This window comes from Magnolia sinica, chromosome 1 (assembly GCF_029962835.1).
Source record: "Magnolia sinica isolate HGM2019 chromosome 1, MsV1, whole genome shotgun sequence".
Taxonomy (NCBI): Eukaryota; Viridiplantae; Streptophyta; class Magnoliopsida; order Magnoliales; family Magnoliaceae; genus Magnolia; species Magnolia sinica.
This window is the reverse complement of record NC_080573.1, coordinates 11,741,311-11,871,373: the sequence shown is the minus strand read 5'-3', so window position 1 is coordinate 11,871,373 and position 130,063 is coordinate 11,741,311. Positions and strand designations below refer to the sequence as shown.

Sequence of the window (130,063 nt, the reverse complement as noted above, 5' to 3'; positions counted from 1 at the left end):
GGTGTTTGTCCAATTAGTGGACCCCACCCAACCACTGGCCTAGTGGCAAGCAGTGTCCGTCCATTTTCCACTCAAACTCGAACTCGAACTCGGCTCGAATTGGATCGAGTTACTGACCGAGCCGAGTCGAGCTCAAGCTAAGGACTCTAACTGGCCGAGCCGAGTCGAGCTAGGCAAAGCTCACCTCAAATCGACTCATGTACACCTCTACTCTACGGCCCATGACTACAATAATGTTGTACATTAATGTTAAATTATTTTATAATGTGTGGTTCATCTATTATGAGTTTTGCCCCTAAAATTGGGCCGATAACATGAATTTCAAATTCATATATGTGGATGAGATGGATTTACTTTAAGACAACCCACTGGGCTCCACAAAAAATGTTAATGGGTTCAAAATATGATAGTCATTCCCCATAAGGGCTATTTGGTTGTATCCATTTTTTTTTCTTTAGTTTTTTCACGAGATAGAAGGATGGTGATTTTTTTCCTCCATTCCTTCTTCCTTCTTCCATACTTATTCCTTTTTGGTTTCCTTCATAAATATTTTTTTGTTTGTTTTTTTTTTCTTGAATAGTGAGAGTTGTAAAAGAGAATAGGATGTGTAATAATAATTAATGAATTTTTACAATGGAATGATGGTGTAATTGATTAAAATTTATAATAAAATGATACTGTAATTGATGAAATTTGTAATAGAAGAATGTTGTAATGCATAAATTTTTTTAATTGAAGAATGTTATAATAATAAATGTGTTGAACGTTGAAATGGATGAATGTTGTAATGAATAATTGTTGTAATCGATGAATTTTTGTAATTGAATAATGTTGAGATGGAATTATGTTATACGGTAGATCATCGATATTTACTGTGAATCGACTATATTCAGTGTACATTGTCGTTATTCACTGTGGATCACCGATATTCAGTGTGGGTTGTTGATATTCGCTATGGATAGCTGATATTTTCACCATGTATCACGTATATTTATTGTGAGATACTAGTCCGACAAAAATGGCCATAATTCACTTGATACATATTTAATTTTGGTGATCTTCTACTCGTTAAAAGGTAATTTGATTAAATTTCAAATAAATTTGGAATCATCTCATTTTGACATCATTCAGTTTCCCAATAGTTAGTTCAAAGTTCATCATTCACTGCAGGATGGCTGGTATTCACTATGGAGTACCAGTATGACGAAAATGGACATAACTCCCTTGTCACATGCTTGATTTAGGTGGTATTGTACTTGTTATAAAGATAATTTGATGAAATTTCAAATGGATTTAGAATAATCCCATCTGGGAACTGTTTAATTTCTTAAAGTTCATCGTTCACCGTGAGCAAAATCAGACATATAATGAGAGAGTTATGGTCACTTGAAAGTTCATCAGAATAATTTTGTAAATAAATGATGTCTAAATGAAATTATTCTAAATGTATTTAAAAGTTTGTAAAATTATATTTTCAATGAGCATAAGATTATCAAAATTGGACATGTAATAAGAGAATTATGACCATTTTTGTCATATTGATACCCCATGGTAAATATCAAAGATCCCACAAATAGACAATAAACATTGGGTCCACTCATGAGAAATCAAATGACGTCCAGATGAGATTATTTTACAGTTATTTAAAAGTTCATTGAATTACTTTTCTAACGGGCATAAGATCACTAAAATTGAACATATAACGAGGGAGTTATGGTCATTTTCGTTGGACTCGTACCCTACAATGAACATCGATGATCCCATGATGAACAATGAAATTTGGCTCAACTTTTAAGTAATCAAATTGTGTCAAAATAAAATGATTCTAAAGTCATTTGAAAGTTTACCAAACTACCTTTCCAACGAGTATGTGATCACTCAAATCGAACATGTAACAATGGAGTTATGGCCTTTTTTGTCAGACTGGTATCCTATAGTGAATATCTGTGACCCACAATGAATATCGGTATTCCACAACAAATGTCGGCAATCCACAATGAATATCGACGATTTATATTAAATATCGGTGATCCATGATGAAAATATTGGTGATCCAAAATGAATACGGGTGATCCATAGTAAATATCGATGATCCATTATATAACGTTTATCCATTACAATATACTTTCATCTCAATATTATTCCACTTCAAAAATTCATTAATTACTGCATTCATCGATTGCAAAATTCATACATTACAACATTATTCCATTACAAATTCCATCAATTACAATATTATTCAACGCCCTATTTCATTTCACAAACTCCTACAATTTAAACTAAAAAATAATTATAAACAAAATCAGGGAATGAAAAGAGAAGAGAGCAGAAAAAACGCCATCCTCCTCGGTGAAAGAAACCAATGAAGGAAGAAGGAAACAGCAAAATGGGCCTCCTGCGGAAAAGGCCCATGTTTCGAAATCATTCACATCTTCTGTGGGGCTCATTGGGTTGTCATGAAGTAAATCTATTCCGTCCATATATATGTAGGTTTTATTTAATATCGTTGCCCTGACTTTGAGAGCAAAACTCATCATAAATAGACCACACAGATGAAAACAGTTTAAAATTAATGAGCAGTGTTAGTGTAATTGTAGGCCACGTAGAGTTTTAAACACATAACTAGAAAGACCATTCTCTCGATTCATAATTGTTTGATTAAAATGAACGGATCAGATCAGCCAATGAGTGGGTCAAATTTAAGTTTTTAGTGAGGCATGCATCCCTTTTTTAAATGACCTTTCACTTTAAGAGATGAGATCCTGCCGTATGAGGCACAACAATGGTAGATGAGCACTTTCGTCATTCAAATAGTGAAAATGTGGATTCAGGAGGACAATTCCTTGTTTACGGTTCATACAGGCTCCAGCCACAACCACGCGGCCTTACGGGGCCACCTAGACAAATAATTTTATTATTAAGTGAGGAATGTTTAAATGCAAGTGAATGTGTGTAAGCTGTATATGCAACTCTCATTTTAATTTATTTGTAATAAACCTATTAAGTGATATCAACAGTTATTATAAGTGGGCCACATGTGGATAGCACATACAGAAATAATCAGTTAGACTGGACTACAGTATCCGTAATCGGCATGTTGATCATTGAATTTATTATTAACAGTGGATCTCCATGTAAAAATACATTCAATATATTGAAAGGCATAGATTAATTGTTGGCCCACGCGATCAGCGATTTTATTGCTATAACTTATTTTTACATTTAATGTAACGAAAGAGATGCATTGAACTTCTATACATAGTACTGCATACTAGCATTTTGTATGCCCAATGATAATGGCAATGGTCCTAGGGAGACGACTAGATAGGAATGGAGCCGTCATTTGTGGTGGATGACCCATATCATCTTTTGCCAATTAAGTGGCCTACTCAACATTTAGATGTCCATCACCTTTGAGCTGATGTCAAGTGCAATGTGTGCACAAAGTAGATAATGGAGATTAAGTAGTGAGCAACTTACCACTTACCTCGATAGCGAAATGCCATAATGATATTTAATTAGTGAAGCTGTATAGTGCAGCGATGTGTTGGGTACATGCTCGCTGGAAACCTTAAAAAGGCCCAAGGCATCATTATTTACTTCTCGATCACATGTCATGCGTCCATCAAGATGAACCTTAGGGAGCCCTTACCTTAGGGAGTCTTTCTCACGTACATTAAAGACAATGCATCTTTATAGCTAAAGTAAAGTAAGTGGACAAGTATGCCCTTGGTTTGGGTGGAAATGCAATAGCTCTTTTCCTTAAAAAAATAAAAAAATAAAAAAATCTCTTCAACTTTTTCATTTTTCTTAAATTCACTCTAACGATTAATTGCAGGGTGGGACTATCCAATAGGTGCTTTATGAATAATAAAAGCATGACGCGTGCAATGCACTTAAAGCAATAAAGGAGAGAGAAAAAGGAGAGATTGGTAGGAGAAATTCGTGTGGTTAGATGGAGGTGAATATCGTATAGATATAGAGAGGTGAAAAGTGAGTGACCCATATTCATTGTTTTTGTTGATATGATCCACACACTATCATTATGGTAAGCTTCAAAGAAACTTTTAATGGTTTATTTTATTAATTAGATACTCCGTGCAAGTTACATGTGGAGAATATGAATAATAGTTTACGGTACACATTAAAAAAACTGAATGGAAGCATGTTTAATTTTGAATCACTTTGATGCCCCGTGTAAAAAAATAAATAAAATGAACCATCTCCTACCAAACAACTGCAGTTTTAATTACTATTTTGCCCTATAGCAATAAAAGTTTGCAAGATTAATTATCAGGGCAAAATATCTAATTTTACTAAGTCTGTATATGATATAGACACGTATGAATATAAAAAAAATTCGGGCACATTCATGTGACCCACTTGATGGCCGCGCCAGCTTATTTTTGCTTATTTTTTAGCCCGTTGCATGTGCAAAGTGGGTTCATTGATTAACTATCTAGAACCACACACACATATATCAACATTAACACATGGCATTGTCCCTTTTTCTACATCGCTAGCTCTAATCAACTTCTGTGTTGGGTTTAAGTTGAGCCACAAGGCCAGTAGTTGGACTTTAGATTGGGTACATTTAGGGTTGTTTAGATCATAAGTTACTTCACATAAGTTACTTATGCCTCGGGTAGCTTATCATGATTTCTACCTATTCAATAAATAAACATGTTTATCAAATGATAGAAAAATATGTTTGGTTTGCACGTGATGATAAATTTATTTGATGGTGGGCCCCACATGGCGGATGACCCACATTATGTAATCCTAATTAGGATTTTGAAATTCAACGAGGGAAGATGGGAGAGGTTAGATTTTAGTATTAGAATGAATATATAGAAATTACTTTTAGAACGAGAGAAGAAAAAAATATCGAAACCTTACTTTTATTTTATTATTCTTTTTTTTATACGAGAGAGATGGTGAGTGAGCGAGTGGGAGAATTAGGGGGGGTTAGATTTGAGTATCAAAATGAATATATATAAATTACCTTTAAAGTGGGAAAATTTTTAAAAAATATATCAAAAGCTTACTTTTTTTTTTTTTGAGGGAGAGGGTGAATGAGCAAGTAGGAGAATGAGGGAGAAGGAAGGAGAAAGCAAGAGATATAATGAGCAGACAAGATGGGGAAAGAATGAGAGGGGGACTTGCTAGCTCGCTGTTACGACGTCCAGGCCTGTGTGAGCATATACATGCATTCGAATAATCAAATCCCACCACGTAAGGGTCATGCTAAGTTGGGTGAGTTTGGTGTCGCACCTAATCTACCCCCCCGTTGGAGAGGATGTGACGGAGCTATCGCTCCTCATGAAATGACGCATGTAATAATAAAAGCAGAAGAAAAAACGATTTAGTTGTAAGTGTTTAATTAGAAACATTTCCATACACCCAGTTGCTTTTGGACCGGTTGACACCAACATAACTCATTTAAACTGTCAAGTAAATCCAGTCATGCTCTTCATTTACCTCGTTTAGAAAATCACTACCGATTTGATGACTCGAACCATAAAGTCAGTGACATGTAAAATGGATGGACAAGATCGTTCTCACGAGATAGGTCCAATCACGAATTTTTGCAGCCACTGATTACTTTGATTTTTGCATGATGTTGGACAACCTGTAAACCTAAAAGTGGGTGTAGATAGGTGATGTGGATATAAAAGGGTTTAAATGTAACTAGGTGCATGGAAATGTTGCCACAAACTCATGGCACTTCGTCACTTCTCATAAAAATAAATAAAAAGAAGAGGAAAATAATACGCCCTCCTAATTGCATCAAGCTCCTAAGGACTTGATTGATCAATCCAAGCCATCCATTAGGTGCCACACTCATTTTTTACCGCACCAATTGGATGATCCAATCCATTTGTAGGTTGCACTTCTTTTCACATGCTTCCGCAGCCTGAATGGAATGATCAGGATCATCTGATGAAAAAGTTGATGCTCCCAATAAATATGGATCGTATAGCCGATGGATTTGGGAACCACTAAACTGGGTGGATCCATGACCATGAGGTCAACTATGATGTATTTTTTATATGCTATCCATCTATTTGGTTAGCTCATTTCAAGATGTGATCCAAAAAATAAAGTATATCTAAATCTCATGTGGACCACATATTAGAAACAACGATGCTTGAATGCCTCCCATTTAAAATTTCCTACAGCCCATCACAGTGTTTATCCCCCATCCAACCTGTTAATGAGGCCAATCAAACTTCCTTGAAGAGAAGAATAAATATCAGCCTGATCCAAAACTTTTGTGGTCCCCATTAGCTTTTAACGGTGGGCTCACTGTTATTTCATGCAGTGTGGTCCACCTTAGATTTGGATACTCTTCATATTTAGACTCATGCCCTAAATTAGCCGGCAGCATGGATGGAAAATGTGGCTATTAAATACATACATAACAATGGTTCCCCATATCCACCAAGCTTGGTGGCCCCGGATCCACAAAGTTTGCATGCAAGAAATGCACACACATCCTTGCACACGACACTATTGTCATATGTGCGCAACTGGAAAAGCACTTTGAACCATGATGTGTTTTAACCATGCCATCCATCAATTTTTCCATGTAATTTCAATATATGATAAAAAAGGAAAAAAAGAAAAAGGAATGTCTAAATCTCAACAGACCACACTATTCAAATGGTGGTAATTGAATGCCTTCCAGTAAAAGCTTCGCAGGGGTTACAGAAGTTTTGGAAAGTTGATACGGGTGTACCAATGGAAAAAACCTCTAAGCTCCACCATGATATATTTGTTTTATTCATACTGTTCATTCATTTTTCTATATCATTTTAATATAGAATTCCAAAAGTAAGTATATCCAAATATATCCAAATATGAAGCGCACCACACTACACGACGCTGAGTAAGTGATTGAAAGTTCATTAAAAACTTCTCCCGCCTACAAAAGTTTAAAAAAGCCAATGTGTCATTTCCTTTTATCTAGGTGTGTCTGAACTAACCCCAACAGGTTGAATGGAAGTAAAACTTACAATGGGGAGCCGATTAGGATAGATCCAGGCTCACCCAAGATGGTGCAACCCTTACTGTGGGGCCCACCTTGATGCATGTAACATGTATCCATGTGATCTATCAACTTTTTCACATCATTTTAAGGTATTATTCAAAAAATGAAGAGGATCATACTACATGAAACAATGGTGATTGAATGCATTACCGTTAAAAGCTTATTTAGGCCCACCTTAATTCAAATGATCAAGTAGACCATCCTATATGAAACAGTGGTGATTGAATGCCTAACCATTAAAAGTTTATTTACACCAAGTGGACCATACTACATGAAACAGTGGCGATTGAATGCCTTACCATTAAAAGTTCATCTACGCCCACCTTATTGTTTTTATAGTATTTATTTATCATATGGTCAATTGAGAAGGTCACGTAAGCCTGAATGGGAAAAAAAAATATCAGCTTGGCCGAAAACTTGTGTGGCCCATTAATAGTCTATTATCATTGTTTTCTATTGCACGGTACAACTGATAAATAGATCTGTTTGAATGATGAGATAGTGCTAAAAAATGATGTAAAAAAAAGGATGAACAACGTGAATATGGATTACACATGTTAAAGGTGAACCCTCACCATCTTGGGTGATTTGGTAGTCTCACCTAATCCACTCCCAATACGGTGAGCAGAGGTTTTTAACGTTGAGAGCGTTGTCACGTGAGTTTTGAATTCGCACATGCCCTAAAATAATCCAGTAAAAATGGATGGTGCTGATAAAACCCATCCATCATGGTAGGCCTCACGGAGCATTTCTAGTAGCACACAGTACCGACGCTGGTGCTGCCCGCTACACTACGCAGTCTGAGTCAGAAATATGTGGTTCAAATGGATGGTTGTGCTTATTTTCATATAAACAATCTTGATCGTCCACTGTTTTGGAAATTTATTGAACGGATAGAATCATCCGAATGGTGAAATATTTGATGTTTGCAATGTAATTTGTGTTCGTTCTAATGGAGGGCCCAGATCGATCCTTGGATCGTTCGACAGTCCTCATACAAGGGCGAGCTCCATAACCTCGTACAGTACTCCAATAGCATTGGATAATTTCACAATAAAAAACAAAAGCACGTGCCGCACACGAGATCACCCTGGAACCTTATAAATGCTGGTTGAGAATCAGGCTCGCGCGAGTGAAATGTAGGACATTGCTCGCACCTGCCAACGTGGCAGACATCTAATAGATCCTCATATTTCTCAGGTGGGGACCACCTTGAAGGTGGCCCACCCAGAAAGTGAGATCCATCTACTCCCTGTCCACGCTGCACTTGCATCATCGTCCATCATATCCAGCCACCCATTTATTTACAAGACATGCGCAAACTCTGGATGACCTACACATCCAGGCTTCGTCCAATTGAATAGTCATAGTAAACTCCATCAAATCAACGGTTGGAAATCCGACATGCATGACTCCCTAAGTATGTCTGCGTCCATCCCCATCACCCCTCACTCGCGCGAGTCGCCTTCTTGAACCGACGTCCATAAATTTCCTCTCCCCCTCTAACCTCTCGTCTCTTCCACACCTCAAAACTCCATACATGCCATCCATGGCCTCTCTTCTCGCCAACAATCCTCTTACTCTTTCCCCCTTCCAGTCATCTTCTCTTACAAAAAACTCCCTCACACCTTTCCTCCAACCCTTCAAGTACTCCAATATTACAAAAACCCCCTCTTCCCTGACAATACGATCAGACGCTGGAAGCGTCTCCTCCTCTCCCACCATCCGTCCCACTCCCTCGTCAGACCCGATCCAAAAACTCCTCCAACGCGACTATAAATGGGGATTCACCTCCGACTTCGATTCCTTCTCCATCCCCAAAGGCCTATCCGAAGCGACGGTTCGTTCGATCTCAGCCCTAAAATCCGAACCCGATTGGATGCTGGAATTCCGGCTCAGCGCCTACCGTCGGTTCCTGTCCATGCGCGAGCCGAAGTGGTCGGACAATATCTACCCTCCGATCGACTTCCAGTCGATCTCTTACTACTCCGAGCCGAAGCAGAAGCCGAAATTGGACAGCTTGGATGAAGTGGATCCGAAATTGCTTGAGTATTTCAATCGGCTGGGGGTCCCACTCAATGAGCAGAAGCGGCTGACGAACGTTGCTGTGGACACTGTCCTGGACAGCGTGTCGATCGCCACAACGCATCGGAAGACGCTGGAGGCAGCTGGTGTGATCTTCTGCTCGATCTCTGAGGCGATCAGGGAGTACCCTGATCTTGTCCGTCCATACCTGGGCCGCGTTGTCCCGCCAGGGGATAACTACTACACAGCGCTGAATTCTGCTGTCTTCAGTGATGGGTCATTCTGCTATATCCCGAAGGACACGGAGTGCCCGATGGATATATCGACGTACTTCCGGATCAACGCTCTCGAGACGGGCCAGTTCGAGCGGACACTGATTATCGCTGAGGAGCGCAGCTTTGTGCGGTACCTCGAGGGGTGCACCGCACCGTCGTATGACCGGAACCAGCTCCATGCGGCCGTTGTGGAGCTGTACTGTGCAGAGGGTGCGGAGATTAAGTACTCAACGGTGCAGAATTGGTATGCAGGGGATGAAAAAGGGAAGGGTGGGATTTACAACTTTGTGACAAAGCGGGGGTTGTGTGATGGGGCCCGGTCAAAGATCTCCTGGACCCAAGTTGAGACGGGCTCCGCGATAACGTGGAAGTACCCAAGTGTGATTTTGAAGGGGGACGATACGGTTGGAGAGTTCCATTCAGTGGCACTGACGAATAACTATCAGCAGGCGGACACAGGGACTAAGATGATACATGTGGGGAAGAACACGAGAAGTAGGATCGTTTCGAAGGGGATTTCAGCAGGGAACTCGAGGAACTGTTATAGGGGGCTGGTGCAGGTGCAGCCAGGGGCAGAGAATGCGAGGAATTTCTCGCAATGTGATTCGATGCTGATTGGGGACAGGGCAGCCGCAAATACGTATCCGTATATTCAGGTACTTTTGCTCATTGCTATTCCTGGATTTGTTGGCTGTTGAATTGGTGATTGTTGTGTGGGGGACAAGGATTGGTAATCCAAAGATTAAGTAGTCTGCTCATTTCATTCCTAGAAGTTAGGGGTCCCACCCTGAAAAGATGGGATACCCCATGATTTGCATGTTCCCTAAACCACACAAGCAGATATGAAGGTTGAATAGGTATTCCAATTGCATTGCCTAGTCAAGCAAGTTTGTTGTCTCCTTCACAACTCAGGATCTAGTGCGTGTCACCATGCAATGGGGCCACATATGGGAGGGTCTGATAATTTGACCCGTCTTTTCTCATTACTACCATAAGGGATTGTCCCCTAATCAGGCTACCCTATCCTTTGATTTTTAGAGTTGAATGCATGCCCTTGAAAATTTTCTTTTCATGGTTTTAAATCATCCACAGATAGTGATGGCCAAATCATCTGTCCAGAGTAATTTTCATGTGGTGGCCCGTATGGCAGATTCCAACCTTAACAGTCCTGATTGTTGAACCCCTCTGTATATGGGTTCTAATGGCAGTCGAAATGAATCAACGATGGATCCCAAGTCATGAGAGAGGCAAAAAAAAAAAAAAAAAAACTCAGTAGGTCCTGTTTGGTTGCCACTTAAAAATGATTTCATCTCCTTTTAGTTAATATGAGATATCATAGTTTGTAATCCCTACCAAAAAATTGATGAGATGAACTCATTTTCAAGTGGCACCCAAACAGGCCCTTATATTTCATAAGATGAGTTACCACCAACCACAAAACCAATGGGAATAGAAAATCTGTTCATTGCTGAGAGAACATTGCCATGTCAAGTTAGCTCTTGGTAGTTTGCTTATCATAGTTGTAGAAGCCAAGGGGACCTAGCCTGAAAAGATGAGATACCCCATGATTTGTTTGCGCTGCCTACCACAACCAAATTAGAAGCACGAATAGGTATTCCTGTTGAGAAGCCGTTGTTTCAAGTTTGTTTATATGTTGGGTTGCTCCCAACAACACAACCAATGGGAAGAGTGAATAAGCATTCTTTGTCAATATACATTGGTGTAGCCGACTGATGGGAAGGATCTACCCAAACGTAAGCACCTTCAATTCAAATTTGCCTTCATACTACTCATATCAAGCCCTTATATAGGCTTTTGAAATGTGCATATAAGGAAAACACATCATGTCATTGACAATCAATGACTCATTAAAAATATGGAAAAGAGATAAAAAGAGATAAGAATGCATTAAAAATATTTGACTAATGGATTATTCTTAACTAACTGATTGATTTTACTAGTTAACTACTTAAATAGGCCAGTTACCTAAATAGGAGGCTCGGGCCTCTTATTGATAGGCCAATTCTTGAGCTTGGGTTTAATGGGCCTGGGCCTTGCCCATAGATCGTGGCCTAGATTGGCTTGCATCAGTTCTCCCCCGCTTGAAAGAATTTGACCCTGGCGAGTTAATGGCTTGATATTGCTCATAGAGGTCAGGATTCAGACGCCGAAAGTCGGTAGCTGTGATCCATGTAGCACCAGAGAGGGGTCGTCCTTACCAACATACGAGAAACTTTTGGTAACCACCTTGGCGCATGGACACGACTTGGTCATCGAGAACATCAACGATCGTGTCTGTAGGTGGTAAAATGGTCGGAAGTATGATGGCTTATTCTTCGATACCATTGTCGATATAGCGCCCATGATAGATTGAAAGATCTTTCGCATTGAAAGTAGGATTGATAGGTAAATCCGGTGGGAGATCTAAAACATATTATGGGCACTGATATTCTTTGTAATTTTGAATGGCCCCGCATTGCGAAGATGAAGCTTTTTCGAGGTGTCAAGAGGCAACCGTTTAGGACGAAGACGAGCCCTAACTATGTCACATTCCGCAAATTCAATAAAGCGACGTCTCGTATCTGCATGTTGCTTATAACTTTCATTACTCGCAGTGATATTGCGTTGAACTTCGTCAGGCACGTGCTACATATGGTGGATGAAGTCATCAACTTCTATGCTTGGTCTCGACTCTACGGGTAGAGGAACCAAATCGACTGGAAGACGCGGTCGTATACCAATTACTGCTTCAAAATGTGACATCCCTGTGGACCTGTTGACTAGTTATTATAAGCAAATTCAGCCATGGGGGTATAACTAGGTCCCATTTTACTACATGATTGCGGACAAGACACCATAATAACTTACTCAAGCTACGGTTGACCACTTCCATTTGGCCACTGGTCTGAGGGTGGTATACACTAGAGAACTGAAGCTTGGTTTTCGTTGCTGCCCAAAGAGTTTTTTAGAAATAACTCATGAACTTGGTGTCACAATCATACACAATTAACTTTGGAAGCCCATGAAGACGAACAACTTTTCAAAAGAATAATTAAGCAATCTTGAGAGTGTCTATTGTATTTGAGCATGGTATGAAATGAGCCATCTTTGAAAATCGATCAACCACTGCAAATACCGAATCAACTTTCCAAGTGGTCTTTGGCAAACCTAGGACCATGCTGAGATCTTCCTACGGAGCATGTGAGATTGACAGTGGTTGATACAAATTCCACTGTTTTTCTTTTGACACCTATCAAGCTGGCAAGTCATGCAGAATTGGCAAATCTTGGAAATAGCCGATTTTATATGATGTCAAAAGTATCTATCTCCAACGAGAGCCAGGGTCTTATTATAACTCAAGCGTCTACTACACCCATTAGCGTATAACTCCCTCACAACATACTCACGGATGGATATATTGGGTAGGCAAAGTTGTGTTCCTCGAAACAAGTAGCCATCATGAAGTTGAAATGTGGGTGTCTCGCATGCTCTCTAGTAAGAATGTCGGTATAAATACGCCCGCGATCCTTGTCGTCAGCATACTCACGCTATTTCTTCAAATACCGGTATAATGACCGCCATCGATGACAATAGATGTGCATGACGACTTAATGCATCAACAACCTGATTGTCCTTGCCAGCCTTGTGACAAATAACAAAAGAAAACTCTTGAAAGGTAAGCGCTCCACAAGACACGACGAGCACCCATCTTCTGCTAAGAGTTTAGGTACTTGAGGGCTTTATGATCAGAATATAGGACAAACTCCTTGCCGACTAAATAATGACGCTAGTGCCATAAAGTTTGTACAACGGCATAAAATTCCAAGTCATAAGTGGAATTGTACATTGGTGGAATCGCACAATGCCATAAAGCTAGCTGCTTCCCATTAAAGAGTTTTTTGTTGAAGAAAGCTATTGGATGGCCCTCCTAATCGAGAACTCCACCAATGCCGACATTAGAGGCATCACAACTCACCTCATATACCTTCTCAAAATCCAGAATGCGCAAGACTGGAGCTTTGATCATCTTACATTTGATCCCATCGAACTCTCGTGTTGTTGCACTTGTCCATCGAAACTCTCTTTGTTTCATACAAGCAGTGATTGGGGCCATGGTGTTGCTGAAGTTCCACACAAAGTGTACGTAAAATGTAGCGAAGTTGTAAAAATTGCGAACTTTAGAGATAGTGGTAGGTGTCAGCCTATCAACTATGCCTTTCACCTTGGCGTGGTCTACCTCTATACCCTGTGATGAGACAATGTACTCTAAGAAAATCACTGATGCACTCATGAAGGTACACTTTTTAAAGTTGATATAAAAGCGCTCGCAACGAAGAACTCTAAAGATAAAACTTAGGTGATTGAGGTGCTCCTTTCTTGACGTACCGTAGATAAGAATGTCGTCAAAATAGACAACAACAAACTTATTTATAAAAGGGCGCAATAATTGCGTCATGACGTGCATGAAAGTGTTAGAAGCGCTTGTGAGACCGAATGGCATGACTAGCCACTCGTTGAGACCGTCCTTCATCTTAAATGCCGTCTTCCATTCGTCACCAGGTTGGATGCGAATCTGGTGGTACTGGTATCCACTACGAAGATCAATTTTAGAGCATATCATTAAGCTGAGGAATCGAAAAATGGTACTTCACTGTGATTTTGTTAATAGCGTAGTTCTCTACACATTCGCTAACTTCCATCTTTCTTGGGAGTGAGGGTTGGCATCGCACGTGGGCTTAGGCGCTCTCGGATGTAAGCCCTTTTCAGGCAACTCGTCAACCTGACGCTTCAACTTGGCGTGCTCGGTGGGAGTCATTCAGTATGCCGGCAAGTTGGTTAAGGATGCTTTGGGAACCAAATCTATAGTGTGTTGCATATCCCTTAATGGAAGCAACTCCTCACGCAAATCATCGGGGACCAAATCTTAGAAGTCATGCAACATATATTTGACTTGATCAAGAATATGCTTATCCTGGTCAATAACACGCTCTTGCACCCGTTTCATGACCAGAGCAAATATTATACCTTTCTCCTTGCTTTTTTCTTTGAACTTTTGCGTGGTGAGAACATGGGAGTTTGAAAGAGCAACCGATGTTGATGATGAAGGCGTAGAGGAAGGAGGTGACGTGGGCTACAACGGGCGAATAAGGATACAATGACCTTGTCATAGGAAAGTACGTGTGTTAGCTTCACCGTCGCATTGTACATTTCAGTTAAAGAGCCAAGGTCGACTGAGAATGATGTGGGCGACATTCATCAAAATTATGTCACACCAAATATCATCCTTATATATGCCAATTTTAAATGATACCAAACACCTTCGAATCACGGGGATGGTAGTGTCGTCGACCCATACAACCTTATATGGTTTTGGATGCATTTTGGCAACTTGAGCTTATCAATTGGCTATTGAGATACAATGTTCTTTGTACTGCCTCCATCAATGATTAAGTTACACAACTTGCCCTGGCATTTTACCCTTGTACTAAAAAACAGTGGTCCGTCGCTAGTTTTCCTCTTCTTCCTCGTTGGTGTAAGGAGGCGGCTTATGATAAGAGTATGACCTTCATCATCAGCTTCAATCGTAGCTTTAGCAGGAGGGTCTTCTGACTGTGATGCTGGTTCTACATAAGGTTGTTCTATGTTAATGTGCTCATCGCAATACTCATGGTCGTTCAGGTAGAAGGGTCCTCATTACCGCAGTAATGGAGCTTCCTAGCTTGCGGACATCCATTAGATCAGTGCCCTATTTGTCCAAAACGATAACAATCAACACCCCATCGTTCTTTTCTGAGGGAAGGATTAATATTAAGACCTTGCCTCCTAGTGTCATGTCCCTACGCCTTTGGTTGCTTTTTGTATGAATTTTGTGGTGGAGGGGGTTGCTTTTGGTATGAATTCAGTGACGAAGGGCGTTGTAAAGGTTGAGGTTGCCTTATAAGAGGAACCTACATCTGTGGGCGTGATTGAAAAGGGTGGGTAGGTAGTCGGTAATCCTATGGTGGAGTCCAATTGAGATGTAGATCCGAACCTCTTCTCACAAAAGGTTCCCCAACCATATAACCAAAACGTCGGAGAGTATGTTGCTATAGCTGTTGTTCAACTCGTCGAGTTGTCCAGTGCACATCATCAACCATCTCAAAATCATACATGACCATCTCGCGATGGATCGCTTGGTGTAACCCTGTCCGATAGCGGTTAGCCGTTACGCGATCTGTCTCTGCAAGCTTACAACGGACAAAAAGCTCATTGAACTTTTCGGTGTCATCCACCGATAAAGTTCCCTGTTTGAACAAAAGGAGCTCCTGGAGAAGAGCATTCATGTAATCTGAAGGCAAATGCTTACTTTCCAACTTCTCCCTGTCAGCCCACCTCATGATAGCAAGGCGACCCATGATGAGATTGTTGTTGTCAATGCTTCGCCCCCAGATTCTTGTTGGGCCCTTCAACTTGACCATAACAAAGGCCAATCACTGGGCATCATCCATGTTGTACCATGCAAAATAATCTTCTAATGTTGTAATCCAATCGACAAAAGCCTTTGCATCAAGACGACCAGTGAAGTCCGAAACTTTAACTAGTGCTTTCCTGGTAATATCATCTTTTAGGGGCGTCTTTATTGCAGTATCATGGGCTCTCTCTGCAAAGAGCTGTTGCATGAAGTCATAAATAGACTGTCAAGGACTTGTGCCACTTTGATTCACCGAAGGTTCTGGTTGGAGCCCTTGTTGTGGATTTGGATCACCATCAGGATTTCTAATAGGTTTAAGTTGCTCACCATGTTGTTCTCCACATAATTGGTCAATAGCGGTTTCTAGGCTAGCTACTCTTGCAAATAGCTCGGTGATGCAATTGTCTCGCTATTGATCGGTTAGCCTCCCTGGATAGATGTTACCACTACAGGTAAACATTGTGACATTGGAAAGTAATGGACATAATACGATTGATTTCTTCTTCTTCTTCTTCTTTTGGGGGGTTTCAATTGGATAGAATGAGCTGATTTTGGGGTCTTAATGGGGCTGGAATAGGCCTGATTTTGGGGGTTTTAATGAGTTGGGCTAGGGCTGATTTTGGGGTTTTAATGGGTTGGAATGGTGCTGATTTTGGGGGTTTTAATGGGCTGAAATATGGCTGATTTTGAGGATTTTAATGGGTTGGAATATGGTTGATTTTGGGTCTTAATAGGCTGTATTATGGAGGTAAATGGCTGAAATTTTTTCGAAGAGTCTCCCCTTGTGAACTGGACTTTTGGGTTTTGTAAAAGAAAAGAAAAGTAAATGGGAGTAGGAGGGATGGATGCAATGAAGAAAATAAAGTAAAAGAGGCAGAATTTTATGATTAAAGAGCCTGGACACAATAATATCGAGCTGTTGTTGATCCAAGACTTCAACCCAGCCGTTGGAACCCAGCTCTGAAACCAAGCTGGTGTAGCCGACTGATGGGAAGGATCCGCCCAAACGTAGGCCACATCAATCTTAAGCACAAGAACACAAGCAAATGGAAGAGAACACAGCTCAAGGGATTTGATTCAATTTAAATGACCCCTTCATACTACTCATATTAGGCTCTTATATAGGCTTTTGAAACGTACATATAAGAAAAACACATCATGTCATTGACAATCAATGACTTATTACAAATATGGAAAAGAGATAAAAAGAAATAAGAATGCATTAAAAATGTTTGACTAATGGATTATTCTTAGCTAGCTGATTGATTTCGCTAGCTAACTACCTAAATAGGCTTTCTATCTAAATATGAGGCTTGCGCTTGGCCCAGATCAGCCCGCATCATGCATTGCCAAATCAAGTCAGTTTATATGCTGGTTTTGCCCCCATTTGCACGACCAATGGGTAGAGCAAATAAGTATTCTTTGATGGGATGTTCCATGTTGAGAATACATTCTAAGTTATACGTTGAGCTTAAGGTCATTAGTGTCTTGGCTACCAAGTAATCATCGTAGGATTGTTCACACATTTTGAGTATTGGGTATGTTGGGAGATCAGCCATGTATTGTTTTATTAGTAGGTCAGGCTAGTTTGAATTTTAGTTGTTTCAATATATTCTCACTCGATTATGAAATCTAGTTAAGCTTGTTTAATTTTAGTACATCTGTACATCCTTGTTTTTGTGATTTTCTACTTGGGATTATACCCCATACATTGGTCAGCAGATTGTTCATCTGTTATAAGGTTTTTTTTTTTTGATATCTGTTATGAGTTTCCACTTCCACTTATGTTAGTTTTCCATCCTTTGCAAATCATTTTTTAAACCATCACTTAAATGTGTTAATCTGTTGGGAAAAGTCATGTTGTTTGTAAAGTTCTTATGGGGAACTATACGAGTTGAGTGGTGTGATTCAAGAGTTTCTTGTTTTTCCCATCCTCTGGGATGTTATCAATGGTACTGATCCCAAAGTGGCAGTTGCCCAACCTGGACTTGCAACTTGAAGAGGAAACAGTGGTAATTTAATTAAAACTCAACTTACTGCTGAGAAGACACAGCTCAACATTTATACCTTATTGAGGATGCCCAACTCATGCATATAAAGACACATTCCTCAATTAAGTTCAACCGCCAACTTTTTTACTGCATTCACTAAGTTTTATTCATTATAACAATCGTAGTTAGATATACTAATCTAGTTAGACTGTTAGAGTATGTTTAAACCAACCCACGTTCAAACTAAACCAACTAGTAAGATCAGTAGGAAGGTTATTGTCCAAAGAGCCTAACTGCTGAAATAATTTGTATACCAATTCATTACTTGCTAAACAAGATGTTCAAACACCTCAAGCTCAAGCGTACAAACTAACTTAACAATGCATTGTCAAGACGCCCTCGTTGCTAGGTCTCTCCTGCATCTTTCATTCTTAAGACCCTTTTGAAGGGTTTTTGTGTTTCTCTGAACCGAGTTCTTTGGTGCATGCATATACTGCCTGATCACTAGTTAGAAGAGACATCAGCTCTACATCAGTAAAAAGAGCGTTGACTGTGAAAACTAAACAAATATAACCATTTTTATTTTTTATTATTCCTTTGTCAAGAAAATTCTGTAGGATGTCTCTAGGAGCTGTAACATTTTTCTTTGTATTTTGTTTGGTGCTCTGGGATTGCACCTATGTCCTCAATGTTGAGGCTCCTTTAGGTCATGACCATCTACATCAAAGGTAACTCTCTTAAAACAAATGCCTCACAGTCTGCTGCTGCTGTCTATTTTCTCGCCTCTTACACAAAGAAGCAGCTGAAGCTTTCCCAATTATGGTGTCTTATATATTTGCTGGCCTTTCTTTGCATTATAACGAAGGTATTCCGTAATGGGAATAGTGGCCATAACGGCCACTGCGGTTACTGTTACAGCACAGCCATTATGGCTTTAACAAAAAGAAGAAGAAGAAAACTATTTCTGCCCTGTAATGGACGCTTTGTGGGGCCGTTATGACCATTATAGGACCATTATGGGGCTGTTCTGGCCGTTACAATCCCGTAACACGTAACAGTTACCAGGATAATAGTTGCGTATGCACCTCCTTTCTATGGACCTATGAAGCCCCTCCCAAAGTGGCATGGGGCAAAAAAAATGTGATAACGGTGGACAATCTTAGAAAAAGATTAATGGTGCTGCCTAATGTGTGTGATGTTTGTGGAGGATGCAGAATCAGTAGATCACATATTCATTCACTGCCTTTATGCCCAAACCATGTGGACGACAATCCTGGGTTTATTCAATGTCGTGGGTGATGCCCTTTTTGCTTGTGGCATGGTGTTGGGCTAAGAAAGGAGAGGAAGCCATGTTGGAGATAGGAATTTTAAGCGGGTCTATGGGTTTTGTGGGGGAAGAGAAACAGCAGATGCTTTTGGAACTTGAAATCCTCAGCAATTGAAGCAACAAGACGGGCTAAGTTCTTGGTTGCGGAGTGAGCTTCCTATGCAAAGGACTCAGCAAGTTGTGATATTTCCTCTACGATGAGGGTGTAATTTTTGTTCCCGTTGTTGCTTTGTTTCCATTCGGCGCTCTTTCTTTCAATGAAAGTACTGTTACCTTTCAAATTTAAAAAAAAAACACTTACGGGCCTGTTTGGATTCGCGTTTTAGGGTGTATTGTATGGTGTTAAGGGGCTTGATGTGAAATGTACGATGTTTGGTTCGGAGTTGAAAAAAGTGGAATTCCATGCGTGTGAATACAGCGTGGAGCCAAAAATTCACAGCGATTGTAATGTACTGACAGACATCTCGAATGACATATGTACAACCTATTCAATGCATAGTATTCGCGTGCGAGCGAATTTCAAAATGTTGCAGAAAGTCCAACGAGTGGGAAGAGGACTTAGGGGAGACAGAGTTGGCTGTGGCTAGAAACAGAGGTGCGATAAACAAAAGAGTGGCGGCAGCTTCAGGGGCTACAGTGGCAAATTTGTAGTTCTAGTGGTGATGGGTTTGGATTGCAAGGGTGATACTGACAATGAGATTGCTGGTTCCTACAAGATGCATGGAGGGACGAAGGCAAGGAAACAAGCAACAATGGATGACTGATCTGGTAGATGATTTGATGGTGGTGGAGATGGGGCCGATGGGAGGGCGTTGATCACATTGGAGATGGATGGTTTGCAGCGGCAGTCAATGGTTTTGTGCTAGAATGAGATGGGTTTTTTGGCAGTGGTGCTATGTTTGGGCTGATAAGAGATAATGCAACAAGAATGGTGATTGTGAGACTAAAAGGTTCCATGGTTGCTGATTCGGGAGAAGATGTGGCTTGGTGTGATGGTTTTCAGTTGTGGATGGAGGAATCTGGTGCTGATGAGAATAGATCTTGGATGATGGACTTTGGGAGCCATGGCTGTAGAAATGGATGGTGATGCAGACCAAGATGATGCTGGCTCGTAGAGATGATGGCCCCAATGGCAGATCCAAGAAGAGATCAATAGCAATGTCTGGTGACAACGTGTATTTCTAACATGTGGCCCTTATACATCGTTTCCAAACATTGATCTGTACAAGAAACTGTATACTTGCCTGAATAATACCTCCTATCCAAACATTGGTTAATGGCATGTTGAGTTGGATGTATTCTGAAAATCATCGAACGTATACATGAACAATAACCGGATACAATACAATACACTCTAATACGCGAATCCAAACAGGCCCTAAGAGTTACTGGCATTACCATTACAGTCGTTACGTAACTGTTTTGGAATTCCTTGATTATTGCATGGATAGAAAGATTGTCCTCATCCTCGGGTTGTTTGAAAATTTGTGGGTTCTTGCAAACTTGGTTAAAAATGTTATGGAGGGTTGTTCAATGGGTCTCTATAAACCAAGAGGCAAAATCTTACGTATTATGCTCCCGCAAGTGATCATGTTGGGTATTAAGAAAGAACTTAAATCGAAGAAGTTTTTAGAATTGTTGACTTCCCTAAAGCTTCAGTGAGATAGAGGAGGCAGCTAAACCTTATTAATTGATGGTTGATTAATTTCCAAGGAGTTCTAAGGAGTTTTGTCATGAAATCTTGATAGAAGTTAGGGATTAGCCATTCAAGAAAAAAATGGCCTTGTAAGAAGATTGATAAAAGGGAGCTGGCCCATCCCAGTTGGTGGTAGTCATGGGGAAACTGGTCATTCCTGGATGAGTAGCATATTGAGGGATGACAAAAGTACTAGAATCTCCACATTTCCCATGTTTGGTTTCAACAGGTAGTTGCAACTTGCAAGTTGCAACTCCCAGGAATTGTAACACACCTAGGGGACCTCCAATCACCAAAAGTGGGGAATTACAACTTCCTGTTTCCTAAGGTTTTCCCCTTTGGATTTGTACCTTCCCACTTAAGCTGAAGCCCACTCACTGCTCCCCATGCCAGCTATAGTTTGATCGCCATCCAGGTGGAACCTGATCATTGTCCAACAACATCCAAACATCGCACCTCCTACATCACTCTCTAGATTATTATTATCATTGAACGATTCTGTCTGAAGATTATTTATCTGAGATGGATTTGCAAATATACCATGTTTCTGTTTTCCCCCCTTCTTCAAGCTCATTTTCCTTTGAGTTTTCTTCTTCTCCTCCTTGTCCTTTTTCTTTGTTTTTTCCTGTTAAATTGCTTTTTTTTTTTGTTTTTTTTTTTTTTCCTTCTATCAATTGCTTTAATTTTCCTTGAGATGGGGTCGCTCTATGCTACATGTGGTGTGGGCCGGATGATGGATCCGGCTGTATGCATACTGGATCCCACTTGTTGACTTGACTGACTTTGGGGCATCCACCTCTATCTCAATGGTGGGGCCCACCTTTTCCCTGGCCTGGATACCAAACGTGTATATGTTGGCACATGTGTATGCATGTGAAGTTCAAGGGATCCAGCTGTATATATATTTGTATACACATTCCTCTATATATTTTATCTTCCTCATAGTTACAATTACAATTTCTACTTCAAAATGTCAGCCACACAACAGCTTACGAATTCTGAAGTTTATGACTTTCCAGTTGAATCCTTCAAACAATTGAAAGTTGAACTCCAGAGCATAGAACTCCAGGATATGCTACTTTGAGGATTTAAGCTACTCCATGATTTGCAACTCCCCAGATCCAAATGAGCCCTTAAGTCTTCTCTGGTCCAGTAGGGATTGGTGAATCTAGTTCTACAAGGTCAAATGGCAATTAGTGTAGGTCAATGTGTTCCTTCATTCCTTTTGGACTATGTTAAATCTTAGAGGGTATTGCCAGGCCCGTTAGCAAGTGCTCAGTGCTGTGAAAACATACTTTTAGGCAAGTATCAACAGACACAAATTATTTAGCAGATGCTTTAGGTAAGGAGTTTTCAAATCATCTTTATATATTGGGAATTAGCATCCATTGTTTTAATAGGATGGTTGTACTTTGCCTTTTATGATGCAGTGATTTTTTTGCTATAGGAAAAAAAGTTGCATTTTACCTTTTCTGTTTCTGTCGTTTAAGGTCCAAATGTACCATATTTGGATTCCTTTCAAATATTGTAATTCAAACTTCCATTCAGCCACTGTCCATTTTCCTTTGAATTGATTAAAATTATCAAGCACTTTCAACAGGTGAAGAACCCTTCAGCCCGCGTCGAACACGAAGCCAGCACCTCTAAAATCGGCGAAGACCAGCTATTTTATTTTCAGCAGAGGGGCATAGACCATGAAAAGGCCGTCGCAGCTATGATCGGTGGGTTCTGCAGGGATGTCTTCAACGAGCTCCCCTTGGAGTTTGCAGCCGAAGTGAATCAGCTCATGAGCTTGAAGCTTGAGGGATCTGTCGGGTAGAAATCAGCCACTGCTGTTCTGGTTGTTTATATTCAGATTCCTTCCTGATGTGACATACAAATGGAATTTCTTCCACTATAAGAAGTTTTATATTGTAATATTGTCGAATTGTGAAGTCGTTTTTGTATCTCTTTATATACATAGCTGTTGAAAGTAAAATAATGCATCACAGTCAGCAATAAGTTTCAGTTGTTTCTTTAAATGGCTGTTACTCTCTACTCAGCCAGGTTGGGATCGGCGAAATGAGATACGGGTTTGGTAAATCCATGAACTTGTCAAATTCGTGGATTTGCTTTGGATTTGGGTTTGGCAAATCCGAAGTCCCTTCATTGGAATCAAGCTCCAAATCCATGGCGGATTTGGGAAGCAATCCCAAGTCAGTTGTTTAGCATTAAGCTCATTTTGTAGATTTCCCAATTGTTTATTTGTTAGCGGGATTTGAATTTGACCCGAATCCATGGGGACTTAAGGAGGTAGGGATTTAGGAAATCCGTGAATTAGGAGCACTCGGCAATTGGGCCACATATAATGAATTCCGAGTGGATGGTTGTTTTAAATTTTTTAATCATTATGTTTTCCTCGTGCATTTTGTCGACAAGCGCCACCATTTTTCTCTTGCAAAGTTCGTCGGTGGGCTTTTCCTATCAAGAACCGAGGCTGCCTGAATCAGAATAGTCATTGCAGTGTATTTTCAGCGACTAAAAATCACTTGGGGATTAAAATTTTATTGTTTTTCTATATTTTTAGTGGCTGAAAACGCACCACATCACTCTTGTGATGCAGGCAGCCTGCATGTGATGAGTTCTAGATAAGTTCCCTATCACCCTGTCTTCTCTACTAAAAGAGATTCTTCGTCCATTTTTTATTTTTTATTTTTTGGGGTTTCCTCATACATTTTTTCCTTGTTTTGAAATAAAATGAACTCTTTTCTTTTCAACTCTTCCATTGAAATATATGAAAATGTTGTAGGATTTCTTCATTTTGTTCCTTCTTGGAAAGTTTAAAAATAAAAATTCCAGTTTAGTTGTATTGATATAACGGACAAATTTGCCGTTGTAATTAGTTTTTCTAGGAGTCAAATTTTGAATATTTAAAGGATATGAAAAGACATTTTCAACCAGGTGGGATTATTTTGGGAACTCACAAATGTGGTTGTCATCGTATCTATGTTCAAGAATTTCCCGACAAAAAGTTGTATAACAGCTTATATTTTACCTGCAAAAAGCGGACCCTACATCGCATGGACCTATACTATTGTTCTATATTGGGATGTATTCTATTTCTAGCAAATCCCTTTCTAGTCCTCAATATCAAGATTGACAAAGACTTAGACACTTTGGCATTTTACAATGATAGATTTCAACATTAAGAAAAAGTTTGACATTATGACAGTGTGATGGGTGAGCCTAGCATACCAAGTTAGGGTTTGGCCATATCTCAATGGTAGATGGTATGTTTTAATGCCAAGATTTAGGGTTCAAGTCCAGCTTAACTACTAAAAAATCAAAAAATAAAAATAAAAATTCGATACTATTAATGTACATGTCCTTGTAAGTTCGACCTATAGCAAAGGGTGAGATAACACACTCGCTGCACTTAAAGTAGAGTGATAGAAACATACACGACTTCCATAACAAAAACCTAAACTTTAAATAAGTGTACTAATCTGACCCGAATTGAATTATTTGGGATTCAGAAGTGAAATAAATTATTTTATTTACTAATAGTGGCCAAATTAGTTAGAACTATATTGAAAGCTTGCGAATCAACTCAATTACACTATTCACCAACTGAATGGTAGAGACTTCAATTCATATGCATATGTTACTATGCAACTCTCATTAATGGACACATGGACCATTCATCTGGAGGGCCTCATTTTGGACTGTCCATGGCTTAAAGTATTTCTGTGATCGGACAGCCCTGGCCATCTGTGATCGGACAGCCCTGGCCATCTGATTGGTTCCCTATAAATGGCCAAACTACAACAACAACAATACAGTTTTGTTTTAACTTCCATTCGCAGAGAAATGTATAGGTGGTAAGAATTTGGTTGGTGGGTGTCTTTGTCGGCCTGTAGCCCACTGGATTGACTATTCAGATTGGCGATTAGGACAACGTGCCTATGACAAGTGCAGTGGGAGTGAGTTGTACGGGATTATTCTTTTTTATCATCTAACCATTATTGTCTTGTCTAGTCTACTCAGATGCTTGATCAGCAAGGAAGAATATTCTTTATGAAGTCCACCTTTTAAGGTTCGAATCACAGCTGGTTTTATTTTTTATTTTTTAATTTAGATTTAATGCATTAATATATATGACATTTCTATAGCAGTAATGTTAGATTTGTATGAGCTTAATCTATATAATGACTAGATTAAAATGTACCTTTGCGCAATTTGATCGGATGTAGATTGTCTTTAAATTTGTCGACGTCAAGCCTTTGTGTTAAAAAATCTCTCCCCAGTTTATTTAATTTGAGAGAGGTCAGAGAGCCATGGTCAATGCCTCTAGTAGGGGTCGACGATGACACATGTTCCCTGCCAAAGTGGACTCACACATTCCATGTAGAATGTAGAGGGAAGAAGAGGAGTAGATAAAGAAGAAGAGAAGATGATCTCTCTCCTTCTCTCTACATAGCATTGGGCTCTTTACTTAATTTGTTATAATATAAGATATGATCTATTTATATGAGAAAGCAAGAGGCTTCAGGGGTGTACACAAATATGATGCACTATTATTTGATGAACTTTTTATGCCACACCCTAAAGTATGTTGATCCATCTCATCCATACATATGTTCATGATTCAATACTTTCACTTTAATGGTTATTTACTAATAATTTAGATTCTGATGCCAATAAGGAGTACACTATCAAAATTTGGCCATCGGATCATTAGATTCAAACTATTTGATCAATGTTAGGTGTGATCGAAATAGTTTTAACTATTAAAACAAAACGTCAATAGTTAAAAACCCTTCAAACTTGTCCAAAACCTCCCACATGCTGAGCTTGATGAAAAAAAAACATATAATGAGCTCTTGATCTAATCAGATATAGACATATAACATATTCACATGTAAACATAATAAATTTTCAATTTGGCATGTGCAAAAATCAACAATTCCGCATAGATGTGCACAACATCATTTGTTTATAGTGGCCTTTTGGGTAGACTTGTAAAGTGAGTTGAGGCCATCCAATCATAACCATGATCCTTAAACATTATCAAGTTTATCAATTAATTATCTTTTGCAGAACATCAAGTCTATAAAGATCTTATGTACATGGCATGCCCAGGTTCCCATATAAAATAAGAACAATCACAATTAACACAAATTCGATTCTCAATTGTGGAGACTGTTTATCTTCACTAAAGTAAGTTACCTCACACAAGATAACTGTACATTTCATAGAATAATGCATACCATTGTATTATAAGTACCCATGACATTCATATGTGGTATCAAAATCCATGGTTCCTAACTTTTCTCACCCAACAATAACCTTTTTAAATTTCAAGTACTAAATGTGAAAACACTTCTCATGTAACCTGTATCTATATGATTAGAGTAACACTAAATATTAACCAAGGCATATCACAACGTCCATGTACCAATGATGGTGATCAACGATTGAGATTGACCCGAGCACATCAACATAGCCAATGAATTAGTGCACATATTAGTTTCTGAGAACACAATTTTTATAACTATGATAAGTTATAGTAAAGTCAAGCTTTGCAAATCCGTTGTGATGTGTGTGGTACAATCTCATGTCCCCTCATCCATGCATCTACCATTTTAGGTCTAATGCCCAAAATCTAAGGGTTTTCCAAACCCCCATAAATACATTGCAAATGGGTTAATAATTATTTCCTTGAGTAACTATAGCAGTGATTGATTGATTGATTTGATGCTTACTTTTTTTAGTGCTAGAAACAAGGACACTCAAATATACGTGGGGCCTATTGTGACGTATGTGGGTTATCCACACCATCCATTTATAATTCCACCTGAATTTAGGACATGACCAAAAAGATGAGGCGCATCCAATGCTCAAGTGGACCACACTAAAGGATTTAGGGAATCAAACATTACCTTTAAAAACATCCTGGCCCCTGTTTCCTTTGGTGTGGGCCACTTGAGTGTTGGATCTACCTCTTTATTTGGCTCATGCCTTAAAATGTTACCTTAAAATAGATGGATGGCGCAAATACATCATATATATTACGGTGGGGCCAAAAATTCAAACCAGTAAATTTGGACCGTTTTCCAAGCAGAGAAATACAAGTGCATTATCAAACCAGGTAAAAGAGTAATAATTACTTATTTTCAGGCATTTGCATTGGATTTGGAAAATCAAACAGGCCCTAATACCATCCTTTAACTTTGGTGGGCACATGATGGGAAATCAGAGAGTGGATGCCCACCCATCAAAACATTCTCAAATTTTTGTGGGGCCATGGCTGACCTATCTATCATGCATGGCCCATCCTGGTGAAGGGTACCACCAAGTTTCAAGCTATTCCTAAACCAAGGTGACTGCGTGAAATGATTTAGATGTTTTAGGCATGATTTTGCATTATTTCATATGTTGTGGACCTGTGGTCCACCCAATTTACAAATACATCTGATTTTTGGGACGGCCAATTGCCTCGAGTCATGCATGGTTTAGATGTCCGACACAAACCATGGTGAGGCCTACAGAGCTCCATCTTGCCGGTGAGCTACGTTCCCATCAGAACATTTCCCGTTCTCAAGGTCCACTGTATATTGGCCATGGCCCAAATACTGCAATCGTTGGATGATCATAACCACAGGTTAATGAATTCATGCCCACAGCTTATCTATCTCAGCCTTCCATTCGATCCCAACCACAAGTCAATGAGTTCGTGACCACAGCTTGTCTATTTGAGTTTTCCATTCACTGGCCATGACGGATAGTCTGGAAAGTCCACTTGGTGTGAACACAGCCCATCCACAGCAGGCTAACGTACGAACAACCATCACATGCAATACACACACACGCTCACGGAAACGCTCACCCTTCGTACATACTACATACAAACTTTTTTGAGAACCCATCATACGTGATGTGCATCCAAAATCTGAACCGTTCATGTGAAGCAGCACCTCGTGAAACCCCCCGGACCAAGTTTTACTTTGATCTAAAACTTTGATGGGCCATGAAAAATGAAAACAGTTTCCTCCCTTGATTTGCATTTCTCTTTGCTATGGCCCACCAGAATTTTAGATCAGGGTGAAAATTTTTCACAGGGATTTTCATGGGATTCCACATCATATGGACCGTTCAGATTAGACACCCGTGACACGTGTGCAAAGGTGCGCACATGTGTAGGTGCGCAAGGGAGCATATCTCTCTCTCTCTCTCTCTCTCTCTCTCTCTCTATATATATATATCATCACAAAAGTGGATTGCATCCTGACCCTGCCACGCCACGCCACGCAGTTCATCTATTTTTTCTGATTATGTAAGCGCATGAGCTCAAGAATGAAGCAAATCCAAATCTCAAGTGGACCACATGATACGAAAACAACTGTGATTGAATGCCCGTTGATTAGGCCATACATGTGAAGGATTGTTCCAAAACTGTTGTGGCCAGGGGAAATTTTCAATGGTCAATCACTACTGTTTCCTATAGTATTGTCCACCTAGGATTGGATTTGCTTGATTTTTGGGCTCATGCCCTAAAATAAGGGACCAAACGGATGGACGGCATGAATATAAGACATGCGTCACAATTGCCCGCAATAGGGCATCTACCCACCTCGAGGTATCCACGGATCGGGATGCGGATTGCGTCCTACCCCGCTCCGATGGTAATTTGTCCGAGCAAGGCTCTATGAGGCCCACCGTGTTGTAAGTGTTTTATCCACGCTATTAAATGCTTTTTCCGATAAATTTAATATGTGAACCAAAAAATGAGGCACGTCCAAGGCTTAAGTGGACCATAAAGTAGACATTGAATGTCCGTCATTAAAAACTTCCTTGGAGCTTTTTTCCGATAATTTTAATATGTGAGCCAAAAAATGAGGCAAGTCCAAGGGCTTAAGTGGACCATAGAGTGGAGATTGAATGTCCGCCATTAAAAACTTCTTCAGAGCTGGAGAAGTTTCAGATCAAGCTGATATTTGTGTTTTCACTTCATCCACGTCTAAATGACCTTATTAATACGTTGTATGGTAAAAAAAAAAAAATCACATTGGCCCTTCGAAAGGTTGCAACGGTGGGTGTCATTATTGTGGTCCACTTAAGCTTTGGACCTGCCTATTTTTTTATTCATATATTAAAATTATAAAAAATATCATTTAACGGCCTGGATAAAACACTGAAAACACGGTGAGCCGCCACAGAGCCCTGCCCGGACGGATGGGGGTAGGACAGCAATCCGCGTCCGATCCGTGGATGCCTTGAGGGGGTAGGACGCAATCCGCGTCCCCACGGATCCACGGAAGCCCGACAGACAGGGATTGACTCTGCCTGTCCCTAGTGGCCAGTGGTTGGTGCTGTGTGGTGCCCACCACGATGTACGGCTTTTGTTCACCCGGTTATTCCTTTTTTGTCAAATGACTATGACATACGACCACAGAAATAGACATCCAAATTTCAAGTGGAATACACCACATGAAAACAGTGGTGATTGAACACCCACCGTTAAAAACATTGATGTGACCCAACCAACGTGTAGGATGGCAGACAAATATTACAGTGCCCCTGAGAAGTTTTTAATGGTAGCGTTCAATCACCACCGTTTCCTGTGCTGTGGTCCACCTGAGATTTGAATCTGCTTCATTTTTTAGCTCAATCACCGACAAGATCTGGCAAAATGGATGGACGGCTGGATAACACATAATTCATACTTCATGGTGGGGGGCCACAGAGAACCGACCAGTAGCGACGTCGGCAGGCAATGGCAGGTTCAAATCCGCGTCCGAGAGATAGGAGTCCCTCATCAAGTGGTCCCCTCCATCAAGATGCCGCGTGGTCTACGGAAGCTGATTGCGTGCTGAGTAAGCGTGCTCATTAAGGGCCTGTTTGGCCGGCTGGATTAGATGGGCTTAGGTGGGATGGAATTGCATCTAGTCCTGTGCCAATTCCACACCATGTTTGGGAAGAGTCGAAATGCTTGGAAGTAGGATAGATGGAATCGTACGGGATCCGTGCTAATGTCACTCAATGTTAGCAAGTTGTGTAGGTCTCACCATGATGTGTGGGCTATATCCACACCGTCCACCCATTTTTCGAGGTCATTTTAGAGCATGGACCAAAAAATCAGTTAGATCTAAAGCTCAAGTGGACCCACCATGGAAAGCAATGGGGATTGAATACTTACCATTGAAAAATTCTTTGGGGCCACATAAGTTTTGGATCTGCCTCATTTTTAGGCCCATGCCATAAATTGAGGTTACAAAACAAATGAATGGTTTAGATATAACACATGTTTGTTATTGTTAATAGTTTCAAATGATGGTGATATATCCTTTCAATGTACCACTGTATTACAAACAAAAAAGGGTGTTCAACCTCATCCCATGGCAACAGGGAACAGTCCCTGCCATGGGTAATAATGATGTTTTTTGAATCCCATCCCACCGAATACCGTGGGATCGGTCCGGCCAAACAGGCCCTAAGCTTTGTAGGACTGACTGTGGATGTATTTGTCTTATCCACGCCGTCCATTTTTTTTACCAGATTATTTTATAGTATAACCCCAAAATCGAAGCATATCCAAAGCTCAAGTGCGCCACACCACCGGAAATAATAGGATAATGATATCCACGGTTGAAATCTTCCCAGGGCCCACAATGATATTTATTTGTCATCCAACCTGTTTATAAGGTCACAAAGGTGTGGATGAAGGAAAAACAAAAATATAAGCTTCATCCAAAACTTTCATGGGCTCCATGGTAGCGTTCAATTCACACGGTTTCCTTCAATGTAGCCCACTTTAGCTTTGGATTTGTTTCAATTTTGGGCTGTTACCTTAAAATGATCTCAAAAAACAGATGATTGGTGTGGATAAGACACATATATCATGGTGGGCCCCGTATAGAGTTTACTCAGTACACAATCTACTTATGGCCTGTTAGGCCAGGTGGATTGAAAGGGATTGAATGGTATTAGAGTGGATGGCATGAATTTATAGGTAATGATGGTGTTGTCAGTGGATTGTCTTGAGACCCGTGGGATTGCTATATACCTGAATTGCTATACCCAGTCTGTTTGGCACGCCCGGCTAATCCCAGGATTAAACCTTCCCATCTCTTCTAATGCCTCGAACCAAACATGTCCCAGGCAAATTTGGACGGATTAGGGTGGATTGGATGGGATTTAAGAGCTCGTTTGCCCGGTCGGATTGGAAGGGATTAGATGGCATTGGAAGGGATTGGAAATTAAATCCCGGGATTGGCCAGGCGTGCCAAACAGAGTCGGGGATCTGATCCCAATCCCATGGACCTTAAAACAAGCCACTGACAACACCATCATTACCTTTAAATCCCATCCAATCCACCCTAATCCGTCCAAATTTGCCTGGGACGTGTTTGGTTCGAGGGATTAGAAGGGATGGGATGGTTTAATCCTAGGATTGGCGGGGCGTGCCAAAGAGACTGGGTATAGCAATTCAGGGATATAACAATCCCACGGATCTCAAGACAATCCACTAACAACACCATCATTACCTATAAATTCATGCCATCCACCCTAATAACATTCAATCCCTTCCAATCCACCCGGCCAAACGGACCCTAAAGGTAATGATGGTGTTGTCAGTGGCTTGTTTTAAGGTCCATGGGATTGGGATCAGATCCCCGACTCTGTTTGGCACGCCCGGCCAATCCTGGGATTTAACTTCCAATCCCTTCCAATCCGACCGGCCAAACGGGCCCTTACGGGTATCCTTGGCGTGATAAGCGGTTCTGTATTGCGCACGTGTTTATTATTTTCCACGTGCGACACGAGTTCACTCGTAGCGATACTCCGGCCATACATGCGCGAAATACCCTTTCTCCTTTTCGCACATTCCCGAAGCTTCTATCGTTTAACAGCACAGTGGCATTTTCGCAGTTGAATCTAAAAGCCATGGTATTTCCGTTTCTAAAGAGGTTTACTCTAATACATCCCGATTTATTATGTTAAGATACGTCGCGACTCCAGCCGTTGGATTTGGGCCTCTTCCAATTACAAAAACCGTTTATTTGGTAGTTCTCTCCTTAGATGGGAGATTCTCTACAATACTTCTCAGATTGAGTATTTCAAACCATCGATCATACAAAACTTATGGCAACCGTTTATTTTCAAAGCCAAAGTACCAAATTATCAAATGGTTGAAACAAACTTTTATCTGTTGGTTTTCTTTCGTAGAAAATAAGGCTTGTCATATAAACGGTTTGGATCATTGGAAGATGCCCGAATTCAACGGCTGAAATCCCGACGTGTCGTATTACAGTACGTTTGGATGCATTCGAGCAAACCTCTACCGAGAAACCCCACAATTTCCCCCCTTAGCGAGCCGTCTTATGGTCCGCGGACTATTAAAAACGAACTGTAACCCGATGGTTGGGCACCCGTACAAGGTGATCGTTACCGTTCAATAGCGAGATCCTACTATAGATCATGATTCCCCCCTGAAGATCCTTGCCATTCAATCTACGTACGCATGAGATTATATATTGATCAATGGTTTACATTCAAGTCCATCACTCGAATGGTTAGGATCATCTTTACTGGACACGAGATCACCGAATCATGCATCATGCAAGGTCGGTCTATCAGACCATCACTGACCTGGACGCGGTTTGGCTAGTGACCCTAACAGTAGCCAGCTAGCTGTGTCAAAGCTCAATAGGCCCCACCATGATGTATGCGTTTTATCCACGCTGTCCATCTGTTTTCTCAGATCATTTTGGAGCATCATACGAAAAACGATACAGATCAAAACATCATATTGACCACACTAAAGGAAACAATGGGGATTGAATGCTTACCATTGAAAATGTTTTGAGGGCCACAGAAGTTTTCGATCAAGCTGATATCCGTATTTTCCCTTCATCCAGATCAGTGTGACCATATTAACAGGTTGGATGGTAAATAAACATTACAGTGGACCCTAGAAGTTTTTAACAACAGACGTTCAATCAATACTGTTTTCTGTGGTGTGGTCCACTTGTGATTTGGATCTATCTTGTTCTTTGCATTATGCCATAAAATAATATGAAAAAATGGATGGACGGCGTGGATAAAATACATACATTGTATTGGGTCCCACAGAGCTTTGACGTCAGCTAGCTTTGACACACATGGCCCAGCTGGCGGACTAGGGTTCACTTCGTTAGTCCGAGGTGTACCTACCATTTAACCGAACCAGAAGAGAGAGAGAGTCGAAAGAAAACGCTAACACGAGAGAGAGGGAGTGAGAGAGAGAGAGAGAGGCTGTTCTTCGACTATTTTGAACATATTCTCTCTTCGGACACTGCGTCCAAACCACTATAAATACTAGGGTTTCGAAACATTCCCTCTATTTTACGACTTTCGACTTTTTCCACAACTCGATCTCCTTACATTTCCTAGGGTTTATTCTTCCTCTCTATCCCAGCTCGATTCCAAGCTCAAAACCCTAATCTCCTTCTCTATCTCTCTCTTCCATGGCGGCTGAGAGACTCAGAGATTTGAGTCAGCCGATCGACGTTCCGCTTCTTGACGCTACCGTCGCGGCCTTCTATGGCACTGGATCCAAAGAAGAGGTTTCTCTCTCTCTCTCTCTCTCTCTCTCTCTCTCTCTCCTTCTCTCTTTCCTTTTCTTCTGCTGTTTTTAAATTTTTTTTTTTCCGGTTTTCACTTGGTTTTTATATTTGAATGAGAAAAGCAGTTTTTGAGTTGATTTTTACATTGTGGAGTTATTATGGGGGAGAAATTGTATGTACAAATGAGTTAATTAGATGAAGGGAACCTGTAAATCATGCATTGTTTGGTTCTATCTTCTTTCGAATTTGGAGTTGATTTGGTAGTATGATTCTCGAGTGATGTCGTTTTTGCAGCAATTTTAAGTGCAAGCTGGAATTTCCTGTGTCAAAATTGTGTTTTTTTAGGGGGGGATATTTGAATATTTTTTGTTGCACCCAATGCCACGTGTGTCAGATGCTTTTCATGGCTCAAGTGGGCCGCCTATGTTCAACGAGGGAAAAAGGGGCCTTTAAGTTAACTGTAAAGTCAGCATTTTAATCACACACTGGAAATCCTATTTCTATCTTGGTTATTCAGAGTCTCAGACATGCAAACATTTGAAAAGTCTGGGTGTCTGTGTTAGGTAGCTGGCGTTTGTGTGGGTGCTGGAAGGTGCTTTTTATGGCTTCAAATTTGGAAAGTGTGCACTGCCCCAAATGCATTGTGGAACTAATTGTAATATGGAAAAGGCACAATCTTTCAGTCCTGTAAAAGGACAAATATGCACTTTGTTCCACAATGATGTTTGCGGTTGTTCAACTTTTCTCTGCATTTTGGTCATTGTGCCCTATCCTCACGATGGGTCCATCTTATCTACTTTATATGAATAATATTAGCTGTTTGCGTGTCTCGAATGCTATGTCATCTTCAGTAAGTAATATACTAATCCGGCGGTGGTTTTCCTCTTATGGTGGCAGAGAACAGCAGCAGATCAGATACTGCGTGAGCTGCAAAACAACCCGGATATGTGGTTACAAGTAGTTCACATTTTACAGAACTCACAGAACCTGAATACCAAGTTCTTTGCACTGCAGGTTAGTTGTAGCTTTTCCTTCATTTTGACTCATCACATGCGTTCGTATTGAATTCCTTATATGACAAGGTTTACTGGGATTTCTTAGTGGTGTATGGATCTGCTATGACGTTGTGTTTTTCCCCCGCTCTTATTGTATGCATATTTGCTTTTCCTAATAATCCAGTGAGTAGTTATTTGAATTTCCTTTTTAATTATTATCTTTAAATCTTTTGATCGGTTGCAATCTAATTTATTCAGTCACTAAAAGAAATATCTATTTGTCAAAAAAAGAAGAAGAAGATGCTGCCCTTTTATTTACAGCATTTGATCTGAATACAGTCAGCAATTCAACATCTCCTGGTGTGCTCCTGAAGCGGCAGATCAAGTTCTTTTTGCTTGGCATGGGATAAACATAGGAAAGAAGATGACCAGGCTATGGAGGATGGCCATTTTAGCCATTTGGTGGTCCGTGTGGTTTGAAAGAAATGGGAGATGCTTCTCGGACGGCTCTAATTCAGTTGAAGTTGTTATCTCCAAATCCAGGCGTCTCTTGGTAGATTGGGCAACATATGTAGATTCTTTAAAGGCTACCGATCTTAGCTTTGTCGGAGTCTAGTCAGTCTGCTTTCTCAGCTGACTTTCCCCCCTTTTTTTGTATCTTTTTCTGCTTTTAATATAATCGTCATCTTTCCCAAAAAAAAAAAAAAAAAGAAAAGAAAAGAAAAAGAAGAAAAGAATCACTTGAAATTTGGTTTTGTTAGGGATTTTGGATGCGTTAACATGATCTTTGGGGGGCTGTATGCAATGGGTTGATTAGGCATCAGAACCATATTCAATTTTAGGAACTGTTGGATTCAGATGTTGTCACTTAAAAGAGAATCCCAAGGATCAGAGGTAAAAATCATAGGCGAAGCATGGTACCATCTGGAAAGAGAAGTTGGTGGAGCCAAGATATGTACATTGATGGACGTGAACGAAGTTTTGCAATGGTATCAGACAGAATCTATCATGTTGATATAATTTTTGGCAGTAAGTCAGTAACAAGCTTACTTGTGAGGTAAAATTTGGTCTAGTTGAAGTAGAATGAAATGATAACAGCTGAAGGAATGAAGATTATTATAGTCAGGATAGTACTATCAAACCATTCAAACACTGGTGAATAAATGATACGTCAGAGGGTGTGTGTGAAGCATTTATGTTAGTGCTGCAATAGATGTGTATTCTATAGGATACAAGGAACATGTGTAGTTGGTTCAAGCAGTTTGTGTAGTGATAGTGATGCTTCTTTTAAGCAATTTCATTGATTGTGGACTGTGTTCATGGAGCATTGACAAATGATTGCAGGCTTGCGTGTTAGCATTGAAGTGCAAAATACAAGTCAGTAAACTGAAAATGAAGGAGCTTAAATTGTTGAAGTGAGTGGTAACAAGACATCATGTAGGAGGTTCTAAAGTGATGAAACTTCATGTTAGTTGTGTCTTAAGTTCATATGAAGGGAAGTCATCTTTCATAGTTGTGCAGGAACAAGTATTTGGACGAGATATAGAGGTAGGTCATGTTAGTTGGCTCTTAAGTTCATATGAAGAGGAGTCATCTTTCATTGTTGTGCAGGAACAAGTATTTGGACGAGATTCAGAGGCAGTTCATACTCATCCCACTGATAAAGTAGAAAAACTTTCAAAGTTTCTAACCTGTTATAGTGTGTGGAAAAGACATGTTCTAAAAGATGATCCTAACCTACGCTGTTATAATGAAACCATGTTTGTGGTATGTTTACATGTGATCTCATTAGTACAAGCAATGAAATTACCAGATGATTAGCTGTCACAAGTAAGTCGTAGAAGTATCTAGCCACAATCAATCAAGACAAAAAAGAACCATCCGTATTACGTTCTCCCCTATCTTGATTTACTATGAGCAGATTCACTCTTGCAAGCTGGTCTAAAAAAGACATTACAAGTTTATTTGTGGCCAGTGGCAACTGAGACTTGCAGCATACAGTTCAAGAGCGCCAAAAAAAAAGAAAAGAAAAGAAAAGAAAAAGCTGCGATAGGTGCAGCGAGTAGGTAATGGACAACCAATCCTAGTGGGTTTTACTTCTAGTGAAGGATGCTTTGGACATTGGAAAATGAATGAATTCCGGATGGATGGGAAAAGTCAGGAGAGAAGCTGCACTATTCTTTTTAATAGATACAGCTGAGTTTAATACCAATGAGACAGAGTACCTAGCTCACAAAACGAGGACAAGGTATACATTATCAGCAGGAGTGCTTCTTACAGGATGGGACCCGAGTCAGGATGAGGTAAATCAGCAATGCTGCACAGAAACTGGGGACAAGGATAAAATATCTGCAAGACTGCCTTTTCTACTGTGTGGAATGTGAGTCAGGATTGGATGAATCAGCATTGATATGTAGTTGGGACTCCAGATTGCTCAAGCGTGGTAATACCATGGTAATGACCTAGCCAGTTTTGTTTAACTGAAATTCTTTGCTCCAGAAATTATTCTGCCCTTAGGCTTTATCTGGCAGCTGCCTTGTTGGAAAAATGCTGAATGATGGGTGCAGAAGCAAGTATAGCTTCATGGAGGACCTATTTTGTGACTTGCTAGGCAATCAGTTATCTTCTTATTTTTCATCTTTTTTGCAGTTCAGTGTTGGACTGTATATTGGTGACATAGAAATCCACTGGTTCAAACTTGGAAAAACCTTTGTCAAGAATGCAGCACTGGAGTTTCTTTTAAGTGAATCATAAGAGCGGGCTCTAGTTACAGATTCATTAAATCAGTCTGGTCCCACATAACTTTAGCATGCTAAAATTAAAGATTCTTTGAAAAGAGTTGAGACTACTGAATTCCTTCGAGTAGGTTAAAAGATGAAGGAATGATTGTCCAGACATCAAGGATTAAAATTTTATCCGCGCGTCTAGAGTTGACTTCATAGTAGTCATGTTATCTACGCACAATTATCAATATACATGTTAATGGTTTATTGTCCTCATGGCCATATTATTGTTATTTTCAAGAAAATACTTAACAAATGTATGCCTAGGAAATGGATTTTCCCTGTTCAACGTTTCAGTCATTATTTACGATAAAGACTGATCGCGCAGTTGATGTCTTCAAAATGTATAAAGTCAAGCAACTTCTTTTGAACACTCAAAATAAGATTAGTCTTCAAATGTAAAAAGACTTGATGAAGTACTTACTGAACTTCTGTGATTTAATCTTAGAAGCCCGCCCACCCAAATAGTTGGGACAAGGGTATGTAAAAAGACTTGATGAAGTACTTACTGAACTTCTGTGATTTAATCTTAGAAGCCCGCCCACCCAAATAGTTGGGACAAGGGTATGATGATGACATACTCCCGTAGCTAAATGGGTCAACTCAACTAGCCCTAACTTGGTAATTGAGTAAACAAGATTGTCAAAAAAGTTGTGCCTTTTGTATTACAGCGATTTTATGTTGACTCAGTTGGGTCTCCTTGCGATTTTTGGAAAAGAAATAAAGGAATGTGACCTGAAAATGAGATTACAAGTTTTACTCAACGATTGGATTTTCCGAGGATTAGGTTGGGTTGTACTTAAAACCATATCGAGACCTTCTTCCTTGCAATATACTTAGGGTGATTTTAGACAATTTATCTTATGATTCCGGTGCAGTAAGGGCACACTATGCAAATCAATCCTCTAATAAACCAAGCGAATGATCCTAACTCACTAAAGATAATAGTGGAGAAGGAAGCATTATAATAATGGATAGTTAGATTCAATAAATCACTACCACAATAAGAGAAAAAGCTTCTATGAGAAATTCAGCAAAAAAAAAAAGGATAGAAAAAAGCCATGGCACTAAGCTTGAAGTCTTGTTGTCCCACAAAGCAAATAAAGCAAACCCCATTAATCTCAATCCTTGACTGTTGCTCAATCTTGGTCTTGATTATATTTTGAACATCCCTATATTTATATAGGGGAACAATCCCAACTCAGTAAAGAGAATAATGGAGATGGAAGCACTATAGTATTCGAGAAGAAGATTCGATAAATCACACCTACAAGAAGAGAAAACTCTCTTTTAAAACTTTCCATTTTCCAACAAAAAATATATGAATGTGCACGCATACACAATACTCATTAAGATGGCCACCCTAAGAGCTTAGGGATAGAGAAAATCATAGACTTAAAGGAGAGTGGTGAGTTAGGATATCCGAAGTGAAAGAAGCTTTTAAAAGATGAAGATAGGAAGGGTTGTAGAACTAGATGCCATACTGATGCAAGACACATGATTTAATGCTAGCATGCAACTTGAAGATTATGAAAGAGTCCATAAAGCAATTCAATTAACAAAAGATGCTAACCTACCAAGTAATTAAGAGTAAACAATATGCAATAAAATCTGATTTAACCAAAATCACATGTCCGCATGCTAAGAAATCACATAAATCAATTAAAACTAGGCCTGATGGAAGGATATAACTTCCAAATTAGCATAGGCACGCTCCACGCTCAAGGGACATATTTGTAGGTTTTTTGATTAGGGTTAGGAAGGGGAAAATTTGAAAATTAGGGTTTATAGGATTGGGGATTTTGGAATTAGGGTTTTTAGAAATTGGGGAAAGTAGGAAATTTGGGATTTAAGGTTGAGGGTAGGGTTATGGATGGAGAATCAAGGAGTTTTGATGGCGAAAGTAAGGGGAAATCAAAGGATTGAGCAGTTGTCCATACGGTCAGCCTAGGGACTTGCACGTGTGAGTCGTTGGATAGGGTTTTTGGGTCCTCAATGGTTGATTTCAGTTGGGGTTGAAGTTGGATGATGAAAAGTTGAAGAAAAAGATGATTTGGATGGTCTTGGATATGAAGGGAAGAAGAGAGATGATGTTTTTGGGAAAATATCTCTTTTGGATATAAAGGAAGAGAGAAGGAAGATGATAGATGGATGCCTCACACCTCTGTTGAATGGGGAATGGAATCACACCACACCCAAGCTCCAAATCACATGGAGTATTCTTCAAATCGCATCAAGAAGAGAAAACACATTTTTTTTTATTTAAATAAAATAAAATTCTTAGAAAGTAATGGCATTAGGGCTTCACACACCTATATATCTTTTATAGTCTTAAAAAAGAGCTTTTACAAAAAGACGCTCTCAGATAAGATTCTCAACATATGGACACTTAATAAATTAAAAGTTGTTCCTAACTCCCTAATCTCAACACAAATATACGGTATACCAAAATAACGAAGCATGTAAATAATCTAAACAACTAAACTATTTCGTGGCCCATGGGGGTCCACGATCAAGATGTTTAATAGTGATCCAATAGTCCAATCATTGTGTCCACTCAATCCAACGGTCCGATGTGTCCATCAAGCTCCCATATGCAACCCACGTGCATCTTCCCAGTGTGGGGTCTTTAAAGATGTATGAACATGCATGTGAGGTCTTCAACGTGGCTAGGAATGTGAATTGGGCCGAGTGGGCCCCATGTAATGGCCGTCTAGTCATAAGGAGATTGGCTCAGCCCTCCTCCAATATGGTGCTCGGATGTCCTCATCACATGCTAGTAGAGGTTTGGAAGTGCACATGAGATATTGGTCTATTTCTGTTGACAATGTTGTCAACAAGACTGTAAGATTGAAGGAATTGCGAGACAAATGGAGGAAAAGTACCGTGATACCTATTATAATGATAAAGGAGACGTATATAGCCGTGTTGACCATTGTGGGATTAAACTTATTCAGTCATAGTATGAAACTGTGGGAGGGAGTAATTAAGCAGAGATTAAGGCATGGGGCAATGTATATTAGAAAGTTTGGATTTATGCTAGGAAGGTCAACCAATAAGGCTCTTTCTCACTTAGACAGCTGTTGAGAAATATACGAAGAGGTGGAAGGATCTTCACGTGGTCCTTATTGACTTTGAATAAGCATGCGATACGGTCGCTAGAGCAATAATGTGGTGTTGTTGGGAAAGAACAGAGTTTCAAGAGGATTTATTGACATGATTGAAGATATGTATGAGGGAGCAATGACAAATGTGAGGACCAACTGTGTAGAGACAAGTGAGTTTCTAATCGTTGTAGGCTTACACCTAGGGTTGGCATTGGGCCTGTATCTTTTTGCATCAATAATGGACGAGTTAACGAGGCATTTGCAGGAAGAGGCCCCGTTGTGTATGTTGTTTGCAAATGCATAACTTTGATTGATGAGGCAAAGGAGGTGATAAGTACAAAGCTTGAATGATGGAAGGATGCTTTAGAATATGAAGGTTTTAAAATTAGTAAGACGAAAACAAAGTATATGGAATGCAATTTTGGTAATAATAGAGTAGAAATAAGTAATTAGTTGAGATTGCTGACCAAGAAGTACTCCAAAATGACCATTTTCAATATCTTGGGTCAATAATACATGGGGAGTTGAGAGATTGAGAAGGATGTTGCTTACATAATTAGGGTTGGATGGATGAAGTGGATATGTGCCTCGGGAGTTTTTGTGATCGCTACCTTTCAGAAAAAAGTTTTCTGTGATCGCCGTATGCTAATTAAAATGAAGGGGATGTTTTATAAGACAACTATAAGATTGGCGAGATAGAATGTTGGGCAATCAAAGAACAACATGTTCATAAGATGAGTGTAGTGAAAATGAGGATGTTAAGATGGATGATTGGCAAGACGAGGAATGATAGAATTAGAAATGAAGGCATTTGTGAGAACTTAGATTAGCACCCTCTTCCTGTTTTCTCTATCTTGTTTTAATAAAGTAATCGTTACCTCTCAAAAAAAAAAAAAGAAGAAAAAAGAAGAAGAAGAAGATGAGGAGAAGTAGACTTGGATGATTTGTTCTTTTACTACTAAGGTTGAGAATTGCACTGGTTAAGAATGAGTTGGTTCTAGTTGAAGGCTCCAAAAGGGCAATGTCGAAAAGGATGTGGGTGGAGTTAGTAAGAAATACCTGGTGACAATGGTTCAATTGAGTATATGGTCCTTAATAGAGTGGAATGTGATACAAGACATGAAATTCAAATATGATGTGCGAGATTTCAGGCTTAAGATCACGTTAGTTCAGAAAAAATTACACAAATTTCATATCCCACATGAAAGTCTAAACATTCAATTAAGGGGAGTATGCGGGTCTAGGCCTACACATATTAGGGCTAGATCAATAAAAATTATGAACCAAACGATACTCAGATAAGAAATAATCATCCACACGTGCACAATAATCCGTTCCTAATCCTAGGGATTCACTAATTTTAACTCAAGGAACCCTAGGGTGAAAAAAGGCAAATAAATTAAGGGTAATGCAATTTGGGGCTAGGGTTTATGAAAATAGGCATGACAATGGGAAAATAAGAGAAAACCTGAACCGGGAGACAATTCACGCGAGTGGACAGCGGGCCAGGGCCTGGCGCACGTGCGCCCTAGCCTGGCTACACGTGCGAGCGGGTCCCACACCCGGAAACTGATTCCTTGGCCCTGGTCGGGTAGGGGTGGGCTCCAAACCCCCAAAGTTTCAGGGCAATCCGAGTTATGGGCTGTGCGCGGTGCTCCGTCGAAGTTTCAGCTCTCTTGCAGGGCCAGATTTTGGAAACTGGCTGTAGGGAGAAGATCCGTTGCAAAACTGATGGATTTGAGGCGAGGATGGCTGTAGGTGAGATATATGGATGAAAGAGGGTAGGGGCGGATTAGGATAGATGTAGTTTCACACTACGGTAGTTAGCCCTTCGAAAAGGGAGGGCTTCGTACTCGCTTGAATTTTTTTTCACAACTCAAAAACTCAGAAAGCAGAAAAAACACGCTTGAATTTTTTTATTTAACTTTAATGAATCAAAAGAACTACAAGGGTTGCCTATTTATAAGAAAACTCTATACTCCAAAACTCGCGCCATGTGCGCAACCTATTACTTGGCGATGAAGTAAATCAAAATAAAAACTAATCAAATTAATCTAAAGCGTTCATGATATTCTAAATAACATAAATAATCAAAACCTAAAATATGAAATCAATCCGACTAGTGGGCCTCGATCATGAGATCCCATGATAGGCTTTACTTGATTATTGGGCCCACTCTAATGAACCAAAACTCTGTCTTCTAACTAGGAGGCCCTCCCCGAACGTCCTCATCGAGCCAGATCGATGGTGGGGCCCGCCGTCTCCTTCCGTATGTGCGTAGGGGGTGGCGTGCGTATGCGTGATGTCTCCATCAGAATGGTAGAACATGAGTACTTCACCCAAAAGACCCCAATTAGTTCTTTTTATTTTTTTATTATTTATTTATTGGGGAAGGCAAGACCCCAAATAGTTGAGGCAAGGCGCGAACGATGACGACAACACCCATAATGTGTCTTCTTCAGTGTGGTCATAAAACCCTCATCGTTTTACACTTGCTGAAGCTTGTAGGTTATAACCACTGGTGTCAGGATGAAATCTATTAATGCATTTTCTTTGAGGATGATTTGGTGTTAATCGATGAGATTTGGGAGGGTGCAAATGCTAAATTGGAAGTTTGCAAAAAAAAAAAAAACTCTATAGATTCTATAATCTTTAGAATTAGTAGAGTGAAGATGGGGTATTCGGATAGGGGTGTGGCTTTCGCAAAACAGGTATCAGGAGATTCCTCAAGGCAGTTTGTTTCTTCACCTAGACTCATCGTTCAAAAGGATGGGGAAGTCAATGAGGATGTTTTTGATAATTGTATTAAAGTCGTGCTAAGGAGGTGGAGATGTGCTTGTGTAGTGCAGCGTTTGAAATATCGGTATCGCATTATGTATCACATCCTTGGGATACAGATACGTATCGGTTATCGCACGGGATATATCGTTTGTATTGAGTAATTTATCACACATTTTGAAAAACATGTGGAAACATTGAAAAAATGGTTGAATTTTTCAATGAAAAAAATCATGGAGTTGGAATCAAAGGTCCAACTCCATCATTTTTCATGCAAAACATGAAGAACTAATGGATTTGTAACCATTTAACACTAATTTAACATAATTTCAACAAAAAAGGGATCAAAAATTGAAAATGCTCACTGGATCAAACATGTGGGATATATCGGCATTGCCTGTGCGTTTCGTATCGCACAAGTGGGATACAAGATATATCGTGGGATATATATGCCGATATTGTCGATATTTAAAACATTGGTGTAGTGTCGTGGTTTTTATCAGATGAATGGTTGGAATCTTTCATTAATGGAAGAAGCTAAGAAATCTGGAGTTCCAATAGCCATAGGGGAAAGTCTCCAAATTCTAAACCATGTCTAAAGACACCCTTGCGTGACACATCCATCTTCAAAATGTGACTCCAAGAACATGGGGGAAGAACACTTGAATTTGTTCCTATATTTCCTCAACCCAATCGCCTAGTCTCCAAGGGTAATCTTCCTGTGACCTTGCCACCTTATGACATTAGATCAGCCACCATCTATCATTGTTAACATTGTAGTGCCTGAGCATACATGGAAATGCTCTTTGACGGCCAACCACAAACCTCTACCTCAACTCTGTTTGAATCAAAACACCTAGCTCGACCACAAAAGACATTATAAACCGCACTCCACTGAGTAATCCCACCAATGCATGTAGGATCTAAATTGCCAATCAAATTGCTGTCGAGATTAAGCTGTAAGATGTTAAAGGGAATGGGGGTTCCCATTGTATGGATATTAGTCTAGCATCTTCATTCTTCAATCATTTTCAGCCACCATGTTTTAAAGTTGTCACAATTTACAGAAGTGAACTCTTTACACACCAAAAACGAAGAGATAATGTGGCCTTTGATCCACACAATGACTTTTCTTTTTAGCTTCCCTTTGATTTGTAAAGGCCCCATTATTGCAGACCTTCTGGATTGACCATATCATCGCTAGGAAACACCACAGAATCTGCCCTTGGGGCTGCTGAAGCCAACCTCCCCATCATCTCAACTGGAGGAGACCGACTCCAGCATATAACCCAAGCAACACTAAACAGGTCCAAACACTACTTCCACACCTCGTGGGCAAAAAGAGCATTGAAGAATGTGATTGTGCACATATTCCATGGAGCTGGGAGTGAGATATATGATAAAATAGAATATCTTTCCATGAAGCCTGAAGGGCTGTGATGGCGGATTCAGGTATGGGAATGGGGAAGCTTCTGACGCAAAATTTTAACTAGTACAGATGAGGAGGTGAAGACACCCCAGGGAACAGAGGTTGTGTGAGATCAGTTAATGGAGCCAATCGGCAATGGATGGACATGTGCTTGACTTGGAACTATGCAGGGTTTTCATCGCACACCCTAAACTAAACCCTATCCTAACTCGAGTCCAAATTTAACTTAAACCTCATCCAAATTCATCTAAACCGATAACTAAATCTTAGCAATCAACTGGGAGAAAAATTGAATGGTGTGGGACCGAACCCAACCTAGGTTTGGGGTCCACACCCCATGATTTTTTGAGACCTTTCAGGGACATGGAAACTACCTCTTCTGCGTTATGGGGCCAAATCACATAGCCGAAATTTCCTTTTAGGAATTTTATTTCTTCCAAAGCAGAGACTGCTTGTTTACAAGGGTGGGGAAGGGTGCCAAACTCCTTTTCCCATAACTGATGCTTTGCTCAGATTCTCTTTTTTGAGGTCATTCTTGGAGTCATTTTTTCCCTGAAAATTGGAAGGATGTTTTCTTTTGATTTTCAGAAAAATTAAACAGAAACAAGGTTTCTAGCCATCCTTGTGTCGTGGGCTAGTGGCTTTCATTCATATATATATATAGCCGAATGCTCAGCTGCGCACGAGTTCGCACGGAACTCGTGCGAACTTTTTTGAGAACCCATCATACGTGATGTGTATCCAAAATCTGAACGGTCCACGTGAAGCAGCACCTCATGAAACCCCCCAGGCCCACTTTTTACTTTGATCCAAAACTTTGGTGGGCCATGAAAAATGAAAACAGTTTCCTCCCTTGATTTACATTTCTCTTTGCTATGGCCCACCAGAATTTTAGATCAGGGTGAAATTTTGTCCCTTGGGGTTTAATGGGATTCCGCATCACATGGACTGTTCGGATTAGACGCCCATGACATGTGTGCAAAGGTGCGTAGGTGAGCATGACTCTCTTTCTCTCTCTCTCTCTCTCTCTCTCTATATATATATATATATATATATATATATATATATATATATATAGATAACCTCCGTTAGAACATGCTGGTTCTGTTTACACTTGGGAACAAGAGTGAGAGAATGAGTTCAAAGCTTGAGCGTCAGCTAGATAAAAAGATCTTTCGACTAAGGTTACTACAGAGGCGATTGATCATATGCATCTTGTCGAGCCCCACCAGCCAAGTTTTTATATATATATATCTTAGTGTGGGACATGGATGCAAAATGCTGTACTTATTTCGACATACTTAGGTGTCATAGTTTAGCCAAGTTTTTTTTTATTGTAAGTGTTGGACATGGATGCAAAATGCAGTACCTATTTCAAACTGCTTAAGTGTCATAGTTTGTGTGTGACTACAAACGTGAAGGAATGACACAAAATAAACTAATTTAACTGCCTTGAAAGGTATTTGTGAGCACCTCTTCTTTAGTTAGCACTGTGGACAGTTGATCTTTGGGTCATAAACTAATTTAACTGCCTTGAAAAGTATATGTGAGAACCTCTTCTTTAGTTAGCGCTGTGGACAGTTGATCTTTGAGTCGGGTTGCAATGTATGTATCTTTATTTCTGAAATTGACTTTGCAAGAACTAGCATTCCTCTGCCGTGGCTTTGCTGCAAGTGACCTTTAGTTCTGATACCTCATTGGTTTTTGTTCAATCAGGACTTATGTGTGAAAGTTTTGATGTGCTCTGTTATTGCTTTGATATTCCTTTTGTCTTCTGTTATGCTTCTCTATATTTCATGTTTTTTCTTCTATCTCCGCTGTTCAATAGAAAATATCTTGCTACCATTACTAGGGAGTAGTTCTGCATTTATAGGACCGCTGACTAAGCTTATTTCTGCAGGTCCTTGAAGGTGTCATTAAGTATCGATGGAATGCATTGCCTGTTGAACAACGAGATGGAATGAAAAATTACATATCAGATATTATTGTACAGGTATATATACAATCTTAATTTATTGTAATATTGCCACCAGCATATAAACATCCTTGATATTTATTCATTGAAAAAAAGAAAAGAAAAGAAAAAGCAATATAGTCACTTCAAATAGTCACAATTTCTGTTTCTGTAATTTACACTCCATATACTGTTGCAAGTTATGACTGTTATTGATGTTTCTCTTGTATAGCTTTCAAGTAATGAAGTCTCTTTTCGGCGGGAAAGGCTTTATGTCAACAAACTTAATATTATATTGGTTCAGGTAAAAACCAAAATGGTTTTGCATTTTCTGCAATTTCCTTCTTCTAGATGTTTCTGTCTTTCAACATTTTCCTATACTAATGAAGTTTCACTATATCCGACTTCCGATTTCCTTTTTGATAACATACACTGCCTGCAATACAGGTTCTCAAGCATGAGTGGCCGGCTAGATGGCGGACCTTTATTCCTGATCTTGTTTCAGCTGCAAAGAGTAGTGAAACGATTTGCGAAAATTGCATGGCTATATTAAAGGTTCTTTATTTTTTGGATATTGTTTTGCTCTTTTTCCTTCGAATGTTCATCTTGAATGTAATTTACAGCCACTCGATGAGAGTTATATTGCATTGGATTAACATAAACTACAACCATCCAGCTTCTCAGTGAAGAGGTTTTTGATTTCTCAAGAGGGGAGATGACTCAACAGAAGATCAAAGAGCTTAAACAGTCATTAAATAGGTAATAGTCACAACCAAACCTCTTGGATTCCGTCTTTGGTCTATGTTGTTGGCTGATTTTGCTATGTGATAGTTTTTGATGAAACCATATCCGTTAGTTTTTACTTTGAATTTGAAAATCTTTTCTGTGGTGTATTATAGGGTTGAAACAAATTAAGCAGTGTTCTCCTTTCTCCCCATCGTTTTGTTTGCCTGTTGATCCTTTGTAGTACTTCTGTAAAGTCTAAGTGGCTCAATCGGTTGTGTTTTCTTATGCCTAGGATTTCCATAAGCAAATATTCACAGAATTGATAGTTGGGATGGCTTTTTATCTCTAACAGCATGCAGCTGAAAGATTCAATCTCCAAGTTTGTTTATATATTTGAGAACAGATAGACATCCTTGTACCCGGTTGATTTATTTTGAAACCAAGAGCAGCTTCTCCATGCACGGGAAATGATACATGGGATTATGATTTCACTTTTGCGGATTCTTGTGGTTCCTGTTTCCGGAATCCATAGCCTTTATACATCATCCAAAAGTTCAAATGCCTGCTTTTCTGGAAGCATACTTTGTGTGATAACTTAAGTTGTTATCACTTAACATCTTTAACTGCATATGTGTGCATGGTGATTGTTTCAAGGAGGAAGAGCATATTTGTGAATGGTCATGCAACGATGTGAGGTTTTCTGTGGTTGTTATTCAGTTTAAAATGATTTCTTATTCATTGAAAACAATAACTGATTTTTATTGATAAATAGCAAAATGTAACAAATCATTAAAAGCATAAACTTATTTTATTGTCTTTGGTGAAAAATATTGTGTAAGCTGTGTAGCCCGTAGCATACGCTATTAGCAACTTATGCCATTTTCACATGCTACATAGCGTGAAGGCTATGCTATGCTGCATAGCGTAAGCTATTTAAAACACTGTTATCATCAAAATAGAATCTTCCAACTTTTCATTTTGTAATCATGGAATGCATTTCTTTTTTCTGCTATAAGTTGCTAGCCAGTGAACTGTACTTTATGGGCTTTTCTACTATTTGTAATCAGTCATGTACCCAGCTTACTGATTGTTTTTTTTTTTTTCTCTCTCTTCTTTTTTTCCTTTCTTTTTTTGGTTTGCTTACAGTGAGTTTCAACTCATTCATGAGCTATGCCTGTATGTATTATCTGCATCCCAAAGGACTGAACTTATACGGGCAACGCTAGCAACATTGCATGCTTTTCTATCATGGATCCCGCTTGGCTATGTTTTTGAGTCTCCGCTGGTTTGTGCCTCAACGACTATGGAATTATTGTTTCAAAGATTTTTTTTGAAACATTTTTCATGTTTTTATTTAGTAGTAGGCTTTCCTTTTTTTTTTTTTTCCCATTGTTTCACTTCCCAATTAACATGCCACACAGGTCTTATGCATATATTTCTGCTTTCTTTGGTTATGACAGCTGGAAACACTACTAAAGTTCTTCCCTATGGCATCATATCGGAATCTTACTCTCCAATGTCTAACAGAGGTAAGGATCTGTTCCACGGTACCATAGAGACCCATATTTTAGCATCTTGCTTCAGAAATACTGAACATTGTACATTTTCTCATATCCTTCTATTTACAGGTCGCTTCCCTTCAATTCGGAGATTTTTATGACATGCAATTTGTCAAATTGTATACAATTTTCATGGTCCAACTACAGGTATTTTCTTTTTTATCTTTATTTTTATGTGTCTGCATGTTTGTACGCATGTATGCATAAGTTGTATGCTTAGAATTATTTTTGGATTTGGATACATGTTTTCTTGGATCCCAATTATTGATTTCATTACTATTAATCATTTCTGTTTCACTTTGTTCTACATCTGCACTGAATACTGAGGTTATGTTTGATGTTCTCCAGAGCATTCTTCCACCTGGAACAAACATCCCTGATGCTTACGCGAATGGTTCCAGCGAAGAGCAGGTAACTCTCTATATTTTCAGAAATGCTGCCCGAAACTTATGATACCCGCATCTGCATCTTTATACTGAGTTCTAAGATGCCAATGATTTTGCCTGATTTGGTTCTTTTGGTTGCTTGTTCAGGCATTTATTCAAAATCTGGCACTATTTTTCACTTCGTTTTACAAGGCAAGTTTCTTTACTCAGCATAGTTTGCACTATACAGAACCTGTACGTTCTTGTAGAATAAAATATGACTGCATCAGTTGCAAAGGCAATAGTGTATGGTAAATATGAAGTGATATGCATTCCTCTGGCGTTTGGTTTTAAAGCTTGGTGTTCTGAAACAAGCCTGCATTTGTCTGTCAAATTATGGATGCTGTGTTCATTAATGTTTGTAGAGTGACAAACATACTGGATTTAGTATTATATCCCGTTTTTATGTTTACCGGTTTGCTGCACATGTAATTGGATGGAACTTGCTTAGTGACTCTGATAGTGTTTTTCCTATGCAGTCCCATATCCGAGTACTTGAATCCACTCCAGAGAACAGATCTGCACTTCTAATGGGTCTTGAATATCTAATTGGCATTTCTTATGTTGATGACACAGAGGTTTTTAAGGTAGTCATGTTAACCGCATGCCTTCCTTTCTTTGTAATTGAGTTTGCATAGTCTTACCTTGTCTGTGTCAAATGCATGGACAGGTATGCTTGGATTACTGGAACTCTTTAGTCCCTGAGCTGTTTGAGGTACATCATAACCTTGACAACCCTGCTGCCGCTGCTGCAAGCATGATGGGGCTTCAGGTACTTTAGATCTGATGCTTTTTACTGCTATTGTGCCTAGAGTTTCATAGTTTCAATATATGGCATGGGTTATTATTAGTGTTATTTTTTAAAACTAGCGTTGGAAGGATCATGTTATTTCTTCTAGCTTCTTTAAGTTGCGTAAAGTGCCGCAGCTGCCAAATAAGGGCTGAATTTTACATAATTAAATGTGTAGAGGGATATTTCTCCAAAAAATTTAAAAAGTGTAGAGGGGCTCTTTGGTTCTTGGTTTCTATTCTCTTGCAGAGCATGCCTTGATAGAACTTGCATTGGAAGCTCTCACTATTTTACAACCTTTAGTGGTGGCTTCCATTAACCATACCAGTCTGGTAGCCTCGAGTGTTTCAACTGTTCTCTTGCGGATATTTTTAGTTACTGTTCTCTTCCTACCATATTCTCAAACGAATCAGGAACAGTATTCTCGGTTGACCTGAACAGAGTTATGAAGGTTTTCTCCTTGCACTTTGCATATCATTATGGTGATGTTATACACATTGGAATGGGTCGATTACACTTAATTTTGGGAAGGACCGAGTTACCCAGAAATCATTTAAGGCCGAGGGCCTAAGACAACATTCTTACCAAAGAGTGGAATGTTACACCATCGACATGTTTCCCCCCAATACCTTGCCGAGCTCGGAAGCAAAGGACCCTTGTGATTATTTTGTAGGGACACCCAATGAATCTAATTGGGTGAAATATTTTAGATGCTCTGCAACTTTTTTGGGACAAGCAAAAGAAAGACGCATTGATTTCTTTCTATAATCTTGTATAAACATAGAAGGAAACATGTTCAAAACAAGATTCGTCGAAAGCCCTATTTCGTTTGAAATATATTATCCAATCAAAGGAAAAAAAAAGGAAATTGGAGGTTTTTTCGTGTCTATGGAATTCCGGCCCACAACTTTTGATGGATTCATGATTAGCCCACCAAATACTGTTTGCCATAAGCCAATTCTTTTCTACAGGTATAAGAAATTACACTCTCAAATCTTGAAGAAAAAATCGAAATAAAAGTTTTTTTTTTTTGGATTTTTTCCGTATTTACATTGTCGCTGAAATTCTTGGGGTAGTATCTACAACGAATTTATCTCCGACAACCATTTTATCGTAGAAATCGCCGAAATTTCGGCGACATTTGCCAGAGAAACGAAATTAGTAGGTTTTAGTATCACCGGTGTGGCGACACTGAAATTATCGATGCTATTATTGATTTCTCGTTGATAACTTAAACACTGATTGAATCACATTGTTTCTTTTTATTCGTCTTTGTTTGCCTCAGAAAATCGGTCGAGGCCTACTTTGGATGATCCAAACTTCCCCTAAATTTCTCCCAAGGAATTGTGTGTGCTTGAAGCTCCCTTTTTTGAGGACGAAATCAAGGATGCCGTCTTTGCGGCGCTGATAGGTTTCCATTGGCCTTTTTTTCTAAGCTTTTTGGGATATTTTAAAATTGGATGTTATCTCTTATCTTTTATACTTTTACTCCACCGATTCGATATTCAGAGCTTTGTGTGACTCTTTCATTGCCCTCATCCCCAAAATTGAAGCTGCCTTTGACCTCTAGGACTTTCATTCCATCCGCATGTTGGGGGACCCTTCCATGATCCTAGTTAAAATTCTTGCTATTAGGATTAGACTAGTGCTTTTTAACGCTATCTTCAAAGCCCAAGGGGCCTTTCTGGCTAACAAGCAAATCCTGGATGGTGCTTTGATAGCCCATGAATGCATTGACTCTTGTTTTAGAGATGGTTAGGGGGTCTTGTTTGCTAGTTGGATATAGAAAAGCATTTGACTATGATGATTGGGTATATGTCAACTACATGCTTGGTAGGTTTGGTTTTGCTGCGAAATGGCGTAGCTGGATCAGCTCATGCCTTTCATCTGCTTCTTTCTCCATGTTAGCTAATGGATCTCCCAAAGGTTTTTTCTCTGCCTCTAGTTGTCTTAGGCAGGGAGATCCCCTATCCCCCTTCCTCTTTATGATAGCTTCAAATGGTCTTAGTCATATGTTGAAAAATGAGGAGTCTATTGGCCTCTTCAGTGGCTTCAAAGTGGCTCCTTCTAGCCCTTCGATTTCTCACATCCAATTCGCAGACAACAGGCTTTTGTTCTATGAAGCCATTGAACTAGCAGTGTCCAATTCGAGAAAGGTTATTCGATGCTTTGAGGCCATTTCCAGTCTCAAGATAAACCTTTTAAAAGTGAATTGTTAGGCATTAACAGCCCTGATGATTTTCTTTCTTCCCTTGTAGATGTGTTTAGGTGCAAACCTGGATCTTTCCCTTCCAAGTATTTGTGTCTTCACCTTGCATTGACAAGCCAGCCAATCATCTCTGGGATGTGTTGTTGAGAGAATGGAAAAGGAATTAGCCTATGGAAATGGCAATACTTATCTTTGTGTGGCTGTCTTTCTTTAATTAAGTTGTCCCTTTCTAATGTCCCTTCATATTTCCTTTCGCTGTTTCATGCCCCAAGTCGGTTATCTTGAAAATTGATAAACTTAGACGAGATTTTCTATGGAAAGGAAGCTCTCCTAATCACAATTTCCACTTGCTTAGCTGGTCTGAATTCTGTAAACCTTACACGGAGGGGGGAGCTGGCATTACGACTTTGATGGATGTCAATTCGACTTTCTTAAGGAAACAGCTTTTGCGGTTCGGAACCGAGTCAGGAAATTGGTGGGCGGAAGTCATAGCTTCTAAATACGGATTGAGGGAGGTTCGATGGTTCACCAAACCTTCCTCCAATTATAGAGCATCCTCGCTTTAGAAAGCTATCTCTAGACTAAAGATCTCCTCTATGGAGGGAGTCTGTTTTAGTCTAGGAGACGGCACTAGGATCAGATTCTGGTTAGATCAGTGGATTTTGGACAATTCCCTTTCCAATATGTTTTCAAGTTTATCCAGAATCTCTTCCAATTCTTCAATCTCTATTTTTGAATGTTTTTCCTCTGTTGGATCAGGAGCTTGGTATACTCCTTGTAGAAGGGCCATGACAAAGGAAGAATCTGAGGCTTTCCTGGATCTCCTTCTGCTGGCGTTAGGCCTATTCCCAAATCAGAAGACCGCTTACATTGGACTGTTTACCCCTCAGGCCGATTCACTTTCAAATCTTTTTACAACTTCGTCAGAGCAACCTCAACCAATCAGAGATCTGTCTTCCCTTCTTTCTTCTCGTATTACAAAGCCCCTCCCCAGATTTCTGCCTTCATTTGGCTGCTGGCAAGAGGGAGAGTTCTAACTGCGGACAACCTCCAATGGTGAGGTTTCGTTCTCCCTAATGTCTACCTTCTCTGTCTCTGTAAGGCGGAATCCATTCCTCACCTTTTCCTCCACGGTTCGTATGCTGCTGAAGTTTGGTCTTCCATCTCTAGTAAATTCCAAGTTTCTTGGGCGACGCCAATCTCGATTCAATGTCTCCTGTTTGCTTGGAATGGTGTGCATCTTGAGAAGAATTATAAGGCAATGTGGAAGATGTCTACAATGGCAACTCTTTGGGCCCTTTGGAAAGAAAGAAATAATCGCTGTTTTCCAGATGGTCTTCCTCTCCTTCTACTGTTTCGAATCATATCATCTGGGATCTGAAGGGACTGGTTGTTTAGTCCAAATCTCTTTGACAGAATTATCGTCTCCTCGATCTTGGATTAGTTTCGTTGGTTCCTGGTATCTTGGTTTCGAGTTGTATAGTAGTTTTTAAGGTTATTTTCTGTATATATATATATTTTTTTCCCCTTTGTTTTCTTCTCTTTGTGATGTTCTGCTTTTTTTTTTTTTTTTTTACACGCACACACACCCCACACACACGCTAGTGGAATTTCACCACCCATGGATACTCGAACCCTTGACTGGGTGTTGAAACTCCTGAGAGTATACCACCCGAGCAAGAGTAATGTTCTGCTTGTCTTGCTGTTTCGTTTTAGCGTTTTGCCCTTTAATGCAATTCTTTTCAATCTTCAAAAAAATAAAAAATAATCCAATTCCAACCAAGGCTAATTTCAACCTTCATCTGCTTACAACAGAATAGAAATTAACAATTGACTCAAATATAGCATCTTTCTTTTGTTCTCGTCATTAACCACAGGGCTGTGAAATCGGTCACCTTTTAATCATATTGCCCTGATTTTTTTTTATATATATATTTTTTGCCTCCAATTGATTTTCTTCTTGGATCAAATCTTGTCGTACTCAACCTTTAGAAGTTTTTTGAGGGTTAAATCAGATTTATTAAAAGAAAAGGCAACAAGAAAGATGCAGAACAAAAAAAAGAAAGAAATGAGCCCAAAGAAAAGTTAAAACTACAACAGATAAAGAGAAACACAAAAGAGCCCAACCCCTAATATTAGCACATATCATTCAAAGTTAGTTAGGACATGATCTCTCATGTATTATGCCTTCACGAATACTAGAATTGAGCAAACATGCACTCTCTCCCCAAATTCAGTCTACCCCTAGGATTCTTTCCTGAAATAGGCAAATAATTATGACCTTTTTTTTTTTTTTTTCCTTTAAGGAAGATTTGAAGTTATATATATATATATATATATATATATATATATATATATATATATATATATATATTGAAAATATGCTGCTAAAGTACAAGTAATACTTGTTCATGAGGAATTGCTTCCATTGCTATTCATCTTAGTCGTTATTTGAATGGTCATTGGGGTAACCACTTCAGTCTCTTAGATACGGATTTGGAATTACTTCACTGGAAAATTTGTCTTAGTTGTTGCCATCAGAAGGGAACTGCGTTGTTATGTTCAAAGGCTGGCAATGTTACTTTGTTCAAAGTTCTTCTAGAACCTCTACTTCAAACATCTCTTCTAGCTGATAGATTATGTATCGTTTCTCCAAAATTAACATATCGTTTAGTTTTGTATTCATTATAAGCATCTCACTGTTTGATGTTTCAGCATTAATATAGGAATTTTTATTACTTATCTCTGGGGCTTGATCTAGATTATTATTTACTGCCGTCTTTTATGCCGTACACCATTTCTGGTTTTGATCTGGTGAATCCATCTTTCTTTGTCGCACACTGAATCTGCAGATGCCAATGCTTTCTGGGATGGTTGATGGCCTTGGTTCACAACTTTCACAAAGACGGCAGCTCTATTCTGGTCCAATGTCAAAATTAAGGATGCTTATGATATGTCGTATGGCTAAACCTGAAGAGGTTTTGATTGTGGAAGACGAAAACGGCAATATTGTGCGGGAAACTATGAAAGACAATGATGTCCTTGTCCAGTATAAGGTCCGGTTTTCATTCTTCTTTGCCTAGATCATAGTAGCTTGCATTCTATGTTGATCCTTTCCTTTGGTGAAATTTAATTCTTTAATTAAGCTGATAATATATTCCTATGAGGCACTTTCTCTCCATCCAATTCCATTTGGTTACTTTGATCCCCAAACAATTTAATTTTGAATGCGTTTCTGTTTTAGTGATCAAATAGAAAAAAATAATTTAAATGATTGATAAGAAACCAAATAAAGAAGCATAAAGCAGATACAAAATGAGCATATTGTTCCAAACAAATTTTTTTCCTCTTCATCTATTTTGGGCAAATGCATCAACTTCTTCTCCCCTACTTATTTTATTGATAGTTGGAAGCTTTATCAGGCAAATAAAAGAAGAAGATTACCACAAAGCAAGGTCACCACAAATTTGGGAATATAAACCGAATCCCTTGCCTGGTCGATATGTTGGGGTCTACATGACCTTTCCAGCCCAGCTTTCCTATAGTATAAGATATGAAAGGAAGTCCAAATTTCCCTCATTTCCTCAACGCAGTTTGCTAGTTTCCATGGATATGCTTCAGGTGAGATGCCCATCTTACTTGGAGGAGACCCTATTTATGGTAGGCACCACCTGCTAATGACTTAGGTCCTTCAACCAACTCAGGGGGCCCAGATTGCTTCCTCATCAGAACTCTGCGTCTCCTATACATGCTTCATAAGCCTTCAAAATCCCTTCCTCATCTCGAGTAATACTCCCTATTCCAGCTAGATCTGCATTACCCAATTAAATACCCCAGATACTATCAATGAACCCCAGCTAGTGCTGTCCACCTTGTATTTTGGAAGGCATGGTTATTGGCGACGGCATTGCAAGAAGGCACAGATACCAAAGATTGTTCCCTTAGGAGTCTGGAAGCCAAAGTCCCATGCATTGAGCATAAATTATCAATGGGCAAACACAATTCTGCGAATTCATCTTCTCCTAGCTAGAGGCAGCATTCATTGGTGATAAATTCCTGTCTAATGACCCAAAAATTAATGGTCAGGAACTTATCAAGACTCGCTACTCAGAAAAATGTGATGACCCGTGGGGGGCCTTTGAGTGGCAGATTCTAGCTGTATGGCTGCAGTGTCACCATGTCCCCATTAGATGCCTATTTAAGGATTGAATACCAAACTTATGCTCTACAATAAGAGGATCCCCGAAAAAACTCGAGTACCTGAGTTGGATACTTAGATATCGGTTAAGGGAAGGGTAATGGATCCCCCAACTTTGAGACATTATTTATAGTCAGGACTTCATAGTGGATTTCCCCAATTTCTGCCATTAACAAAAGAAAAGTAAGAGGGAAACGTGTCAACTCGGCTGCTTGTTTTAAGATGATTATACTTACGGGTTGCTACCAACTTTGCCATACATGTATTCCAAGAATTTGGATTTAGAGGATCCATTCATATTTCATACCTGATTCTTGTTGTACATGATGCCCCTAGTTGAATCAAGTAACTGTCTCCAGATGATTCCCATGCCCAAATCTTTGTCCATTCTTGCCTTGGGAATGATGACTCCCTCCAAGGTGTGAAGAAGCTGACTGGAAGGGGCAATGTTGTTGTCATTCGGGTTTCATAGAAGAGGGTTCCAGACTACTACGTGATTGATATGGATAAAACACTGCTGTACTGGAATATCTTTATTTGCTGCCTATCTTTAGAGACTTGTGAATGGAAAGCTTAGAGGATGATCAAAATACCTTTTTCCTCCTCCTCACTTCAATTTGGTTCGACAGTGATCCTAAAAATATCTTGTCCTAAGCTCAATAAGTGACAATGTAAGGGAATGTTGACTATCGACGGGTTAGATGAGTTGGGGTTTGATCACTTTTGGAAGTCCTTAAATGGAGGTCATTGAGTGCATTGATGGAGAAAATCACACTCTTAGCTTTTAGAGCTGAATAAGAATCATATTCATAAAAATATACTTGTCTTTCAGTGGATTCACCTCCTGGAGATTCTGGGATTTATATCATGATGTCTTTCTACTTATGAACTTCAATGTTATTTCCACTTCTCCTAGTCACAACTGTCATTTTTGAAAGCATGGAGCTCCTCCAAAGGTGGCCCGATTTTGTGGTTGGTGGGTAGGAATAGGGTTCTTACTGTAGATAATCTCTGAAAGAGAGGATTGGTGCTTCCAAATATTTGCATTATGTGTATGAAGGACACCGAGTTGGTGGATCATTTATTTCTTTACTGCCCCTTTGCGAGGAAAATTTGGAAAGCTTTCCTTTCAACTTTAAATTTCAATTGGGTCATGCCGGGCTCCATACCCTTTTTTTGGTATAATGGCACAAAGGTGGGGTTGGCCAAGACGGTAAGGTGGTTTGGTGGCTAGCGGCTGCAGTTACTTTGTGTGCTATTTGGGGAGAGAAATAGGCGTTGTTTTGAGAACAAATTGGAACTGGATGGCCAGATTTTTAGGAAAGCCGTGTCTTGGGTTATTGAATAGGCTTTGGGGTTTAAGGAGTTGGATCATTGTGTCCTTGTAGCCCTTTTGGGTTTGTAATTTGGTTTTTTTTTCTTTTTTTTCTTTTGTGTATTCTTTTCTGCCTTTTGTCGTGGCCGGTTACTTAATAAATGATTTCATTCTGTAAAAATAATTGTTATTTCCACTTTCTTATTCTCACACCTGGTTCAATTTACAGATCATGAGGGAAACACTGATATACTTATCACACCTTGATCATGAAGACACTGAACAACAGGTATGGACTTAATAATCACTCCTCCCGTTATTCCTAAGCTGTAGGCCTGTTTAGTTGGGTTATGAAACATATCTGCCAAAATATCTTTCGGTCTTTATTTGTTGCACGCAGTGTGTTTTGTAATGAAGAGCCTTGTTTTCTTTGTTTGTAGGAGTTGAATATTGAACTGGTTGTACTATATTATTATTTTGCTGCTTGCGTGCTGTTTGCTTTATGTCTCCAGTCTCCCATCAACACGACTACAGTATTAAAATTTTCCTTTTTGTAAATCCTTCGACTCTTCTGAATTTTCAACAAAAGTTTGTGACCTACCAATTCACTAATCATTCAATATTTGAAGGAAGTTCTCTTCCTTCAGTGTTAAAACTTTAAAATAAAGTTGTGAAGGTTAAGGGCCTGGGCCATATTTCCCTCATACTCTCAAATCTCACCTGACATCATTGCAATGATAGGGAAAGGAGTTTTTCTTTTTGTTTAATTTTTTGCCATTTTTTGCCTTCTCTTTTTCTTTCTTTCTTTCTTTTCTTTTCTTTTCTTTTCTTTCTTTTTTTTTTTTTTCTTTTTTTTTTTTCTTTTTTTTTTCTTTTTTTTTTTTCGAGTTCTCCTGGATTTTGAGATAATCAACTCATGAAATTCCTCCCAGATCGAAAATTTTAACTTGGTCAAGAGTTACCAACCACTATGATGTTAGGGCCTGTTTGGTTTTCCAATTTCCTATTAAATGCAAAGTAAATGAGCCATCATTATCATTTCCAAGTGTTTGTTTAAACAGAAATTATGGCTTATAAATCAAGAGTCAAGTATAATGGTAAAGTAAAATTGTAATCATTACATTTTCACACTATAAAGCTGCCATTTTTACAGTGATTTTTGGGTGATACAGACAGTGTAACAAAATCATTATGCTGTCAAATGTAAGTGATGTCAACACACAATTACAAGAGTAAATAATCATTACCCATTTAAAGCCATCGACAGTTGTAGTTGGAAAACCAAGCAGGCCTTTAATAAAAAATCCAGGAATCCAGTAAGGATTATCCATAACAATGTCCCCCAAAAATTGAGTTGCTGGCGATGCTGGACTTTTTTTTTTTTGGTGCTGGAAAATGTTCAACTCAAAATAACACAAATTCAAAATCGGTACTTCCAGTTTTGCCTTCCTCCCTCTTATGCTTCAGATTTTGTAGGAATTTAGCGTGGGCGATGTCTAGTCTCCCTGATGAATGCAGAGATCTTGTTTCATCTCATGAGCTGGCTGTTCATTTTCTTCATTGGCAGATTCTCATTGTTATCAGGCGTAATAATACTGTGCTGCTCCAACTTCTAAGTTACTGTAGGGTTGTACTTCTTTTGTTGAAAAAGTATTGGCAAGGATGCTGTTCTTTGCTGGATAGCTACCTCTTTGTCACTATTTTTCATAATCTCACCAGGACGCTTAAACAATTGAGTTCATGGTTGCTTATTTGCCTATAACAGTGATTATTTTCTATTTCTTTTGGAGGCAAAGATATGATATTAGTTTTGAGACATGCTTAGGTTGTGTTAGAACTACAAATTTATGTTTAAAATTCAAAACAAGTTGGTTCTACTACAGCTTTTTTGGAACAACAATCTCCAATTCATCTTTTCTGCGGTTGTAAACTCTTCTTTCTGAAGCTGCAAAACAAATTTAATCTCTTATGAATTTGAGCATGTAACTGAGATCCGTGGTATCAACTAATCAAGTATAGTGGTCATCTAGACACCATCACATATTGCAATGCCTAACCATTCAAAACGTTCCGTGTGAATACTTGCCATTAAAGTTCAAATGCTATGCTAATATTTGTCTCCATCTGTATTCTGTGGCATTTGAAAATAATGCTTTGGTTCTTGAAACGATTATTTACAATAATTCTTCATGAGTTTGTTTTTCCATTTTTTCCATTTGCCCTTATTTTGGGATTTAATTGCCATTTTTTGTCCTCTTCTTATATTTGCTTCCATGATTTTATTTTTGCTATAATTGTGGGATGAAAGAGTTAGTATCTTAAGATTTCATTAGCACAGTTTTTTTTTTTTTTTTAACTTTAGATGTTGAAGAAGTTAAGTAAACAATTGAACGGGGAGGATTGGACGTGGAACAATTTGAACACTCTATGCTGGGCAATTGGATCAATATCTGGGTCCATGATGGAGGAACAGGTACTCACTTAGGGTTTTAGCATGAATGCTCTTCAATTCAAAATTTCTGTTTTTATTTTTCATTTTTCAGTAATGCTTAACTGTACATTGAAAATTGAAAAGTGGACATGCTTTGTTTCTTTTTATGATTTATTGGTCTTGATATGAAAATTTTATGTTGTTCATTGATGGTTCTTCCCTTGTTATTTTGTAGGAAAACAGGTTTCTGGTGATGGTCATTCGTGACTTACTGAACTTATGTGAAATTACAAAAGGAAAAGATAACAAAGCAGTCATTGCGAGTAACATCATGTATGAGCTGCTGGAGTACAATTGTCATTTGCTTTTTCTAGTTTTGCTTCCTATTTACTGATATTATATATTTTTTTTTGGGGTAAATTGGCAGGTATGTTGTGGGTCAGTACCCGAAGTTTTTGAGGGCCCACTGGAAATTTCTGAAAACTGTTGTGAATAAGTTGTTCGAGTTCATGCATGAAACACATCCAGGAGTTCAGGTCATTTTTTCTTTCCTAATTTCTTCAAAAAATGCTCTAACCAGTCATTGTAATGTATGATAAACCTGCATACCAATCATCACCATCTAAGCCTTATCCCAACTAATTGGAGTTGGCTACATGAATCCTTTTATGCAATTCCACTCTATAAAGGGCCATAACTTCACTTAGACCATAGGTCATCAAGTCTTTTCTTACTACATCCACCTACATCCTTTTGGGCCTTCCCCTCGCCCTTTTAGAGCCTTCAACTTGTACGAACTCACTCCTAATCGGCGCAGTTCTTGGTCTCTATTGCACGCGACTAAACCATCTAAGTTTACTTTCCCTCATCTTGTTATCCATTGGTGCTACTCCTAAATCCCCTTGAATGCTTTCATTTCTAATACTACCTTTGTCTTGCTACTCATCCATCTCAACATCCTCATTCAGCTACGCTCATCCTATGGACCTGTTGTTCCTTAACTGCATAGCATTCTGTTCCATAAAGCATGGCTGGTCTTATAGCCATCCTATAAGATTTCCCTTTCAGTTCGAGTGGTACATGGTGATCACATAAAACTCTAGAGGCACATCTCCATTTCTACCACCACGCTTGAAATTTTTTTTTTTCTCGCCTAGCTTTTGCCTTGGTGGGCCTTTTTAATAAAATTTTGTTATATTGAGAGAGAGAGAGAGAGAGAGAGAGAGAGAGAGAGAGAGAGATCTCCACTCATAAATTAATGACTTAAGATATTGATAGTGGTCATTTTGGGAAACTCCTCAGTCTTGTCTTTTCTAATTCTTCCTTCTTACTTCTATCATTACTAAAATTGCGCTCCATATACTTTGTTTTAGTCCAACTAATTTTTATTCCTTTAGATTCTAAAGCACCTCTCCATAAATCTAGCATTGTGTTTGATGCCTTGAGTCTTCTTGTCAATCAAAACTATGTTTCTGCAAACAACTTACACCATGAGATCTCTTCTCGTAAATGCCTCGTTAATTTGTCCACTACCAATGTGAAAGGCACAGGTTCAATGCCTACCATCAATGTAATCCTATAGTAATTGGGAACTCAAATGTCTCTCCACTAGTGGTCCTCACATTTCTTATTGCTCCCTCGTATATATCCTTAATTATGTCAATATATTCTCATGAAACTCCTCTCCCAACACCCACTAATTGGATGACCCTACATCCTTTAGATCCTAGTTTCTTTTTATTTAATGATTTTGTGTTACGATGTTGGTAACTTAGGTCAGGATTATGCATGGTTTTCTTTTGATTTTCATGATATTTGTGATGAATATAGCGATGTTTGTGTTTTTTTTGTTAAATATCTTAATTCGGTTATTTGATCTCACATGTTACTTAGTTCATGCATCAGTCCTACATCACTGCTGCTCCTTTCATTGATCTCATTGTTCTTGACTAGTATCCTCTGGTCATCTCTCTTAATGTATCTAACATGATCCAGGTCCCTACTCTTCCTCACTCTCATTTTTTAAAAGTTTGAAGACATCTTCTCACCTTCTCTTGCCCCCAATCTATTGTAAATATCATCACAAGCCTTAAGTTTAGCCTCATTTACTACTTTTTTAGCAATCTTTTTGGCATTTCTATATTGTTCAAGATTTTCATTGTTTCTACTTTCTAGTCCCTTGTTAGTCTTTGAAACATGCACTTTTCTCCTTAATAGCTTTTTGCCCATCGTTATTCCACCATCAAATTTTGTACATCGTTATTCCTTAATAGCTTTTTGTATAGCTTTTTTTAAATTTCACCTAGTTTTTGGAAACTTATCAATTTCATTCTCTTTCTTCCATATCTTAATGTAAATGTCAATAACCATTAACCTCGCAATCCCTACGTATTGGTTGTTGTCGTCCTAAGTAGAAATCTATTTGGCTTTTATGTGATCCACTTTTGAAAGTTATTAAATATTCTTCTCTGTTCATGAAGTATGTGTTTGCTAGAGCTAGATTGTATGCCATAGAGAAATTAACAGTTACTTTCCTATCTCATTTCTTATTCCAAAACAATTTCCTCCATGTACCCTTTCATATCATATACACTTGTCGTACATGACTATTTAAGTCTCCTCCTACAAATTTCCTCTCTCCATTTGGAATTTCTTGCATTAGTCCATCCATATCCTTCTAGAATTCTCTTGACTCTATTCTTTACCTACGGCACATCTGCACTGATAACATTGATTATTTGATTATCTCCTCTCCTAACACAAGTTTTATTAATAAAATCCTATCACTTTCTTAATGTTTACAACTTTATCCTTTAAATCTTTATCTACCACTTTTCCTACCCCATTTCTATTATTGTCCTTTCCTATATGCCAAAGCTTATATCCATCAATTTCTCTAGTTTTGGCCCCTTTCCACTTGGTCTCTTGAATACAAATCATGTTAACTCTCCTTCATTTCATTGTATCCGCTAACTCCATGCTCTTACTTTTCAATGTTTCTATATGCCATGCAACAAGATGAATCCTATTCTCCTGGATAAGCTTCTTTGCCCACATGTGTCCAGTATGGTGTGCAAACCCTTGCAGCAGCTGGGCATTATTGCGGCATGCCACTTCCAGGGGATGCCTTAGCCAACCCTTACTCATTTCTCATTGCAGCCAGGTTCCAATGCAGCGTGTTGCTTACACAGAATGCCTTAGCATGAGGAGGGTTTTGTCATGTTGGCAGCTGGCGTCAAACTTATTCCAAAAGTTCCAACATGAAACTTGTGCACCGATCATCTGAAAAATTGATTTGTATGTAGTTACAACATGAATGAGAAATTGTTCATTGCTTTTTTGGCAATATTAGGGGAGGCATGGTCCATAGGCCTATGTGCTTATAGTAGTTTCTATTTAGCTTGTTTTCATCAGGTGGACACATAGTAATGTTGGTAGAATTAATGCGATGAGTCTGCGAAAATGTGTTTCCTTTCATGTTAGGCGAATGGTTATTTTTCTTTGCTTCCTTGGATCCAAATAATGACAAGTGTTTCTTCTGTCTTCCCCTTCCCTTGACTCGAAATACCTAAAACTAAAACAAAATGAAAAGGGAAGTTAGCTATCTTTTTTTGACAGATAATATGCTTTCATAGAAAAGAGCCAAGGTGGCACACAGATACATAACAAAAACTAGAGAAAAGAACGCAAAAGAAAAAAAAAAAAAAAAGAAAGAAAAAATAACCAAGAAAATACATCCTCAACCTAGAGGGAGAACTCTCTATTTACCGAGTTTGTTACATATAAAAACCACCTTGCCTCAAAAATATCGTCTGATTTGTCCCATCATTCGCTGACTCTTTCAAATTTCGGAAGCATCTTCCGTTCCTCTCACCCCACAACGCCCGTAGACTTGCTAATAATGCCAGCCTCCACCACACCCATTTGTCCGTCCTTAGACCGAAAACATGCCAAAGCATAAAAGAGATTTCCGATTGATTTTGGCATTGCCCATGTTTTTTTTTTTTTTGAAGGATAACCAAATTTCATTGAAAAGGAGGAAAAAGAAACAAAGAGAGAAAAGCAGCAAACGAAAACAAGACAAAAAGGAGAGGAAACCGAAAAGCGGCGGTCCGCTGAGAAGGCGGACCACACTAGGCTTGCAAACAAAACAGATTGGAACCCTTAATCTTCGAATCTACCGCAGCCCATTCAATCAGCAGCCGCTTAGCGCTAGCGATGGAGTTGCTAACAGAGTTGGATAGGTTGCGGAAACAACGATTATTTCTCTCTGACCAAACGGTCCACCAGATAGCTAAGATCACCATTCTCCACAACTGCCTCTTAGATTTGTCCAAGGAGACCCCAAACCACACCGACAACATACTACTAACCGAATCAGGATTGCACCAGCTTATCTTGAAACAACACAAGAATTCCGCCCAGATGGAGGGGATGAAAGAACAATGGATAAGAAGATGATCAATTGATTCCTCCATATTCATGCAGCAGCAGCAGACTTTAACCAGCGGCATTCCCCTTTTCTGAAGGTTGTCAACTGTGAGAATTTTTTTCAGAACCACAAGCCAGCCGAACATCCTGATATTTGGAGGGGCGCCACATTTCCAAATGGGAGACACAACAACAGTAGAATTACCATTATCGGCTGCCAACTTCCGATAAAAGGATCTCACCGTGAACACACCTGATTTATCCCTTTTCCAAGAAATTCGGTCGGCGTCAATTGGGTGAAGCTTGATCGAGTGGAGAGCGGACAACAGATTAATGAACTCAGTCTCCTCCCAGTCGAACAGATGCCGCCTGCAGACCACGTTCCTAACTGTCACCCCACCAGCATCAGAACCGCATCTGTTTAGCATAATATCTTTACACTGAGGTAAACGGAAGATATTAGGGTAGACTTCTTTGAGGGGCCGATCACCTAACCAAGTGTCCAACCAGAAACGGATGCGATTACCCTTACTAGGGATAAATTCAATCCCATTCAACACCTGCTTTTGCATGGCTAGAACTCCTTTCCACAGGGCCGAAACCTTGTAAGTGGAGGATGACTTTGACCACCAGCCCCCCTGAGTAGTGCCATATTTATTCTTGATCACCTGATTCCAAAGGGTACCATCTTCACACCCGAGCCTCCAAATCCATTTCCCTCAGAGGGCTGAATTCATGATCTTGAGGTCCTTAATTCCTACCCCCCCTTGTTGAAAACCGCAACACACCTGCTTCCATTTGACTAGGTGAAACTTAGCGGTCTCAGACTTTCCAGTCCACAGAAACTCACGTCTCAGTTTATCCACTGCCTTCATAATACTAGCAGGACATCTAAAGATGGACATGAGGTGTATAGGCATTACCCATGTGAGTTTGAATAATCCCCATATTGATGTCCATATACTTTGGGTGTAAGGATAGTGAATGAAAAGATGATCAATTGACTCTGCATCCGCCGTACACATAACACATGTTGGGCAGCACCAAAGATTTATTATTTATTATTTATTATTATTATTATTATTATTATTTTTGAAGATTGTCAACCGTTAGCACTCTTTTGCATCCCACAAGCTAAGTGAATGCCAACATTTGGGAGGGGGCTTTTTAGGACCAAACAAAAGAGTTGCATTCTCAGACTTCCTTTTGCTTCCTTCGAATGAATCAGCTTATAGAAAGATTGGACCTAGAACTAACTTGATTTGTCTACCTTCCACAACATTATATCCCAAACCTTTTGGGCTAGAAGACACTTTTGAAGGAGATGTTGCAACTTGATGTAGTCTTCGACTGCTTCATTAGGCAGATATCTTCTGCAAGGGGGAGACCGGATGATGGCTCCGATTGAATAAGAGAAGCAATGAGAAATTGGAATGTTCCTTTTTGGAGAAAGATTCACTAACCGTGGGAAAATCTCTTGAAGCGGCCTCTCTCCCGACCAAATGTCTTCCCAAAACCTTACACTTTCCCTATTGCCAATTTCAAAGCCAAGCCCCTCGTATCAGCTTTGTAGATAGACCGAGCTTTTACTCACCAATCCCCCTCATGACATCCATATTTACCCTTAATAAGATTTCTCCACATAACCTTTTTTTAAAAAAAAAAAAAAAAAAAACCCCAAATCTCCATAACCATTTTCCTTACAAAGCTTGATTGACCGAGTCTAATTTCTTTATGTTTGCTCCCAGTCCCCCCTCATAAGGTAAGCACACCTCATCCCACATCAATAGATGGAATTTATCCTTCTTTTTCCTTCATTTCCAAAGGAAATCCCACCTAAGTTTCTCCAACCTATGAAGGATAGATTCTGGACGCTTGGAAAGAGACATGAAGTGCATCGGCACGTTAGACATTGCTGCCTTGATAAGCATTACCTGGCCCCCTAAGGATAAATAATGTCTCTTCCAAGCCAACAACTTCCTTTCCATTCATTGCACAACAAGATCTCATGTTTGGCTTCCCAATGCAAAAAGGGAGACCAAGATGAGTAGTGGGGAAAGATCTAGTCTTTAACCAAAAAATGGATGCCATCTTTTCTAAGTACCTTTGCATGCAAATACCTAGCATCTTGCTTTTTGCAGCGTTTACTTTCATCCCCGAAACTAACTCGAAGCACCTGATAATCTTCTTAAGGTTGTCCACCGTACTCGGATCTGCCTTACAAATAAGCAAGGTGTCGTCAGCAAATTGGAGATGAGATAATGACTGAGCCACCTTTCCCACCCTAAAACTGCCGAAGTGATCAACTTCCTGCCCCTTTTCCAACAACCTACTCAAAAGCCTTGGCCACTGCACACACACACACACACAGAGAGAGAGAGAGAGAGAGAGAGAGAGAGAGAGAGAGAGAGAGAGAGCTATGCATGAGTTGGCTTCCTTCAACAAAAGTGAGAGCTATGCATGAGTTGGCTTCCTTCAACAAAAGTGAGATGACACTATCGCGAACTTTTCAAAACCTGAAAATTAAAGTTTTTGCAAGAATATTGTAGTGACCCCTGATATGACTAATGATAATAGTTTGAAGTCTTTTAAGTTATCCGTACTCACTACCTTTGGAATAAGGGCTATGAAGGAGGCCACTAAACCTGTCAAGAGACGCCCCCTCTAAATTTCTTCATGAATCTCATCATGTTACCTTTCATGAGATCCCATAAAACTTGATAGAAAGCCATTGGAAAGCCATTAGGCCTTGGGGCCTTATCTCTCCCCAAAGACCCCACCACCCCTTTGACTTCTCCTTGGGAAACAGGGCTTTTAGGGATTCGTCTCAACTCGAGACAGAGACTTGAAATTGAGATTGTCCAGCCTTGTTCTCTTCCATTCCTCACCTCGCAAGAGCTCTGTGTAGAACTGCACCACAACCTCACATGCTTTCTTTACTTTCCACTATCTTGTCCCCCACTTGAAGTATGCTTATTTTGTTACTTCTAGTTCAAATACTTGCGATGCTATGGAAGGTGTTTTTGTCACCCTCATTAAGCCACGTTGCTCTATAACTTTGCTTCTATTTTATTTTCTCTTCCTTTAATCCTCTTACATATTCCAAAGATAGCTTTGATCTCAAACTCAGTTCCTCATTCAGCTCTGCGCTTTCTGCCTTTATATCGATTTCCCTTGAGGATTTGTCTATTTTAGTCTCCCTGTTTCCCAATGCCACTTTTTTCCACCTCTTGATTTTTTCTTTCAGCAATCTTAGCTTCTACTTATCTGGAAACCAGCGAAACATGAACCTCAAAAGATGCGCACCAGCTACAAATGAGACGAATCTTGAATTTTTATTTTTTATTTTTTAAAAGGAAGGAAAAACAGGCTGAGGATGAGATCGGAGAAGCCTACATTTTCAAGCCATAAGAGCTCAAAATGAAAGGGCCTAGGACCCCAGTTATTTTCCACTTCTAGAAAATTGGATTGTAATTTGACACATGCTTTGGAAGACCCTGCTGCTGAACTTGCGGGAATACCTCCACCCACTTTAAAGAGATAAGAAATCTGTTGAGCTTGGAACAAGCGACATTCACTTGCCCATTAGACCATGTGAATCTAATCCCACCCATTGGGAGATCCACCACCATGTGGGCTCTGTTCTCCCATGCTAAGAATTTCTTCATGCTACATGGTGACTTTCCTCCAATTGATTTTTCGTGAAGTAACCACCAACATATGGCGGGTCATCGAACCTATTGTGAGCAATCTCTGATTCAGCCCAAAAGTCTGACCTCCTCTCTGCTTGGTTTGGGTCATACACCGCTGTGAACATCCGTAGAAGCTTAGCAGTAGCATCCGCGAGCACTGTAGAGACTAAAAAGGCACCCCACCACGCATCTACCCTAGTCCAAACATTTGAGTCCCAAGCCACCACTATTCCCCCTGTAGATCCCTCATCGTCAAGGGAAGCCCACTCCATAGATCTGACTCCCCGAAGCGAATCGATCATAGCTTGATCAATGGCTTGGAGCCTGGTCTCATAGAAGGATATCAACTGAGCCCCAAACTCATGGCATAGATTTCTGACCTCAGCCTCTTCTCCCTAGAGCCCAACCTACCGACATTCCAACATAGAATCTTCATTTGGGAAGCAATCTGCCCCTTCTTCCTTTCCTACCTTCCCTTGCAACATTACCTGAGTTGTAGTTAATCTTGAAGTTAAGGCTGATTAGCTCCCTATAACCTTTCGTCAAGGGAAGCTTAGTTATCATTGTTGATAAATCTCAAGATGCACTCTATCAGGCCAATGGTTAAGTTGCAAGAGACATTGATATGTAACTTTGGCTTTATATATATTTATTGAATAAGATCTACTTGTATCCATCCTTGTGAGTTACGCAAACCCATCTCCCAAGCAAAACTGAGTATACTTGATTGAGTTGAGTCAGATGAATATTTTAGCACTTCATCTAGTAACCATTTTTTTGCTTTCTTACCTTCACCAGTTGCAGTCATTCCTGTGTTTCAGAAATGCCACACTAGCTATTTTGGTTTTGCTTTATGATTTTTTGCATCATTCTTGTGCCAGGTGCTGTCTTATCCTGGTTTCGATGCAGTTTTATATATTTTATGCTCCATTATTACATGTTAAAACACATTTTGTGGCCTTTTCAGATATATGTACACACACACACACACACACACACACACATGCACACACATGCACGCACGCGCCCCATCCCCATTATTACATGCTAAAACACATTTTGTGGCCTTTTCAGGATATGGCCTGTGATACATTCTTGAAAATTGTTCAGAAGTGCAAGCGTAAATTTGTGATCGTACAGGTAATGTTTGTTTGTCTATTACTTCGAGATTGAATACTATGTTTAATAATGGCTCATTTTAATCATTTGGTGCTAATTTGTGGCTAGGGTATTGTTTCTCTCTTCCATTTTTGAGTCAGTGGTGCAGCATTTGTATGCAGTTACTCCATGAGAATGCTTAGATGTATATTACCTTGCTACTGCCATTATAGTGTGAACAGATCTCTTTCTTTGAATATGTGACGTAGCTGACCTGAAATAGTGGACAATGCCACAATGATGTAGCCTTATGTGGTTCCTTTGCTTTCTAGAGACCTTTCAAAGGACTTCAGCTTTTTATATCAAGATCCTCAATATAAATTTGACTTACCCGTGAGTGCAATTTGCTGCTAAAAAGGATTAAGAATGATCATAAGGGCACTAAGAAGCAATGTGCTAAGTGAATGCAATTCCTATACCGTTGTCCTTGCGAGTGGATGAGTCATCACTTAAAACTGGGAAAACATGAAAAAGTCGGAAACTTAGGGGTGGAAAGTCTGAAAGCAATAGAACTAGATAGCTTCTACTTCATGACCTGTTGTGATCAGTTACCGACTCATAATCATATAACCCAATTTCTTGGATTTTTCAAGTCATGACTAAGCAAACGGGGTTTCAAAGACTGATGAATCAGTTTGTATTTACATCTTGTTGTGCAGGCATATGTGTTGCTTTTTGTTGTTGAAGATGTTGTTAACTTGTTTGCCAAGCTAACTCGTCTTTGATCATTATCATGTTGATATGCTGATCATACATGACTTCTTGTTACCCAAAGATCTTTCTGGGCATCCTCATCACTCTTTAGTGATGTTGATGTGGCCATGGTCGAAAGCCCTTATTGTAATCAATTCAGGTCTAACTCATAATTGTAGCCCATATTTAGTGCAATTTCTTTCCATGATCTGTGCAGCTGGTTGTTGTTTGAAACCAGTCCACTGACAGCCCATTAGTAGGCTATCAACTGCTCCTACTTCTAGGCTGTTCCCCAGCTTACTATTGATAGCAATTGTTTATGCCCGCTAGAAGGAACTTTGTTTAGTTCTAAAATGGCAGGGGAGAGTTGAAGTGATATAATGAATATGCTCCAGAAGGTGAAATAAGAGATGCTATCAGATGCATGCTAAATCCCTGCCAAATGAATTATTGTTTATAAAGGTAGCTGTGGAAGGAAAGGTTTCTGATGATAATCAATAAGAGTAGCCATGAAAATTTTGTATCCAAGAGCAATTAAAAAATTGTTGCAAATTGCAATTTGAATTAGTGTATTTTGATATCAACACTGCAGTTTTGTTAATTGATTTTGAAATGCAGTGGCAATAAATTAATTTTTATCCACTCTCACGTGTAATCAATATTTGAGCATTTGAACATTACCTCTATATTTCAGAAAATACACGTGTTTTATTTCCTGATTCATTTTGTTCCGATGGGAATATTTACTGTCAGTAGCCTGGTTTTGCAGTTAGGGGAAAATGAACCATTTGTGTCTGAACTTCTATCTGGCCTTCCAGTAACGATTGCTGATCTTGAGCCTCACCAGATCCATACATTTTATGAATCGGTATGCAACTTAAGTCATATATACTGATATTTGCTCCAAGTCTCCAAGAAGCTGGACACAAGCACGTGCACCCCCACGCGCGCGCGTGTCTGTGTGTGTCTATGTATACTAAGCATTTAAGTAGAAACACAGTTATTTGACTTACATGTTTCCAGGTGGGTCATATGATCCAAGCCGAATCTGATCCTCAGAAGAGGGATGAGTACCTCCAGAGGCTGATGGAACTTCCAAATCAGGTACCATTCTGTTTAGTGTCCACATCAAGTGACAGGGTTTTTCCGCTTCTTAAAAATCCATCTGCTTAAACATTTTTCTTTTCAATTTTTTCCACTAACATCGTTAGTACCATGCTTCCTAATGGCTAGCTGCTTATCGCTTTTTATTGTGCTGCAGAAATGGATTGAAATTATTGGACAGGCACGCCAAAATGTTGATTTTCTAACAAATCCAGATGTGATCAAAACCGTGCTCAACATATTGCAGGTATTAAGCATGGTTACACATGACACTTTCTCATTTTATTCTTTTTTTTTTTGTTTGTTTGAAAGATGGCCAAAAAGGCGAAACTGCAAGGAAGATAAGAAAAAGATGAGGAAAAAGAAAAAAGCGAAACAAAGAGAAGGAAAAAGGGAGAAAAGAAAAAAACAAAAACAAAAAAAAACAAAAAATACAGAGACCCTCCCCCAGACAAAACAGAAGCTCTTAAGGCGCCCAATCTCTAAACAGGACTAGAACTCTAGAGAACAAGCAGCAGAGGAACCACTCAGACTTCTAAAGCACCAGTTATTTCTCTCGGCCCACACCACCCAAAGAACAGTGAAGAATATAATCTGCCATTTTATTCAAATATTGTTGATGGAAATTTGATATCCATGTGCTGGATGTGAGCAAGACAACTGTCCTTGAAGTGGGGTATTTTGGCTGGTGTTCAATTTTGGTGTGCATTATGTGCTTGATTTTGGTTCATAGCACCTATAACATGGCTCTGAATATCAGTATCGGTGAGCATATCGGCCTAGCTAAAAACCTATATGATACAGCTCGCATATTGTTATCGGCCCCATGTTGGCCTATGTTAGACCGTATTGGACATTTTTTTATGAGGGAAAAACATGGTTAAATATCGGGAGGGAGGGAGATCCAACAGTTGCGCACATAATTAAAATTCAATACAATCAGCACATAGATGGTAAATCTATGTTCAAATATAGATCTACCATTCCCCCAAACTGATTTTGAAAAAAAAAAAAAAAAAAGGTAAAAAGAAATCAATGGCCCAAAACTGGCTTGATTTTTTATTTTTATTTATTTATTTTTGGCCCTTGAAAAAATGGCTTGCAGGTATTGGGGTTATAAGGTTGATTTCCCCTCTCCCCCCGCCCAATACAGTCGCACATGTTTTGACATGGGCCAATACAGATCCTTATTGTGTATCATATCATGCCGATACATATATCATATAGTCGTATCAGTCGATATGGTACCCTTTTTGAAAACCACGACCTATAAGTACCAACTGCAATTTTCTCTAGGAGATTTGGCGCCCTTTGTGCGCGTAGTTGATCAATGTCTGGTATATATAATGCAAGTGGCTAGGGACAATTTTACCCACAGTTTCAGGAGCATTAAAAAACTTTGGATTTTAAAAGGACATGGGAATGGATTTTTAAAAGGAAAGGTAGATAGTTTTTTTTTTTGGTCTCCGCGTGCTTGTCAACCAATGATTCCTATTTTACCTGCTCTTTCCGATAGGCAGTGCCAATTTTAGCGAGGATAGGGCATTTCTGTTATTATAAATTTTGATGCGAGTAGCCTGCACACAACTGTGTCTAGCCCGCGCTTCTTTTATGTGTGTGTAGCCCACACCGACTTTCTTGCTGTGTGTATGCGTGTAGCCCACACCGACTATCTCGCTGTGTGTATGCGTGTAGCCCACACCCTCTCCCTCCACGTGTTGCATTTGTCATACCCACCAGTTCCTATAAATCAAGCTGTTATAGTTCCTTTCTTACTAGTTGCTTTATTGCTGCAAAATAACTTTTGGTTGGTTGCACTGTTGCGGATCTAGCAATTTTATTGCCTTTTATTGTCATGTGTATGGCTATTGTATCTTATACCTTGTGACTTGTGATTATCATACATGAGTAAAATGAAGTGTCTCTACTTGGCAGACTAACACCAGCGTAGCCAGTGCGCTTGGAACGTACTTCTTATCACAAATATCATTGATCTTTCTGGACATGCTTAATGTGTACAGGTATGTTATTGGTGTGAAGAGAATCTTATGACACTTGTTTGGTTCCATGGGTTTGTAGATGCTCTAGTTCTTAATAATGTGTATATTTGTTTTTGAGAAATACTAATAACGCGCATATTTTCATGACTAATGCTTGAAACAGAATGTACAGCGAGCTTATATCAAAGAAATTAGCAGAAGGAGGGCCCTTTGGCTCTAAAACATCATATGTAAAACTTCTGCGGTAAGATCAATGTTTGGGAATTATTTTTTTTCTGGGACAACTTCAATGTGCACAGTGAGCACTGAGAATTCTACACGTTATCTTCCACCATTGAAGGATGGATGGAAACTAGAAAGCATTTCAAAATTCAAATTTTCAGACGCCTATGCCGAGATTCCCGCCCACTAATATTTGATTGTGACTCTGTGAGAGATATTGTGCATCAATTCTCGGTGCACACTGTGCATACACAATCTTTACGCTTCTATAATGTGCATACATCCTTTTAAGGAATGATAAATGTATTATTCTGGCAGTACTAAATAAGATTTATGTCTAAACAGATCGGTTAAGCGGGAGACTCTCAAGCTAATTGAAACATTTGTGGACAAGGCTGAAGATCAACCGCAAATTGGAAAACAGTTTGTGCCACCAATGATGGACCCTGTTCTCGGGGACTATGCTAGAAATTTACCTGATGCCAGGGAGTCTGAAGTTTTGTCACTCTTTGCCACAATTATAAACAAGTAAGTTTAGCCATATATCATGGTTATTGTTCCTCTTCATTTTTTATTGTATGTAAAATGATATGAAGTTATATCTGTGGTGTGTATTGCTGTGTAGAAGGTCGTCTGTCTTTTGAGTTGCCAACTTTCGCATATATCAACCAAGGCCATCTCCCTCTCCTTTATTCTGAATGCTTCAATTATGGTCGCAGATGCAGTTAGTGCAGTCAAATGGGTTTCCCTCCTGGACAAATAACCTTGGAGACTGTTATTTACTACCAAATCTGGATAATTGCATCTGCTTCAGATGCATCTTTTTGTCATGGAGGAAGCTAATGAAGCTGCTAACTCTCAATGAAAGTAGATAGGGTCGCTCATCGTTGGAACTTTGCTGCTACTTTTGTTTATTTCCTATTTGAGTAAAAATATCAGCTCATAAAAAAGAAGAAAATAAAGTGGTTAATGTGGTACACTTGCCCTTGTTTTAACCTGGTCATAACACTACCGCCAATCATCCTCAAATGGGGTACAATCATGTTAACTTTTTTTATTGGTAATTTAAGAGTTAATTGCTTAATCATTGTGAAACTAAGTAATGATTTTTTTTTCCTTACTTTCTAATATTATTATTATTATTACTCAGCCGAAAAATTAGATTGGCTCAACCATGTCACATTGGACCAACCATGTACCCATGCCAAGTTTCTTTTGGTGCACTTGAGTACACAGACAAGATTGAGTTTTTAGTCCTTTGGATTCTTCCATTAAGCTTCATATTTTCTTGTACATAAATGCATTTTTGCCAGATCTTTCTACTCTTAGATTCCTAGCAGTTACTGTTTCCCACCATAATGAAACTAGTGATGTCTTGAATCCTGATACTTAGTTAGGCTCAGTGTTCGAAATATCGATACTACCGGCCAATATATCGGCCGATATTATCGTTATCGCACCTCTGCGAGACTAAACCCTCGCGATAACCCTCAGAAGATACAAAAAACTCAAAATCCAGATATCGGCCAATATATCGTCAATATCGCACGATATGTCGTCGATATTGCGCGATTTCCTCTTCCATTATTGTTAGACATCGACAAACGCACTCAAAATCCGATCGGGTTATGGATAATTAAAAAAATTTGAATTAGAATAAAAAAAGAACGGAAATCGGAGAGTACCTGGCTGTAGCGGTGATCGGAGGTGGGCCATTCGACAGGTAAGTATGTTTTTCTCTCTTTCTTCGATGATTTTTCTCGCCATTTTCTTTAACTTTCCTCTTTCTTCGCTGATTGGAGCATGTCTGTGGGGATTTCTCGGAGATTTTGGCGAGGAATCAGGCCGGATCGAAGAACCCTTTCTTTCGGAACGAGATTTGAAGGGACGGAACCCTTGCGTGCGTGAAGGAGAGGGAAAGTGAAAGAGGGGCGCAGATGGGGGTAAAAAACGGATCGGTTGCGTGGTGCGTTACTCAGTACGCTCTTATCGTACTCAGTAAACTCACTTGGGCCCACCTTTAATGTATGTGGTCCATCCACGCCTCCATTCATTTTCCCATCTAATTTAAGGGGTTGATCCCAAATTTTAGAAAAATATATTATCATACCATAGGAAACGGCGGTGATACTGATTTCCACCGTTGAAACCTTTCTCATCCCTGCAATGATGTTTATTTGTCATCCAAACCGTTAATAAGATCATACAGACGTGGATGAAGGGAAAATACGAATATAAGCTTGATCCATTCATCCAAGACTTCTGTGGCCCTCAAGAAATTTTCAACGGTAGATGTTCAATTCAACTGTTTTCTACGGTGTGGCCCATTTGAACATTGTATATGCTTTATTTTTTTGGCAAAGCCTTGAAATTATTTGGTAAAATGGATGGACGGATCGGATAAAATACATAAATCATGGTGGACCCTACATAAATCATGGATGGACGAATCAGATAAAATACATAAATCACGATGGGTGTCACTCTCTCCACTGTTTTCTGTGGTGGGGTCCACTCGAGCTCTGGATCTGACCCATTTTTTGGCTCATGCCATAAAATGATCTCTTCAAATGTATGGACGGTGTGGATACAAAAAATACATCATGGTGGGACCCGCATAACTTGGTGATGTTGCTTGTGCCCCGTCAATGACGAGCGTTCTATATGGGATTGCGTACTGAGTTACTCAGAACGCTCTTATCATATTGAGTAAACTCTGTTGGACCCACCGTGATTTTATCCACGCCCTCCATCCGTTTTTACTTATCATTTTAGGTTTTGAGCCCAAAATTGAACCATATCCACAACTCAAGTGGACCACATTACAGGAAATAGTGTTGAATGAACGTTGACCATTAAAAACGTTTTGGGAGCCATAAAAGCTTTGGATCAACCTGATATTTATTTTTTTCCCTTCATCTGGGTCTTTAGGACCCAATCAATAGATTGGATGTCAAATAAACAGTACAGTGGTCCTTAGGAGGATTTTAATGGTGGATAGCCAATCATTATTGTTTTCCTGTGGTGTGGTCCACCTGCGATTTATATCCCTATAATTTTTTGTATCAATCCCTAAAATGATCCGTAAAAATTTATGAACGGAATGGATGAAACAAATACATTATGGTGGGGCCCACAGAGCACCGACCACCAGCCATGGAGCCGCTGTCAGGGGGAGTAGCCAATCCGTCTCCCCGCACCGTAGGACGCGGAAGATACTAACAGGTTGCGTAGCCAGACTGGCTACCAAAGTGACGCACCAAGTTCTTTGCGGCCCACCATGATGTATGTTTTGTATCTACACCGTCCATACATTTGGCTATATCATTTTAAAGCATGAGACAAAGAATGAGTCAGATCCAAATCTGGAGTGGACCCCACCACAGAAAACAGTGGGGAGAGGGACGCCTACCGTTGAAACCTTCCTAAGGTCCACTACGATGTTTATCTGAGATCCAACCTGTTTATAAGTTAAGACAGACATGAAAGAAGGGAAAAAAACAAATTTCAGCTTGATCGAAAACTTTTGTGGCCCTTCGAAATTTTTAATGGTGGGCGTCACTCTCTCCATTGTTTTCTGTGGTGCGGTCCACTCGAGCTTTGGATCTGACTCGTTCTTTTTGTCATGGCCTAAAATGATATTTCCAAATGGATGGACTGTGTGGATACAACACACATCATGGTGGGCCCTACAGAACTTGGTGACATCACTTCAGGGTCTACCATGTCATTTATTTTCCATCCGACATGCTGTAAATGTAAAATCCACTGTTCATCCGGTAATCCGTACATACAAAAGCTACCTAATTGAAAAACTATTGTAGGCCACACCAATGGGAGGAATATAAAACTGCTTCCAAATTGATAAATTCATGCTGTGAGGCCCACCTGAGTTTCTTTTATCAAGATGAATTTTGTACATTCTCTTTAATTTAGTGAGTTACACCTGATTAACGGCTTTGATTGAAGGTCCACATCATGGTGGCCCCTAATTACTAACCTATTGTTGGCATCAATTCCCATTGTTCCATGTGGTATGGCCCATCTGAGTGATGGATCTATCTGATTTTGGCTCTATCTAATCTTGACGGATAGATAAAATATTATTTTAGTTGCATTAGTTCAGTTAAACATCGCATTGCTTAGGACCCTATACAAAGGAAACTTATTATGTGCATTTTTTTTTTGAGATGTTATGATTTAAAAGCGTGTATTAAGGGCTTTTTTTAACAATCCCCAAAGTTTCATTAAAAAATTCAACCATTTTCCCAATGTTTCCCCATGTTTCCCAAAAAGTGCGATAAATTATGCGATACAAACAATGTATCCCATGCGATAACCAATACGTATCTGTATCCCAAGGGTGCGATACATAGTGCGATACCGATATTTCGAACACTGGTTGGGCTCAGATGATAGATCTTGGTGGTGATGTTTGCAGGTACAAGGGAGTAATGATGGAGGACGTGCCTCGCATATTTGAAGCCGTTTTTGAATGCACGCTAGAGGTACTTACTGCTAACATGACTGATTGAAGCATATGCATACATGATACATGGTTGCACTGTTTTTTCATACTAATGTTTCTTTTCTCTCTTTTTTCTTTATTTCAGATGATAACAAAAAATTTCGAAGATTATCCCGAGCACCGCTTGAAATTCTTTTCTTTATTACGTGCAATTGCTACACATTGTTTCCATGCTTTGATTCACTTGTCAAGTCAGGTTAGTTGAGCTTTACATCAATGTTGCACCCATGCATATTTTCATATGTCCATGGCATATCATGCATGTATTTTTCTCTAAATATTCAATCACTCCATTATTAGTTCCTTTTTTCTTTTCTTTTTTCCATTTTTGGTATATCATTTATTTATTTATTTTCTTTTGTTAATCCATACCAGCAACTTAAGCTTGTCATGGATTCTATCATATGGGCATTTCGGCACACTGAAAGGAATATTGCTGAAACCGGGCTTAACCTTTTGTTGGAGATGCTGAAGAACTTTCAGGTGTGTTTATTTCATTGTCCCATCATCCGTTCATACATATTATGGCCTATGCAGTTTCTTACCCTTTGGAATGTTCTTTTGACAGGTTTCTGAGTTCTGTAATCAATTCCACAGGACTTACTTTCTAACAATTGTGCAAGAGATTTTCGCTGTACTGACGGACACTTTTCACAAGCCTGGGTTCAAGCTGCATGTGCTAGTGCTGCAGCACTTATTTTGCTTGGTAATAGAGATGATAACGCGCTCTGTTATGTTCTAATCCATCCTAGTTAAAATATAATCTCCAATAAATATTGAAAAGTCCCCATTTTTTAGATGATTTTTTTTTTTTTTTCCTGTTTTGCCTTTTCTTCCTCGAGTCATCTCAAAGCATTTCTTTTCTTCTTCTTCTTCTTGTTCTTTTTTTTTTCCCCCCTTTTTTTTTGTTTTTTTTTTGAATATTGACGATTCATTAAAATATTCAATAAAGCATTACAAGAGGTTTGGCCCTGTTACAAAGTGACCCTCTTGTCACTTCAAACATTGTACCAAAACTGAAATGCAACGGAAGGATACAGATAGTTATGGGCCATCATGGACCCTCAAATTCTAAATCCCTAATTCATTGCAAACATTCCCAATTGGCCCTGAGTTCTGCCTTGGGCCATCCTCAGAGCTCCTGCCTTGAAAGAGACCAATTTATGATCATGAGCAGGGTTCCTTTCAAACCTTCCATTGATCAGTACTGAATTATCGAAAATTCTCGCAGTTGTTTCCTTCCACACTTCCCATAGTATCACAAAGAAACACATTCCATGGAGACTTCTTACGTCCCTTGCATGGACCGGCCAACCATTCTGTCACTTTGCTCCTGATGGGGGCATTGAATGACCATGCCACCCCCAGCGGAGAAAGGAAATAGCTCATTCTCTCAAGCCACAGGGCAATAGGTGATCCCTAGATTCTTCATCTCTTGGACAGATAGCCCATTCTCTCAAGCCACAGGGCAATAGCCCTTTCTCTCAAGCCGAAAGATATTTTCTGTTTGTTCAGATAAAATCCTTTATCATCCTAATGTTCCATACCACATACCCTCCTGTTACATCATAGCAGTCCTTGACCTTTGCCTCCTTATCTAAAGGCTAGATGAAAAAAAGCTCCTGATGCATATGAGTACCTTCTTCCAACCAAGCATCCCACCAAAATTGGATTCTATTGTCTCTACTGACAAGAAAGGTACATCCTTTCCAAATTCCCTTCCCACAATGTTCAAGTACCCCTTGTTTTGCCCCTGATAGTGCTTGCCCAATTTATGTCACTCTATAAAGGGATCCTCTTTATTTATTTCTGGTCCCTGACAACCAGTCCCTCTTGGACGATCCTTTTTTTTTTTTTTATCCCCCTTCTGAAATTGCATTCCTCCATAAGGCCCCTTATGCATACGAGTACCTTCTTCCAACCAAGCATCCCTCCAAAATCAGATTGTATCGACTCTACTGACAAGAAGGGCACACCTTTCCAAATTCCCTTCCCACAATGTTGAAGTACCCCTAATAACGCTTACCCGATGTATGTCACTCCATAAAGGGAGCCTCTTTATCTATTTCTGATCCCTGACAACCAGTCCCTCTTGGATGATCCATTTTTTCCAAAGTCACATTCCTCCATAAGGCCTCTGGTTCTTCCCCAAATCTCCACCACCACTTGCTCAACAAAGCCCAATTCCTTTCTCTCACATTCCCAATCTCTAGACCCCCTCCCTGATCAGTTTCTGCACATCATTCTGCCCCTCATTTCCTTTGTAATATCTCAATCTTAGGTGCCAGTGATTGATGCCACCATCGCTGGTACCTTAAAGTGAGACATAAAGTACATGGGAAGACTTGATAATGCAACCTTTATGAGAGCAATATCCCCCAAAAGATAGGCACAATCCTTTCCATCTAGCCAGCCTTTTCTCAATCCTTTCCACGACTAGATTCCAGAACACTACGGAGTTTGGCTTGCCACCAAGAGGGATCCCCAAGTATGTACATGGGAGATCCTTGTACTTGCACACTAATCTCCTTGCCAAGGCCTTGGCTTGATCTTCCTCCAATACCACTCCTGCCACAATGCTGGAAGCCCCAATACCACTTCAAAGCACCTTAGTATTCTATTCCCTTTAGATTAACTATCTGCTTGATGGATGTGTCGCACAACAGAAGTGTCTCATCCTTGAATTCAATAGTTATCTCCATCACCTGATTCCCTATCCAGAAGCCTTTAGTCAAGTTAATATCTGAAATCCTCATCATGAGTAAGCCCAAACCTTTTGCCACCACTGCAAAAAGTAGTGATAATATAAATCATTACTTTTAGCTCGTTTTTAGTACACCAAAATTAAACTTATGAGGGTTTATGTGTTTGGGGCTTTACGTGCTCCATTCCACCGCTCAACACTGCACATACACAAAAATTTGGGAAGTGGCAGGGAAAAAATATAGAGAGATTTGAAAGAAAGTTGTCTCAATGGAGGAGTAGACACTTATCTCTTAGTGGCAGGATAATGTTAACCAACACAGGCGATGTCTAACCTTCTGGTTTACTGTATATCATTATTCAAATGCTCAAAGTTGCTGCTGAATAGATTGGAAAAAATTAGGCAGAATTTTTTGTGGTAGTGGAAGAATTAAGTATAAATTTCATCGTATGAAGTGGGAGAATGTATGTAAGCCTTAGGAGCAAGGAGGAGCCGGATTAAGAAGTTTGGAAATTATGAATCCATTTTGTTTGAAAAATGGGTTTGGAGTAAAAGAGGGTTCTATATTTATTTTTTTTAAAGGTGGTGGGTAGGAAATATGGGGTGGAAGAAATGGGTAGTTGGACTAGGTTGCTATCGTTATATAGGGCGTCATATCTTTGGAAATCTATGGCGACGATAAAAAGCAATGTTTGAGAAATCTTTGGAAATCTGTGGTGTCGATAAAAAGCAAAGTTTGGGGTGGGGTAGGATTCGATTTGGGAGATGGAAAAAAAAACATTAGGTTTTGGGAGGATATATGGTTGGGAGATAAAAATTTGTGCGAAGTTTTCCCACGGGGAATTGCATTAGAGGCAAATTTGGGGGTTGATAGATGTTTTTCTATTCAAGGAGAGGAAGTTATTTGGGTTCCCCCATGTAGGACTTCAGAAGATTTGGAGATTGATGAGCCAATCGACCTGCTTGAAATGCTATTTAAAGTGATTCTTGTGGTTTCTAAATCGGATTTGATGAAATGGTTAAAGGATAAGTCCGACAAATTCTCAGTGAAATCATTCTACAAGCTATTAAATGGGAATGGCCACGGTGAAGGGATCGGGTGATCAGCCCCACAGCTTTCTTATGGTGATATGGTGTTCCCCCAAAGGTGGTGGCGCTTGGTAGGCTAGTGGGAAGAAAGATGTAAATGTCGACAATCTTCGCAAGAGAAGAATGATTCTTTTGAATGTGTGTTTGATGTGTTATCAAGATGAGAAATCGGTGCATCATCTTTTTATTCACTGGTTTCTTGCAAAGATGTGGGCATTATTTCTTCAATTTGTTTGGAGTGACATGGGTGATAGATTTTTATTTTATTATTATTATTATTATTATTATTTTTTGTGGCATGACGGGGAGAAGGGAAAGTGGGGAAAATAGCATGGCAGATAACTTTATTAGTGGGTATTTGGTTCCTATGGTTAGAAAGGAATGATCAATGCTTTAGGAGTAAAAAAGGCTCAGTCTTGGAGTTGTAGGTTTTTTTTTTTCTTTGTTTTTGGTCTTTTGTAATCTTTGGGCTGCATCTTGTTATCAATAAAATTGTCAATGTTAAAAAAAAAAAAAAAAAAAAAAAAAAAAAAAAAAAAAAAATGAGGATTTGTTTTCTCATTTCTTCTCCCTTTTTTCTTTCACCTTTTTGAATTTTATTTAAACCCGGCATTGTTGCAATGGTCATGGTTAGGAAGATCTTTAAAACTGTTGCATTTTCAGGCGGACTCCGGTTCATTGACGGAACCTTTGTGGGATGCCGCTACGGTTCCTTACCCCTATCCAAATAACTCTATGTTTGTTCGTGAGTATATTATAAAGCTCCTGGGGACATCATTCCCGAACATGACAACAGCAGAGGTAGGAGATCCACTTCAAGCTCCCATCTACTTTATACTCTTTCCTCTTTATATAAATCAGTCTGTAAAATTGGGAATTTTGCAGGTGACACAATTTGTTAATGGTCTGATTGAGTCAAGAAACGATCTCTCCACGTTCAAGAACCACATTCGAGACTTCCTGGTGCAATCAAAAGAATTCTCAGCTCAGGTGATTAAGCAATAAATACCAGATGCCTTTTTTAGCTCAAGCTTGAAAATTTGTTAGATTTGCACTCAAAGTCGTGATTAAATTCCTTCCTTTTGCAAAGTTCATAATGTGGAACCAAGTTTCTTTCTAGAACTTGGAACTCTGGTTTTTTCACCTCCAACTACTATGATCCTACTAAAGACTGAATATGATTTAATTATATGGCACAGCTCTAGTGCATGGGTTCCTCCCTCTGCCCAAAACATGATAGGTGGCAATCCTGTGTGTAATAATAATAAAAGAAGTAGCTGTAGGGGTGCAACTTGGGATGGGCTTAACCTAAACCCGAATGACCCAGCCTGAAATTTTCTTCCGGTCGGGTTGCCTCAGGCTGGAAATCCTCAACCCTGTCCCAGGTCAGGTCGGGCTCAGCTTGAGGCCTCGGACAACCCAAATCCGGTACGTGTAGAATGAGATACTGAATTACTAAATCTTTGGCCCATCCCGACCAAACTCAACTCAACCTGACCCCACCTGTGATTGGGTAGGGTTGAGGCTGTGGCACCTCGGGTTGACCCTCAACCCGACCCAGCCTGCCCAAGTCACAGTTGCACCCCCAACTAGTGGTGTAGCAGTTCTAGTTACTATAGCGGTACACACATTGTTGTCGAATCGCATATGCGATCATGTGCGATCGCATATGCCTATGTGTAGGCATATGCGATCGCATATTTTTTTTTAAAAAAAAAATTGAAAAATTTAAATATGTATATATTAGGGAAAAATTCAATTTTTTTTTGGAAGATCACATAGATATATCAAACAAGGGGCAGAATACAAAAAGGAGGAGGGGACGCTAAGAGAGCATCCCCAACTACACTCCGAGAAAAAAAAGATCACTGCCCTTTAGGCTTACAACATGTGCAGCCCATTCTATCAAGGTGTGCTTAGCCTTACCAGCTACACACTCAGCAGAATGCTCCAAATCTCGAAAACATCTCTCATTTCTTTCTTCCCAGACGCACCACCATATTGCTATTAAAGCCATTCTCCAGATTATTATTTTTTCTCTGCTTGCCTAAGCTGACCCCATGCCACGATTTAAGAAGGAGATCCGCTGAATCTGGAAAACACCAGCTGATTCCGAAACAAGAGAGAAAATCAGACCAAACGAGGCTTACAAAAGTGCTTGAATCTTGATCTTCCAACTTCCAAGAGAGGGAATGTAAGAGAGATTAAGATCACTTGGAAGTAGGAAATACAAGAGAGAGGGAGATTAAGACCACCTGTAATTAACAAATGTAAGAGAAAAATAGAGTAAGAGAGTTTTGGAGTGAGAATATTGCAAATGGAGGAGATTTGAAAGCCTTTTTATAGGCAAAATGTTAATTTTTTTTTTTTAATTTTTTTTTTTGCAAAAAAATAAAAATAAAAATTCAATGTGCCATGGCCAATATGCGATCGCCTATGCTGTATGCGATCGCATATTTTCGCATATGCAACATATGCGATCGCATATGTGCCAGATCGCATATGCGATCTACATATGGATATGCGCATATGCGATCACACATGACAACAATGAGTACACATGCTGAGGGTGTAATCCGGTTGGAGATGAAAGACCGAGAGTTGATTGTTGTTGTTGTGAGGTGAGATGATTTGTTCGATATATTTGCTGAGGATTTAATTATGGTTGATGCTAAAACAACCCAACTGCAGGACAACAAAGATCTCTATGCAGAAGAGGCGGCAGCTCAGAGAGAAAGGGAGCGACAGCGGATGCTTTCTATTCCTGGGCTTATTGCCCCTAGTGAGCTACAAGATGAAATGGTGGATTCATAGCTGTTGACCACATGGTGCTAATTCATCATCCTGTGAAATCTCAGGAGTGCTTCGCCACCGCCTTGCCAGATTTTCCACCAAGGTGACTGGATGAGGCCCCCTCCTTTTTTTTTAAACTTTTTTTTTCCTTTTTTTTTTTTTTTTACCCTTTTACGTTCATTTCTTTAGATTGGTGGATAGATAGTGAAGGTGCCACCCCCACCTGGTTCAAGAGCTGTCTGGGGACTGCTGGTGATGCTGGCAGGATGTTGTTGTTGGTTGAAGTAGGGGATGGCTCTTGGCAGTTTGTAGAAATGCTAATATAGGATTAGTGGGTCATTTTTTGGCCACAATCAGAATCACTGATATTTGCGTTTAGGCGTGGCCTTGGGGATGGACGGACGTGTTTCTGTCTACCGTCTCTCTTGAATGGCGATCTGTGTAGGTGTATTCTAACTAGGGAGGGTTTCGAGGAAACGGGGCTATTTCTGTTTAAACTATACTGTATGTTGGTGAGTTTTGAAATGGCTTCATTTATTTTTTTCCCCCCTCTTTTTGCTCCATTTTCGGACGGCTCAAATTGCAAGGCCTTGGAGAACAATGTGCCGTGGTTCTAGTTTTTGATATGGCATTATCTTAATTCATGAGAAGGGTTAGTTTTGGTTGGATGAAATAAATTCGAACGTTGGGCCAAACGGAATTCAGCATCCACACCCCATCTGATTGATTTTCATACACATTTTCTATTTTTGGTAGGTAGTTGACAAATCAATCAGGGCAAGAGCTAAATGGCTGACTCTGTTTTTTGTTTTTTTCTTTGGAATGATGAAGTGCTTACTGTGTGTTTTGGTTGTACCCCAAATTGCGACTGAATAGGATATTTCAGCTGAATGGGATGCCATGAATTGTGCCAGATTTAGTGAGTGCATTGTGTCTGAACCCTTTTTTTTTTTTTTTTTTTTTATAAATTTAAAGAACCTGGCCTTGTATTTTGATTGGTGGAAAAATGACACAAATTCCAAACCTGATATTTGGTATATTGTGCAATATTCTGGTCAGGGTATTTATTATTGTGTACAAATTTCTTGTGGGAGCAGGTGAGCCAGGTTTTAATCATTCGGATAGGTTGTTTCGGGTGGGGCCTTTGTGCATTCCTTAGTAGGTCCCTGATCATTAGTTGGTGATTGAACGTGGGGTGTCCAACCTAGTATGGTTAGGAGTCTCACTGGCTTTTGGTGACTGCCCCATGTAAGAATGGGTGATTGTGGGCTTGAGTAGGTGACTCGGTGCATGTGGGTTGCACAGCTGGGGCAAGTCCACCGTTTCTGTCACACTTCCTAAAGGACGGCTTTGCATTATAAAAATGATCTTATACATGGCCATCAACCTTGTATGGCATGCACGTATTTTAATTCTAAAAAGTGAATCCCATTTGTATTCCAGATCGTTGGTCTGTTTGTTCCCAACGTCAATGGACTTGCCTATGGAAAGGATCTTAACCTTTAGATTTTTGTCCTTGAGATGGATAGTTAAAATTTGCAGTCTTGTCCGGTATTGCTCGTTGAGACTCTCTCTCTCTCTCTCTCTCTCTCTCTCTCTCCACCAAGGCATCAACCCCAAATTGAAAACAATGCGTGCACAATGCAAAGTTCATGGGAGGACATTGTGGTCGAAGCTTGATTAAGCCCATGCCTGGGCTGGTTATACTTATATATAGGCCATATCCGGGCCTTCCGTTAGGTCCTAGCTGGTAACACAGTCCTGATTCTTGGGCAACACCATCCGTACATTTGTATACCTCCGATATATATAAGAAGCAGCGTGCCAACACGGCACATGTGTGGCGAGTAAATAACGTGCCTTATACACGCGTGAGGGCTTAGGAAAGCACCTGGGTCGCTCTTATTTGCCACTGCAAAGCTCATATGCATGTAGGTACGAGATCCAATCCATCCATCAGAGTGGCACAAATGTATTGATGCCCCCAGCTCGAGAATCATGTTGATCATATTGCCTGGTGGGCCATAGTTCGCAAAACAAAGAATGGTTTCGAAAATTTAGGCTTCAGATTTCTATTCAGTTTTGATGCCCACATGCTGACTGGACCAGATTTTGGGGAAGAATCTACAACTTCGGACCAACCTGATGGACGGATTGGATCTCTCAAGCACGTGTTATGTTGGCACGTGTGGCGTTTACACGAACTGTTTTGCACACGCGTTCGGGCACAGAAAAGCTCGGCGCACCTGGGCGGCTGGGCCTATAAATGGCCACTCAGACCCATCTCTTGAGAGAGAGAGAGAGAGAGAGAGATGGAGCTGAATCCAGTACAGCCGGCAACGTGGTCCTTCCTCCTATCATCTCCCTTCATCTTCCCACCCTACAACAACATCCTCACCGTCCAGAACTACGTTCATTGGACAGAGACTCCCGAATCACACCTCTTCTCTGTTAACCTCCCCGGTAACATTCTCCTACATTCAACTTTTACTAAAGTCGTCACTCTCATTCTTATTCATGTCTTCTTCTACTGAATTTTCGTTGTTGTTGTTTTCTTATTGTGGTTGTTGTTGTTGTTGTTGTTGTAGGTGTGAAGAAGGAGGAGATAAGAATCGAAGTCGAAGATTCCCGATACCTCATTATCCGAACAGAGCGAACCTCTGAAGCGACGGAGCTGGCGATGAATTTCATGAGGAAGTTCAGGCTCCCTGAGCGTGTTGATCTCGACGGAATCTCCGCCGGCCTTGATGACGGCGTCTTGACCATCACCGTTCCCAGATCCTTCGTCAGAGGCCGGTTCCGGATCGATCCAGCTGATTTTCCTGACACGCGTCATCTCCTTGCACGTGCTGCTTGAAATTCATGTGATTGAGTTTGAATTTCTACTCTTTTTTATTTTTATTATTGATTGTTGGAATTTTAGAGTTTTTCAATCGAGTGTAGGGGTTTGGTGTGAAGATTTTCATGGTGTTGGTATTTTCGTAATTTCAGTACGTAAATCTGTGTAAATTTTAAGAAATTAGTGGTAGGTTCATTGTGTTATTTTAATTTCATTTATATATTTGAATTCTGAAGAAATTTTAGTTTCTACTAGAATGATTGTTTAGGGCTATTCTGAGAATGGTGGTGATCCATCCTCCTCTCATGTGACATTCTTTTAAAGACAATCCAGACCAACCAAATTGTGGGCCACATTCTGAGTGGACCACATGTTAATATCTCACTCACCAAGAAACGAATTTAACCCTTCAGTTGATGATGAGAAATGGATGGTCAGTAATAAAAATTAGTAGAAATTCCATCCCCTCTTCAGTAATTTTTGGTGGATGCTCAGTCCATAATTCGGCCATATTTTGGACGGTCTGGATCATCGTGAAACTTTTCCATGCCTACTGTTAGAGACTCACTACCATTTCTAAAACGGTGCTTAACTAACACTGGAATCTTAGCCGTGAAGCCTCAGTAGATTTTTTAAAAAAGATTTAATTCTAGGAATTTGTGAATTTAAAAAAAATTGTACTGAATTAGACGGAATCTCTTGATGCACGCACAGATTATGTCAGCTGATTTGTTTGCATGTGGGTGATACCATCTGTTCTGTTTGTGGATTAGGTGTATCTGATCATAAGAGGTATTTTAGAGTGATGAGTTGGATTTTGTGCATGTGGGGCTAATGAATTCACCGTCTAAAACGTTGACTATGGATGGGAGATTTGGAATATCCCAACCCATTGGCATCGGACCATTCATTTACACAATTTAAACAGAAAATAGATCAACGGTTTATATTCAATGGAGATAGGGAAACTAGGAGATTTCCGGAGCATTCCCCTCCTACGGTGTGAGGCACACCATAGTGACGGTTTGGATGACTGGCATGCTTTTTACCATCTGATTTGATGTCTTGAATTCGGATCACCCCCGTCCATATGACAGCCCACGAATTGGATGGTTAGGATTCTTCTTATAGTGTGGTTTTCGTACCATGCTCCATCCCTGGTGGACCCAACAGTATGAGGAAGGCCAGTCTGGTTCCACACATGTACGCCACACGTACAGTGGACCAACGATCATGGTCTGTTTAGACAAGTAGTTTTCATTTTGAACACGGCTCCACGTGCTAAATGGGAAATGGAGAATCTGAATCCTGAAGGAATCATGTCCTCGACCCCTTGGATCTTATTCTAAATATGTGGGGCCCAGGTTTCGGTTATCTAGACCATTAATTCAATTGGACACATCAAGGTTAGTTTATGCCTCCAAAACCATTCGAATGGGATCATCCTATCCCTTCGAATCATGAAAAGCAAATAGACGGTTCTGAAGAACTTTAGCAACTAACAATATCAATTGACAAGGACGGCAAACTTTATAGGTAGAAAGATTTTTGGGTATCAAGATCCTTGTGAATTCTAACCCTATCAACGGTTTGGATCTACTACCATGGGCCCCACTTATGCAGACTAAGCACCACCGTATACTACACATTCGCATGTCGAAATGAATCTTTGGATGATATTTTGAGTTGGGTTGGGAGATTGTTGAATTGAGCTAGCTGCATGGTGGGATCATTAATAAGAGGATATACTTTAAAAAAATAAAAATAAATAATAAATAAATAAATAAAATAAAAGTAAAAACTTTAATACTCTGGCAGGCTTTGACGTTTGATACACATGCACTTAATTCTTGGAATACAAATAATTCAACTTGAACTTGCCAAATTGTGAATCCCTTTTTAGACATACTGTGAAACAGTACTTACATTTATTTGATTAGCTGACCATCTGATTGGGGGTCATTTATTGGACGTTAAAAATTGTTCCATTTCAGACGATAAGGTTGTTCGCTATATCTTATTTCAGGATTGTGACTTAGAAACAGTGACTTCCACAGTTTTGTCGGCTTAAAATTTTGAGTTTATATGCCTTTTGCACAGTTTCTCATTGCTTGCGTATCAAGCGTCTAAGGGAGCCAGAGCATCGAACAACCCTGGAAAAAAGCATCAACCAGACTCCTCTGATAGTTTATCAACGTTTTAGAAATGGGGGTGGCTCGTACTTCCACACGATGCAACGATTTATAGATATCCAGATCATCACTGTGGATGTAGATTTTGAATACAACTCTGATCATACAATCTTAACCATCCAATTGTTAAATGTCAAATGGACAATTAAGTGCAAAATAGAAAGTGGTTAAATGTAGGTGATGAGGATGGTGCTGACATGCTATTGCAATACTTAACTTGAGTTTAATTGAATGCTTATAATCATGGACATTAAATTAGTCGTAGGATTAAACCTGTGAAAGTTGTTCTAACCATCTAGCCCTCAATATTGCAGCAATCAAGCCATTTAGAAGAAAAGGGCTAATCTTTTTTACTGGATTAGTTTTACATTGAGCAGAGGACTTTCATATTCAATGTGATCGCACACCTTCCGTTTCTTGATACTACAGTAATTGATTAAAAAATTTAAAAATGAAAGTCGAATCTCTAATTTTATTAATATGATGATGAAATTCAATACAATTGGCAAGAAAATAAAATAACTAAAAAACACATAGTTACACTTGCTTGTATGGACAAACAATCAATGCAAATGGCCAATAAGATATGATCGAGTGTGATCTTCCAAGTATATATTTAATTGATCAATGATTTAATGATAATACATCACGGATATTTACACTGCTCCTAAGCATACTATAGTGATAGCGGTAGGCAACAATTATCTAAACTATTCCAAACTCCTAAATGTTCTGTGGTAAAACTGGACAAAAGTGGAGATATTAAAGTTAAAACTAGAATAAATAATGTTGCATTTTCAAAGATTGTGTATGATGATCTAATAAACGCCTTGAGCTCTATGTCATGCACTCTTTATATAGTTAGAAACACAGTCAACTATATTAGGTTTTCTTGATGGTGTAGGATTTTCAAAGGTTACAAGATCATATTTTATTTAGTTGGACTCAAATTCTTCTTCACGTCCTATAAGTGCCAGTTTGGCCAGAGGTTTGGAAGGGATATAATCTCAGGATATGCCAAACGTGTCAAACAGACCCGGTGAACTTGTCCCAGGATATAGCAATCCCATGGATCTTAAACCAATCAACTAACATCACCATCATTACGTGAAAATTGATCTCATCCCTTTTAATCCCGTTCAAATGTGCCTCGAGCGTGTTTGGTTGGTCGGATTGGAAGGGATTGGAAGGTAAAATCGGAGGATATGCCGGGCGGATGAAACAGACTCAAACTTGTCCCGGTATATAACAATCCCATGGATCTTAAACCAATCCACTGACACGACCATCATTACCTTAAAATCCAATCTCTTCCAATCCGCCCACTAAATCTTTCTTTTTTTTTTGGGGGTGTGGAGTAATTGAATTTTAGTAATCACCCTGAAAGCACTAATCTAATAATTTCCTTGTTTTACCAGGAATTCATGAAACGGACTTTATATCTCAACCGGTTTTTTACAGGCTTTGTCATATACGGCAGTATCTTATTATATTTCCGAGTTGTTTACTTTTGAACTTCTGACACGTAACTATGGCTAAAGAATATCAGATGCGAGTAGAATTTTCATTCTGTGTCTCGTTGATCCGCGTAGACATGACAAAGCATGTGTAAACATTATCTTCTCACTCTAATTTTTAAATCATATCATGGAGAGTTTGGGTTGGCGATTTGGACAGGCTAGATTTCGTAACAAATGCCATCTCTATGGTTGGAGTGTCAGCACCATTGTTTAAGTGGTGGTAAACTAAAACAGGAGTATGACTCCACCTCCCAAGATTTTTGGGAAGCTAAATCTTTAAAATATCTCGATACTTGCGCGAGGAGTTGGAGTGCGTTTTTGTCACTGATTGTTAAACGGTGGCAACTTTCAATATCGTAAACGTGTCATCTAATTTTATCAATCGAAACCATCCAAATCTTGGGCATTAAACCAAATAACGAGTGGGGAAAAAATTAATAGTGATCGAAGAAGGATATCCGTTTGATTTTTCTTACTATATATATGAACCGTTGCTTCATTTACATCTGTGATTTGATGGACACCATTTGGATGATTGTCATTGGTTATGCAAGTTTTCTCAATCCACATTAGATTCCATGATTTGGACAGTCTAATGATTGAAACAGTTTGGTTCGTATGCAGCTACCCTTGCAGACTCTGAAAAACTCAAAGTCACATCACTTGGATACCCCAAGGTGGGGGTGATCACTGACTGTGGGGCCCACCTTTATGAATATGACTACATCCACACCGTCCATCCGTTTTGACATATCATTTTAGTATATGATCTAAAAAATGAATCAGATCTAATTATCAGATGGACCATAGTACAGGAAGCAGTGGTAAATGACCATTCAAAACGTCTTGTGGACCACAAAATCTTTGGATCAAGATACAATTTGTGTGGTCTCTTCATTCATTTTTTTGTGACCTTATCAACAGGTTGAATGGAAAATAAACATTCCAGTGGAACCCACGAAGTTTTTAATGGTGGAGATTCAACTATGACTCTTTCCCGTGGTGTGGTCCACAGAAGATACATTTCCAGCTCCATTTTTGGTTTTATGGCCTAAAATGTGATTTCAAAATGGTTGGACCGTGTGGATTTAAGGAACATACATCACTATGAGCCCCACAGTCAGGGGTCCCACCCACCTGGGTCGATCCGGGATCCACCGAAGCCGCGCCCATTTGTCTCAGAGAAATAATGAAATGAAAGAGAATTTGGATACCAATAAAATCCGTAGGTCCCACAATGATACATGTGTACGATCCACGCCGTCCATCCATTTTCCCATCTCATTTTTAGGAACGAGCCACAAAATGAGGCAGATTGGAAACTCAAGTAGACCACAGGGGTTTAACCATGCTCACCGTTAAAAATTGAAATCTTCCTAAGGTCCACAGGGATGTGTTTTTAATCATCCAACCTGTTCATAAGATCACACTGACATATAACACACAAATATCAGCTTGATCCAAAACATCTGTGGCCCCATGAATTTTCCAACGTTAGGTATTCAATTCTAATCATTTCCTATGGTGTGGTCCAATTGAACTTCAGATCACCTCATTTTTGGGTACATGAACTAAAATGACTTGACGGAAAGGATGAACGCTGTGGATAAGATACATACATCACAGCGGGCTCCACACATTACTCATTTACTATGAATTAATGATAAAGAAAAAATATCAAAAACTCTCTTGTAATTGTGATGTGACCACACGAAAGTACGACATCCCACCATCCGCTCGTGGCAAATATGGCGCATGTGTGCGAGATTCGGGCCACTGGATCCGACCTCTCATACACCAAATGTGCAACATTAGTCAATTCTTTCTGACCGTCCATCTTCTCGTATACACGTAACACATCTTATTAAAAGACTGGCCTGGATTTCAGGTCAACGAAATACACACTAGATGAACGATCCGGATCTTGTGCGGAGATCGCTTGCGCGAGCATCAATTCATTTCAACAGAACCAAAAACATACCGACGTATTCGACTAGGATACGTCGGGACCTCAGCCGTTGGATTAGGGTTCTTTTCAGTGATCTGAAACGTTCGTATGATGGTTGGAAATTGGATAGGGACACCCAAAAAGAAATATCTCATACTGAAAATTACATCCCATTGATTATTCCAATGTTAAATAAACCCTCTGTATCCAATGGAAAAGCCAATTAAAGAGCTGCTACCTTTTTGTATATTCCCATCAAAGGTGAGACCCATGATATGAACGGTACAGATCATTGATGTATACCCCAAATCCAAAGGTTTAAGTCCGAACGTATCCTATACTAATCGGTCGTGATGTATTGTAACAATCTTACGCATCAAAGTCTAAAAAAAAGGAGTTATGCATATGATACTTGATACACGTGGCGTATATTAACTCAAATTAAACCGACTAACCTTTAGAATCTATTGTTTCTAATTCATCGTTCTAAAATCAGATTGTTTTAGCAGCCATAATCTCTGATTTGTAGATATTATTTTGTTAAAATAGGAGCATTGGATATTATTCATTTTAACCGTCCAATAAACGTCCACCAATGAGATACTCAGATTATCAAAATCAGTGTAGTTGTACATCTAAATATAGGAATGTATTCATTTATGACATGACACGTCTGCAATTTTTAAAAGCCTGCGTATCATTCATAACACCTAACCGAGTAACCTTTTTTTTTCTTTTTTTTTTTTTGGAAAAAATTAGCACCGCAGGTTCTTTCGTACTATGCCTTTTGTTTTTTTTCCGAAAACTTACGCCACCGGAGGAGATTTTTAGGGTACGGAAATAGGATCATGGTCAAAAATATCTTTAATTTTTTAGGGTAAAGCAACCGAAAAAGTGAGAATATTTTAATTTTTATAAGATTATGGATAAAAATATCTTTAATTTTCAGGGTAAAGCAATTGGAAAAGTGAAGGTATTTTAGTTTTTATGGATTTCTCCATATACATAGAGGTCTAATGTGATATGGTAAGTTTTGTTTGGAACGGAGTAAAAAAGGTGTGTGCTCTGTCCGGTCTATACTTAAAACTTAAGCAGCCAATTAAACGAAGTACAATGAATTCGGTCTGCTGGTTGGCAGCCTATAAAAGCTGTAAGAACATTTTCTTCAATACTCTGCGGAGTGTGATGTATGATATGCAAGCACTTATTAATAAGTTATAAATTGGATACGTGGCATACATGTAAGTCAAACTAAACCGTTCAAAATATGTATAAAGGGATGTATAATGATCAAAAATTACATTTATTTGGTTATCTTACTAATGATTGATGGGCATTGATTGGACGGCAACAAACAAGTGTCCACAAATCAGAGATAATATTGTGAAATCAATCTTAATTTAGGACAGTGACTTTTCCTGTTTAAGTTGAGTTGATGTGTACCACGTGTAGTCTTTTGAAGTGCCTGCGTATAAAGCGTTATACACCTGCGGAGTATCAAATAACTCTGCCGTGTCTTTTCAAAGCGCCACCTTTCTTGAAAGAGAGATTGACCACTGTAAACGCCACCTTTTGCATAGGTGTACACGAGTCGAGCCTGCTCGGCCTGCTTGAGTGTCAGCTCGTGCTCGGCCCAGCTTGGCTTTTGAGCTTGAAATAGCAGGTTTTGCTGGGCACGGCCAGCAGCTCAGTACAGTTTGAGTCGACTTTAGGCAGAGTTTTTGAGTCGAATTTGATTTCGAGTCTTCGAGAGACACTGTCCAACTGTTCCTAGGCCCACAGGTTCGTCCAGCCAGTGGTCTCTAGTTAGATGGGTTTATACTGTGACGCTGTTCGCCGGAAAAAATGGACAGAGTGGAGAAGATTACTTATTTTGAGAGAGGAATATCGCCGGAGAAGTGATCGTCTGAGAGTAGACTTCATCCAAGAGAGTAGATCATCCGGACTGACATTGGAAGAAGGAATATTGCTGAGAGAGGAGATCATCTGAGTGCATTGGGCGAACGGACAGCCGATTTAGATAATTTAGACAATTTGGAGGGAGAAATGGAGTTAGGGTTGCTGTTGAGTGAAATGTATACGGTCAGGCATAGAGGGTTTTTTTTTTAAAACCCTTATGTACTCACTTAAACCCGATCCGAATCGAGTTGAGTTAGGTTCAACTCGGACTCAACTCGAAATGCTCCGAGCTCTCAAAATATGACTCGACTGAATTCGAACAGAGTTTTGATCCAAGCCGAGTCGAGCTTTTTCGAGCTGAGATGAGAAATTTACCGAGCTAAGTCTACTCTGTAAGAACTCTATTTAGTGGGCCTCACTGATCAATGGTCTGGATTGTTATACAGTTGGACTGGATGATTGAGTAGACCAGTGGGCCCCACTTCAGGTGATGCGCTGCGCAGTCTATCTGCGCAGTTCTGCGTACTAGGGCTGGAATGCTATAGCTGTCTTATGCAGACAGCAGTTTGAGTTGAACTAGGATGCTACAACGTGGAGCATGGGAGAGAGAGTTGTGATGGGTTTCAAACTCCCTCTCCACAGACTCTATAAAAGAGAGCTGGGTCCCCAATCCTACACCAACAGCAGAAATTCGAGTCCCATCTACTGATTTGCAGAAAGGGTGTGAAGGAGAGGAAGATCCTAAGTTCTACAGGTATTCTGGTATTCTTATCCGGCTTCCATGGCGTCGTCTCAGCTAGATAAGCTATCCGACCCCTGATCGTCATGTCCCATGCACAGACAGATCCGTGGGCCTATTCCGCATATAGATTAAATCCCACATTTGGTATCAGAGCTATCTGTGCATAGGAATGGATGATCAAATTCATCTGTTTCAGATACAGATTCATTAAGTTGATTAGGGATATCCGAATCCCTGAATACAGTAATATTAAATTAGGGTTTTTTCGAATCCCATATCTCAAAATTGGGGATTTCAGTCTAATAACCCCAAAATCCAGCTTATATTAGGGATTTCGGATTTCAAATCCAAATTCAGAGATTAGGGATTTTGGATTTTAATCCCCAAATCCAGATTTCGAAATTTAGGGATTTCAATTTTTTCGAAATTAGGAAGTAGGAATTTCAATCCCCAAATTGTGATATTAGGGTTTTTTGTCAATTTCGAAATCCCCAAATCAGAGAATTAGTGATTTTTCCCTGAAATCAGAAATCAAATAAATAGGAATTTCGAATCCCAATTCCCATATTGGGGATTTCAGTTCCATTACCCTAAATCCAGTTTTAATTAGGGATTTTTTTTTTTTGATCCAAAACCCCCAAATCCAGACAAACCGTTTGGGATTTTGATTCCCAAACCAGCTGTTAGGGTTTTGTCTCTCAATCCTTACCTGTATCATCCATGAAGCTAGCCATGCCTGACGACAACGCCTGATGGATGCCGGAGATTCGGCCACCTTTTCTGATCATGACCCTTTCATCCAAGGCTCTTGATGGTCTCCTCCTATCTCCGTCAGCCATCAACATCGTGTTTTGTGGCCGTCCGATCCTTCGTTCAGAGGCTGGGTGTTGCTGCCATTGATCACGGCCACCTTCCTGGATCTAATCTTCTCAGACAACGGCAATACGCGTGCGGCTTATGGATTTAGCCACCAGATTCTGGCCGCGATTGCAGTTCGTCTCTCAGAAGGAGTAGCACAAAACTCGTTTTCGAAACTACGGCGAGCAGCAGCAGCGGCTGTTTTTTTCGAACAGAAACAGCAGCAGCAGCTGTTTTGTTTCGAACGGAAGCATTAGAGGCAGGGATTATACCTACCCGATTTTTTGGGTGACGGGTTTGCGGACCCGATTAAATGATAGTCGGGTCTGCAATTCAGGACCCAAACCGGGTTTTCTATTATCCAATATTTCTATTAGTGGGCCCAGACATCATTCAAGGCCCATTGGTCCGATAATCTGGTCCACTTGATATCATTCTGATATAATTTTTATTTTTGGCCTGGACCATATATGGGTTCAATTATGAGCGTATGATCTAACTCATTCAGGAGGATAGAGACCATTTATAATGATCTGACCGTTTATTAGCTTGATCAGGAACTTTCATCTGACTTTTAACTCATCTATTCAAACTTATGGACGGCCATACACAGATCTACCCATCAAATTTATTCAATCTATAATATCGGTCCATTATTAGAATGTCAAGAGCTCGATTTAATCATGCTCATTTGAACAAGTACAGATCAAATGAGAGTCCTGATTAAGCCCTATTATTTGCCCATCACCCATATTTAAGTTTTGATATGGACCGTTGGAAAGTAAGGTGTGAAACCTATTTATATGTTTCACTTAAGGTCCCTTTATTTCCAAAAAGGTTAGTATCAACTGACTTATGGACCGCATCGGACTAATTAAGAAATAATCCATAGAGAGGCAGGATTATAATAGCAATCTTAAAGCCTATATTTGTAGTTTTGGATTTGGTTGTGTTAGCCACCATAGTGACCTCAATCGATGAAAACTTTACAAGTACAGACTTGTAACATTGGGATTAGAAAGATTGCATACAGTTGCGTTCATATTTTCATGCGTACGGTAACGAAAACACAGACGATTACCGTTTGGCAGTCAAGTGAACGGGTGGAGTAAATGGTGTAGGTAATGTAAAGCTGAAATACTCATCTAACCCACAGGTGTTGAGTGTCTCAGATTTACATCACTGACATCACTTAGCTTCATATTTAGGAGGATTACTAACATGTTGTCATTACCACCCATAGGAGGAATGATGATGATGTAACAGATTCTCACTAGGATGAGATGGTTGGGCCCATCGTCATCCTGGATGATTCAGTTGATGCCTCCCTTAGCAACTGAATCAGTTTTCTTTGCCTGATATTTTGTTTACTAATCTGTTTTGTGGAATAATGAACTAATGTGAGTATATGTGTATCTATTATATTTCAGTCTCAATTCCCACTAATACGCATCAAGTCCCTGCCTTAAATGGATCTAATTATACTCAATGGAAGAACGTCATTGAAGTTGTACTGGGTTGTCTTCAATTAGATCTTGCCCTGATAACACCAGAACCGCCAAAGCCATCTGATAATGCATCAAGTGAATATAATCGATGGGTTGCATGGTTTAGATCAAATGATACATGCCTGAAGGTCATTAAATATTCAATTTCTGAATCGATGAAGGATGCCATGCCTGAAACAGATAAGGCTAAAGTTTTCCTAACTGAAATGGGAAAACGATTCAAGAAATCTGATAAATCTGAAGTAGGCATTCTTCTGAATAAATTGACTCGCTCGTCCTACGATGGAAAAGGCAACATCCGTGAATACATTGTAGAGCAGATCGAAGTTGTTTCTAAGATCCGTGCTCTAGGGCTTGTACTCATTGATGATCAACTGGTTCATTTGATCATGAACAACCTACCTCTCCAATTCGGCACGTTCCTGGTAAACTATAACACTCTGAAGGACATGTGGACATTGGATGAACTCATCACTCAGTGCGTCCAAGAAGAAGACAGGATCAGACAGATGATAAAAGTTCAAAATGTTAACATGGTGACTTCAGGACAAGGGCATGGGCAAGGAAATAAAGGTAGAAAGAAGAGGAAATAAGGTTCTAATAATGGATTCTCTGGTCCTCCATCTGAAAATCATGAGAATCAATCTGGAAATGGATCTAAACGTAAACGGGTTAAAGGCAAACCGTGCTTCTTTTGTAAAAAGACGGGTCACCTAAAGAAAGACTGCGAAGGTTTTAAGGATTGGCTCATAAAGAAAGGTAATCGTTCTGTTCTTGTCTGTTTTGAATCTAATCTGACCGATGTGTCAGCGGATTCCTAGTGGATAGATTCAGGAACTACTATTCACATATGCACTTCTATGCAGGAATTACTACAGGCCAGGCCACCAACTGATGCGGAGCGCTCAGTATACGTAGGCAATGGTGTCAAAGTTGACGTGGAGGCAATAGGAGTCTATAGGCTTAAGTTGAAGTCTGGTCATTTTTTGAATTTAGTTAATACATTCTGTGTGCCGTCTATAAGGCACAATTTATTTTCAATTTCCTGTTTGGATAAGTTGGGATATTCATTCCACTTTGGAAATAAAAGTTTTAGTATTTACTTTAATTCAATTAAAGTTGGAACTGACTCTTTAATAAACAACTTATACCAGTTAGACTTGATTGCCTCTCACGTCTATAATATTAATACCTTGCATGGAAATGTAGTGGGATCTAAGCGAAGACTAGACTATGAGAATTCCTCCATGTTGTGGCACAGGCGGCTATGCCATATATCTCGTGAGAGATTAGACAGGCTTGTGCGAGAAGGAATTTTGCATTCTCTAGACTTTTCTGATTATAAAGTATGCATTGATTGCATAAAAGGCAAACAGACTAGAACGAGAAAGAAAGGTGCAACCAGGAGTGTAGATCTATTAGAGGTTATACATACAGATATCTGTGGACCATTCCCTACAGCCTCATGGAGTGGCCACAAATATTTCATTACCTTTATAGATGACTACTCTCGCTTTGGGTACCTATACCTTATCAGTGAGAAATCGGATGCCCTGGATGCTTTTAAAATCTATAAAGCCGAGGTTGAAAATCAACTCGATAAGAGAATTAAAGTTGTCAGATCTGACCGTGGTGGTGAATACTATGGCAGATATGACGAATCAGGTCGCAATCCAGGGCCATTCGCTAAATACCTACAGGATTGTGGCATTGTTGCTCAGTACACTATGCCTGGTACTCCAGAGCAGAATGGAGTTGCTGAGAGACGTAATCGCACCCTTATGGATATGGTGCGAAGTATGGTCAGCAATTCAACATTACCAGAATCTCTATGGGGTGATGCGATCAAAACCGCAGTTCATATATTAAACAGGGTTCCCAGCAAAGCAGTAAGCAAAACTCCTTTTGAGTTGTGGAATGGGAGAAAACTAAGTCTCCGATATCTACATGTTTGGGGTTGTTCTGCTGAGGCCAAAATTTATAACCCGCATGAAAAGAAGCTTGATCCTATAACCATAAGTTGTTTCTTCATTGGATACCCAGAAAGATCAAAAGGTTATCGATTCTACTGTCCTTCCCACTCCATCAGGATTGTTGAGACTGGGAATGCCAGATTCATTGAGGACACTGAAAACAGTGGGAGCACGAACATAAGAAATTTTGTATTTGAGGAACAAAGGACTGTGACTCCTGTCATAGTCAATCCAGATCACGTGGACATTAATGATGCAGTCGATTCTGCAGTCACTGCAGAGCACCACGTAGAACCTCATATACAAACCACTGATGAGGAAAATCAAGATCAGACCCAACAAGCTGAACCATTAAGAAGATCTGAAAGAGAGAGAAGGCCTGTAAATCGAGACGATTACATTGTATACTTACAGGAACACGACTTTGACATAGGGGTGGAAAAGGATCCTGAATCCTTTACACAAGTCAAACAAAGTGTTGATCCTTCTCGTTGGTTTAATGCCATGAAAGATGAGTTGAAATCCATGCAGGACAATAAAGTATGGGATCTTGTAGAGTTATCCACTGGAATAAGGCCGATTGGTTGTAAATGGATATTTAAAACCAAACGGGACTCCAAAGGTAATGTCGAACGATATAAAGCCAGACTTGTTGCCAAGGGTTTTAACCAACGTGAGGGCATTGACTTTAAGGAGACTTTCTCACCGATTCAAAGAAAGACTCATTCAGGATCATAATGGCTCTTGTAGCTCATATGGATTTAGAGTTACATCAGATGGATGTAAAGACTGCATTTCTCAATGGGGATCTAAATGAGAATGTGTACATGTTGCAGCCCGAAGGTTTTGTAGCTACTGGCGCAGAACATTTGGTTTGCAAACTTAAGAAGTCCATCTATGGGTTGAAACAGGCATCGCGGCAGTGGTACCTTAAGTTTCATGAAGTAATTTCTTCATATGGCTTTTTAGAAAACACTGCAAATGAATGCATCTACATTAAAACCAGTGGGAGTAAATTCGTTATGATGATTTTGTATGTTGATGACATTCTGTTAGCTAGCAGTGATACCAGGATGTTGAGCGACACCAAGAAATTTTTATCTCAAAAGTTTGAAATGAAAGACCTTGGTGAAGCTTCTTACGTCATTGGCATTGAGATTCGCCGTGACAGAACACTTGGACTGCTCAGCTTGTCACAGAGGACCTATATTGCTAGGGTACTCGAAAGGTATGGCATGCAAAATTGTGCTTCAGGAAAGTCCCCCATTGTGAAGGGCGACAAATTTGGTTTATTTCAGTGTCCAAAGAATGATTTAGAAAAGAATCAAATGAAAGAATTTCCGTATACATCAGTAGTAGGGAGTATCCTGTATGCTCAAGTCTGTACGCGACCGGACATTGCCTTTGTCACTGGAATGTTGGGAAGATATCTATATAATCCAGGAATGCAACATTGGATAGCTGCAAAGAAAGTATTACGGTATCTTCAGAGAACAAAAGACTTCGGACTCACATACAGAAGGTCTGATCAGTTGGAGTTGATCGGATATTCAGATGCAGACTTCGCAGGCTGCGTCGATACTAAGAAGTCTACTTCAGGATACATCTTCATGATGGTGGGAGGAGCTGTGTCGTGGAAAAGCGTGAAACAATCTACCACAGCCTCATCCACTATGGAAGCTGAATTTATTGCTTGCCATGAGGCATCTAATCAGGCACTATGGTTACAGAGTTTCTTCTCAGGTTTGCGGGTGTTGGAGCATATCCCGAAACCGTTGAGAATATTTTGCGATAATTCGGCTGCTATTTCCTTCTCTAGTAACAACAAGCATTCGTCAAGGTCGAGGCATATCGACATCAAGTATCTTGTTGTAAAGGAAAGAGTTCAGAATCACCAAGTGTCCGTGGAATTCATCGGCACTAAGCAGATGATTGCAGATCCGCTCACTAAAGGGCTCCCTATCACGCCATTTCAGGAGCATGTAACATCCATGGGAGTCATTGATCCCACAGATGTTTTCAGTTAGTGGGAGTTGAGCGTACTTTGATTTTCACAGACACTTAGAGATCTCATTTTATACAGTTTGTTTGGATGATTTTGATATAAAGATTTATTTCTGCTTATTTATATATATGCGCAAATTTTGAATAAGTGGAACTACAGTTGTGTCTCGTTGGAGACATGAAAAAGCTTCAGGACCTCTTAAGGATAGGCACATATTATCACACTAAAGTGTGTAATCCTTATACCACATTTCTTAGTTCATGATCTATATCGTTAAGATTGAAAGTATTTGTGATCGCACTTAGACTCACTTCGTCTAAATTAAATGTTGTGATGACTACCGCGTTTCGATACTGACTGTTTTGATGGACCAGATTGAATAGCATTACTCATATTATCCAACTGTTTTCATTGGTTAACCATTTAGATATTTTCTTAAAATATCAAAACTTGTTTACAAAATTATTATATATATGACTATCATTGACATTGCTCAATGAGGCCCAAGTGGGAGAATGTAAGAACTCTATTTAGTGGGCCTCACTGATCAACGGTCTGGATTGTTATACAGTTGGACTGGATGATTGAGTAGACCAGTGGGCCCCACTTCAGGTGATGCGCTGCGCAGTCTATCTGCGCAGTTCTGCGTACTAGGGCTGGAATGCTATAGCTGTCTTACGCAGACAGCAGTTTGAGTTGAACTAGGATGCTACAACGTGGAGCATGGGAGAGAGAGTTGTGATGGGTTTCAAACTCCCTCTCCACAGACTCTATAAAAGAGAGCTGGGTCCCCAATCCTACACCATATAGCAGAAATTCGAGTCCCATCTACTGATTTGCAGAAAGGGTGTGAAGGAGAGGAAGATCCTAAGTTCTACAGGTATTCTGGTATTCTTATCCGGCTTCCATGGCGGCGTCTCAGCTAGGTAAGCTATCCGACCCCTGATCGTCATGTCCCATGCACAGACAGATCCGTGGGCCTATTCCGCATATAGATTAAATCCCACATACTCATGCACAGCTTTACCTTTTACCCACTTGCAACAGTGATGTTGATGGTAGCGGATTCACTGCAGCACGCACTCCTACTGGCACAACGTCGACCAAGCTCTGTGGGGCCCACACTGATGTGTTTTATCCGCTTCAGGGACCATGACACTTAAATTCAAATTAAACCGTCCAATTTATGCAGATAAGTTCAGTTGTGTCATGAACTAAAAGTTACCGTTATTTGATCATACGGGAAACTTATGAACATTTATTGGACGGTTAAAAATGATACATAACCAATTGTCTTATTCCAACATCAATCCAATGATCAATTTAGGCGGTTTAATACGAGTTTCTACATTTACAATTTTAAAGTTGCTGTGTTTAAAGGGTCACACACATTCCGAGTATCAAATAACTCATTCCCTTTTTACCGCTTCAATATCACACCCACAGCTCCCTCCTTTTTTACCGCTTCAATATCACACCCACAGCTGCGGAATCTGTCATTGAAGTTTCTCCTAAGCAATTCGGATGCCATCTTCCTCGCATGTGCCATACGTGTGCTTCTATCCAGACCATACGATTCTTGGGGCAGATTGTGGATGGAGTGTAGTTTGAAAATCGCGTTCAGAAAGCCATCCTAACCATTCAATTGATGGGTACTAAATGGATGGTCAAAATTACGACCATTTTTTGGAGAGATTTTTGGATCGTACTCCATCCAAAACTGGGTCAGAAATTTGGACGGTCTGGATTGCGAAATAACCATGCCACGTGTACGGAGGATGAGTCTTCATCATCTTTGAGGCGGTGGTAGCCAATCCGTTTCCGTTTGAGGAACGGAATGGCTACTCCCCTGACACCAGCCCTGGGGCTGGTGGTCGGTATGATGTATGTGTTTCATCCATTCTGTTCATTCATTTTTAAAGATCATTTTAGGGCCTTAGCCAAAAATGAGAGGTATATAATTCTCAGGTGGACCACACCACTTGAAAACAATAGTGATTGGATATCCACCATTAAAATCCTCCTGAGGCCCACTGTACTGTTTATTTGACATCCAATCTGTTGATTAGGTCGTACAGGCCCAGATGAAGGGAAAAACAAAAATCAGCTTGATCCAAAACTTTTATGGCTCCCAAAATGTTTTTAATAGTCAACGCTCATTCAACACTGTTTCCTGTAATGTGGTCCAATTGAGATTGGGATATAACTCATTTTTTAGTCTCATATTATAAAATGATCTGTAAAAATATATGGACGGAATGGATGAATCACATACATCATGGTGGGCCCCATAGAGCACCGACCATCAGCCATTGGCTGGTGTCAGGGGGAGTAGCCAATCCGTTTCTGTTTGTTACGGAGACATTTCCATAAATGGAATGGCTTTTCTTGGTTTTGCATATTTGGACAAGTGAGTTGGTTTTGTCAGTATTGCGAATCACCCGCTATAGGCTTGGGCCCACATGCAGAGATGGTCGGACAATCAGAGCCATCCATGTTCTAGGGCTATGTCAAAGAGACCATGCACCTCAGAGGATGCTTCAGCTCTTTTAACTCATAACAATCATTTTGATGGGATGATCGTCATGATTTTTTGGAGTGACTAAAAAAATGGACAGCCCAATCCTGATATACTAATAATAAACCCTTGATCATGGATCTGGACTGTCCGTAATGGGTCCAAGGGCCCATGTAAATTGTGTGTGAGTGTGGGTGCGTGTGAAGCTACTGTTGAGGTCAACTCATGAGAGAGCTTCTCATGAAGCCGAGCTATGTGGGCCGATATATATACAACCCTCTTATGAAGTCGAGCTCTGTGGGCATATATATACAAGCTTCTTATGAAGTCGAGCTCTGTGGGCATGATGACCTGAAAAGTAGTGTGAGTTGTACCTTATGGGAGCTTCCATGAAGTCGAGCTCTATGGGCCCTATTGTGATTTATGTCAAACATTCCACCCCATCAATTGATGCACCCTTCCATGGTGGGCCACAGTACTAAAAATCAGGCCAATCAATGACTAAGGTGGGCCACACCACTGGCAACAATTGAGAGTAGATACCACCCATTGAAACCTTCATGAAACTGAGATGTGGTGCCAGCGCATCAATTGTGTCCCACTTGGATGAGGGGTTACACCAAGTTTCAACCATATCAAAAACTCAGGTGCAACCCACCAAGTGGTTTTAGATGTTTTAGGCATAATTTTACATGGTTCAGATGGCATGGCCCGCTTTAGTTCTGCATATAGCTGATTTTTGGGACATCCTATAACCTAGAGGGGACCCACTAAATGCACAGTGTGGTGTTTGACGCAAATCACGGTGGGGCCCACAGAGCTGGGAACCTCCCATGAGGACGACCATATGGCACCATTTCCCATGTGCGTGTGCGCACCGTGGGGGGGAGGTTGACCTCATGGTAAGCTTCCCATGAGGTCAAGCTTTGTGGGCCCCACTATGATGTGTGAGGGACATCCATCCAAGCATTGGAAGAAAGCTGAGGAATATATAGCTATCAATTAGTGAAGTCAGTAGATGAGAAATCGGATTCAAGCATTGTTGTATAAATAAGGGCCGTCCCATCTAATTACCGTATTTCCTGTATGAGTGCCAACCACTTCAAACAGGCAGAATAGTGTTATTCTGCCTCCGGTAAAATGCTAGAGAAGTGGAAAGTGATTGCCGGACAGTGGAGTTCATCTTTTCTCCATGCCCCAAATGCTCAGTTGAGTCCAATGCAATATGCCCCCACGACTTAAATCCAATGCCATCTACATCAAGACTGCCTAAGGGTCCGTTTGGACACGGCCATCTGGCTTCTAAACCCGCATCTGTATACGGGACTGTTTGAACACAGCCCCACTGGCTTCTAAACCCGTATTTGTATACGGGACTGTCTGAACACACCCTCAAAGAGGGCAACTAAACCCACATTTGTAAACAGGACCGTTTGGAGACACCCTCACAAAGGGCGTGTAAACCCGCATTTGTATACGGGAACATTTGGACACACCCTCGTAAAGGGCACCTAAACCCACATTTCTAAACACCTTGGCAGACTCCAACTCATCTCTGCTCCAAAAAATAAAAATAAAGGGCAGTAAAAGGCAAACCCAACAAAACCAATTGGATTGGTCTTTATCGACTGAACTGAAAAAAGCTGGTGTGAAGCCACACCCTTTTTACAGAAGTGTATCCAAACGAGCCCTACAGTTCACTGAAGGAGAAATTCAGATTGGAAGCCATAGAACAGGGCCAGCATCACAGTCCAATCATCAACACAAGGGACCACTAGAACATCCCGTCCACCGGCCCCAAGGTTTTACATAGGTCCTATCCACTGACACTGCCAAGATGGGGTGTTTTACATGGGAACCATGTTGAATAATCACTCTTTATCCGTTGAACAAACCAATCCAACCTATTTTGATCAGAAAGCCATGCAAAGAGCATCAAACCACAGCATTAAACAAGTTATTTCACCAGATGCATCACCAACAGAGTCCATCCATTCTCAAAAGATCAATTCTCAAGACCCAACAGCCAACAGGCAACAGCAGTTTCAACAACCGACAATACACATGAGCAAAGCATACACACACACACACACACACAACAAAAGGCGCCCACCCTTTTTCCTCTTATGGCGGGTGCTTTCTATTTTTATGATTACATAGCATTTCTTATCTTCTCCAAACTTCTTTTTTAAACCTAAACACGATATATTTATGGCATTTTTTGAGGTATTTTCTATATGGGATGATATAACTCAGCAAACCTTTGTGACTCCTTTCTTATAAGCCTACAAAGCCACCGCTATATCTTCTCCAGTAGTTGGACTAAACGAGAAACCATCCCAAGCTTGCGCTTCATGGAAAATCAACAAGACGAAAGGGAAAACAGAGCTGCTTGCGCCCCCCACAACACTCTCGCAAACATGTAAACTTCTAATAACATGGATGCATGCATCCCTATTGCATGAACAACATCTTCACATGCCTCCTTGCTCACATAGGTCTAGCAATGCCAAGGTCTGTAGTAAGTACCCAAAGAAACAACTCCAGCTGTTAGTGTCTGTGTGCCTTTTTACAAACAACTATCGTTTTTGGTAATTTCTCGGAAAATATTCAGATTTTGAGGGGAAAAAATAATAATTCTAAATATAATTAATCATTTTAAGATTTTAAATAGATATGCATATAATGAACTACTTAAAATTTTAAATAAACTTCACAATAAAATCAAGAAAAACTGCCGCAATCCTGATAATCTTGTGATATGGAAAGAATAACCACCCGTAACAGTTGTTATTGCCCCTGTAATGGCCCGTTACGCCCTCTGTAAAGGCCATAACGGCCCCATAATGATCTGTTACGGGGCACATACAGGTTTTTGGGTTTCTTTTTTTCAATAAAAAAAAGTGACTGTAACGAACATTACAGTCCCTGTAATGGCCATTACGGCACATATTGTAACATGCAACGGTGGCTGCAACGAGGGCCATTACGGCACGTATTGTAACGTGCAACGGTTGCTGCAACGAGGGCCATTACAGCACGTATTGTAAAGGCAATGGTGGTGGCTGTTATGGCCACCATTACAGAATAGCTTGAGCACGACATATCAGAATCTCAGCAATATTTGTCATACAGCTTACAAGTCTACACTACACTTAATGGCCTCGATGTGTCGTTATTCCGAAGTAAATAAATAAATGCATGAAAACATAAAGTGAATATGAAAACTTTGCAGTACCTCTGGTATGGAAAGTTCGAGACGAAATTTAGGGCCATCATAGTGATGCAAAACCGGCCTGAAAGAATCTTCCTCCAACGCTTTGCAGAGTTTCCTGACACGGATCCTCACCTAATGTTTTCAGGAAGTTCGACAAATTAGAAAACTCCTGCCCTGTATCTTCAATAAAGGAAGATGATATAATGTCCCACTAATCAGATTACCTGTGCAGGAAATCTTGATTCACCTTTACACTTTTTGTCTTCCCAGGCAGTCGGGTCAATATTAGATCCCCCAAAACTGGATGCCTGTAGAAAAGTATGAAATAAAATTAAGGATCGGCTCCATGTTAATACCAGTAATAACAACAGCCATCTTATTCATCAGGGAGGTGTGGAAAGCACAAAAAGACCTAAATCTAGCCACAAGATACATTGGTGATGGAATGAAACAAGAAAGGTCGTAATTTCCAATAACAACAGTCAGGAGTATAGTTGCGCAAGCATGAAGTGGCAACAGATTCGGGTGTGCAGGAGGGATGCATCTGTTTCAAAGTGTTAGAAAGTGTGGACAGTTAAGAGGGTAGAGTTGGAGCAGGAGTTCAAAGCATGACCTTGAGAGAGCAGCACCTGAGTAGAAGGTTCATTCAACTAGGTCAGTAGTTAAAATTTACTCTGACCCCAAATAATTTAGGGTAGATGTTTAGAGTCCAATCTGCGAGGATGATATTCTATGGCTCTCTGACAATTGACCTACTGCCTACTGCATGGCCCAGATCTCATACATGCATACTCCATGCACAGTTTCTGATTGAGCAGTGTGGGAGATCAAAAGGAGAAGATTTATGGAATGCCCTCAAGGAGACCAGTGGCTTTCCATTCAAGCAATGTCTTATTGGAGGGAGGACTGAGTTATTGGGTTCCCTTGTTAACACAAGTTCCAAAAGGAGGACAAATCCCACTGTATCATATCAGCATACGCATGGATTCAAGACAAGCACAATAAACTTAACAACCAACAGTGAGGTGATAAGCTTTTCTTCTTCTTTTCTTTTTTATTTTTTTGCCCTTTTCGTCAATAAAGAAGTTTTATACCAGAGCGCAAGGGGAGATTCTCCCAAGATGGTCTATTGATCCCGTCTAAAGTGAGGGAATCCGCAATGGAGCTTCCTGTCACTTGTGAGGGAAGGTGAACCCCAACCGACACACAAGTCTAGAGGTGCAATTCAGGTTTGGTTTGGCTCTAGGTCATCCCAAGCCCAACCAGTTTACTGACCAAAATCTAGGCCTGGGCCCAACCCACATTGAGCTGTCAATGGGCTAGGCCCAGGCCAAGCAAAATCAAAATTTTAAATAGGACCAGCCCAACAGTTGAGATCTGGGCCAAAAGGCAACCCCAGACCCACCCCATCAAGCATGCCTAACGAGTGAGCTGATTCTTAAGCCCCGCCCCAGACTGCCCAGACCCACTCATAAAAATGTAAGCATTGGGAAGGTTCAAACTACGAACTGTTCGCACCCAAGTACAGCTCTAACACCGAAATGAAGCGCACACTTGAGCATACCACCCAACAGTCCCCTAGTTGGAGGTTGGCATGGGGCATACCACCCAACAGCACCCCTCCTATCATCACTCACTTCCAAGTTCCACCCGCCCTTGAAACATGTCCTCCTGCCTGTTTGAGACAAATCCCTTCCACATGAAACCCTAAGAGATAATGCGTTCACGGGTCCAATCAATCACCCTCCCAACACTCTCATCTCATAATAGGAAGTTCAATTATACACTTCTTCCATATTGGCCACACAATCACTACAAGCAAAGCTTCCCAAAAGAATGTATGGCCCTTGGAGTTCCACAATCTGAGCCTCCGGGCTTTGAGGAGATCCGCATAGTTGCAAGGTGCACGGCCCTTGGAGTTCCACAATCTGAGCCTCCGGGCTTTGAGGAGATCCGCATAGTTGCAAGGTGCACAGCACACTGAACAGGCAACCATCATTGTTCATTTTCTTTGAACTTTTAAATGCATTAGTTCTCCTCAAAAAAAGTAAAAATATACTGGTTGCTTCTCAGAAACAACCACTGGGCTTCATATTCATACCACAAATAGCTCTAACTGTGATAAATAGACTTACACCTTTAAAAAAAAGTTCCTCCATTTTATAGGACTTAACAGTAGGATACACATGATGTCCTCCCAACTAAATGAGGTGTTAGCAAATTAACTATATGCATTCTCAACAAGATATTCTGATTCTCAGATACTGTGTCAAGCCATAAAATGAACAAAAACATGAAAGCAAACCTCAAATATCCCATGTAGCTGGTGAGTAGTGTAATTGTAGAGAAACAGAGGTAATCCTGGGGTTATTGCCCGAACAGAATCTCGGTATCTTGGTGGTAATCCTGCATATTGAGTATCATAAATGAATACTTGATACTGTGTTAAATTAACAGAAGAATAGAAAATGCTTAGCAAAAACAATCCAAGCCTTTTAAATATGAAATGTGAAGTAATGAGGAGGAAAAGAAAGAAACAAAGAAAGTGCTGGAAGCATTACGAATAGAAACAAGAAAAAATGATGCTATGTCCAGAAAAATCACAACTTCTTTCCCAAAATCTGCAGAAGACCCCGGTTAAATGTAACTTGACAATGACAATGACAAAACATATTGTCAAACATACCAAATAGCTGTCGCTTCAAATCTTCTTGCATTGTGTCATTGTTACACACAAAAATGTAACCTCCAAGCACTTCATTGCGTGGAAGCATTTCTGATGAAGGCAATGTCTTGAACCGTTTGTCAACACTGTTGTTGCTGCCACTGTTGTTGTTGTTATTATTGTTGTTGCTGTTATTGTTATTGGTCTCTTTGCTATTATTGTTGTTGTACTTGTTACTAGCAGCTACATTAATGTTGCCAACAGTGTTATTGTTGCCCTTCTGATATGCTGCATTCATATTATAAACACCATTTCGGAAGGAACCCTTGCTCGCAGGTTCAGGCATCTTGGAATCCAAATTCATCAGACTGAAATTAAGGTTCTCAAATTTGTTATCTTCCTGAAACACAGTTTTCTCTTTCAACTTTGTTTCAATCAGGGTTTTTGAAAAATCGAGGTTATTCACCCGTTCCCCTTTCAATCTTGTCTGTTCAGCCAGCGTTGATGCGACCATCAACCATTTATGATCCTCAGAGACCTTTGACTGTCCTCGAAGTTCATCACCCAATTGCCAAAAAGAGTGGTGGTTGTCCATCATTTCAATCCCTACAGCAATTAAGATCGCAGAAAAAGAAATTAAAGAACACGCAGACAGATGAAACTAATATATCATCCACAGTATAACATCAGCTACCCATGTAAAATGTAGGGAGAGTGTCAGATCAGACTCAAGGATTCAAAGAAAAATCCCAACCCAAGCAATAATCTTCAACATCCACGGATAGAATACAAAATGTTTGAGTTGAGATTTAAGCACAAATTCAAATTTTACATATTATTTTCTTCAGAAAATAAAAATAAAAACATTTGCAAAACAAATGTTCCCATGTGCAAAAAATAAGGGTGCTTGAAAATTGCAAGTTTGAATGATAATCAAATAATGTAAACATTCATGCTGTCTTGCAAAGAGATGACACTTGAGCAGGCATATACAATCAGGCATGAGAAAAAGATCCCACATTGGACAGTTTCTTCGTAGACTTTTTTTTTATTCGATAACAAAATAATTTCTTGAAGAAGCGAAAAGACAAATCCATCAAGGCAATCGATAAGAGTCCCCCATACAAAAGAAGTTCTTGAAGAAGCGAAAAGACAAGGAAATCAATAAGAGTCCCCCATACAATGAGATGATCTAAGGACCCTTAGAAAGGAAATTGACAATATCATATGCCTCTCTAGGAATTTGGTTAAAGAAAATATGCATAGAATAAAAAAACAAACTTAAGCAATTGAAAATGAAAACTAGATCCTGAGGAGCATCTCCAAAAACACAGGAAATCACATTACACAAGAGACGAGTTCCCCTCCACCATCACCAACCCACCCTCACCCGACTAGCAAAAGGTCCCCTACCCCCATTCTGATGGCCAACAACTCCATCCTCTAAGAGTTTCCAAACCCCAACTGCCCAGAAAACCCAAATTTGATGGAACCATGCTCATCCCTTACACCACAAATCCTAAAAGCCCCAAGTTTACCCATCAAACTCCAATCAATATTGACCTTCCACCAGCTTGGAAGAGCACTCCAAAATTTGGCTTTCTGGAACAGGCCTTCGGTAATCATCAACGTCTCTTCTTCCACCATGAATATGATCAACTTTAGATATCTCTTTACTCTTTAAGCCGCAAGGCCACAATTGACCAAGGACGATTTTATTCTGTGTACCATTGACAATGCTCACGGGCTTATTTAATACATTTTATTGTTCCTTTCTTCCCAGAAAGCCCGCACAATAGTGTGGAAGCATCCTCCATTGAATCTTGCCTCGGCTAGAATCTCCCACTACACCTATGATCAATCCCAAAAGGACCAAAGCAGTATTAAAGAGGCCAGACAAGAAGGGCCAAATAGTAGGGTTGTACACGAGCCAAGCTAGCTTGAAAAGCTCACTCAGCTCGGCTAGAACGACGACTCAAGCCGAGCCAAGCTTCATATAACCTACATCAAGGTGGGCCGCACATAATGGATGGTCCACATCAAAGGTCAACCCCTGATGATGAATGGTCTACATAAAAGACAAGCCACGCATGATGGACGACCCACTTTGAAGGTTTGGCACACACAATAGACGATCCACATCAAAGGTGGGCTCTATATGATGGAGGATCCACATTCAATGTCCAACATAATAGATGGCCGAAATGTCTTATAACATGAAGGTTGTATCCATTCATTCTTTTGCCTTTTGGGGCACGATCAATCTATGATGGAATCCACCAAAGCAACTACCTAAATTGCTCTTATAATGGAGTTATTGAAATCTTTAAAAATGACATCAACTATAGAGTAGCTCTTATTAGATTAGAGTAGAGATGCCAAACGAGCCCTAAATCATATGATCCCAGTGATTTGCAAGTGATGGACAATCAAAACATGATGGATGGTTCACATCAATGCTTAGACCTCTCTAGTATACTCAATATTGACCATGTATTTACCAAACTACTATGGTCAGGGTCACCCCATTAAAATGATTTGAGAGGGATGTGCAATCAAAGGTGGGCCCCACATGATAGGCAGTCCACATCAATGCTTAGATCCCTCTAGTATACTCAATGTGGATCACCAATCTCCCAAACCAATCATCAATGTTGAGGATCATCTAATCAAAGTGATTTGAGAGAATGGAACATCAAGGGTGGGCCCCACATGATGGATGTACAAAAAGATCATATCCATTTTCTGGGCACATACTTTGAACACGGATTTTCATACCTGTATGTTTTAGTGCAAACAAAAACAGGAAAATGGCTTGCAAATTGCATGGGAAAGATAGAACAAAAACACAAACGTGGTAAACTGCTTGCACGATGAAGCATCTACATATGCAAATGGATTCCCAATAAAATAATTTACCGTGTAAAGCATTTACATATGTAAATGTTTGCAGATAAATGCACCTTAAAAAGCTTTTTTAAAAATGATGGTTACTACCTTATGAAACTTCCAAAAGATTTCAGAAACAACCAAAGAATTCTAAAAAGAAAAAGAAAAAGAAAAAGGACAGAATTTCCTGTGTAAATTAACCCAAACACATGCAATAATCTTCAAGTTGCATAAATGAAACATAGAGCTTAAATCATCAACCCCGATATGCAATAATTTCCAGCTTGCATAAATGAAACACAAAACTTCATATGAAGAGGATTAATGAATCGTGGAAACTTCAAATATCATTGTCAACATAAGTCCGACAAAAAAATTTACAAAAACATATTCGTCAATGCACTTAAACTATGGGATCATGCAAGAAAATAAATGCAAAATTCACCAATCCAAAATCATTGCAAAAGTCTTTGCCCAAAGCTTCAGAGTCGCTCTTCCCGTGGTCACCCTCTCTAAGGCAAATCCTCGACATCACTTTGGTTACTCACCAGTGTGCCAATTCATGCCATCCAGCAGTCAGGAAAGGATTGATTTGCAAGTTGGATTTGGAGAAGGCCTAAGATCACGTAAATTGGAAATTCTTAGACCTAGGTTGCGAGGATAAATGGAGGTCATGGATTCTAGCCTATATTTCTTACACTAAATTCTCCATCCTTATCACAGGATCCCTCTTTGGTCTGTTTAAGGCGTCCAAGGGTCTCCGTCGGGGAGACCCCCTTCCTATTCATGGTTAGTGTCGTAAGCTCTAAGCATAATGCTCAGCAGGGGTTTGTTTGTTGGTTTGTTCAGGGGTTTCAAGATCGAAAACATCAAGCCTCCAATCCCCCATCTTCAATTCGCCGACAACATGCTTATTTTCAACAATGCAGAAGAATCTATGTTGGACAACCTAAGATGGACAAATGTCATGTGGCACATGTGGCTCCATAGCATGTGCCGCATGTAGTGGCATATTTTACACATGGCACATTGTGTGGCATAATGAAATGTCGGTCAATAGAAAATGGGCGATGACACATTGCACATGTGGCACAGTGGCACATGTATGGGTGTAAACAGAATTATTTCAGCCTAAGGCAAACAAAGTAGTTGTACATTGGCCAAAATTGTTTAAGCTAGCCTAAATCACCATAGGAGGCCTAATCTAGTGTGAGTGGCCTAGATCATCATAGGCTGTGCCTACGTTAGGATAGTGGACCTAGATAGCTGTATGTGGATCTAAGTCGTGGGTCAAACTCAGGGCATCCATTCGGTTCTCCTCTCACACAATCATTAATTGATAGCTTTTACATATTTGATGGCTACAACGTTCTACTAAGAATTTGTTTACATAGATTTGTCCTTACCACTAAGTACAATTTTTTCGCAAAGAATGCACATTCCGACTATTACATATGTTATTGAGAATGGGCTTGAAGGATCATTTTCTAAACCCGCTAACACAAAGCCCTGAAGCCCTTAAATCAAATGCCCATGCCGTTCCCTTTTAGACCCATTTCATTTATTTTGAGACTATTGTCATCATTTGGGCCCATGTCCTTACAGCTAGGCACACTTTCCACTCCACCTTTCCCATTCCAAAGCCATTATTCTTAGGCACTCAAGCCAACAACCTAAACTCAAAGAAAATTATCTAAATCTTAAGCCCTCCTTTGACCATACTAAGCCCATTCCTACTCTAAGCCCATGCCAAATAGAAAAAATCTTAAGCACATTCCTACTCAAAACCATTGCCCAGACTTACATTTTACTCAAACCCACCAACTAACCATTACGCAAATTCTTATTCAACACCCACAATCTACACCTTAGGACTATTCCCATTCCGTACCCACCGCATAATCCTTAAATCCATCTCAAGCTGAACACAAGGTCCAAAGCTCGTGATCGAGGCCCGCGTCATCAAATGAATTTCTAAATCATTCTTCCATACCACCATCCACCTCACCCTGCATTCTCCAACATATCTCCTGCATCCCAACACTGGCCATGAATCTCTACAGATTTACCCATCACAAGTCACAATAGCATTTGATTATTTGAGTAGTTTCACTAGAGCCAGGGCATTGAAAAATAGACCTGCATAGCCATTAACATCAAACTATCGACAAAGAAACCATTGACAAAGCTCAAAGGAAGAAGAAAACAAAGATGAAGAGCAAGAACAAGAACAAGAAGAAATCAAGAGATCAGAACTACATGAAGCGTAACCTGAAAGTTACACCAAGCAAACAATCTCAACCATCTGATGTCGGCCTTTGACTTCAGACCTCTGATAATTTCCCTTCTACCCATCCATTTGACAGCTGCCAAACGGACCCATAGGATCATCCTATCATTTGGTCATGCTCAACTCAACACCGTTCTTTCTGGTAACCAAATCAGTGATTTTTACTGTGACCAAATCATAAGTTGATCCTAGCCACCCAATTGGTGGCCATCAAAAGGACAGAAAACATAGCCCAACATCAAATTCAACCGACGAAATCTAGCCACGTTATCAAAAATCGTTATTTGAGAAAAGAATCCTCAAAAGCCGACAATCGCAGCATTTTACCAATCTAGATCAGAAAAACAACCCAAAAACCAAGAGAAGACATAAAATCCAAACAAAAAATGATTTTTTTTCAACTACAAACAGAGATCTACAACTAACAGCAGAGAAGCCATCAGATTTCAAATTCTCAGAGGAATCAAAAGCAATATAAGAACGAAAACTGCATAAGTAGGTTTTGACTGACCTTTGACTAAAGGATTCGCAACCCTAGATTTCGGATCGGGACGAAAATCGCTTCTTTTTCTCCTCCGCTCCTCCGAAAGGGGAAAATGCCACAGAGGAGAGGAGACGAGATTTCGCAGGCATTTATAGAAGAGGTGTAATAAACCAGGCCTGGAAGTGAGTAGAATTACATTTCTACCACAAGGTTTGAAATGTTTTTCAAATGCCAAAACTGCCCATGGCTGTTTGGTGAAGCGATTACGTTTTTGGTGAATCGAGATATGCCCAGTGAACTCGCTCGAGTTCAGTTTGTAACTGAACTGTCTCACACGTGGCAACCAGGCATATTTTTGTAAGATCCGATCCGTCCATCAATCTATACCCACAGAGAATATTTATTTTACGAAAACTAAGGACGATTATATGTGCCAGTCATATACGAAGACTAGGGACCGTTTGTCAGTTATGATTAACGGTTCATATTTTCTCTATACGTGTGGGAAAATTGATGATCATCTCGCCTGATTTTTAGAGAAGATAATTGACGGTGGGGATTTCGTGAGCACATCCGAGCTAAGACATGCCTGATACTGAACACGTCACACGTGTGTGGATTATCGATTAGCACGTGTGCCGCTGCAAATAGCCCTTGGAAGTTAGAACTTTAAAGCCTTCGACTCGCGCGAGTTTGAAGCTGAAGGTGCCTCGCGGCACTTTTGCATACTTAGAACACGTGTGAGATTTTCTTGCCAGATGGCCCATACTAGTATGATGCCCTTAAACATCTATTACATGCCCTGGAAAATAAATAAATAAATAAGCCGTTTCACTCGCCAGATGGCCCTTAGTAATATGAGAAAAATGTACGGTTATAAAGAAGAGGGAGTCCATATTCAACATACATATGGTCCATCTGATGAACGAACTAGCCTTTTTTTCTGGGTCAGGGCATCTTCAAAGTGGTCAAAAACCGATAAGTGGTTGGATCTTTTCAATGCTGGTTGCATTAGCACGTGTGAAGCGGAGCTCTTCTCCATCTCACTCGAGCAAATCCCATCACACGAAACGTGTGACCCATACCGCACTGCGATAAATGATCACATGCAATCACGGTGTAGAAATTTCAGCGGTTCAAAAGGCGGACTTTCACACAGCTCATGTGAAGTGTTCCGGACGTACGAGAGGTGCCACGCTACAAATATTACCTTCCAGAAAAATCTGGCACACCATTCATTAGGTGGGCCATAGCGTACACTAAGTCAGGCCATCGGTCTGGCCCACCAGTAAGCAAGTCAGCCTGATTTTTGCTCCAGATGATCTCTGTGGTGGGTCCCACCTTTTGAATGGCTTGGATTTTCGATCCAACTGAAATGCTGGCAAATAAGACGGGGTTGTTTGCAAGAAACGCATACAGCGCTTGGTTTTTTAACTCGGCCGCTTGGAATGAACTCACTCAGTCTAAAGCGAGTCGAGACTCGGCCGAGTCACCCTCTATATTTCTTGGCGCTGAACTGGATCCGACTCGACCAAGACCGAGTTGACTCGGACAAATTGCCACAAACTCGGGCGAGTCGTCGGCCCTTGACTACGGGTGGGTAGGTGGGCTGGACGGACACCATTCATAACGACGGACTAACGCCCAAATTGCTGATCTGCAGTAGCGTTGTTTCGGTCATACGTGAAAAAGAGAGACTTGATGGACGATCTGGATGACTCCGATGATCCTATCGTTTGATTGATGGACCCTTTTACAAATCATGGCCCGCAATGTTTTCTAGCCGTGCAAAGGTGGGCTAGTGATCAGGTGGTGTTGCGTGCTGTGGGGCCCAGTGTGATGTATGTGTTTTATATCCATGCTGTCCATCCGTTTTTTCAGATCATTTTAAGGCATGACCCCAGAAATGAAGCAGATCCGAAGTTAAAATGGACCACAGAATAAGAAACAGTAGGGACAATGACAGCCACCGTTGAAACCTTCCTAGGGTCCACCGTACTGTTTATTTGCCATCTTACCCGTTGATACCGTCACACAGACCAAGATGAAGGGAAAACACAAATATCAGCTTGATCAAAACTCTCGTGGCCCCAAAGACGTTTTTAATGGTGGGTGTTCAATCACCATTGTTTCCTGTGGGTGTGGTCCACCTGAGGTCTATCTGCCTCATTTTTTGTACAATCCCCTAAAATGAGCTGGAAAAACGGATGGACGGTGTGGATATGACACTTACATTACGGTGGGCCCCACAGAACCTAACAACACCTAGCTGGTGTTGTTGGGTTAATCACCCAATCCGCTTCCAGTGATCAGATGACTAGGAACATCTGACCATCGATGCAAGGCAATATCATCCATCTGTTGGTTTGTTTGGATTCATGGTCCAGAGCACCAAGCGAAGGGTCCAAATGGTTTATGCCACACGTTTGGCACGCATGATTCGTGCGGGGCTTTGATATATGGTCAGAATAGGGCTAGAGTCGGTAGACTCGCATGTTAGTTTGCAAGCTTTAAAAAAAAAAAACGGTCGAGAGTCTTGAACCGTACACGTGGTTGTTCAGCAATCCAGACTGTCCAAATCGCTTACTCAACCACCTGATGTAACATTACCTAAAACCGCACCGACGATAATATTTTTCCCCTCGACTTTCAACTACTCACTATTTCACTTTTAACCATCCGTTTGATACCCATTACATGGACGGTTGGGATTGCTTGATTAGTGTGAATTTAGAGATGTGCTCCATCGACAACGTGACCCACAATTTGAACGGTTGGGATAATGGTACATCTGTGCTCCACGTGTGAGGAGAATGATTTATAACTTTTTTTTTAATTGACCAAAACTTTAAAAAAATAAAAGTAGTGGTTTATTATTTTATGTATGTTATTGTTCAAATCACATGAAATGGCATATTCCAACCATAATTATGTAAACCCATTTTGTGGGACCCATGGAATCCTTTGGTTGTTGAAGGAGAACATCTCATCTTGCATGGTTGTCCACCTGCGTATGTCACTCAAGACTTTAATTAATGGTGAAGAGGATGAAAGATGTGTGTATCCTTTTGGCTGCATAAATCATGTACTCTAAATTGAGGATATCTTCAATCTACTAAAAAGGGGAAATCCTCCAAATTCATGTTTTTTTAAAAGATAAGGCCTGACCCAAATTTTAGACCCATTCAAAACCCAAGTGGAACACATCACAAGAAATATTAATGATAGAGATGCATCCTTAAAATCTTAGGAGAATTTTGGATGGCATTGCTATTTGTTTTTTTTTTTTTTTTTTTTTAAGGGTAGTACTCATTTTATAAATAGATTTGATGGCATATAAACATTACCATAAGTGGGAGTAGATTCAGCCACCTCTGGTAAAACTAAGTTCGGTCAAGTCAGGGTCCTTACTCTTGCCCGGTGGTAGACTTTCAGGAGTTTCAACTCCTGATCAAGGGTTCAAGTACCCATAGGTGGTGAAATTCCACCAGCGTGAGCGTGTGGGGTGTGTGTGCGTGTGTAAAAGAAAAAAAAAACGTTCAATCAAGTCAAGTAACACTGTGTTCAGTTAGGTTATGACCCTAGGGTTCACCTTGACATATGTGTTGTATATCAAGGTCATTCATCTACTTTTGCAGCTCATTTTAAGGCATGGGCCAAAAAATGAAGTAGATCCAAATGTTAAGTGAACAACACGAAGACAATATAATTGAACCCTCGCCATTAAAAACTTCCTAAGGCCCACTTTAATGTTTATTTGTCTTCTAACTTATTAATAAGGTTATATATGCTTGGACAAAGGAGAAAATACAAATATTAGCTTGATCCAATACTTCCAGGGCTTATAAGAAGTTTTTAATAGTCAATCACTGATCCAATACTTGGCTTATAAGAAGTTTTTAATAGTCGATCACTATTGTTTCTCATGGCATGGTTCACCTGAGATTCAGATTTACTTCAGTTTTTGGCACATGCCCTCAAATGAGCTAGCAAAATAAATGGATAATGTGAATATACAACACACACATCAAGGTGGGCACCTCGGTCATGGCCTGACTGAACTTAGAGTTACCCCAACCTGACCGGATCTATTCCCACCATAGAGCTCTAAAATGGTTTTTCAGTGATGGGTATTTTTATTCCCGTTGCTCTTTGTGATGTAGCACGCTTTACTATTGCATCAAGGCGATTTTTTAGATCATGTCGAAAGATGTGGGATGTCCCCCACTAATGACGATAGGACTATGGATGATTTTGTTGTAGAAGTGGCAAATCTCCGCGGCATCACTCACTTCTCAAATTAGTCACATTTATGTTGATGGGTTGAAAAGACATGTTTGTCTCTATTACATCTTTAAAATATAGGTGAAGGACAAATGAATCTTTTTACCATTCATATGCTCGAAGACTGATTTGGAAATTTACATAATCTAGGTCTTTTTAATATTTTCAAAAAATAATCCTAATTTAAGTTGTTTTTCAAGGGATAATCCCTTATGTGGGGTTTTAGTTTTTAATCATGATATGCGCTGTATTGAAGACGCACATACTAGTAATGCAGTGACATATGCACCCGTAGATGCTTAAGCGTTTCATGGGAATTAATCTCCCCACCTCTTCTCTCTTGTGAGCATTGAAATGAAGTTTCCCCAAAACTTTTAACAAGTGTTTTGCATAGGTTTATTGTTTGTAAAAAGCCAAGACACAAATAGAATGATTTTTTTGGAGTCCTTAGTGAGAGATTTTTTATACAATGAAAGAATAAAATGGATTAATTTCTCTTGTTTTAATGAAGAAGAAAACTCTCTTCTGCTACCTATGGATATGAGCATATTGTCAAGGTATATAAACATTTTTGCCTCTTTTGGTTTCTTTCTTTGCCTTTTGAGTTTTGGTATAAATCTTTTCTTTTATGGCTTTACTTCACTTATATTGATTGTGTACCAGTGCCTTTATGCAAATTATATATTAACATCCAAGTATATATAATACTAATATTTTTTGTCTTAGGATCCTTGGTTGTTAGAGGAAAAAATCATTATTAAAAATAAAGTAAGCTGTAGTTACTTGACAAAAAATGATTTAGATTTTACCACAAAAATGTAATGAAAGGCTTGCCTAGTACAAGCATCCTATCACTTCTTTTAATGCATGTAACTAGAGCATTGGCCTCTCTAATTCTTCCTATGTAATCTTCACAAAAATTCCAAAAAGCTTTACAGCAAAGGCTTGTAGCTCTGTGACATTTACTTTATCATTTGTTGTATCGGCTAATGTTAAAATGTTAAATTAAAAATTAGGTAGATTAAGGATTCAACTGAGCCACGAAAAGAAAAACAATGAGGATGTGTTTCCTACCGTTCCCTTCTCATTCTGTATAGCATGTACTTTCTTGCAACCATGACTTTTTCCTTGTCTCTTCCCTCCCCATCTCTCTCATTTTATCTGTTCCCTCCTCGCTCTTACATTGTCGGTACTATACTCCCATTACGTATAACGTAGTAGTTGATCTACTAAAAGGAAATGGTTAGGATGGGTCCCCAACCATGCCCTCTTACTTAGTGTATCACATGCCTACTTGGAGTCATGACTTTTCCTTCTCTCTCTCTTCACTTGCATTGTACCCCTAGTATATGTGACATGACAGCTGACCAAACCAATAAATGGCATCATTCACATTACCTAAGGGTCTGTTTGGGTGTCCCCCCAAATCAAGATATGCTCCCCAGTGCATTTGGGCGTTAATAAATAATATCTACATTAGGGTGATTCTTGTTTTCCTCCGTTTTTCTTCTCCTCATGATTTGCACATTTTTCTCTTTCTCATAATTTGGGTGGAGCCTATTTCATCCGCCATATATGCTGACTTCCAAACACCCCATAATTTCTTAGATGTGCCGACCTGCTGTATATTTTCAACAATAACATGACCATGATCTCTCTACAATTTATTTAGTGTATATAGTGTATCCTGTCTTTGTAGATGTGATTACAACAATCTAGAGATTTGGCGTATGGTTTTTTTTTTTTAAAAAAAAAATGGGAACCTACAATTTACCCATCCACGGGATTCCGTATATGTGGGCCCATGGTTTTGAGATCCTAGCCATTGAATTGATGGGCCCCACTGTTGATGGGGATGGATTGAAAGTCTTCAATGCTGGAAGACCTTTGCTCTTTGGTGAATGGTTGAAGATTAGGAAACGTTAAATGCATCCTCTCATCCATGATAGGCCCTTCAGATCAACGGTTTGGATCAGTAAACCATGAGACCAATTGTACATTTCTCGATTTTATATACAACCCCACAATCTCTCTTTCCCAAAGTCTTTCTAGTTGTTTGGCAATATCCATTTAGTTTTATAAAAATGATTCAATGCAATGGGCCATCATGAGGGGTTGATGACTTTTGGACCGTCCATCAAATGTCCCTTGAGTCATGAGTGTCAAAACTGCCTGGTAGCCGTAGGATCCTTCATCTTGGATCATACATGATCAATGCCCTAATCAACGTGACTTTTGAATTCATCATTAGACCGAGGATGCCCCACGTGGATGCAATTAACACATGTGTGGAGCCAAAGGCAATTCACGCATGAAGACATTTGCATTGAATCATTTCACTTTTATCTCACAATCTGATTATTGATTAGCCAAATCTTAAAAGATGGCAGAAATAATTGCCTACAACCAGTCATACCATCTGCAACGTCCAAAGTGTGTATTAAATCAGAGCCGTGAGAAAGGTGGGCCCCGATATGAAAATCAATGGGCTTAAAATCAGGACTGTCAGTTCACTAGATGAGCTGTCCGACGGTCCAATTCAAAACACTTGTGGCCCACCCGATGATCGGGCCTTCATGATATTCACTCTCATTTATATTTATAGTGGGGTTCATCTTTTGGATGGCTTCGATTTCGTACGAAGATTACACAGGGGCAGGTGCGATAATTGCAGCTTAAGATAGGTAACATACAACCTGTTGTATTTCACTTCTAGATGAGGAAGTGGAAGCGAAATTTACCACTGTAGACGCTGTCTTTTATCCCGCGTTTTTTAATGAGAAATACGAAAACTTAACCTACCAACTTAGACCTTGTACGTATAGACGAGCATTTGAGGACCAAAATACTCCTGCCTGCCTTCATTTCGGAAGCGGATTGGCCGGTGTGTGAAGACGAGCGGTGACGCTCGTGGGAGCCATGAGGTATGTTTTATATCCCATGGCTGATGGTCGGTGCTCTGTGGACACCGCCCGTGCGGCGGGCTGCCACCGAACTACCCAGCCGGCGGCGGTGACACCGCCCGTTCGGCGGGCCGCCGCCGAGAAGTCCAGCGGGGTTTTCCGTTAAAGGGGAAGGAAGATAATGGCAGTGAGGAGGGGTATTTTCGTCCTCAAATTCGCGTCCGTACGTACAAGGTCTAAGTTGGTAAGTTAAGTTTATTTGTTTCCTAAAACCGCTGGGTAAAAGGTGACATTTACAGTGGTAAATTTCTCGGAAGTGGAAACCTCACAGGCAATGGTAGAGCAAATACTCTGACCGACTGTGACCGATGATACGCAAGCACCTAGAAATTGCATACGTAGAATGGAAGTAATTCAAATTAAAACCGTCAAAAATGTGGACCCCAGTTTAGATGTACCATGAACCAGAAATTAAGCTTATTTGTTTATTCAACCATCAGATTCATGGACATTTATTGGACGGTTGAATGAAAAAAATCCGGTCCCTATTAAAACAAACAAGTGTCCACAAATCTGAGTTCGGTATTATTCAAACCATCTGATCTTAGGACCGTGACATAGAGACTGTGATTCGATAAATATGGACCGTTCAATTTGATTTGATACTCTGGCTGCGTATCAAGTGTCATACACAGCCAGAGTATTAAATAACTCCCCTTATTTAATAGAGTGGGCCCCACTCCTTTTTAAAATGTAAATTAAAATAGCCAAAATCTCTCTGATCCATTGATCCTGCCCAGACATTGATTAAATAGGATGTCCGCGGTATCCGACTGTCATTATCCCAGCCTGCAATGACAGGACGGTGGGCCCCACCATTTTAGATGGGTGAGTTATAGACCACCCAACCGAGGCTCTATACAATACATACCTGGGCCCGTGTTTCAATCATCTGGACCATTGTTCTGTTGCTTGCCACTGCAGATGGACCATGCCACAAAGAGCTGCAAGATTGGAAAATCCTAGCCGTCAATTTTTAGATTTGTTAACGTTGAATGTGGACCGTTGCTTTGTTTCTCTTCATATCCGTCTATTGCCCGATATTGTCTGCGCATGGTCCGTTCAATGGACGATTGGGCCCGTGACCTTGACCTTACCACCTGAGTAGTTGTAAGCTGTGACGATTGAAAACACGAGAAACCTAGTCATCATACATCTCCATCGTACACGTGGCATGAATCTGACGGGCAAGTTGGTATTGAACCCGTGACCTTGACCTTGCAACCACAGCCGTTGTAATAAAACAATGGAAAACACTACCAACGCCAGTCGCATTCAACTATTCAAGCAAGCATTTTCCTACCTATCATATCCCTACATCTCCACCGTACACGTGGCATGAATCTAGGGTGATGTCATGTCTCGTGGCCTGTCACATGGCTAGGCCACGGATCAAATCAACTGTCGTTGGATTATCGATATTCTGATTGGTGCAACGTTTCTTAGAAGTGACCACTACCTTTTTTTCTCAACATTTTTTAACCGTCCACATGCAATAAACCAAGGAACGGCTAATATAAGTCAGTTAGCTGATTTCAGGCAATGACCCACCTGAATTTATGTCTCATAAATGACGGTCCCAATCACCTTGGAAATGTGCCACTTGTATTCTTGGACACTAATAGTGAAAGCAAGCGAGAACTTATAGATTCTCACCTAAGTTCTAGTTCTAGTTGTGTTGGCACAGATTATCCATCTTATATTGAAAATGTGATAAATATATCTAAAATTATGAAAATCTCACGATATTATTATAAAAAGTAATAATAAAATACCATGATATTATCGTAATATATATATAAGGTTGATATTATGCTGCCCCGATAGTACTATCTTGAGATTTTCATATTGATATCAATAGCTTATAGGTTTTCAAGATCGTTGCACTACAATATCATAATATTAATGCAGAATTTATTTGGAATTTTAATTGTTTCATTAATAAATATATGTTTAAAACTTTAAAAGTATTTGTTTATTTATAATAAATATTATTTGATTTATTATTTAGTAAGATTATTTTGATAATATTTTCAATGAACTTCACATTTAGTAAATTTCTAAGAAATTGGATAGGTGGAATTAATTATTCTATTCCTTGTTAGTTAAATGTTACAAGGAATATAGATAGACAGTGGTACATGTGGAGAAAAGCCCTATGTAGTTGATGGCATATGTAGCTTTTATAGCTAATGGTTCATGTTTGGCACTTGAAATTAGAGAGCATGAGGTATGCGCACATATGGACTGCTTGAACCTGCATATGTAATTTTCTACATGAGCCGATGCAAGCTTCTTTTTTTCTTTTTCTTTTTTTGTTAGCATGTTAGTACACCCACTGTTAGTTCACACTTCACTATTAGCCACCCCTTAGGAAATCCATACCAAGGCGTCAGTGTTGAAACAATGTATCTTTCACTCAATCTACCACTTAAGCATGGATCAGGGTGTAGCCGATACAAGCTATCTACATTGTTATTCTCCCTCCTTTCAAAGACAGAATCCTTGCTCATCTTGAACTACCTAGTCAATAGTTAGCTCGTATCTCAACAATAGGATTGAATGTTTGAGATTGACATGGATTTTTGAACGATGATTCGAAGCATCTTAACCTATTTAGATTAGATTTCTTAGACACTAAGATAAAAAGGCCATGCAATCCTTCTTAATTGTTATATTTTTGGAAGGTGCTCTCTTTATCTTTCAAGGTTCCAATGCTTAAAAAATCACAAGCACATAGCTTGAGTTATGATGCTACTTTGCATGTATCCAAAATAACCTTTAAGGTGGTGATCCTTGTTGTCACAATGCTATTTTTATTGATCCTAACCATTGGCATGTTGGGCCAAAGATTTCAATGGTGAGCGTTCAATCTTCATTGTTTCTTGTAGTGAGGACCACTTGAGTTGTGGATTTCTAGCATTTTTAGGCTCTGTTCTAAAAGAGGTGACAAATTGAGGGATGAAGTGGATGCCGATGGAGCATTGGGTTACACCATCCCTCTTTAAAGGTGGTTAGAAGAGACCTGTGTTTGGATGCACTTTGTAAACTCCCATTTACCATCTGCTTAACAAAATGGGCACCAAAATGCTTACTAAAAAACAGCTCGAAACTATAGTGGAAATCCCCATTTTATGCAAGACCACCCAAATAGGCCCTTAAGCCGGCCATTGTTTTGCACAATGGTAGTCTAGTTATTATTATTATTATTATTATTATTATTATTATTTTTACACACGCACACACACCCCCACACACTCACGCCGTAGTGTGATTTCACCACCTATGGATACTCGAACCCTTGACCGGGTGTTGAAATTCCTGAGAGTCTACCACCGAGCAAGAGTAAGGATCCCAATGGTCGTCTACTTGATTGTTAGGTCAGGCAAACAGGTTGGGCTGGATCACAGGATGCAAGGCTAAATTTCAAGCTTAAGCATAACTATAGATCAAGTCTAGGGGATCGCCTCTGTAGATGGGGCCGCCGAATCCATTAATAACCCTATTTACACGATGACATCAATTTACTTGCGACCCTGCCAACATAAGTTGGTATTTTGAATGCATTGGATTTCAAATCACATATCAAAGTGGTTCTAAATTATCAGTTGTGTTTGACAACTTGTATTTGGAATATATTAGAATTCAAAATTAAGAATACATTGAAATTACATAATATATTTATGAAACTTGAATTTGATTTATAAATCAACTTTAATATTTTAAATTAGTGTTTATATGTGATATTTGATAAAATGATTATTATAAGTCCATTGAAAAATAAATTTTATCAAAAAACGACAAACTTTCAAGCCTCAAGTGGGCCACAAGCATAGGATCACAAACAAGCAACTTACCAACATTTTTAACTATCAATTTATATGACCAATGTTTGAATTGTTCATATCATTCTATTGATATAATTGTTTTAGCACTTAATTCAATCAAGTTTGGCCACACGTGTGAGTAGCGGGTTTGGATTTGATTAACATGTGCAATTACAATGTGCATGCTATCAGAGTCTACCTAACTAAAGGGTTGATTGAATTGTTGGTGTCCCTGCACTGAGATGAATAGATTGGAGACTGGACTGGATTTAGAGTCCTCTCGGCTGCCTAAATTGCGCTCTATTGAGGCAATTTGTGGAATGGGAGGAGACTAAACCTTGCGAATAATTTCTTTTTGCCTCGTAACAATAGACGTGGGTCTATGAGTTAAGGACTTTTTCTTTTAACATAATTCACTACCGAAGTTCAACAATAAAATAGAAAAAAAAAAAAATATAAGCCGAAAATGTTCTTTTATTAATGATTTTTATAATAATAACACTCATGATCAACTTGGAGAACACCCAGATCTATAGCTCAAGTGGTAGACTGAGTGAAAGGTACCTCGTTTCAACACTGTGGTCTTGGTATCAATTCCCTAGTGGGGGTGGCTAATAGTGAAGTGTGAACTAATAGTGGGTGTATTAACAAGCTAACAAAAAAAAAAAAAAACTTGGAGAATGACAATCCATTCATTGACCAATCAAGACTGAACTTCGTAGCGGGAGGGTAGTGATATGTGGGATGGATGTCTGTTTGTCACTTGATCGGAACCGGGCATTGTGGCGAGACAATTAATGGATGGTTGATCTTCGACAATCTATTCATCACTCGATCAAAATAGGGGCTTCGTAGTGAGATGTCGGTGTAGTGATAGCCTGTTCATAGTCTTGATCGAAGCTAAGCACATGACAAGATAATCATGATTCAAGTATTCATTCGTCATCTAGTGTGAGTTAGACTTCGATTCGAAATCGAGCGATCTTTCTTGCAATCTAGTAGGATACCGTGGTCCGTGGATGAATGGGTGAAGAGCTAAACTAAGGATTAAAAACTAAGGGTCGCACGCTGTGAGCAGCGATGAGACTAAACTAAAATAAAATAAAATAATAAATGTCTATGGTAGATGGAAAAGTAAAGACATGTTTGGTTGTGATGGCGTGAGGCCTCGAGCTCTTTTTCGATTCCCGTTTTTGTAGGCTTTTGAGAGATGGTAGCCTTGCATAGTCTTTAACATCCTAAAAATTTTAAACATTCAGTGGTACAAATCTCCTTGATTCTTTCATATCAGGGTAACCTATCATGAATGATTACGTGTACAAGAGAAACTTTCGCTTCAGTCCGTGTGTTGGCCGAAGCCCTTGTGTCTCTAGACTCCCATAATAGAAAGTTGTTGGCGTCCTTACGCCACTTAGTTGTGGCATTGGTAGAAAGTTACCTTTGCCAAGGCTCTAGCATTTAATGTTAAATAAAATATATGTTTTGATTGGATTATAGCATTTAATACAAAGAGAGAAAGAGATTTACTTTAATGAGACACTTGCATTTTCTGGAAGTACTTATAATAGATTTCTAGTATTTAATGTTATCTCTCATACGCACGTCTCTAACTCTTTTTGGAAGTTATATACATCACATGAGGCATTGTTGTCACTTGTCGTCTTCTAGACAGTTTGATCTGGATGCGCCAGATCATGTGTAAATAATGTTCTTGATCAACAAGTAAGATTTCGTCCATCATTTAACATGTAATGCTGACAAATGACGGTATCTCATTAGTCCAAGTAAGTATGCCAAAACTATGTATAAACAATAATTTTAATGATATAGTTGATAATTTAATTGTTTTGGGTATTCTCAACATGCCATGTGTACAATAAACTAAGTAGTCGAGTGACCACTTTGTTACACATGTGAATATCCTATCTTTAAAATGGAGCCCAAAATGGCATTTGATTCTGAATAACAACAAGAGAAAAATTTTCCAAAACACAATTGGCCGTTTGGCATTGTGGATTTAGGGTGATTTGAGGGTATTTCAAATCCATCAGTTGTTTGGCAGGATGGATTAAATGGTATTTTAAATCCTCACTTTTAGTGAATTTTGCAATCCTTCTCTGCTTTTGCTAGGATTTCAAATCCTCAGTTTCTTTTATTCATTTTTAAAGGGAGAAGAGTCATCCGCTTAATATATGTGTCACTAGACTACTAATTTATTGTCCATGTGACCCAATTGTGACTCTTTGCTTGTGGCCCATCCCAAGCTTGGAATTTCATCATTTTCAGCCAAAGTATATATTCATTATAATCAGTATGTTAAACAAGACCTACATATGCTAATTAGGGATATTAAAGTTGATTTAGTGATTAAATTCAAACTTTTATAAATATGCTACATAATTTAGTGCACATCAACTTTTGAATTACAACGTATTCTAAATCTAGGGTGCCAAACACAATGGGAGAATTCTAAACCCACGGTATTGCAAATTCAGAGGATTTTCAATTCATGTAATCCAAATAAACGGTGCCAAATGAGGCCTTGTATTTCAAATACCCCCTAATCTAAATACCTCTAAAACCATGGCAGCCAACTTTTGGACTGTGAATGCACTTAGCACCTGTTTGGCTGGCTGTATTCTTGGAAATTGCATAGTATCTTACACTTTTTAAGCATTAATTACATACTCCAAGAATACCTAGTGATGCTCTAACGAGATGGTTTCTGTGAGTCCCACCATGATATATATGTTTTATCAACGTAGTCCATTCATTTGGCATATCATTTTAGGGGTATGCCTCCAAAAATGAGATAGATTCAAAGCTCAAGTGGACCACATTATGAGAAGAACGATTAAATGATTAGCATTCAATCTCCAGTATTTTATATAGTGTGGTCCACTTAATATTTAAATTGACTCAA

The 130,063-nt window shown here is 39.7% G+C and overlaps 4 protein-coding genes across 4 annotated transcripts; 3 read left to right on the top strand and 1 right to left on the bottom strand.

Annotated features, from left to right (window-relative positions):
- Positions 1-8,563: 8,563 nt before the first annotated feature.
- Positions 8,564-22,826, top strand: LOC131240010 (UPF0051 protein ABCI8, chloroplastic). The gene is made up of 2 exons (XM_058238009.1): positions 8,564-10,010; positions 22,420-22,826. The coding sequence occupies exons 1-2, from the start codon at positions 8,595-8,597 to the stop codon at positions 22,636-22,638; spliced, it is 1,635 nt and encodes a 544-aa protein (XP_058093992.1). The 5' UTR covers positions 8,564-8,594; the 3' UTR covers positions 22,639-22,826.
- A 10,209-nt stretch (positions 22,827-33,035) lies between these two features.
- On the top strand, positions 33,036-85,066 carry LOC131240000 (protein EXPORTIN 1A). The gene is made up of 33 exons (XM_058237987.1): positions 33,036-33,406; positions 34,304-34,420; positions 46,399-46,491; positions 46,685-46,756; positions 46,900-47,007; positions 47,129-47,211; positions 48,325-48,463; positions 48,639-48,707; positions 48,807-48,884; positions 49,086-49,148; positions 49,271-49,315; positions 49,642-49,749; positions 49,833-49,934; positions 55,014-55,217; positions 57,904-57,963; positions 60,037-60,147; positions 60,341-60,438; positions 60,533-60,641; positions 69,303-69,368; positions 70,849-70,947; positions 71,103-71,183; positions 71,341-71,430; positions 73,119-73,204; positions 73,347-73,427; positions 73,751-73,933; positions 77,847-77,913; positions 78,019-78,129; positions 78,309-78,416; positions 78,502-78,639; positions 82,390-82,527; positions 82,612-82,716; positions 84,418-84,622; positions 84,709-85,066. The coding sequence occupies exons 1-32, from the start codon at positions 33,308-33,310 to the stop codon at positions 84,538-84,540; spliced, it is 3,234 nt and encodes a 1,077-aa protein (XP_058093970.1). The 5' UTR covers positions 33,036-33,307; the 3' UTR covers positions 84,541-84,622; positions 84,709-85,066.
- A 1,655-nt stretch (positions 85,067-86,721) lies between these two features.
- LOC131240007 (15.4 kDa class V heat shock protein) lies at positions 86,722-87,609 on the top strand. The gene is made up of 2 exons (XM_058237996.1): positions 86,722-86,982; positions 87,108-87,609. The coding sequence occupies exons 1-2, from the start codon at positions 86,832-86,834 to the stop codon at positions 87,374-87,376; spliced, it is 420 nt and encodes a 139-aa protein (XP_058093979.1). The 5' UTR covers positions 86,722-86,831; the 3' UTR covers positions 87,377-87,609.
- An 18,886-nt stretch (positions 87,610-106,495) lies between these two features.
- LOC131239995 (B2 protein-like) lies at positions 106,496-116,236 on the bottom strand. The gene is made up of 6 exons (XM_058237972.1): positions 116,094-116,236; positions 110,425-111,009; positions 110,044-110,144; positions 107,963-108,046; positions 107,760-107,870; positions 106,496-107,037 (listed from the first exon to the last, which is right to left on the bottom strand). Exons 2-6 carry the CDS (start codon positions 110,999-111,001, stop codon positions 106,996-106,998), a joined length of 915 nt encoding a protein of 304 aa, XP_058093955.1. The 5' UTR covers positions 111,002-111,009; positions 116,094-116,236; the 3' UTR covers positions 106,496-106,995.
- Between the last annotated feature and the right edge of the window lie 13,827 nt (positions 116,237-130,063).

Excerpts from the sequence above, each read along its gene's own strand:
- LOC131240010 (XM_058238009.1), top strand. The coding sequence starts at position 8,595 with ATGCCATCCATGGCCTCTCTTCTCGCCAACAATCCTCTTACTCTTTCC. Across the intron at positions 10,011-22,419 it reads ATACGTATCCGTATATTCAG|GTGAAGAACCCTTCAGCCCG; the intron begins GTACTTTTGCTC and ends CACTTTCAACAG.
- LOC131240000 (XM_058237987.1), top strand. The coding sequence starts at position 33,308 with ATGGCGGCTGAGAGACTCAGAGATTTGAGTCAGCCGATCGACGTTCCG. Across the intron at positions 70,948-71,102 it reads TCCATACATTTTATGAATCG|GTGGGTCATATGATCCAAGC; the intron begins GTATGCAACTTA and ends ACATGTTTCCAG. Across the intron at positions 78,640-82,389 it reads TGCAGCACTTATTTTGCTTG|GCGGACTCCGGTTCATTGAC; the intron begins GTAATAGAGATG and ends TTGCATTTTCAG.
- LOC131240007 (XM_058237996.1), top strand. The coding sequence starts at position 86,832 with ATGGAGCTGAATCCAGTACAGCCGGCAACGTGGTCCTTCCTCCTATCA. Across the intron at positions 86,983-87,107 it reads CTTCTCTGTTAACCTCCCCG|GTGTGAAGAAGGAGGAGATA; the intron begins GTAACATTCTCC and ends TTGTTGTTGTAG.
- LOC131239995 (XM_058237972.1), bottom strand. The coding sequence starts at position 111,001 with ATGATGGACAACCACCACTCTTTTTGGCAATTGGGTGATGAACTTCGA. Across the intron at positions 107,871-107,962 it reads AATCAAGATTTCCTGCACAG|GTGAGGATCCGTGTCAGGAA; the intron begins GTAATCTGATTA and ends TGAAAACATTAG. Across the intron at positions 107,038-107,759 it reads TCGAACTTTCCATACCAGAG|ACCTTGGCATTGCTAGACCT; the intron begins GTACTGCAAAGT and ends TACTTACTACAG.